The sequence below is a fragment of the Aethalodelphis obliquidens genome, unplaced genomic scaffold (assembly GCF_003676395.1).
Source record: "Aethalodelphis obliquidens isolate GAN/ISIS:26980383/991018 unplaced genomic scaffold, ASM367639v1 scaffold42, whole genome shotgun sequence".
In the NCBI taxonomy this organism is placed as follows: Eukaryota; Metazoa; Chordata; class Mammalia; order Artiodactyla; family Delphinidae; genus Aethalodelphis; species Aethalodelphis obliquidens.
The window spans coordinates 10631214-10774851 of record NW_020837986.1 but is presented as its reverse complement, the minus strand read 5'-3'; the positions used below and the strand labels follow the sequence as shown (position 1 = coordinate 10774851).

The 143638-nt window shown below is 45.0% G+C and overlaps 3 protein-coding genes and 1 non-coding gene across 21 annotated transcripts in view; 2 read left to right on the top strand and 2 right to left on the bottom strand.

The window, feature by feature from the left end:
* Positions 1–21318, bottom strand: part of GSS (glutathione synthetase) — a 33060-nt gene extending 11742 nt beyond the window's left edge. For 2 of the 6 annotated variants that reach the window (XM_027078512.1, XM_027078516.1), the window contains exons 1-7: positions 21232–21299; positions 18387–18521; positions 17530–17607; positions 3612–3757; positions 1229–1304; positions 787–926; positions 1–86 (exon numbers count right to left, since the gene is read on the bottom strand). The exon at positions 1–86 is cut by the window's left edge and continues 31 nt beyond it. In XM_027078512.1, coding sequence (XP_026934313.1) covers positions 1–86; positions 787–926; positions 1229–1304; positions 3612–3757; positions 17530–17607; positions 18387–18515 — 655 coding nt within the window. In that variant the 5' untranslated portion in view covers positions 18516–18521; positions 21232–21299. Of the gene's footprint in view, positions 87–786; positions 927–1228; positions 1305–3611; positions 3758–17529; positions 17608–18314; positions 18522–20994; positions 21103–21231 lie in introns of those variants that run through there. The other 4 variants (XM_027078513.1, XM_027078514.1, XM_027078515.1 and 1 more) reach the window with 4 other exon arrangements.
* A 17936-nt stretch (positions 21319–39254) lies between these two features.
* On the top strand, positions 39255–62388 carry MYH7B (myosin heavy chain 7B). Of its 10 annotated transcripts, XM_027078495.1 has the most exons (41): positions 39255–39364; positions 40615–40721; positions 40889–41032; positions 41515–41671; positions 41962–41989; positions 43064–43160; positions 43577–43579; positions 45363–45383; positions 45534–45626; positions 45761–45824; positions 46872–46970; positions 47640–47743; positions 47857–47995; positions 48297–48415; positions 48507–48656; positions 48839–49009; positions 50081–50260; positions 50353–50485; positions 50566–50642; positions 51068–51155; positions 51357–51474; positions 53261–53384; positions 53486–53622; positions 54405–54660; positions 55491–55733; positions 56393–56569; positions 56656–56801; positions 57124–57214; positions 57292–57681; positions 58354–58480; positions 58568–58686; positions 58777–58973; positions 59098–59447; positions 59571–59695; positions 59790–59905; positions 60352–60748; positions 60822–60947; positions 61032–61202; positions 61294–61398; positions 61481–61576; positions 62030–62388. In XM_027078495.1, exons 1-41 carry the CDS (start codon positions 39274–39276, stop codon positions 62240–62242), a joined length of 5889 nt encoding a protein of 1962 aa, XP_026934296.1. In that variant the 5' UTR covers positions 39255–39273; the 3' UTR covers positions 62243–62388. The 10 variants fall into 10 exon arrangements, with proteins under 10 accessions (XP_026934296.1, XP_026934291.1, XP_026934290.1 ...); XM_027078490.1 differs by lacking the exons at positions 39255–39364; positions 40615–40721; positions 40889–41032; positions 43064–43160; positions 43577–43579 and having other exon boundaries at positions 41407–41671; XM_027078491.1 differs by lacking the exons at positions 39255–39364; positions 40615–40721; positions 40889–41032; ... (1 more) ...; positions 43064–43160; positions 43577–43579 and adding an exon at positions 41725–41826.
* An 84-nt stretch (positions 62389–62472) lies between these two features.
* TRPC4AP (transient receptor potential cation channel subfamily C member 4 associated protein) lies at positions 62473–141059 on the bottom strand. Of its 4 annotated transcripts, none has more exons than XM_027078496.1 (19): positions 140863–141059; positions 117678–117806; positions 114513–114629; positions 111265–111322; positions 109293–109348; positions 104914–105042; positions 96184–96391; positions 87504–87689; positions 76739–76905; positions 73712–73843; positions 71566–71624; positions 69886–69987; positions 68621–68704; positions 67474–67564; positions 66259–66399; positions 65564–65672; positions 64834–64946; positions 63616–63822; positions 62473–63411 (listed from the first exon to the last, which is right to left on the bottom strand). In XM_027078496.1, the coding sequence occupies exons 1-19, from the start codon at positions 141028–141030 to the stop codon at positions 63274–63276; spliced, it is 2394 nt and encodes a 797-aa protein (XP_026934297.1). In that variant the 5' UTR covers positions 141031–141059; the 3' UTR covers positions 62473–63273. The 4 variants fall into 4 exon arrangements, with proteins under 4 accessions (XP_026934297.1, XP_026934298.1, XP_026934299.1 ...); XM_027078497.1 differs by having other exon boundaries at positions 76739–76881; XM_027078498.1 differs by lacking the exons at positions 62473–63411; positions 63616–63822 and adding an exon at positions 63829–64380 and having other exon boundaries at positions 140863–141047.
* On the top strand, positions 129102–129230 carry LOC113605481 (small nucleolar RNA SNORA11). Its single transcript, XR_003427246.1, has one exon. It is a non-coding gene; the product is annotated as a small nucleolar RNA SNORA11 (small nucleolar RNA).
* Positions 141060–143638: the final 2579 nt, after the last annotated feature.

Here is a 143638-nt window from a genome sequence, read left to right as displayed (position 1 = left end):
CAATCCCCATGGCCAATCCCTTGCTGGGATTATTGGAGAGGATCTTGGCAGCTTCTTTGGTCTTACCCAGGACATTGAGAACATGTCTGTTGAAAGAGAGATGCCTACTTAGTAACTGGATGGACCTGGAAGACCCTTCTGCCTGTGACTCATAGACAATTATAGGAACATCACTTTGAGAGTCAGCTGAGCACTAAAAAGCATCCTACCATCACGCTCTTGTAGGATCCACCTCAGGCTGGAATGTGTTGGGCTGCCCTAAGCCTGGCCCCTGGTGTACATGCCCAGAGGAGCCCTGAGACCCTGTGTTTCCACTCCACACAAGCCTCCCAATGAACTGAAACCCCTTTACCTGAGCCCCAGGTACTGTCTGGAATCCAGCTACAGACCATCTGGAATCACAGCAACCTGGAGCATCACTACTGACTAGAAGTGGATGTTGCTAGGGTCCAGCACTCAGAAGGGAAGCCCCTGTTCCCTCTCTGCCTTGGATTCTGACCTCCTTTCAGGCTTCTTTCTTACCTCAGGACCCTCACAGATACTGTTCCTTCTGCCTGGAATACTAACTTGTACAATGAAGGGGCAGGACCGGATGAACCCTGAGGTTCCTTCTTTTTCTGACACACCAAGACTTAATTACAAGTGGAAACTGCTACGAGGTGGAAACACATGACCCAAGGCCCAGGAAGGCACAGTCAGCATTGGAGATCCCTGCCCCCACCTATGATTGTAGGCTCATCAGGCTGAGACCTCACTAGTGTGCCCAGGATTGCCCAAGGGACCCACCGATGCACAGCAGGGGTCCGGGAGGCTAGGCCCCCAAAGCTGGCAGAGATGGTGTTGATTTCAATCTGTTTCAGGGCTGCAGAGCCATCTGTGTTGCGCTGGAACATGTAGTCTGAGCGATTCAGGCCCAGGAACACCGTCTGTGGGGAAAACTGAAGGCTGAGGACATTTGCCCAGGGGCTGACTCTGAGGGCCTAGCCACAGAGCAGACAGGTACCATGAACTCTAAGCAAAGGTGCCAGCTAACACTCCCAAACCCAGTGGAATCATTCTTTGGGACATTCCAGGATTGGCCACTAATGTATAAACCCAGTGGGGACCAATGAGAGGCAGATTCCCATGAGCTCAGGGACTAGGCCAAATTCTTCTGGTTAAAAAAAAAAAAGAGAGAACGAGATGGGAGGGGCAGGTCCCAGACTGGGGTGAAGTGGGGAATGGTTACCTGGGCAATGCCCTCTTTCAGGACTTGCTTGTGGATGTCAAAGAGATGAGCAGTAAAGTTGTCCCTTTTGATGGTGCTGAAAGAGGAAAGAGAGTATTTTCTAGGCTACATCAAACATTAAAGGTCAAGGATTTCCATTGTCTCCTGAATCCTCTCTGGGTCTACTGGCTCAAAATTGAACATCCACACCAACCCTGTAGAGAACAATGGTTTAGAACCCAGCTTTAGAGCCAGATGGCTTGGGTTCAAATCCCAGCTCTACCACTCACTATTGGGCAACCTCAATCATATCACCTCTATGCTTCAGTTTGCTCATCTGTAAAATGAAGAGGAATATAATTATATTTATAACAGAGGGTTGTAGTGAAGAGTAAATGAGATATTACATGTACAGAATTGAACATAGTGTGTGCTCCCAAGAAGAATTCAAAACTGGCATACGATATGACCATTGTGTAGTTGGTAAGCTTTCTAGTTGACCTAACATTAACTCTCCGTAGCTTCCCCTATGTTCTGGGACCTCCCAGGACAAGTCTTTTCCACCTCTTCCATGGCAGCACTCAGAGATTAGAAGACAGCAGTTATGCCCTGTGCCCCAAAAGGTTTTTCTGACTCAAGCTAAACATCCTAATTTTTTTCTTCAACCAGTCCTTATATGATGTGATTTCCTCAAGGAAGCCTTCCCTACCTGGGTCAGATCCCCCTGGTGTGCACTCTCATAGCACTGTGGACCTCTCCTTTATAGCACTGATTGCAGTTGTAATTTTCCATTTTATTTGTGTGATGACTAGTATTGTCTCTCCTATTTGACTATAAACCACATGAGGATGGGGACCATGTCTCTGCTAGCTCATCATCATGGCCCAGTGTGCTACTGTGACATGTGGCATGAGGTAGGACCCAGCCAGTATGGTTTTCTGGAGCCTTAGGAAGAAACACCCACAGGTAACTAACTTGTTGCCTCTCAAGATTCAGGGTGGTCTCTGCATGCCTGCTCAAGCCTAACTCTCAGGCTCACCTTGTTACAGGGACCCCACTGAGCCCATGTAGCTCAGGCCTGCCCTGAAGTTCCTCTCTCCCCAGTCAGCTCTCATGGGGTTCCGCAGCCCTTGGTGAAGAGGAGAGTCCCTAAGCTGGGACTCTCCTAGGCTGCTATTCTAGCTCATGTGACCCTGGGCCTTTTCACCCTTACAAGCTAGGGTTTGTGTGTATTTCAGAGGAGAGGGTAATAGGGAAGACAGGGGTTGCAGAGATGGGCTGCAGGGAAGGTCTTACACATAACTGCAGCTTTAGGATAAAGGTCATAAATCAGGCTGCTCATATTTCCCACAATCTAGAATCACAGGTACAAAAGCTGGGCCCATCCCGAGAAAGATCTGAAGAAAAGGTGGTGGAAAGGTTTGTACATTCAGGACTCAGTGGGTTTTTAGCTCCAAGTCAAGGTTTCCAAACTTCTTACCATTATGAACCCTTCTCGTTTTCACCCTCACACCAATGTGCACATTTTTAAAAGATTTTGTGGGGACTTCGCTGGTGGGCCAGCGGTTGAGATTCCGAGCTCCCAATGCAGGGGACCCGGGTTTGATCTCTGGTTGGGGAACTGGATCCCGCATGCCGCAACGAAGACCCAGTGCAGCCAAATAAATAAATATTTTTTTTAAAAAAGATTTTGAAAAATTAATGAGACATGCAATCATATACACACACACACACACACACACACACACACACACACACACACATATATTTAATTCTAACTTAATTCTAAAATAAAGAAATTTCCCTTGCCCCAGGGCCTCAAGGGGAAAAAAGATCAAGGGAGAAGAGACAGAGAGGGGGTATAGAGTGAGTCATTTCAGGGGTTTTGTATCCTCGTGAACTGGGTGTGGCCCAGTCTGCACCCCGTCCCACCCAGAGATAAGAGGCCTGAAGTGACAAGAAAGGGCCACTGCTTAAGAGAAGTAGGAAATCTGACTTTAAACCCATAACCCCTCCTGCCCTCTGTTTTCTCTCAAACTAGGTTGACTCTCCCTAATTACAAATGGAAATTTCAGTCTTCAAAGCAGGGGGGTCGAGGGTCAGAGAATCAAAAATGTCAGTGTTGGAAGGGACCTTAGATTTAGGCCAACCTCCCATTTTACAGATGAAGAAATTGAGGCCCAGAGAAAGAGAGGAACTTGCTTGAGGCCATATAAATAAGTGGTAGAGCCAGGGTTAGAAGCCAGGTCTCCTAACTTCTATTCTACAAATGTTTGTTTCTCCTGGGGAGTACCTGTCCCCCACCCCACCAAGTCACCTGCCTGAGTAATAGCTCATGACTCCCCAGTCTTCCAGTCTCTTGGTTCTAGCACCTCACAGCCCCCGAAGCCCCACTGCCCTGTACCTGGAGAGAGTTTGCTCCAGAAAGGCAGCGTTCTGGCTGACAGCATCCACCAGCAGGTTGAAGTCCATTTGTACAGCATAGGCCTGCTCCAGCAAGGCACTCGGGACCAGTGAGGGGAAGAGTGTGAATGGGGCGTAGCTCACCACCTGATTGAGGAAAGAGTGCGCACGGGTAGAACACCTGTGAATGGGTTGTCTTCCTGCAAACATAACCCCACGGAAAGGGTGCCCTACATTTACTGAGGACACACAAACTACAGAATAGTGGTTACCTCTGGGAAGGGAGGGAGGAGAACAGGACGAGGAATGGGTATAAAGAGAACTTGCAGACTTTGGTTTTGGCCATTTTGCTTCTGATCATTTTTTTTCTTTTTAATGTAAAGAGATAAAATATTACAAAGTCTAGAAGACAAATCAACCAAAAAATTATTGAGCACTGACTGTGTGCTCAGCACTGTTTTAAATACTTTACGTGGATTCATCATTTAACCCTATGAGAAAGATACTATTATTATCTGTACCTAATAAATAAATAAGGGAACTAAGTCTCAGAGAGGTTAAGTAACGTGTCCAAAATTATATAAAGCTAATATGTGACACTGGGATTTGAACCATGAATGTTACTAAACAACAACCACCATACACGCACACGCACACGCACACACACACACACACTCTTAGCCAGTTCATATCCAAGCCCAGTCCCCTTGCCTTCTGGTTGGGGGAGAGGGAGAGTCCTGCAGGTAGGGCTGCAGCAGAAGTGGACTCTGGTCTCCAGAGAAGAAGCCAGGAGTGGTTTCCCCCCAGTATTGGAGTTGGTGACCCAGGTTGCCAGGCCTGGAGTTCAGCTGCATTCTGAGTTCTCTGGACTTTGGCAGAGCCAGGAAACCCAAATACCATCTAGAATACTATTTTTAGAAGGGGATAATGCATTCTGAGATTTCCAACAACAAATGAACTAGAACTTGGGTAACAGAAGGTAAGATGACTTTGTGACTTATATTATGACTTTGTGCTTATATTATGAAGCATTCCTGAGTCTAACCTCTGAGTTAATATGCTTGTCATTATTATAGTATGAGTTAAGGGTGTTAGAACTTGGCATTTATATATTTATTTTTTTAAAAATTATTAATTTGAATGGATAATACAAACACATGATATAAAATCAAAAAAGACACAAGGATGCATAGTGAAAAGTACATCTCACTCCCACCCTAGCCCCAATGACCCAGTTCTCCTCTCCAGAGGCAAATGGTATACTAGTGTCTCACATATCCTTCTAGACTAATGTATACGTATACATACATATTTTCTCTTTTTACACACACACAAGCATATAATACATACATTGTTCTGTCCTTAGCTTTATAAATATTTCAGAGACACTTCCGAATACATTCAAATAGAGCACTCTCATTATTTTTATTTTATTTTTTTAACATCTTTATTGGAGTATAATTGCTTTACAATGGTGTGTTAGCTTCTGCTTTATAACAACGTGAATCAGCTATACATATACATATATCCCCATATCTCCTCCTTCTTGCGTCTCCCTCCCACCCTCCCTGTCCCAATCCCTCTATGTGGACACAAAGCACCAAGCTGATCTCCCTGTGATATGCGGCTGCTTCCCACTAGCTATCTATTTTACATTTGGTAGTGTAAATATGTCCATGCCACTCTCTCACTTCGTCCCAGCTTACCCTTCCCACTCCCTGTGTCCTCAAATCCATTCTCTACGTCTGTGTCTTTATTCCTGTCCTGCCCCTAGGTTCTTCAGAACCTTTTTTTTTTTTTTTAAGATTCCATATATATGTGTTAGCATACGGTATTTGTTTTTCTCTTTTTGACTTACTTCACTCTGTATGACAGACTCTAGGTCCATCCACCTCACTACAAATAATTCAATTTCGTTTCTTTTTATGGCTGAGTAATATTCCATTGTATATATGTGCCACATCTTCTTTATCCATTCATCTGTCGATGGACACTTAGGTTGCTTTTTGAATTATGGTTTCCTCAGGGTATATGCCCAGTAGTGGGATTTCTGGGTCATATGGTAGCTCTATTTTTAGTTTTTTAAGGAACCTCCATACTGTTCTCCATAGTGGCTGTATCAATTTACATTCCCACCAACAGTGCAAGCGGGTTCCCTTTTCTCCACACCCTGTCCAGCATTTATTGTTTGTAGATTTTTTGATGATGGCCATTCTGACAGGTGCAAGGTGATACCTCATTGTAGTTTGGATTTGCATTTCTCTAATGGTTAGTGATGTTGAGCATCCTTTCATGTGTTTGTTGGCAATCTGTATCTCTTCTTTGGAGAAATGTCTATTTAGGTCTTCTGCCCATTTTTGGATTGGGTTGTTTGTTTTTTTGTTATTGAGCTGCATGAGCTGCTTGTAAATCTTGGAGATTTATCCTTTGTCAGTTGCTTCATTTGCAAATATTTTCTCCCATTCTGAGGTTTGTCTTTTCATCTTATTTATGTTCTCCTTTGCAGTGCAAAAGCTTTTAAGTTTCATTAGGTCCCATTTGTTTATTTTTGTTTTTATTTCCATTTCTCTAGGAGGTGGGTCAAAAAGGATCTTGCTGTGATTTATGTCATAGAGTGTTCTGCCTATGTTTTCCTCTGAGAGTTTTATACTGTCTGGCCTTATATTTAGGTCTTCAATCCATTATGAGTTTATTTTTATGTGTGGTGTTAGGAAGTGTTCTAATTTCATTCTTTTACATGTAGCTGTCCAGTTTTCCCAGCACAACTTATTGAAGAGGCTATCTTTTCTCCACTGTATATTCATTTTGTATATTTTATCAAAAATACGGTGACCATATGTGTGTGGGTTTATCTCCGGCCTTTCTATCCTCTTCCATTGATCTATATTTCTGTTTTTGTGCCAGTACCATACTGTCTTGATTACTGTAGCTTTGTAGTAGTCTGAAGTCCGGGAGCCTGATTCCTCCAGCTCCATTTTTCTTTCTCAAAATTGCTTTGGTTATTCAGGGTCTTTTGTGTTTCCATACAAATTGTGAAATTTTTTGTTCTAGTTCTGTGAAAAATGCCATTGGTAGTTTGACAGGGATTGCACTGAATCAGTAGATTGCTTTAGGTAGTATAGTCATTTCCACAATGTTGACTCTTCCAATCCAAGAACATGGTATATCTCTCCATCTGTTTGTATCATCTTTAATTTCTTTCATCAGTGTCTTATAGTTTTCTGCATAGAGGTCTTTTGTCTTCTTAGGTAGGTTTATTCCTAGGTATTTTATTCTTTTTGTTGCAATGGTAAATGGGAGTGTTTCCTTAATTTCTCTTTCAGATTTTTCATCATTAGTGTATAGGAATGCAAGAGATTTCTGTGCATTAATTTTGTATCCTGCTACTTTACCAAATTCATTGATTAGCTCTAGCAGTTTTCTGGTAGAGTCTTTAGGATTCTCTATGCATAGTAGCATGTCATCTGCAAACAGTGACATCTTTACATCTTCTTTTCTGATTTGGATTTCTTTTATTTCTTTTTCTTCTCTGATTGCTGTGGCTAGGACTTCCAAAACCATGTTGAATAATAGTGTTGAGAGTGGGCATCCTTCTGTTGTTCCTGATCTTAGAGGAAATGTTTTCATTTTTCCACCATTGAGAATGATGTTTGCTGTGGGTTTGTCGTATATGGCCTTCATTATATTGAGGTAGGTTCCCTCTATGCCCACTTTCTGGAGAGTTTTTTTTACAATAAATGGTGTTGAATTTTGCCAAAAGCTTTTTCTGTATCTGTTGAGATGATCATATGGTTTTTATTCTTCAATTCGTTAATATGGTGTATCACATTGATTGATTTGCATATATTGAAGAATCCTTGCATCCCTGGGATAAATCTCACTTGATCATGGTGTATGATCCTTTTAATGTATTTTTGGATTCTGTTTGCTAGTATTTTGTTGAGGATTTTTGCATCTATATTCATCAGAAATATTGGTCTGTAATTTTCTTTTTTTGTAGTATCTTTGTCTGGTTTTGGTATCAGGGTGATGGTGACATCGTAGAATGAGTTTGGGAGTGTTCCTCCCTCTGCTATATTTTGGAAGAGTTTGAGAAGGATAGATGTTAGATCTTCTCTAAATGTTTGATAGAATTCGCCTGTGAAGCCATCTGGTCCTGGGCTTTTGTTTTTTGGAAGATTTTTAATCACTGTCTCAATTTCAGTGCTTGCAATTGGTCTGTTTATATTTTTCTATTTCTTCCTGGTTCAGTCTCAGAAGGTTGTGTTTTTCTAAGAATTTGTCCATTTCTTCCAGGTTGTCCATTTTATTGGCATATAGTTGCTTGTAGTAATCTCTCATGATCCTTTGTATTTCTGCAGTGTCAGTTGTTACTTCTCCTTTTTCATTTCTAATTCTATTGATTTGAGTCTTCTCCCTTTTTTTCCTTGATGAGTCTGGCTAATGGCTTATCAATTTTGTTTATCTTCTCAAAGAACCAGCTTTTAGTTTTATTGACCTTTGCTATTGTTTTCTTTGTTTCTATTTCATTTATTTCTGATCTGATCTTTATGATTTCTTTCCTTCTGCTAACTTTGGGGGCTTTTTGTTCTTCTTTCTCTAATTGCTTTAGGTGTAAGGTTAGGTTGTTTACTTGAGATGTTTCTTATTCCTTGAGGTAGGATTGTATTGCTATAAACTTCCCTCTTAGAACTGCTTTTGCTTCATTCCATAGGTTTTGGGTCGTCATGCTTTCATTGTCATTCGTTTCTAGGTATTTTTTGATTTCTTCAGTGATCTCTTGGTTATTTAGTAGTGTGTTGTTTAGCCTCCATGTTTTTGTATTTTTTACAGATTTTTTTCCTGTAATTGATATCTAGTCTCATAGTGCTGTGGTTGGAAAAGATACTTGATATGATTTCAATTTTCTTAAATTTACCAAGGCTTGATTTGTGACCCAAGATATGATCTATCCTGGAGGATTTCCCATGAGCACTTGAGAAGAAAGTTTTTCTGTTGTTTTTGGATGGAATGTCCTATAAATATCAATTAAGTCCATCTTGTTTAATGTATTACTTAAAGCTTGTGTTTCCTTATTTATTTTCCTTTTGGATGATCTGTCCATTGGTGAAAGTGGGGTGTTAAAGTCCCCTACTATGATTGTGGTACTGTTGATTTCCCCTTTTATGGCTGTTAGCATTTGCCTTATGTATTGAGGTGCTCCTATGTTGGGTGCATAAATATTTATAATTGTTATGTCTTCTTCTTGGATTGACCCCTTGATCATTATGTAGTGTCCTTCTTTGTCTCTTGTAATCATCTTTATTTTAAAGTCTATTTTGTCTGATATGAGAATCACTACTGCAGTTTTCTTTTGATTTCCATTTGCATGGAACATCTTTTTCTATCCCCTCACTTTCAGTCTGTATGTGTCCCTAGGTCTGAAGTGGGTCTCTTGTAGACAGTATATATATGGGTCTTGTTTTTAAATCCATTCAGCCAGTCTGTGTCTTTTGGTTGGAGCATTTAATCCATTTACATTTAAGGTAATTATTGATATGTATGTTCCTATGACCATTTTCTTAATTGTTTTGGGTTTGTTATTGTAGGTCTTTTTCTTTTCTTGTGTTTCCTAGAGAAGTTCCTTTAGCATTTGTTGTAAAGCTGGTTTGGTGGTGCTGAATTTTCTTAGCTTTTGCTTGTCTGTAAAGTTTTAATTTCTTCACTGAATCTGAATGAGATCCTTGCTGGGTAGAGTAATCTTAGTTGTAGGTTTTTCTCTTTCATCACTTTAAATATGTCCTGCCACTCCCTCTGGCTTGCAGAGTTTCTGCTGAAAGATCAGCTGTTAACCTTATGGAGATTCCCTTGTATGTTATTTGTTGTTTTTCCCTTGCTGCTTTTAATATTTTTTCTTTGTATTTAATTTTTGATAGTTTCATTAATATGTTTCTTGGCATGTTTCTCCTTGGATTTATCCTGTATGGGACTCTCTGGGCTTCCCAGACTTGATTGACTATTTCCTTTCCCATATTAGGGAAGTTTTCAACTATAATCTGTTCAAATATTTTCTCAGTCCCTTTCTTTTTCTCTTCTTCTTCTGTGACCCCTATAATTCGAATGTTAGTGTGTTTAATGTTGTCCCAGAGGTCTCTGAGACTGTCCTCAATTCTTTTCATTCTTTTTTCTTTATTCTGCTCTGTCGTAGTTATTTCCACTATTTTTTAAAAAAATAAATTTATTTATTTATTTATTTTTGGCTGCGTTGGGGCTTCATTGCTTCGCGCAGGCTCTCTCCAGTTGTAGCGAGCAGGGGCTACTCTCTTTTGTGGTGCACGGGCTCAGTAGTAGTGGTGCATGGGCCCAGCTGCTCCACAGCTTGTGGGATCCTCCCAGACCAGGGCTTGAACCCGTGTCCCCCGCATTGGCAGGTGGATTCCCAACCACTGCACCACCAGGGAAGTCCCTTTCCACTATTTTATCTTCCAGGCCACTTATCCATTCTTCTGCCTCAGTTATTCTGGTATTGACTCCTTCTAGAGAATTTTTAATTTCATTTATTGTGTTGTTCATCATTGTTTGTTTGCTCTTTAGTTCTTCTAGGTCCTTGTTAAATGTTTCTTGTATTTTCTCCATTCTATTTCCAAGATTTTGGATCATCTTTACTATCATTACTCTGGATTCTTTTTCAGGTAGACTGCCTATTTCCTCTTCATTTGTTTGGTCTGGTGGGATTTTACATTGCTTCTTCATCTTCTGTGTGTTTCTCTGTCTTCTCATTTTGCTTAATTTACGGTGTTTGGGGTCTCCTTTTCGCAGGCTGCAGGTTCATACTTCCCGTTGTTTTTGGTGTCTGCTCCCAGTGGCTAAGGTTGGTTCAATGGGTTGTGTAGGCTTCCTGGTGGAGGGGACTGGTGCCTGTGTTCTGGTGGATGAGGCTTGATCTTGTCTTTCTGATGGTCAGGACCACGTCCGGTGGTGTGTTTTGGGGTGTCTGTGACCTTACTATAATTTTAGGCAGCCTCTCTGCTAATGGGTGGGGTTGTGTTCCTGTCTTGCTAGTTGTTTGGCATAGGGTGTCCAGCACTGTAGCTTGCTGGTCATTGAGTGGAGCTGGGTCTTAGCATTGAGATGGAGAACTCTGAGATAGCTTTCGCCGTTTGATATTACGTGGAGCCAGGAGGTCTCTGGTGGACCAATGTCCTGAACTCGGCTCTCCCACCTCAGAGGCACAGGCCTGACACCTGGTCGGAGCACCAAGACCCTGTCAGCCACATGGCTCAGAAGAAAAGGGAGAAAAAAGAAAGAGAAAATAAAATAAAATGAAATGAAATAAAGTTATTAAAATAAAAAAATATATTAAAAATTAAAAAAATTTCAAAAAAAGAAAAAAAAGGAAGAAAGAAGAGAACAACTAAATCAAAAAGCAAATCCACCAATGATAACAAGCGCTAAAAACTATACTAAGAAAAAAAAATGAAAAACAAAAATGGACAGACAGAACCCTAGGACAAATGGTAAAAGCAAAGCTATACAGACAAAATCACACAAAGAAGCATACACACTCACAAAAAGAGAAAAAGGAAAAAAATATATATATCTTTTGGGAAGTCTGAGGTCTTCTGCCAGTGTTCAGTAGGTGTTTTGTGGGAGTTGTTCCACATGTAGATGTATTTCTGATGTATTTGTGGGGAGGGAGGTGATCTGTACGTCTTACTCCTCCGCCATATTGAAGGTCTCTCTCATTCTTTTTAATGGTGGTATAGTATTCCATTCTTTGTATATACCATAATTTATTGAATCTAGCTTTCTATTATGAACATCAAGGTGGTTTCCTTTGTTTCCTCCATTACACCTTGATGTTTCCGTGAACATCCTAGAATATACATTCTAGGTATTTTGTGTGTGAGAAGGTTCATAAATTTCTAAAAGTAGAAATGTCAGGTAATTAATGTAAATCCAATTAAAATTTTCAAAATAATTCCTAAATTGCCATCCTCAGCATCAATTTAAGACAAAATTAAGGAAGGGTGTTTGTGAGAGTAAGGTTTTTTTCAGCTTGAAGCCTTTAGGAGTTAGAGTGGGAAATACTGCACATATGTAAGGGGTGACTTAATACACTGAACACATGTGTGAAAACTGCAGGGGTATTTCCTTGGTTTTAAAGCTCAGAACTCTGACTCCTCCAACAAATCTCATGTGGCATGAAAAACTCCCAAAGAGTTTTTCTGTTAAGACTTCTTCTGCCTCTGTCCACGTGACTCATTATGCCCACTTGGATTTGGGATCAATAGTATAGCGCTGTTTTCTGCTGTCCATAGGCTAAAGGCTGAAACACAGTCTTTTCACCTTCGATAGACACACAGACATAGAGTCATATTCTTCTATTATAAGAAAAACTATAGCACATGCATGGCAATAAACACTCATCTTCACAGCCAGGAAAACAATACAACAGAGAGTGACAGAAGTAAGAACCCCATCTTATCTAAAGGGGGCAGTCATAACTCCACTCTAGCCAATTGCTGCCATGAGGAAAGTGAGCCAGGATTGCCAAATGACCTGATTTTTCAAGGTAAGCTGGGTATTTAGAGTTTTTTTTTTTAATTTCATGATTTTAAAAAATGTTGAATAAACAAAATAAGAAATGAAAGAGGAGAAATAACAACTGACACCACAGAGATATAAAAAATCATAAGAGAATACTATGAACAGTCATATGCCAACAAATTGGACAACATAGAAGAAACAGACAAATTTCTTGAAATATACAGCCTGCCAAGACTGAATCAAGAAGAAACAACTTGAACAGAGCAATCACTAGAAGTGAAATTGAATTTGTAATAAAAATACTCCCAGCAAACAGAAGTCCAGGACTGGATGGCTTCACAGGGAAATTCCACCAAACATACAAAGAAGAACAAATACCTATCTTTCTCAAACTATTCCAAAAAATTGAAGAGACTGGAGCACTCCCAAATTCATTCTACAAGGTCACCATTACACTGATACCAAAACCAGACAAAGACACTACAAATAAAGAAAATTACAGGCCAATATCTTTGATGAATATAGATGCAAAAATTCTCAACAAAATATTATCAAACTGGATCCAACAATACATAAAAAGGATCATACCCCATGATCAAGCTGGATTTATTCCAGGGTCACAAGGATGGTTCTACATTCACAGATCAATCAATGTGATACACTACATTAACAAAAGGAAGGATAAAAATCACATGACCATCTCAATAGCCACAAAAAACACATTTCACAAAATTTAACATCCATTCATGATAAAAACTCATCAAAGTGGGTATACAGGGAACATACCTCAACATAATAAAGGCCATTTATGACAGACCCACAGCCAACGTAATACTCAACAATGAAAAGCTGAAACCCTTCTTGCTAAATTCAGGAACAAGTATGCCCACTCTCACTGTTTCTATTTAACCTAGTATTGGAAGTCCTACCCACAGCAATCAGACAAGAAAAAGAAATAAAAGGTATCCAAATTGGAAGTGAAGAGGTAAAACTATCACTATTTGCAGATGACATGATACGTTATATGGAGAACCCTAAAGTCTCCACCCCAAAACTATTAGAACTAATAAATGAATTCAGCAAGATAGCAGGATACAAGATTAATATACAGAAATCTGTTGCATTTCTACATAATAATAATGAAATATCAGAAAGAGAAAGTAAAAAATAATCCTGTTTAAAATCTCAAAAAAAATAAAATCCCTAGCAATAAATTTAACCAAAAAGGTAAAAGACTTAAACTCTAAAAACTATAAAAACATTGATGGAGGGAACTGAAGATGATTCAAAGAAATGGAAAGATAGCCCATCCTCTTAGATTGGAAGAATTAATATTGTTAAAATGGCCATACTACCCAAAGCAACCTACAGACTTAATGCAATCCCTATCCAAACACCCATGACATTTTTCACAGAACTAGAACAAATAATCCTAAAATATATATGGAACCATAAAAGACCCTGAATTGCAAAGCAATCCTGAGAAAAAAGAACAAAGCTGGAGGTAAAACCCTCTCAGACTTCAGACTATACTACAAAGCTAGAGTAATCAGAACAGTGTGGTATTGTTAGAAAAACAGACACATAGATCAATGGAACAGAATACAGAGCCAGAAATAAACCCATGCACCTATGGTCAATTAATCTACCACAAAGGAAGCAGGAATATGCAATGAAGAAAAGATGGTCTCTTCAATAAGTGGTGCTGGGAAAACTGCACAGCCAAATGTAAAACAATGAGATTAGAACATTCCCTCATACCATATTCAAAAATAAACTCAAAATGGTTTAAAAACCTAAATGTAAGACCTGAAACCATAAAATTCCTAGAAGAGAACACAGGTGGAACACTCTTTGATGTAACACAAAATGAAAAGACAACCTACGGAATGGTAGAAGGTATGTGCAAATGATGCGACTGACATGGGGTTAATATCCAAAATATACAAACAGCTCATATAACTCAATATCAAAAAAAAAAAAAAACCCAATCAAAAAATGAGCAGAAAACCTGAATAGACATTTCTTCAAAGAAGACATACAGATGGCTAACAGGCACATGAAAAGATGCTCAAGATCACTAATTAGAGAAGTGCAAATCAAAACTACAATGAGATATCACTTCACACCTGTCAGAATGGCTATCATCAAAAAGACTACAAATAACAAATGTTGGAGAGGATGTGGAGAAAAGGGAACCCTCATACAGTGTTGGTGGGAATGTAAATTGTTTCAGCCAGTATAGAAAACAGTATGGAGGTTATTCAAAAAACTGAAAACAGAACTACCATATGATCCAGCAATTCCATTCCTGGCTATATATCCGAAGAAAATGAAAACACTAATTCAGAAACATACACCTTAATGTTCACAGCAACACTATTTATAATAGCCAAGATACGGAAGTAACCTAAGTATCTATCAACAGATGAATGGATAAAGAAGATATGGTATATATATTCAATGGAATACTACTCAGCAATAAAACGGATGAAATTCTGCCATTTGCAACAAAGTGGAGATATTATGCTTAGTGAAATAAGTCAGTATGATATCAGCATACTGTATAATGTCACTTATTTATAGACTCTAAAAAATAATACAAATGAATGTATATGCAAAACAGATTCACAGATATAGAAAACAAAGGGGTTTCTATATGTGGTTACCAAAGTGGGGAGGGACAAATTAGGGGTATGGAATTAACAGAAACAAACTACTATATATAAAATAGATAAGCAACAAGAATATACTGTATAGCAGAGGTAATTATACCCATTCCCTTGTAATAACCTATAATGGAGTATAATCTGCAAAAATACTGAAACACTATGCTGTACACCTGAAACTAACACAATATTGTAAGTCAACTGTACTTCAATAAAAAAAAATGTTGGCTCTGACTTTTTAAAGACAATCTGGTGAAAAACCTGTTAACAATGCTTGCCTCTGGGGAGGAAAAACCATTACTGGAGGAAGGACTTATTCTACACTGAATACCCTTTTGAATTTTGTACCCTGGTCATGTATTTTAAAAAATAAATTAACTCTCTAAACACTGCAGAAGCCAACAATTTAATCTGCACGTGGCTGGTCTGTAGGCCTGATCTACAGGATAAAGTTCACACTCTTCTTCTGCCCAGTACCCAAAGCCTCTTGGCTGTCTGACTTTGGCCTGACTCTTTCCCACTATATCCACTTATGTCCCCTGCATTCAGCTGCATTCTCTTGAACATGTTTTGCCTTTTCCTTCTTTGGGGCCTCTGCTATGCTGTTCCTTTCTGTGATTTGTCTTTTAAGATATAGTTCAAATACTACTAATGAATTGATCCTTCTTCCAGGTGTCCTATACAGTATCCTAGGAGAGGCAGTAAAAAATGTAATTTCAGAGCATGGACTCAGGAGGCAAACTCCTTGGATTTGAATTCTGGCTCTGCCAATTATAACACCATTTAAATGACCTCTGGGAAGTTACTTAACTTCTCTGGGCCTTGGTTTCCTCATCTCTGCTGTGGTGAGGATTAAATGAGTTAGAGATTCCAAAATGTTTATAATAGTGCCTGGCAGGTAGTAAATACTCAGTCATAGAACTGACATTATTATTTTTTTTTAAAGACTTTTTTTGATGTGGACCTTTTTTTTTTTTTTTTTTTTCCGGTACGCAGGCCTCTCACTGCTGGGGCCCCTCCCGCCGTGGAGCACAGGCTCCGGATGCGCAGGCTCAGCGGCGATGGCTCACAGGCCCAGCCACTCCGCGGCATGTGGGATCCTCCTGGACCGGAACACGAACCCGTGTCCCCTGCATCGGCAGGCGGACTCTCAACCGCTGAGCCACCAGGGAAGCCCCTGATGTGGACCATTTTTAAAGTCTTTATTGAATTTGTTACAATATTGCTTCTGTTTTATGTTTTGTTTTTTTGGCCATGAGGCATATGGTATCTTAGCTCCCCGACCAGGGATCGAACCCGTACCCCCTACATTGGAAGGTGAAGTCTTAACCAGTGGACCACCATGGAAGTCTCCAGAACTGATATTATTTAATTTTGTCTTGTGGTAAATTCTCCAGCTAGACCATGAGCTCCAGAGGTCAGAGCCTCTGGCTGACTCACCTGTGTCTTCAGTGCCTAGAATGGCCGGGCATAGAACAGGCACCTGGTAAAGATTTGGAATGAAATCCCCTACACATACATACACATACACACATTTCCTGTCTTTTTTCTCTGGACTGGAAATCTCACTGAGGACTGTGCCTTTTCTAGGCTCCACTGACTTCCAGAAGGACCAGCTGTTGGACCTGCACACAATACCTATTGATTAACAGAAGAAATAAAATCTCGGAGTGGAAGGTACTTCATCATGGGTTCACACAAGAAGTTCACAAAATCTGAAGTTCGCAAACCATGCAAGTATATTCCCAAAGCCAGAGGCAGACTTTTTATAGTATCAGCCTACCTTAGGTGACAGCCATTCTCATTCACTTGGGCCTCAGTAAAGTTATTGAATTTGGACTCTCTATCAGGCCCTTAACTAGGTTCTGGGCACACAGAGACAAAATAGTATGTGGCTTGGTAAAAAAAGTATGTGGCTTGGGACTTCCCTGGTGGCGCAGTGGTTAAGAATCCACCTGCCAATGCAGGGGACACAGGTTCGACCCCTGGTCCGGGAGGATCCCACATCCCACATGCCGCAGAGCAACTAAGCCCGTGCACTACAACTACCGGGCCTGTGCTCTAGAGCCCGCAAGCCACAACTACTGAGCCTGTGTATCACAACTACTGAAGCCCACGTGCCTAGAGCCCATGCTCTGCAACAAGAGAAGCCACCATAATGAGAAGCCCGCGTGCCACAACGAAGAGTAGCCCCCAGTCACAGCAACTAGAGAAAGCCTGCGTGCAGCAACGAAGACCCAAAGCAGCCATAAATAAATAAATAAATAAATCTACAAATTGGTTTTAAAAAAAAGTATGTGGCTTAGTTACTAATGTGGATAATCATAAGGTATATGTTAAGGCTAGAAGAGCTTGTCTAATATGCTTCTTTGTGTAAAAAATGGGGAAAAGGAATATATACGTATTTTCTTGTTATGAGTAAACTAACTAAAAGAATAAACAAGAATACTAAAACATGGTTGCCTTCAGGGAGGGAGAACTGAGTGGCTAGGGAATGTGGAAGGGAGAGTTAAACTGTAAACTCTTATACCCTTTGAATTTTGAAGCCTGAAAATTAAAAGTTTTTCTTTTTTAAAGGATGAGATTTTTTAAAGATGTGGTTTAGACTAAGCAGTTCTACTTTTATGTACCAACCCTAGAGAAACATACAGGTGCCCAAACAGGCATGTACGTGGACGTTCCCTGTAGGGCTATTTGTAGTCATAAAACGTTAGAAATTACCAGAATAGCCATCAATAGAGGAAAGCTAAACTGTGATCCATTCACACTTGGAATCCTATGCATCAGAATGAAGCTGACCTTTATGGAGGGAGTTGGAAAGAGTTCAAGACAGATTGTTAAATGAAAAGAAAACAAAAATATATCACAGCATAATATATATCATCCAATTTGTCTTTTAAAAACTATATACAGTTGACCCTTGAACAACATGGGTTTGAACTGCACAAGTCCACTTATACGCAGATGTTTTTCAATAGTGGATACTACAGTACTACGCAATCTGAGGTTGGTTGAATCCACGGATGCTGAACCTCTGGTACAGAGGAACCGCACATATGGAGGGCCGACTATAAGCTATATGCAGATTTTCAACTGCGCAGAAGGCTGGCACCCCTAACCACAGCACTGTTCAAGGGTCAACTATATTTCTTTATATACATATATATGTATGTAAATGCACAGAAAAAGACCTGGAAGGATATACCACAAACTAATTACAGGGAAGGCAGGGTGACTAGGGGCCCTTAAAAAATAACAGTTTACTGGGCAAGGTGCTTCACATGAATTACCTTCTAATTCTCTTACCAACTCCATGAGGTAGTCCCCATTATTATTCCTTTTTATATTTGAAGAAACTGTAGCTGAGAGAGGCTATGTAACTTGCCTAAGTCACACGTCAAGCCCCAGACTTAAATTTGATTACTCTAGCGTGGTGCTTTTTAACTTTACATACTTCTAGAGATCAATTTTAGTTATTGAAAAAAAAGATAATCCAAGGGAGCTGCCTCCAGCCTGGCAGGGGCCTAGTAGGGTCCAAGCAGTGTGGTCAGTGCTGTGAGGAGGGGTCAGGGGCTTACATCCGAGGAGCTGGGCTCTTGTGAGGTCCTCAGCAACACTCCCTCCGCCAGGGCCCGGTCCACAGCCTGCCTTGCTAGCTCCTCCAGCTGCTGTTCATCCTGCAAGAGGCTCCCCCAGCCGGTGGCCATCCCGACCTGCAACAGAAGGAGAGAGAAGGGCTGACAGATGGCCTGGGGCCCCGCAACTGGCAGTGTGGTACGGGGGAGCGAACACTGGCTGGCAGTTCTTAACAATTTCCATGAGCACAAAATGGAAAGCTTTGACAAAGCATTTCCACTGACACTCCTTCTTTTGAGTCCTAATCCAATGATGACCTTATTCTCACAGTAAGGAAGCAGAGGCTCAGAGAGATGAAATGACTTGCCCAAGGTAATGACTAGTAAAACCTGGACTTGAACTCGGGTCTCTGGACTCCCAGCCCAATGCTTTCCATTGGAGAAAGAGGCACTAAAAACATATGTGATCGTGGCAAGTTCTTTCTCCTCTCAGAGCTGCAGGTTCTCTACCTGTGAAACAAGGGGTCTGGGGTAGACCATGGTTTCCAAACCGGCTGAATATTCTGGAGAGCTTGGAAAAGAATACAGATTCCTGGGCCCTACTAGAGATTCTGATTCAAGAGGTCTGAGGGGAGGGAAGGGCTGAAGCTCTGTATTTTTAATAAATTTTCCTGGGACGGGAACTGCTGCAATATATTATTAATTTCCCTTCTAGCTCCAACAACCCATGTCGGCAGGTTTCAAATAAATTATGTGGGAGTGGGGGAAAGGAGCTCTTTGTGGAATACTATTAAATGCAAATAAGGTGAACTCCTCCCTCATGCTAACCAGAGGCAAACTCACTAGCAGGAAATGATTACATTCCTTGTATGGACATCTATCATCATAGAACCAAAAGACAGAAAATATTCTTGAGAAATCATATTAGCAGGATAGAAATAATTGAAACACAAGTGCCCAATGTAATAGGAGGAGTCCAACTGGCTGCCAGAGACACACAGGGTGAACCAACTCACACTTTGACACTCACTGATTTTGCAGCAGGCCCCAGGGGTGTAAGAAAATCTGGATAAAAATCTGGAAACACCAGTCATTAGAACATGGCTGCCCAGCTCAGTGGTCCCAGGAAGAGAGCTGGAGAATGACAAGTAACCTCCATCACATTCAGCTCCATCCCCCACTCCCCATGACAGAACTGGTGCTAGACCAATAATGATAGTCTGTCGGCCTCAGCACAATGTTTTGAAAGAATGAGCATGTGATTTCAAGAGGGTCCTGACAACAACCCTGTCAGGTGAGACATAGATAAGGGCAGTCATAGTAGAGAACAAAGCTCTGAGGTCAGTCAGACCTGGGTTTGAATCCATAATAATTACTTCCTTTATAAATAAGGTCACCATGTGGATTAAATGAAAAAAAAAAAAAACCTGTGTGTAGTTCCTTAGCAGTGTTTGAAGCTCTATACATGGGAGCTTCTTTTTTTGGCTGTACCTACTTTACAGGTAGAAGACTTGTCAGAGGTCAACCAGCAGCCTGGTGGCAGAGCCAAGACTAGAACCTGTGACTCTGACATTAGAGCAATGGGACCCTCCATTAGCCCCCATCTCTTCACAACTCTGGGATTCTATTATCTCCCCCTGCTGTTGGGTTTTTACTGATTGGCATCTAATGCCAGGACCCTGACTGAGGACGCAGAGAAAGATAAGACAAAAATAATTGCTATGAGAAGTGCTAATTGGGCCCTTTGTTTTTCTCATTCTACAGTCTCAATCCTTCTTGTGGCTTTATTTCTGTTTTGCTGATGACACTCGAATCTATAACTTCACTGCAGTGCTTTTCCTGACCTTCAACGGAGAATATCCAACTGCTTACTGAGCGTCTCCATAGAACCAGAATAGAATGTGTTGTTGTCTCCCCATAAATCTGCTCCTACTCTTGATGAACCCGACCCAGGCACCCAAGCCTTGTACATACGTCTTTCCTACACCCCATTCTCCCCAAATCCTGTGGATTCTATCTCAGTATACAGTACTCTAAATTCCTTAATTTCTCTCCACCTTCACCGTTAGGAGGCGTGGTTCCGACTACCACCATCTCTTCCCTAGGCACGAAACAGATTCGGAGTGATGTATCTTCAGGACACACCGGCTAGTCTCCCGCTTCCAGGCCTTGGCATTTGCTGTCGTCTGTCTTTAGGACAATCCCCACCGCTCACGACTTAGTTTCAGAAGCCGTCCCTGTTCCCCGCCCAGGGCTTTTTTCTACGACCCATTAATTTCCCCTGTATCATTGAGAATAGTGTGTCTTGATCACTTCTCTAGCTCCAGCGCCTACTACAGTATTCAATGAATGTTAAATGAAAGAATGATGAATTAATGACATACTGGAGCCAGATCACCAAAAGCCTTAACACGCCCACAAGAAAACCCCGGTCGGACTTAAAAGCCAAGCGCGAGGCCAATGCCTGCGTGAGGCCCGGGGCAACAACACGGTCTCCTGCCCAGGCCTGCCCCACCTCACGGCCCGCTCGCTCCCACCAGAGGCAAAGTTTGGTTCTAATCGCTTCCACTTTTGTTGTTTAAAAAAAAAACAACTCCGGCTCTAGTCTCACCGGCACCGAGCGCCCGACACCAGCACAATCTGGAGTCAGGAGATCTAGGAAATCTGCAATCGAGAAGCACCAACCCCACCCCCTCACTGGACACCAGCTCCTAGGTCCCTGCCATGGGTATGAGCTGCGACATCTCCTGGTCTCCGGGGCTCCAGTCGCTGACAGACCCCTCCCTCATGGCCTTCCTCCCGAAGAAACGTGACCCTTGCCGGCCACCGTTGCCGTGCCCCAACCTACTCGTTCGTCGTCCTGCCGCTCTCTGTACTCAGGCCCCCTCGCGCCTTCACCGGAGCTTCAGGGGGCGGGGCCTCGATGTGATCCAACGCGCTTGCGCGTCCCCTCCCACCACCACCCCACCACGCACAATCCGCCCCCCACCCCACCCCAGGCAGGGCTTAAAGAGCAGCGGAGTTGGACGGTGGCCGGGAAGGGGCGGTCCGTGTGAGGACAGCTTTGGAACAGCACCTTGGGAAGGAAGGGAGGAGTCGTGTTGGGGCCGCCGGGAGCTACGGGTTTGAAAAGCTAAAGCTCGTAGGGCGTCGGAACTGCTGACTTCCGACGCAAGATGAGGAAACTGATACTCAGAATGGGACAGTCACTACCTTGGGGACACACAGTTGGTGGTAGTGGGTGTGGTAATAGAGGCCCAGAGACAGAGACAGAGCCCAGCGCAGGGTCCCATAACACGTTAAAGGCTGAACCAGTGTTGGAACCCAGCTGGGTCCCAGAAAAGAACACCTGATTTCTCCAACCCTGGGACAGCTGCAGGAAAAGCCTTAATGGCAAAAGGAAAGTAATTTCATTTTTCCAGCAGTTTTAAAGTTAGGAACGTTTGAGGGTGATCCAGTGTTTCACAAAATGTCCAATATCACTCGCGTCAGGATCTGGTGCAGTTTTTTTTTTTTAATGCAGGTTTTTTTTATCCCTACCTCCATCTCACCCCTTGGCAGCTCCCCAGTTCTTTAACTGTGCCTTCTTTCTGGATTGTGATAGGATTCTTCTCAGTCTGAAGCACCTGATATGAATTTTAATTAAACTGAATTTATCAGTCTGGGCTCTGGGGAATTAACCATGAATAAGACAGAGCCCCGGCTTTCACCTCTGATTAAAAAGGTAGACAGGTAAACAGTGTTTTTCTGGGGAAGTAGGGAAGGCTTTTGGGGTCTTGAAGGACAGGTAAGTGTGTGTAAACAGTGAAGGAAGTAGGGGTGGAGGTTAGAGGCAGGAAAGGGGCTAGTGTACCAAGTAGCAGGAGCAGAAACAGCAAAGGCAAATAATCCTGAATGTGGCTAGTCTTGTTTTAGAGACAATGAGGAGTTTGGTGTAGATACTGAGGAGGGTCTGGGGGTTGGAGCAGGCTTTTAGGAGCTCAGTCTTGGGGAGGGAGCCTTGGATGCTAGGTTAAGAAGTTTAGCATTTGTCCAATGAGTTGTCTAAGGATATTAAGGAAGAGGGAAACATGGTGTGTTAGGCTCTGGTTACAGCATGGCAAATGGTTTGTAAGTGGGGAGACCAAGGCCAGAGAGAGATCTCAGAGGTAGCTAAGGTGTGAGATGATGAGGCGGGGCCGAGAAGATGGAGAGAAGGGGACAGATTAAAGAGATATTTAGGAGAGAGAACTCCGACTGATTATAAATCAGCGGCCCAATCCAGGGTACAGGATGGTTCCAACTCCTTAAATAAAGTATGTGGGACTTCCCTGGTGGTCCAGTGGGTAAGACTGCTTGCTCCCAATGCAGGCGAACCAGGCTGGATCCCTGGTTGGGGAACTAGATCCTCCTGCATGCATGCCTCAACTAAGAAGCCCACATGCCACAACGAAGATCCCACGTGCTGCAACTAAGATCCAGTGCAGCCAAAATAAATAAATACATAAATATTAAAAAAAATAATAAAGTATGTACATTACCTACAGGACAGACTGAGCTTTCCAATCTTGTTGGTGGGAAGGAAGGGATAGGTGGTCTGTTTATTGCCACAACTGTGATTTCATGATGTCCCTCTTTTGTCTGCTTTTGTACCTAAGGGAGAGTCTGAAGCAGCAGTTACTATAATAGGCCCCAGGTGCCAGAAAAAGTCCACCGGGCTAACAAGGAACAAAGGAAGCTCTTTCTAGGGCAGCATGAAATTAAAAAATCATGACCCAGGGTTCTCTGTGCAGGTTCTCCTCTTCCAAGATGGGTGCCAAATGACGTGTATCATGTGCCTATTTGTGAGATTTGGGGAGGATCCCAGACCTTAACACCCCTTTGGTTGTGTCCTCTCACATTGTGGCAGGTAAGGTATTTTCATTCCCATTTTGTAGATGTGGCAGTTGAGCCTCAGAAGTTATGTGACTTGTTCAAGGGGATCCAGTTTGTGGTGGGACTGGAAGTGAGGGGCTCTTGGCCAAAGATGTTTCCAGCAAGTCTTTGCCTTTCTTGCTCCCTCTGCTCAGATGCTTTTCTTCTAAATCTTGGCGTAAGTGGCTCCTTCTTGTCATTCAGATGTTTCCTTCTCAGATGACATCCCCACCTGATGAGCCTGTGTCACATTTTCCTGTGTATTTTCTACATAGCACTTACTAGTATCTGAAATTATTAATTTTATGTGTTTCCCTCCACTAGAATGTGAGCTCCATGAAAACAGGGGCAATATCTGTCTTGGTCACCACTTTACCCATAGCACCTGGAATAGTAGATACTCAATAATATTTGCCTACTGATGGAAATAAGCTGGGGAGGGAGGAAGGGAAGGAAACCAACATTAAGTGAAAGCTTGGGATGTTTCAGGTGCTTCTCATAAACTATCTCATTTGATCCCCTCACAGCCTTTCCAGGTGGGTACTGTATCTCCATTGGGTGATAAGAAAACATGGGAAGTGAGGTCAAGTCAGTCGTTTGTTACTTTTGAGGCCATAGGCTCCTTTGAGAATCTTCATTAGACGCAAACTTTTAGCAGACCATGTGGAGGAATTCAGAGACCTCTTCAGGCCTACTCAGGGATCCCAGATCAAGGAACCCAGGATTAGGGAACTTGCCCGAGGTCCTTCTGGCCTCAAGCCTTTGCTGGTTCCTCCCTCCATGGCAAGGATAGATTCCCTTTAGTGGACATCAGGGAACCTGCTGAAGATTTTGGAGCAGAGCGAGTTTATGATGTCTTGAGCCTTTCATGTCTCCGACCTGAGTTCAAATTCTGACTCCACAAACTATCAGTGCGACTATGGGCAAGACTTCTCACCTCTCTGAATCCCACTTCCCTCACTTTCAAAATGGAATCTGTTTTTTGGGTTTTTTCTAACAATGACTAATCTTTATTTGATCTGCTCGTTAAGTGCCGGGTACTTGGCTGCTGGCTTTACAGTTGTCATCTCACTTTCACCACAAACCTATGAGGTGAGTATTGTTATCATGTCCATTTTACAGCTGGGGACTTGGAGGCTTGAAGAAATGCCCTGACTTGCCGAAGATCATGCAGCTTTACACTCTTAGCCATTGTGCACCTACACACGTACCTTGGGATGTGCCACGAGCTCAGGCTTCCCAAAGCTGACTTCTGAATCCACTGCAAACTCTGTTGGGTTTGTGGGGACATTTGAGTCTAAATTAGTTTAAGGAAAAGGCAAGGAGGGCTGCACTGCAGTGTGAATGGAGGTCAGTCTCTTTGTATGTTGCCTTTCCCCCTGTAAGGGCCTCTGGCCAAGCCTAGGCTGGGCCTCTTGACTGGGACATCTGTGTCGTCCCAGGGTCTGCATTGCACGGAGGTCTGCATTTGTGCACGTGGCTGCTGTCTCTTTTTAGCAATGACATCACTCTGCCTGGAATTATGAGGCTGTCTCCACGCCTGACTGGGGGCCACTGCTTGGCCGTTCAGAGTGGAATTCCTGTGTCTTCCAGCCCCTACCTACCACAGGCCTGGCCCAGCCATGCTGCTCAGGAAATGCCTTTGGAATCAAAGGGAGGGCTCTTCCATGTGTTGAGGATTTACTGTGTGCCAGGCCTGTCCCGGACACTTTACATGTGTTATCTCATTTACATGCCCCAGTAATCCTGGGAGGGAGAAGTTACTGTCTCTATTTTACTGAGAAGAAACAGACTCAGTTGGGCTTTACCTTAGGCCCACTTGGGGTGATTGATGGCACCAGGACTGACTCTAGGGCTTGTGTGCTCATCGTGCATGATGAATTCTTGAAGCTGTGAGCTGATAAAGGGGATACACTCCTCAGCACCCAGGATCCTCAGAGACTTTCTATCAACAAGCTTCTAGTCCAGCTCTCATTTCATCCATGAGGAAACAGGAGCCCAGAAAGGAGTGATGACTTACTTATAGCCCCTCTTTTCCGCTTACTACTTATCCATTGTTTTTTAAAAAAAATATTTATTTATTTATTTATTGGCTGCATTGGGTCTTAGTTGCGGCACACGGGATCTTTCATTGCAGTGCTCGGGCTGTTCGTTGTGGTGCACGGGCTTCTTTCTAGTTGTGGCTTGGGAGCTCCAGAGCGTGTGGGCTCACTAGTTGTGGTGCACGGGCTCTCTATTTGTGGCTTGCGGGCTCCAGAGGGAATGGGCTCTGTAGTTGTGGCACGTGGGCTCAGTATTTGCAGCACGAGGGCTTAGTTGCTCTGTGGCATGTGGGATCTTAGTTCCCTGACCAGGGATCGAACTGGCATCCCCTGCATTGCAAGACAGATTTTTTTTAAATTAATTTATTTATTTTCGGCTGTGTTGGGTCTTCGTTGCGGTGCGCGGGCTTCTCATTGCGGTGTCTTCTCTTGTTGTGGAGCATGGGCTCTAGGCACGTGGGCTTCAGTAGTTGTGGCACATGGGCTCAGTAGTTGTGGCTTGCGGGCTCTAGAGCACAGGCTCAGTAGTTGTGGCGCACAGGCTTAGTTGCTCCGCGGCATGTGGGATCCTCCTGGACCAGGGCTCGAACCCGTGTCCCCTGCATTGGCAGGCGGATTCTTAACCACTGTGCCACCAGGGACACCCTCAAGACAGCTTCTTAACCACTGGACCACCAGGGAAGTCCCACTACTTATCTTTATCTACCTTTTGGGAAGGGTGAGATCCACTTTTACTCACCATTATACCACCCAAGTAGCCCAGTGCCTGGTCCTACTTGACACTCAGTAAATGCTTTTAAATTTTATTTATTATAAAAACATTGAGAAAAGTATAAATGTTAGTATAACAGACAACCATATACCCACCACCCCACTTGCGAAATAAAAACTGCTAATATAGCTGAAGGCCCCCTGTGTGCCCCTCTACAACTGCACCTCCCCAACCCCTGGCGAAGTTAAGAGTCTCCTGAATTTGGTGTTTATTATTCTATGCCATTTTTTTTTCTTTTTTTTGTGGTATGCGGGCCTCTCACTGTTGTGGCCTCTCCCCTTGCGGAGCACAGGCTCCGGACGCGCAGGCTCAGCGGCTATGGCTCACGGGCCCAGCCGCTCCGCGGCATGTGGGATCTTCCCGCACCAGGGCACGAACCCTTGTCCTCTGCATCGGCAGGCGGACTCTCAACCACTGCGCCACCAGGGAAGCCCCTATGCCATTTTTTTATTCATATACCATAAAATTCAACCTGCTTAAGTGTACAGTTTAGTGGCTTTTAGTGTGTTCACAAGATTGTGCAACCATCACCACTATCTAATTCTAGAACATTTTCACCCCCAAAAGGAACCCCATACTCATTATCAGTCACTCCCCCATTCCTCCCTGTCTCCAGCCCCGGCAATCACTAATCTGCTTTCTGTCTCTATGGATTTGCCCATTCTGGACATTTACTATAAATGGAATCCTGTATGTGGTCTTTTGTGTCTGGCTTCTTTCACTTACCATAATGTTTTCAAGGTTCATCCATGTTGTAGTATGAATCAATATTTCATTCCTTTTTATGGTATGGTATTCCATTGTGTGAATACAGCACGTTTTGTTTATCCATCACTTGGTGGACATTTGGGTTGTTTCTGCTTTTTGCTATAAATAATGCTGCCATGAACAAGTTTTTGTGTGGATATATGTTTTCAATTCTCTTGGTTATATAAGTGGACTTGCTGGGTCATATGGTAACTCTATGTTTAACTTTTTGAGGAACTGCCAGACTGTTTTCTAAAGTGGCTGCACTGTTTTCCATTCCCACCAGCAATGTATGAGAGTTTCAATTTTTACATCTTCACCAACACTTATCTCTTTGATTATGACCATCCTAATGGGTGTGAAGTGGTATCTCATTATGGTTTCAATTTGCATTTCCCTAATGACTAATGATATTGAACGTGTTTTCGTGTGCTTATTGGCCATTTGTATATATCCTTTGGGGAAATTCTATTAAAACCTTTTACCCATTTTAAGGGCAAAAATATTATTGAGTTTTAAGAATTCTTTATATATTCTGGATACCAGACCCTTATCAGATATATGATTTGCAAATATTTTCTCCCATTCTGTGGGTTTTCTTTTCAGTTTCTTGATGTTGTCTTTTTTTTTTTTTGGTAAATATCTATATATTTTATGCAGCCTCTTTATATTGAAGAAATTGGGGTGTTTTAAAATATCTTTATTGGAGTATAATTGCTTTACATTGTTGTGTTAGTTGCCGCTGTATAACAAAGTGAATCAGCTATATGTATACATACATGCCCATGTCCCCTCTCTCTTGCGTCTCCCTCCCACCCTCCCTATCCCACCCCTTGATAGTGTCCTTTGAAGCACAAACGTTTTTAATTTTGATGTAATCTAATTCATCTATTTTTTTTCTTAGGTTGCTTATGTTTAGAGTGTCATACCTACGAAACCATTGCCTAATCCAAAATCATGAAGACTCACACCTGTCTTCTGTGAGATTTATGGGTTTTGCTGTTACATTTAGGTCTTTGATTCATGGTGCGAGGTAGGTCGTATGCATTTTTAGTCCTTTTACTAGGTGTGTGTTTCTAAAAAAATATATGATACTGTTTTTCCTGTTTGGGGGACTTTACATGGTAACGTGTGTTCTTGTGCAGTTTGATTTTCTCATTCAGCCTTATGCTGGGAGATTCATCCATGTTGATAAGAGTAACAAGTTCATTTGTTTTCACTGCTCTATAGGTTTCATTGCATAAAAATACCACATTTCATTTACCTTTTCTCCTATGAATGATCCTTTGGGGTTGTCTCTACTATTTTGCTGTTACAAAGGGTAAACAGTCTAATATGTGCCTCCTTGTGCAGTATGTTGAAGGTCATGGGCATACTCAGATTTACTAGATAATACAAAATTACTCTCATAAGTGGTTTTACAAATTTGTGCTCCTGCCAGCAATGTATTAGAATTGCCCTTATTCGGCATCCTCACCAAGACTCAGTATTGTTGGGCTTTTTTGATTGTGCCAGGCTAGTGGGTGTGAAATGATATCTCATTAGGATTTCCCAGATTAATAGCAAAGTTTACTTTTCAGTAAATATTTGCATGGGTGGGTGGATGGCATGAAAGTAGAATGGATTCAGCTTTTTGATGAGGAGATGACCCTCTATTCTTCCTGTGGCTAGAGGATGGCAGGGCTCTGGGCCTAGACTGCCAGCTGTTTGTAGGGAGACCCTGGAGCTAGGAAGCACTGGGTGAGACCAACAACTCTATATATATGGGGAAAGGCAGTTGTCACCTTGAAACCAGCAATGGGAGCCTTACCCCAGGGAGAGGCTATAGTCTTGCCCTTCCATCTCCCCACACTTTCACCAAGAAGGGAGGGAGCTAGAGAGAAGCCAGGAGGGAATTGTGTAATGATGAGAATGGGGTCCCACGGTCTTAGGAATGACCCTTTCTTGAGGACCTTCTCATGGTCTCTGTATTGGTGGTATGTATTTCCCTTGGTTTTTTGTTTTGTTTGTTTTTAATTTTTATTATTTTTTGGCTGCACCTCACGGCATGCGGGATCTTTGTTCCCTGACCAGGGATCGGACATGTGCCCCCTTCAGTGGAAGCTCAGAATCTTAACCACTGGACCGCCAGGGAAGTCCCTGTATTTCCCTTATTTATTCACTGAGTTTGGGGAGGCATTGTACCTCTTTCTTTTTATAGGTATTATTTAATTCCCTGTGGAGTAGGTGCTGTTATTATTCCTGCTTTATAGATGAGGAACAGAGGATCAAAGGGGCAGAGTAACTGAAGGTTTGTACCCAGGCAGTCTGACTCCAGAACTCTTAAGCACTGTGCTGTATTGTTAGCCTGGCTCAGCTAAACCCAGGACAGCAAAGAAAGGAGAAGCTTGCCCAGGCTTGGGTAGGTGAGAAACGCAAGTCGCAATATCCACTGGGCCTGGCATGGAGAAGGCAACAGGGAGCAGAGTGAGAGGCCCCTGGGGAAGATGGTTCTTTTTTTTTTTTTTTTTTTAATATAGGTTGATTCTAGTTTACATTTTCTTTTGTTGTTATAAACTTATTTTATTTAGTTATTTTTGGCTGCATTGGGTCTTCATTGCGGTGCGCAGGCTTTCTCTAGCTGCGGCGAGCGGGGGCTACTCTTCTGTTGTGGTGCGTGGGCTTCTCATTGTGGTGGCCTCTCTTGTTGCGGAGCACAGGCTCTAAGCGCACGGGCTTCAGTAGTTGTGGCGCGTGGGCTCAGTAGCTGTGGCTCTCAGGCTCTAGAGCACAGGCTCAGTAGTTCTGGTGCATGGCCTTTGTGGCTCCGCAGCATGTGGGATCTTCCCGGACCAGGGCTTGAACCCGTGTCTCCTGCATTGGCAGGTGGATTCTTAACCACTGTGCCACCAGGGAAGTCCTGTATTATTTCTTATAAATTATTGTAGCTATACAATTATCTGAAAAATTTCAATTGGAAAATGATTGGGAAATGAAATTTAAGGCCCAAAGAATTAGGTAGGAAAATAGAGATATTTGTAATAACAACATTTTCAACCTATTAAAAAAAAAACACTGAGGGCTGTGCTCAGGGAGACCTCTCACCCTTAAGTTAGCAAAGTGCAGATTCGCAGAGAGGCTTGCAGTATAACCTGAGATGTGGGAGAGTGCAGGGTCACCCTGCACACCTCAAGATACCCAGGGTAGACTGTTTGGGTTGGTTTCCAATCCCAACTCATTGAGCCTCTCTCTGCCCTTCACCTACCAAGCTGACTGACCATGATCACAAGGGCAGAGACACAACCTCACCCCACTGTCCCACTCTACCTCTAATTGGTCTTCTGAGAGTTCTTCCCCCAGTCTCCACTCTACCAGACAGACTCCTCCTTAGGAGCAAGCCTACAACCAGTCCCAATCTGGGTGGCATCAGAGAGTGTTTGTTGAACTCAACAAAACGGGACACTGACAGAGGCTGGGACAAGCCTGTCTTGATCCTGAGACCCCAGGCAGGGCCAAGGTTTTGGCACAGGATTTTGGCAGTGGGGTGGCTGTGGTCTTTTAAGACCCTGGGACTTTCCTCCCACGTATGCCCACAAGGATGTCTCTTCCAGAATGTTGGCTGCCCTGGGCACTACCTCAAATTCCATCCCCAGAGTGGCAGACCCAAGGCCTCCTCTCCAGACTGCCCCAACATACACATCACCACAGGGCTGGCGTGTTCACACTGTTGATCTCTTACCATGGGCTAAGCACTCTGGTTCATTTATATCTCTCAGCAACATCATGAGGCAGGTACTCTTCGTATATCCATTTTGCAACGAAGGACCCAAGGCTCAGAGAGGTTAAGTAACTAACTCACGGTAGCTTAGCTTGTAAATGGCAGAGCAAGGACTCAAAGAGGCAGTCCTAACATGTGCCCAGCCTAGTCCCTGCAGGTGCAAAGCTAAAAAAGAACCATTGCCTGCTCAAACAGTCAACGGTAATGTCGTCAGACATTTACATAGGGCTTGTAGGTATCAGGCACAGGCTAAGCTCTTTACATACATTATTTCCTTGACTCTGCTTAACAACCCAATGGAATAAGGTTATGCTCATTTTATGACGGAAATTGAAGCTCCAACAGGAAAAGGTCAAGGTCACACAGCAAGTGAGGGGCAGAGCTGGACAGTCTGACTCTGGAGCCAGAGCTAGCAGACCCTCTTCTGCCATCTCTTCCTCCTTTTTTTTAGCGTCCTCCCTCCCCTATACACTGACCCTCCCAGGCTTTCCTCCTGCTGCTGTTTCCACTCTCCCCCACCCCAGCTCCCCAGGCTAACCCGTGTCCGGAGCCCCCAGTCCTTTCATTCATATTCTGAGCATAGTTTGGAGGCTGAGGCCGGGTCAGACTATCTGGATGGTGACCTCCAGGGGTCAGCCCATGCCCTAGGGTGTCCTTTAGCCCTTCCTATTTCCACTCGGCTGCCTGGCAAGGGAAGTCTTGGAGGGGCCCACCACCCAGTCCTCTTACCTACCTGCAGTGGCCTGCGGGATACGGTGGATAGAGCGAGCAGGACGCCCATACCTTGCAGAGAGGCCAGCGTTCTGGGGGTGGGGGCAGCACTGAGCCTCTCAGGACCCGGTGGCTCTGGAAGCTGATATGAACAGCAGCAACTGCTGGCATTATCTGGGTTCTAAGAATAGCTTGGGCTGAAGAGTTGGGGGCTGGGGCCAGGGAAGAGGGCAGGAGCCTTTTTCCACTGCCCCTTCCACCCCTGCTGCTTGGCCTAGAAACTGGGAAGCCTTCCTTCTGGCTTACAGTTTGCTCTGGGATGATCTTGCATGGATACATCTTGTCCCCCTTTGGGTTGGAGGACAGAGGGTGTCCCAGGGACTCAGACCCAGGGCTGAGGGCACTGAGCCCACACCCTGAGGACCCGCCCTCCTCCAGGCCCTCCCCTCTGGCACAGAGTAGGGGCTTGCTTTTTCAAGGGTCGATATGTTGGAAGCGACCTTTATTCATTTAGCAAACACTTAAGAAATAGGTAATACATAGACATGATTCAAAATTCAAAGGTATAAAAGGATACACAAGGAAAAAATATCAGTCTGTCCCTTTCCTAGCCTCCAGCCACCTATTCCTCTCTGCTCCTCCCTTTTTTCATTTAATGAGATATCTTGAAAGTAACAACAATAATGTAAATAATAATATAATATGAGGGAAACCCACGTTACATCATGAGTCTCTGCTATGTGCCAGGCACTGTTCTAAGCACTTCGGATGTTTTAACCCATATAGTGCTCATCAGAATCCTATGTGGTGGGTACTTTGTACGAATCTCCATTGTTAAGAGGTTAAGTGATTTTCCACGATTTCATGGCTGGTAATTGGCAGAGCCAGGATTCAGTCTCAGGCAGTCTGACGTTAGATAACGTATTCTTCATCACTGCTCCGTACTGCTGCTCACACTTATGTCATGCCACTACACAGCACACCCTTGCTCTTCCTCAGGGCCAAGGTCAGAGATGTACTATATATTGAACACGTGCCATGGCCAGGCTCAGGCTGGTCTGCAGCAAAGAATAAAAAAGACTAGGTCTCTGCCCTCATGGAACTGGCATCCCAGTGCCCATGAGTGTCTGTCAACCAAGGTAGGAGGAGGGAAACCCACGTGTCACTCACATGCCTGTATACCGTCTGCTGTTCACACACACCCTGTCCCTTATCCACTGGTCCTTTACTCACTCAGCCTCTGAGCTGGAAGGTCTTAGAGCCCAGAGCTATAGGTAGGAACATGGAGATCCAGACAGAAGTAGACACGAGAGATCACAGTGTGGCCCTCGTAAGCCTCATCCCCTGCCCCCGGGATCCATTTCAGCAGGGCTGCTGGGGGGGTGCCTCTAATCCAGGGCCCAACCATTGTTTGATGTTGGGAACAATTGAAGGGCAAGGGAGCTATAGATAGATCCACAGCTGCTGTCACCTGTTCCAGCCTGGGCACTGGGCCCAAGCGTTGTCTACGTGGGGGTACTTTACCAGTGAGGGCCCCCTGGGGGTGGGAGATTGGTCCAGCCTAGCTCAGCTCTACAGAGACTGAGTCAGAGGCCAAGACAAAGAAATAGAGTCTCGGAGGGCAGAGAGAGACAGGGTAACACAGAAAGACCAAGACCCTTGAGAGATACAGGAGGCTCCCCCCAAACGCCATAAACCCAGTGACTGGTTGGGGCTCTGGGAGGGCTACACAAGCACACTTCTTTCTGGGAGAGCCACATCCCAGATCCTTCCGAGGCAGTTGAAGGAACATGCTTTGGGGAGTGCTCTGGGAGACTCCTGAGATCTTTGAAAGGAAGACGTGCTGCTGTGTCTAGTTGTAGCTTTAATTCAGTATGTGACCTTGGGCAAGGACCTGCTTCTTCCTCTGTGCCTCCGTTTCCCCAGCTGCCCAATGAGAGAGTTGGTTTGCATGATCCCTGAAGGGCCCTTTCATCCTCTGATGCCTGTCAGGACATATTCCTCATGTGTCTAACCTCTCTCCCTCTTGCTGCAGTGGAGGCCATAGTCACCTCCTTTGTTTGCCCTTTGTGAGGATGGGGGACAGCTGGTCCCCCCATTCCCTCCCCCCAGTAACCTTTCAGCCATAAATCCATGCTGAGGCGTCTCTCCACCGGATAAACAGCCCTGATGCCTTTTGGCTGCACTCATCCTATTTTCTGCTTGAAGCATCAGAGCCGGGGCCCACTCGGGCCCTCTGCAGCTGCCCACGGCCCCAGGAGGGGGACAAGCCTTGGACGAGCAGGGGCACCCCCCCGGGGTGCCAGGGTGGAGGCCCCTCTTTGGGCCTCACCACCTCGCATTTAGACCCTTATGGCAGCCGCCTCCTAAGTCTTCCTGCCCCGGTCTTGCCCCTGCAGTCCATCCTCCACACCAGCTGTCATGGGGCTCTTGTGAACACATAAATCTGAACACACTGTCAAATGCCCTTGCTCCAAGCTCTTTGATGAAAAAAATAAAATAAAAATGCCTTTGATGGCTCCCCAACTCCCGCAGGATAAAGAACCAAATCCTAATCTGGCTTTTGAAGCCCTTCACAATCCAGTCCCAACTGCTCTGTCCAGCCTCACCTCCCTTTACGCCCGTGTGGCTGCTCTGGGCTTGGAGTTCAGGTTCACGCTGTCCGTCCCCTGTCCTCTACCTTCAGTGCCTCTCCCTGGACGGCCACAGCCTGCTCACTGGTCTGCCTGTGGCATCTCTTGCTCTTTCCAGTCCATTCTCTACATGGCAGCCAGAGTGATCATTATTAACCTTCACCACTTACTCTCCTGCCCTAACAGCTCCCCTTCGCACTTGGAATAAAGTCCTCCAAGAGTCCCGGTGACCCAGCCCCTGCCTACCTGTCTAACGTCACCTTGCAAAACTTTCCCCACCTTCCTACCCCAGTGGCACTAGCACTGTGACAGGGCCTCAGACACACCAAGCTATGCTCTGCCTCACGGCTTTTGTATTTACTGTTCCTCCTGGTTGGAATATCCTTCCCCCAGCTCTTCACCTAACCGGCTCCCTCTTATCCTTCAGATCTTGCCTTAAATGTCACCTCTTCAGAGAGGCCCTCTCTGACTAACCTGAATAGAGTTACACCCCCATTACCCTCTACAGCACTACTTTGCGTGGTGCCTTCATAGCACGTGCCACGATCTTTTAACCTTCAAACTCCTCCATTCTGACATCCTCCTTGAGCATCACTTTTTTTCCTGGACAATGAGTGTTGTGTCCCCATCCTGGACACATAAGAGAAGCTGTCAGATGCATATTGAATTGAATTCATGTGTCCCTCCCTCCTTCACAGAGTCCTTCAATGTCTTTATCCAAAGAAGGACTTCCAGGCACTGGGGTGCATTGTTGGCAGATATATTTGGGGCTGGGGTGGCTCCCAAATTACATCCTCTCTGCCTACCTGCCTGCCCTTGCTTTCTCCAATGCTCAGCTCCTCTACTGGCATTTTGGGCTGGAAGAGGAGGCACCAGAGATACTATGCCCCTGTCAGGCTTTGCCTAGTCAGTCTGGCTGCTACTAAGCTGTGGGTTCCAGGACTCTTGGCAACTACCGATCTGAGGTCTTTGGTGGAGAGGAATCGGGGACACCTAGACCCTGGTGCCCAGCTTGGCTCTCGCCCCCTACATACTAAGACTTCCAATCTCTATCTTTGGCCACTTTACTCTCTTCCCTGACTCCTGCTTCTCCCCTCCAACTCTCTTCCTAGCCAGGCCCAAGGTTCCCTGGTGTAAGTGGGGGCTGGTGGACAGCATATCAGTTTTTGAGGGCAGTGGTAGACCTATTCAGGGCCACCTGGCTCTGGGGGCCTGGAGACACAGACTAGAAAGCCTGAGGTCCAGCCCTCCCCAACAGCCTTTTCTGGGGCTGTCAGTACCCTAAGTCCCTTGAAGATGGTGTTTCTTTGAGTGATTTCCAGGGAGAGTCCCTCTAGCCCAGGAGGGACTGCTGGCCAGGCTGCAGGTGACCCAGCTGCCCTCATGCTGGTCCTGCCTGAAGTTGCTTTCTCCTTTCCCAGTTTTCATGTGCAGGGGTAGAGAGCTTGCCTTCGGAGTGGGATCCTGGAGTCTGGCCTGGGCTTCCCTCTGTCCCCATCAGGGTCTTGGTGTGCTTAGCTGAGCTGATTTCCCTTCCAGCCCTCCAGCCCTGATGCTCCTGATTCCTAATGCCCTAGGAGTCTTTAATTTAAAAAAACAGCAGGGGACTTCCCTGGCGGTCCAGTGGTTAAGACTTTGCCTTCCAATGCAGGGGGTGTGGGTTCGATCCCTGGTCAGGGAGCTAAGATCCCACATGCCTTGCAGACAAAAAACCAAGACATAAAACGAAGCAATATTGTAACAAATTCAATGAAAGACTCTAAAAATGGTCCACATCAAAAGAATCTTAAAAAATAAAACAACAACAAACAAACAAACAAAAAAAACCCAAAGGAGGGACAAATGTAAAAGATACAGGGAAGTACAAAAAATAACAAACCATTGTACCTTTTGTCATATTTGCTTCAAGTCTTTTGCGCCAGGATTCTAGCACTTCAGAGTTCTAATGACCCTGGGTTCTAACACCCCAGCATTCTAAAACTGAGGTGCATATGTCTTGTCTCTGTACTTATAACATTGGGAAGAGAAGGCAAGAAGGAAGACTTTGGACTGTCTATACTGGCTACGCAGTGGGTGGGTTTGTTGGGTTGAGAGGGTGGTTGTTAAAAAACAAAGCTTCCAGAGGGTCTAAAATCCTGGAATCCTGGAGTCCTGAGGTTGGAGTAGACCTCAGAGGTCATCCAGTCCAAAGCCTCAAGCCCTGTGCAGACTCTACTTGATTCTTCCTTGCTTTTGGCAGGCTCACTTTCTTCCAAGGCAGCCTCTTCCATTGCTGATTGGCTCCAAGTGTGAAAAAGTCCTTTTTTGTGTGTATCTTCAAACTCTGCTTCCTTGTAACTGCACTGTTGTTCTGCTCTTGGGGCCACACAAATCACACAGGCTCCCTCTGTTCCAGCATGGCTCTTCAGGTGTTTAAAGTTGGTACCTTAAGTCCTTGCAGATTGTAGCATTTGTTGCATCTCTCAGGTGCATCTTGGGTTTCCTCACTGCTTTGTCATGTTTGTCTGTGAGCTCATCTCAGCAGGAAGGAGTGTCCCGTGTAGTAGAAGCGAACTTACAGGGCAGTTCTAGACCCACTTCTTTGGGTTGGTTTTTCAGCCCCAGGTTTCTACACTGAGCAGGTAATTCTAGAATTCAGACCCCCATTATATTTGGTATAGGCTAGGCTTGTTAGAGATTCTGATTCTCCAGGCCAGTTCTATTGCTCGGGCCTTAGGCACAAAGCCCTGCTTTCTGAGCATCTTTGAACAGGAGCAGAGTTTTCCCTACCCTCTGGGCTTTCTAAATTGCTCAAGCCCAGCTCCTTAGTCTCTGACCCCATATGGATATTAAAACTCTGTAATCTAAACTATCAATCAAGTTTGCTTCATTCTCTTACTTCATAGATATTTATTGACTTTCTACTATGTGTATCTACTCTGCAAGGTGCTGGGGGCCTAGACCAAGCTCTTGCCCTTTACTGGGTGTGGATGTGGGTGGGAGGTGGAGGCAGGGAAGAAACAATCTAAGTTCTGTGAAGATAATTAAAACAGAATGATGGGGCTTCCCTGGTGGCGCAGTGGTTGAGAGTCCGCCTGCCGATGCAGGGGACGCGGGTTCATGCCCCGGTCCGGGAGGATCCCACATGCCGCGGAGCGGCTGGGCCCATGAGCCATGGCCGCTGGGCCTGCGCGTCCGGAGCCTGTGCTCCGCGACGGGGGAGGCCATAACAGTGAGAGGCCCACGTACCACAAAACAAAACAAAACAAAAAATACCAGAATGATGTTGTCACAAATATGATGTGGAGAGAAAAAAGAAAGGAATACATAATGTAGGACTCCATTCATATAAATTTCAAAACCATCTGTGATATTAGAAGTCAGGATAGTAGGTGAGGGAGTGATAACTGAAAGAGGGTTGATGGGGATGCTGGTAATTTTGGGTTCTTGAACAGAGTGTGTTTACTTTGTGAAAATTCATCAGACTGTACAAGGATATTCACCGCAGCCCTGATTGTAATGGCAAAAAGAGAACAATCTAACTGTCCACCCAAAGGACACCTGTATCATTTTGTAACATGGGGAAATATCTGTAGGATTAATTACTAAAACGTTCTGGGCATTTGTAATTTTGATAGATATTGCCAAATTTGGCCATGCATTTTTAACAAAGTTTTCATGTAACATACATACTGTGAAGTGCATACATCTTAAGCATATAGCACGATTAGTTTTACAAAGTGAACACACCTGTGTAACCACAGCCCAGCTCAGTATATAGAGTGTTTCCTGCATTCCAGAAGCTTCTCTTGTGCCTCCTCTCGTTGTTATTTCCCTCAAAGGACCACTCTTTCACTTTATCATGATTCGTTAGTTTTGCCTGTTTTGAACTATTTATGGTTGAAAATGTATCTTTGAAATTATTCCTATAGAATATAGATATGTCTGTATATTTGGAATTGGTAACCTGTTGGTGCAGAGGATTTCTCTTTGTGAGCTCAGCCTAATGTCTGGCTGGAATCCTGGCTCTGGACCTCTTTGTGTCCAGTGTTGAAGGTTCCAGGATCCTTTGATATTCTGACTCCAAGATTCTGTGGCGTCACCAGGGCCTGAATGGGGTGACAGAAAAGGAGAGCCTGGAAGTGCCCTGACACGTTCTGAAGGCAGACTGAGTGTCAGCACCCCGAACCCCTGATGTGAGTAGGGTGCAGGAGGGGGCTAAGAGTGGGAACTTGGCTTCCTGTGAATCTTAAATGTCATTATGAAGGGGGCTCCTGATTGGTCTAAATTTCCTCAATTTGCTTCCTCTTCAGCTAAATTATTCCTTTATGCCTATGGTCCTAGGTCTGGTTTTCTTCTTGTGTAATTTCCCCAGGGGACCTCAGAGAACTAGGGATAGAGGTGAGGGGAAGTGGGGAAGAGACAGCATCCAGGTGCTTGGAGAGGGATGCCTTAGTGTCTCTGCTTCTCTTTTTGAGTCGGTCTCTGCCACTGTTTATCTGTGAGGTTTGGCTAGCGCTTTCCTTTCCCTGGGCCTCAGTTTCTCTGGATGTGTAAAGAGGGTTGGACCAAATAGTCCCAGTGTACATTTTGTGGTCGCCCTCCCTGAGTCTCCTTGCTCTCCACTTCTGGGGGTGTGGACCTTTTTCTGGGTGTATCAGACTCCCTGTGACTCAGTTTCTCTCTCCCAGCACCTCAGTCTTCCCAAATCTCTCCCTGCCTTGTCCCTGCCCCTGCCGGTCTGAATCTCAACCTCTGAGTGGAGTGAGTGTCTCTATCTGCCTTTGTGATCCCCTGACAATGGGAGGTAAAAATAGCCCAGGGGCCGTGCTGGTGGAGATAAAAGGGAATTTGCCTTTTGTGTCCTGTGGCCAGGCAGGGGGGGCTGTGACACGTGGAGATTGCTGACATAGCTCTCCTCCGCTGACCTTGACGGTGGCAATAAAAGGGGTAGCCCAGCTCCCAGCCCTCACCGTGGTGCTGAGGTGGGTGATCAGGGCTGGAGTTGGAGCCCAAGGGAGGGCAGACAGGCTGATGGGTGAGGGTGCCTATGGGCTGGCACAAGTCTCTCCATTTCTGTGGGAGAGGATACTCTGGTGTTAGAGAGAGAGAGAGAGAGAGAGAGAGAGAGAGGGAGAGTGTGTGTGTGTGTGTGTGTGTGTTGCCTCACCAGGGAGGCTGAAGTGGGGAGCCCCACGGAATCACCTACTATTAGGTCTTGTGGGTTTTTCGATCATGCCCCAGTTTGGGGCCCCTGGTCCCTCAGTTCCCATGTCACTGCCATCTTCCAGTGCCTGCTGCCTTGGACTGCCTTGAACCTCTAAGATCTCATCCTCCACCTCTCAGTGCCACTACCATGATGGATGTGAGTGAACTTGGGGAGTCTGCCCGCTACCTCCGCCAGGGCTACCAGGAGCAGATGAAGGTGCACACTGTCCTGTGGGATGGTAAGTGAGGGCAGAGTGGGGCACAGCTACAGAGAAGCCCTTATGGACTCAGACCAGGAGTGGGGAGGGGGGCACTCAGCTCGGGTCTGAAGGAGCACTCTGGCCTGAAAGCTTTAGCCCTGAGGATAAAATCCCAGGGAGCCTGTGTACATCACTGTATGTCTGTGAGCAAGCCTCGGTTTGCTCCTCTGTAAAATGGGACAGTATCACCCACCTCCTGGAGCTGCCGTCTGTGGCTGAAGCCTGAAGCTTCTGAGATGAGAGTGATTGGTATGTGTGCAGGCTGCCTCCACATGTCCATAAAACCTGTGCTGGAGTTATTTTTAGTGCTTTCCATAGAGCCAAAGCCTCTGTTTATCAGGGACAGGAATAAAGGCTACTATTTATGACCCAGTTTGCTCATAGGACAATAATAACAATAGGCAATGTGTATCAAGTGCTTATTGTGTGCCAGGCCCAGAGCAGATGACTTTCCATGCATCATCTCAACAACCTGGGGAGATGGAGACCAGGGCCAGGGCCAGCTTCGTGGGTGTGCAACCTCTGCAGCCACAGAGGGGCCTCATGCTCGGTTTAACACTCTGTTATCACCATCTTGAAACTGTAAATAATTTCTTAACAAGAGGATCTGCATTTTAACACTGGGGCCTGCAAGTTATGGAGCTGGTCCTGACTAAGGCACTTGACTAGTAAGTGGCAGGACACCTGAGTCTGTGCCTTTAACTGCCATGAAATATGGGCTCCCTGTAGCTCTGGGGCCAGCTGACCAGGCAGGAAGGAGCATAAGACAGACTTACAAGACCTGGGTTTGAGTCTTCAGTGAAATGGGGGAGGCAGAACCCACTGAGAATTAAGTGCCTGATATTGAGGGCTGCTCCATATGGGAACTAAGGACATGCCCATAATGTTACCTTTGAGGGACAGGCCCATAGAGAATGAGGGATTTTCCTGAGGTCACAGGGCAAATACAACAGAAGCAGGAATCTGAATCCAAGTGTGTAATCCAGGGCTGTGAGGGACTGTAACCTCAGTCAGGGGATCCTTTGAGGAGATCTCTAGGGACCCTCCCAGCTCTGCCCTTCTGGGAGTCTGTGTCTGGAAGGATCTTTTCTGGGTACTCCTGCATCCTGACAGGGGCTCCTAGGAGGGGCACAGCTGTGTAGACACGATCTGGGAACCCCAGCCGGGTCCCCAACCCCTGGATGTGCGTCAGCCTTTCTCAAAACCCCCATGCTCTCCCCAAAACTCAGGGAAGAAGCGGGTCTGGGTACCTGATGAACAGGATGCTTACGTGGAGGCTGAGGTCAAATCCGAGGCTACTGGGGGCAGAGTCAACGTGGAGACCAAAGACCAGAAGGTTTGGCTCCCCCTTTTCCCGGAATTAGCTCCTCTGCCTTCCCGGGTGTAGCTCCTGGCCAGTGTGCTCTGGATGATGAAAGGGTGTCTGGGAGCGTACAGGAGTGAGAGGCTGAGGTCAGTTTGTTCCTGCCCACCTGTCACCCCACTATACGACCTTCCTGGCAGGTGCTGACGGTTCGTGAAGCTGAACTGCAGCCCATGAACCCGCCCCGCTTCGACTTGCTGGAGGACATGGCCATGATGACGCACCTCAACGAGGCAGCCGTACTGCACAACCTGCGCCAGCGTTACGCTCGCTGGATGATCTATGTGAGCAGTGGGCCGGGGAGGGGCCACGGGTGGGATGGGGCTGTGTGTGTGTGGGGCGGGGCCATAGTAGCAGGGGCGGGGCTAGGGCAAGAGGCACAGCTTGGTGGGGACAGAACGGGGAGAAGGGGCGGGGCTGTGTGCAGTGGGGGAGCAGGGCTAGAGGCAGGGTAGGGTGATGTCATGGGCCTGTGGAGGCGGGGCCACTGGCTGGGGCGGGGCTAGAGGTAGGGCTGGAGGTTTGGCTACGACAGTGTAGGGGCGGAGCTGCAGCAGCACAGAGGCTGGGCAATGGGGCTGTGAAGGGGCCACGGGCTGTGGGCAGGAGTAAGGGCTAGGGCGGGGCTAGGGCGGCCACAAAGGGTGTGGCATCGCATCTTAAGCAGCTCCTTGGGGGATTTTGCAAGGGTCACAGTTTTGCGAGGGCTAGAGCCTGGGGATGGGAACTTGGCCTCCAACAACCTATCTATACTCTCTCTCCTCAGACATACTCGGGCCTCTTCTGTGTCACCATCAACCCCTACAAATGGCTCCCGATCTATACAGCCTCCGTGGTAGCCGCTTACAAGGGAAAGCGCCGCTCGGAGGCCCCGCCCCACATATATGCGGTGGCAGATAACGCCTACAATGACATGCTGCGCAGTAAGGGCCGCCTTGACTCCTCTCCCCCACCCGAGGCCCCTCCCCCGGCTCCAGGACCCCATTCCCTCCACTTGCACTGCCCTCCTTTTGATGCTGCTGGACACTCTAGCATATCCTTCTGTCTCTCTAAGTGGGAGCTGGCCTGAAGTCTGAAGGTCCCACCTGGTCCTTGCCGTTTCTGGCCCTGGGTGGTGAAGGGGCTGCCCCAGCGCCAAGGATACCCAAGGTGTTCCACCTGTGGCTGGTCCCTCACTTTGGCTAACTTGTCTATCTCCTCCCCTTTCTTCCAGACCGAGAGAACCAGTCCATGCTGATCACGTGAGTGTGGGGCTCTGGGGATGGGGTGGGAAATGCTGGCCATCTGGCAGGAAGAGAGTGGAACTAAAATCATTTCCCAAGGTTGAATACAAAGTGCTTAGGGCAGGGGTTTTACCGCCTGGAGTCAGTGTCCCAGGTGAAACTAAATTAGAGCATTTTCTTTGCCCCCTATTCTGGGCAGATGTGTTATGGGTGGTGGGCAGGAAGGGGGTACCAGACTGATCACCAGCCCTGATACCCTCTGTCCCTAGGGCCTGGAATCTTCTCCCACCTTGATCTTTTGGGAGTTCTGATTCTCACTCAAGGGGAGTGGGGAGACCCCTTTCCTCCTTCTTACCGTCTCCATATTTCTGAATCTTATTTCTAATCCTTTGTTTGCTTTCACTGGTAAGTGGTAGAATTCTTACATACCAAGTTTATATCCAGCCAAGCCAATATGGACATCGTCCGTGTGTGTGTGAGTGTGTATGTGTGTGTGTGTGTGTGTGTGTGTGTGTGTGTGCAGCCTGCTGGTGAAGATCAAGACCTTTGAAACCAGAAAGACCTGTATTCAAGTTCTCACGGGTCCACTTCCTGCTGGTGTGCTTGGGCCTCTGAGTCTCATCAGAAAAGACAGAACAATCCTACTTACCTACCACACAGAGCTATAGGAGTCAGTGAGTTAATGTCTGTACCTGGCACACAGCAGAAACAGCTACATAACTTCTCTGAGCCGCATTTCCTTATCTATCAAAAGCGGATGATAATGGTGCCTGCCTTACAGGTTTCTGAGGCTTAAATGAGCCAGTATAGGTAAAGCACTTGGCCCAGTGTCTGGCAGTAAGTTAGTGTTCAGTAAACAGTGGCATCATAATGTGTTTTCTCATCTCACTGGGATGGTCTATGTTCGCTTGTTTTGTAAACAATTCTGAGGGCTAATTTATCTCAGGAGTTTTGAGTTGGGATGTGGGTCCTGAGTTGGGAGCTGGGTGTGGGGAGGGCAGAGGGGCCCTGCTTGAGGGGTAGGGCGTTGGGGGATGGGAGGAATTAGAGTAGTCAGATGGACATTGGTGACTCATGTTTGTGTCGTCCAAGGGGAGAGTCGGGGGCCGGTAAGACGGTTAACACCAAGCGGGTCATTCAGTACTTTGCCATCGTCGCTGCCCTGGGAGACGGGCTGGGCAAGAAGGCCGTAAGACTCGCCCACGCGGGCGCTGCTCCCTGCTGCTTCTGTTTTTCTTTTCTTTCTTCTCTTTTTTTTTTCTCCTTTTTTTCTTTTTAAAAAGTTGATTCCCCAGAGCCTCCAGCCCTGCCTGAGCCTCCCACCCTGGTGGCAGACTCTGGCCTGAGCAAGGCTCGACCAGCGAGGCTGTGGCCATTCTCTGTCACATTGTATGACGTGGTCCCAGGCTTGCCTCACTGTTCCCATCTGGAACACAGCGGGTGGGACCACATTGCTATTCCTAAGCATTTTATGTATTTTTTCCCTTTCATCATGACCTTCATATTTTGAAAGAGTTTACCAGGTAGGCTGCTTTTACCAAGAAGTAATTGTTTTCTTAGTTTTCATGCACCAAAGATACAGTTACCTGCTGTTAATCAAACAAGCAGGTTCAGCGAGAGACAAGGGCACTTGGCATTCCCAACAGCCAAGGTTAAGGGGCAGTTTTGCACCCCATGATTTCTTTATGGTTTTTGAAATTTTCTGAAACAATGGGGGAACCAGTTTTTTGTTTTGTTTTTGTTTTCGAGGTACAACTTTCATTCCTAGCGCCAGGGCCAGCTGTTCAGAGCTCTGTGTGTGCTCCCCTACCCCAAAATGGGTTGCCTTTTCTTTCCAGAAACCCAAGGTCTCCTCCTGCACAGCCCCTACTCCTGGTCCTGTTGAGCCTTGCATTTGTTCTGGGACATTTTTCTTTCTTCTTTCCATTTAAAGTTTTTTTCTTTTTGCCTCTTCCTATTTTCCCAGTTGATTTTCTTGTGTTTTCTTTTTATTTCAGTTTTGTTTTTTTGGTGTGGTGGTGGTTGTTTTGTTTTTGCTGTTGACTTTTTGGTACTCTTTCCTCCCTCCCCCCCTACCCCATTTTCCCAACTCCCAAAGTGTCTCTGAGGATGCTACAGAAAGTCGGGTATTGGTCCAGGAACAGGAATGGAGGGCAGGGAGCTGGCAGGGATGCAGCTGGGAGGGGCGGGGGTAGGGGGCACCTGGGCAGAAAGGAGCCCTGCATTGTGGAGTTGGGGTTGGGGGGAGCTGTCAGGCAGGGGAGGTAGAGAGAAAGGCTGCCCCTCGCAGGGGCCATGGGTGCTGGCGCTTAAGAGCCTAATCAACCTCCCTCCCCTCGGCCCCCAAATTGACCACATCTCCAAAGAGAGCCCTGTTCAAAAGCCCTGGATATGAACGTGTGGGGCGGAGCTCGGGGGAGGGGCTCCTGCCGGTTCTCTCCTGCCTCTGTCTCCCCAGCAATACCTCAGGGGGATTTTTAAGTCTTGGGCTCCCTGGAGGTGAGTGAATAACCGCAGTCCCCTGGCATGGGACAGGTGGCATGGCACCTGTCACTCCAAAATCTATTCCTTCCTTTTTCTCCCTTTTTTCCCAGGCTGCTGGGATCCAGGGTAGGGAAGAGAAAGAAAGGGAAAAGGAGGGAAGACAAGGATGAGGCTAGGAGAGCAACGGGGGGAGGATCCCCTCCATTCAGTAAGTCCCTCTAGATGAGACATATGGGTGGCTTCGGGCATCGTGGAAAGCAGGATGCCTGGGCTCAGTGTCTGCTCTGCCCCTGACTTACTGTGCCATCTGGAGCAGATCACTTTCTTGCTCTGAGTCTTAGTTTCCTCATTTGCAAATTAGGGCTAATAATGTGCACCCGACAGGGCTATTTTGAATAATAGTCGGTGTACAACTGTACAATGAAAATGCACCTCATCACAGTACAGAGGAGTAGTGTGAAGAAGGGAAGTTATAGAGGGAGGGGAGGGGTCAGGAGGTTTGGGCAGGAAGACGTCTCTTCCAGCCTCAGAGCATCAGGGAAGCCTTCCTAGAGGAAGGGGCATTTGAGCTGGGCTCTAAAGGGGAGTAGACTGTAGTCAGGAACCTCTAGGGCTTGGGGCAGGTCGCTTCCTGGGGCATGGGAAATGAAGTGATACGGAGGAGGCCAGAGACAGGGCTTGGGGGGGCTGCCTCAAGCCCCTGACGCAGCCCCTGACTAGGGCCATGTTTGCTCTACTTTCTAGCATTTCTCCTTCTAACAGTCCCTGGAGGGTCGGGCATGAGGGGTCGGGGTGGGGGGTACACATTTGGGTGACTAACGTTCACTGTCCCGCTAGCCACCCACTGCCCACTCCCGCCTGGTGACACCTCACAGCCTCTAACTTGTCTTCCTTCTCCTCCCGGCAGTTTCTGGCCACGAAGACCAGGGTAGGTATGGGGCTGGTGTGAGTGGGGCAGGCAACAATTATGAGGTCCTGGGGGCACCCCCTCCCCTCCCCTTCCCAACCAGAGGTTGTCTGGGCTGGGCCGAGACCCCGGGACCACGGGCTGACAGAGCCCTTGGCCCGCCACCACCAGGGCACCCTCGAGGATCAAATCATTGAGGCTAACCCTGCCATGGAGGCTTTTGGCAATGCCAAGACCCTGCGGAACGACAACTCGTCCCGCTTCGTGAGTGCTGCAGTGGGAGAGCCGGGTGTGGGTGGAGCCCGGTCTGTCGTGGGGAGACACAAGGTGGTGGGAGCCTTGGACGAATAGGGCAGCGCTGGCTGGGCACCCAACTGAGGTTGCTTTTCTGCCCACAGGGCAAGTTCATCCGCATTCATTTTGGTCCCTCTGGGAAGCTGGCATCTGCGGATATTGACAGCTGTGAGTCTAGGAGAGGGTGGGGGAGGGTGAGGATGGGGAAACAGGCCCAGGCCTGAGTCTTTCCGCTCAGACAGACTGAGGTCTGTCATCAAGTCCTTGGGGCTCCCACCTGTCCCAGTCGCTTCTCTTCATCCCCTGGCTACAGCCCAGCTCAGGCCACCTCACCTCTCACCTGGAACATTCCCCCAGCCCCCATGTAGTCTTCCATTCTCCATTCTTCTGCTGGATCTCCTTTCAGCCAGAGTGATCTTTTCTTAGAGACTAATCTGACCACATTGCATTCCTGCTTAAAAACCTTTTCCAGATCCCATCACCTTAAGATGGAGACCCAAATCTTTATTTCGCCAGTCAGGCTCCTTGTGACTGGGCCCTTCCCCTCACCCACCATCCCAGTCTTTTCTCTGGTGCTCGATAGGGCAGGCCTGTGCCCCTCCTGCCGTGGCCTCATCTCTACACCTCGAGTCCCCATTCTTCCTGGAAGCCTCCCCCAATGCCTCTCTGGGGTCATTGCCCACCTGACCCAGACCTGCTGCATAGACACCAGGTACCCAGGCTGCATGCATAGAGGGGCCCCCACGCTGACTGCTCCCCATCTTGGGGTGCATGGCCAGATGCTGATGGATAAGCATGGGCAGGTGGTGATAGGCGGGAACGTCATAATTCATGCCCCGACCGACCCATGCACAAACACACAGAGGCTCTGCTCGGTGGACACACTGACACACCAGCAGTGCTCTGGAGGAAAGGAGTGTGGTCTGTGGATGGTGGAATGAAAGCACAGATGAAAGAATAGACAAATCAAGACCCATACACAGACAGCTACGTTAATACACCCACACACAGAGACACACAGACGTACAAACATATGCATTCCCACACCGTGACACGTGTGCTGATGGAGAGACACCCTTCAGCACATGCTGGCATGTGTGCAGACACGGCACCTCTACACACACCCCGGCCCCTTGCTGACACCTCCTCCCTGCCCCTCAGCCATAGTGGGGTGACCCACTCGGGAAACTAGGCCAGCACCTCCCTTTTCCCCAGATCTCCTGGAGAAGTCAAGGGTGATCTTCCAGCTGCCTGGTGAGCGAGGCTACCACGTCTACTACCAGATCCTCTCGGGGAAGAAGCCAGAGCTGCAGGGTGAGGGCCAGCAGCAGATGGGGTTGGAATCAGAGCCCACAGGTCTGGGTGGCAGTTGGGCTGCCCAGCCCTGTTCCGGCCCCCGTCAGAGCAGGCCCTGGGCTACCTGTTCCCCTACTGTTCTGGGGTCTGTGACATCCCTTCTTTCCTGGAGACCCAGAGCCCCTTCTATCCACCCACCCCCTTCCTGGGACTTCCAGTTCTTGCTGAGCCCTCTCCTCCTCATGCTAGGAAATGGGCCCCTTAGCACCATTGCCCTGGCAAGGTTGTCTCTCCTGCTGTCCTGACACTAGAGGCCCCACCTAGCACTAGTGGGGAGCAATGGCTCTGTCTAGGCCCAGCTCCCCTCTCTTGCAAGCCACTCAAGGGCAGAATCTGGTCCTCGCTGGGCCTCAGCACCCAGCACAGGGTCTGGGCCATAGGGGTAGCTTGCGGAATGGTCAAAAGATGAGTGAGACGTAGGGACCGAGGCTCATTTCTCAGAACTGTAAAGAAAGAGAAGCCATGGGTGTGGGAGTCAAGGAGACAAACTCAAGCTACAAAGTCTCGGGAGGGCCCTACACTCTCCTGCCGGGCTGGCTCCCAGGATCCACCACGCTGGGATGGGGAGACGGAGGAGAGCTGGGTGAACACAGCCGACCTGTCCTTCTCCGCCCCGTGTACCCCCAGACATGCTGCTTCTGTCTATGAACCCCTATGACTACCACTTCTGCAGCCAGGGCGTCATCACTGTGGACCACATGAATGACGGGGAGGAGCTCATGGCCACTGACGTATGTGTGTGGTGGGAGGGGAGGAAACCTGGGGGAGCAGGTCCAGTGCCCTTCACTCGGCTGAACCCTGGAGGAGCCCAGACTTCTCTGAGCCTTCCACACCCCACCCCCAGCATGCCATGGACATCCTGGGCTTCAGCGTGGATGAGAAGTGTGCCTGCTACAAGGTCGTGGGGGCCCTCCTGCACTTCGGCAACATGAAATTCAAGCAGAAGCAGCGGGACGAGCAGGCCGAGGCCGACGGCACCGAGAGTGAGGGGCCCTGACCCTGGCCTGACCTGGTCATCCTCTTGACCCTGATCCCAGCATCCAGTCCATGACCATTAACCCTAAGCCTTGTTCACAGCCTTTGACCTCAGTCTTAACCTGGCCCTGATTGTAAACCGTGACTTCTCAATTCCAGACCCTCACCCTCCTGAGCTGTACAGTTTGCTGACCCTGAACTTAACCTCTTCCAACCTCCCTCTCATAACCCTAAGTGGAGGCCGGTGGAGCTCCCACGTACCCGTGTTCTTGGCCTCCTCCCCCTCATCTCACCCATGTGCCCTGCCAGGTGCTGACAAGGCTGCCTACCTGATGGGGGTCAGCAGTGGAGACCTCCTCAAAGGCCTTCTGCACCCCCGAGTGCGTGTGGGGAACGAGTATGTGACCAAGGGTCAGAGCGTGGAGCAGGTGAGCGGCTGGCAGGCGGGGCCCACCTGGGGACAGCTGGGGCAGGGTCCCCTCCTTGCCAGGTCCCAGAGCAGCCTCCCCGCGCCTCCAGGTGGTGTTTGCTGTGGGGGCTCTGGCCAAGGCCACCTATGACCGGCTGTTCCGGTGGCTGGTGTCACGGATCAACCAGACACTGGACACCAAGTTGCCCCGTCAGTTCTTCATCGGCGTCCTGGACATCGCCGGTTTTGAGATCTTTGAGGTGAGGGCAGGCCCACACCCCCAGGCTCTGTTCTCTCTGGGGTGGAGGACCATGGGGGTGGGGACAGGAGCCCTGGGTGTCTGCCTGGAGGCGGGGTGAGCTCCCGCACACCCCTGTTCTCTGTGGGTCTCCTTGTCCCCATCTACAAGGAGGTCTGCTGAGCCGGGCGCCTCCCACTATAGTTTAACAGCTTTGAACAGCTGTGTATCAACTTCACCAACGAGAAGCTGCAGCAGTTCTTCAACCAGCACATGTTTGTGCTCGAGCAGGAGGAGTACAAGCGGGAGGGCATCGACTGGGTCTTCATCGACTTCGGCCTGGACCTGCAGCCCTGCATTGACCTCATCGAGAAGGTGAGGCCCGGGGCCAGGTCACTGCAAGGAAGGGAAGGCATGGGAGCAGTGGGTGAGCAGAAATGAATGCGCACTTGTGTGTGAGCGAGCGTGTGCAAGCCTGCATGTGTGTGTGCATGTATGAGCGTGGCTGTGCACATGTGTGTGTAACGTGTGTATGAATGGAAATGTGTGCATGTGTGTGACTAGGTGTATTGGAGATTGAGTGTGATTGTGTGTTGGTGAGCAGTGTGTGTGTGTGAGCGTGCAACCCAGCACTGTTGCAGCCACAGTTTCTTTGGACCCTCAAAACTGTCCGGAACTACAGGGCAAGGTAGGATGCGTTTATTTGTCTATAAAACATTACATACATTTCCCTATTGTACAAAGACTAGAAAGAAAGAAAAATCAAAGAAAAATTGAAAAATCAGAAATAAAGGAGAAAAGACGTGTCCCCCAATCCTACCACAACCTGTTTCCTCCCAGTCCTTTATCCTGGGCATCTCTTTTCTCTTATGAACACAGACGCATTTCTCGTCCTACCTTTTCTCTGGGAGTGTATTTTGAGCATGGTGCTTTGTTGAAGAAGGCACAGTAGTTCACGCAGCAGATGATTTTCATGCATTTCTGTAATCTCCTACTAGTGGACATTTAGGTGGTTGACAGCTTTTGCTGTTATAACAGCAATGAAAGTATTCATTTCCCCATTTTGCAGGTTAGGAAATTGAGGCTTAGAGAGGTCTAAGGGCCCCATAGCTACTAAGTGAGGAAGCCAGAATTTGAACTCAACTGCCTTTTTTGACTGTACCACGTGTGAGAGTGTGAGACCACGGATGCCGGTTTGAGTTTGTGCACTTCTTATAAGTAAAGAGAACAACTCAGAGCTGCAAGTTGGGCAGAAGGGGCTTGGAAGCCAAACCACAAACTTTCTTTCTTAGAAGACAGGGCTCCTGGGTGCAGGTCAGTTCTTCGTCCCTCAGGGCAGATGGCTGAGGTTGGAGGGTCTGGGAAAGCTCCCAGAGGGAGGGGCTCCAGGAAGTGGGGATCCAGCCCAGCCTGGATGGGCTGGCTTGATGGAGGCCCTGTCCCCAGCCACTGGGCATCCTGTCCCTTCTGGAGGAGGAGTGTATGTTCCCCAAGGCCTCAGATGCCAGCTTCCAGGCCAAGCTCTATGACAACCACGCGGGGAAGTCGTCCAATTTCCAGCAGCCACGGCCTGACAAGAAGCGCAAATACCAGGCCCACTTTGAGGTGGTCCACTACGCGGGCGTGGTAGGTGCCTGTTGAAACCCCAGCTCTTGACCTCTCTCCTCCCTCCTCCGGGTTCCCCCACCTCAGTTCAGCCCCCGTCTGGTCTCTGGCAGGTGCCTTACAGCATCGTGGGCTGGCTGGAAAAAAACAAGGATCCACTGAATGAGACGGTGGTCCCCATCTTCCAAAAGTCACAGAACAAGCTCTTGGCTACTCTCTACGAGAACTATGCTGGCTCCTGCTCTAGTGAGTACAGAGGGATGAGATTCTGTAGGGGACTCACAGGGGGATGTCCCTTGGAGTGACTGGTCCCATGTCTCTCCTAGCCGAGCCCCCCAAGTCTGGGGTGAAAGAGAAGCGTAGGAAGGCAGCATCATTCCAGACGGTGTCCCAGCTACACAAGGTGAGGCCCAGTCTAGGCCTCGTGCAGGCCCTCACCCTGCCGCCTCCACCCCGTCCCGGCTCCCTGCTCTGTCCCCTGCACCCTGGGCGGGCGGCCGTTAAGACTTGCAGTGATGTTTAATTCCTCTCCACGTGAACATCACAGCAAGTCTGTGCTGCTTCCCGTCCCCATGCTGCCTGGGCAGGGTTTGCGGGGGATGGGGCCGGAGCCACGGGGATTGGGTGGGGGAGTGAAGACTTTGGTGATGGTAACGGGGACCCAGTCAAACAGAAGAGGGCAAAGGGTCACAAGGAGCAGAGTGAAAGGGCAGCACTGCAGAGACACGCTTAGGCACCTACTGCGCAGTCCTTAAGGGGCTCATCCACTGCGGTTTCCAATTCTGCTTCTCTGCCCTCTTGTGCTTTCTCCCCTCTCCTCACCCCCAGGAGAACCTCAACAAGCTGATGACCAACCTGCGGGCCACACAGCCCCACTTTGTCCGTTGCATTGTCCCCAATGAGAACAAGACCCCAGGTAGTCACCCCAGGGTGGGTTGGTGGCATGGGGGCACATTGGAGGGAGGGGACAGGGCAGACTGGAAGCTGGGTCTTGCCCCCTCCGCAGGGCCTGCTCAGCCTCAAAGTGAGCCCTGTGCCTGAACTCCTCGTCTTTTCTGGGGCATGAAGTTGTGTCCATTGACCTCTAATCTTTTCCTTTAACCCCCACCATGTCCAGGGATCATGGATGCCTTCTTGGTGCTACACCAGCTGCGTTGCAATGGGGTTCTGGAGGGGATCCGGATCTGCCGACAAGGATTCCCCAATAGGCTGCTTTACGCTGACTTCCGGCAACGGTGGGTGTCTCCCTGCCCCAGCCCTGGCTCCTCCCCAGCTCCAGCCTGAGGGGGTGGAAGGGCACCGAGGAGGATGCAGTGGGACTGGGGAGGGGGCCAGAAGGTATCCCAGTGGGAGATGCTGATGGCTGAGACCTGGGGATGGGCAGTGGGCTGGGGGAGAAGTGAACAGGCTCAGGGTAAATACTGGAGGTGCAGCCAACAGGCCTTGCTACTGATGAATTGGATGTGGAATAAGAAAGAAAAAGAAAAGACAAGGGTGACTTCTGGTTGTTTGGCCTGAGCAACTGGGGAGTTGGTGGTAGATTTACTGAGAAACCAAGATAGGATTTTTAAAATTTTGTGGGGAAGCAGGAGGAGAGTGGATTGAGCTCTACTTTGAACATGTCAACTTTGAAATGTCTCCAGCAGGGAATTTCCCTGGAAGTCCAGTGGTTCGGACTCCGCGCTCTCACTGCTGAGCGCCTGGGCGTTCGATCCTTAGTCGGGGAACTAAAATCCCACAAGCCACACAGCATGGCCGGAAAAAAAAGAAATGTCTCCAGCAGATAGGAAGGCTGAGGGGGAGATGGGATTTGTTAGTCTGGAGCTCAAGGGTCGGGGGGCAGGCAGAGCTGGAGGTAGATTTGGGAGTTGAATGAGGGTTCACATGGACTAGACTTTATGTAATGGCTGGCACCAAGTGAGGGCTCAGTCTGTGCTGTTGGCCCCTCTGCCTTCCCTTTATAGGTTTGATTTTTGTCAGGCTGCAATCGTGCACAGTTCCCTCCCCCTTCAGAAGTAACTGGGGCCATCCACGCTGACCGTTATACTTGTGTGTCCATACAAATATTGTACACATGGGTGCACACGCACATGTTCTCTGTTTTTCCCTGTAACTGTATGTCTTGGAGATTTGTTCCTTATTAATAGACGTAAGTCTGCATCATCATCCTTTTTTTTTTAAATTAAGACTTTCTTTTTTTAGAGCAGTTTTAGGTTCATAGCAAAATTGAGGGGAAGGCACAGAGATTTCCCATAAGCCCCTGCCCCCACACGTGCACAGCCTCCCCATCATCAGCATCTCCCACCAGAGTGGGACATTTGTTACAGCTGATGAGCTGACTGACACATCCTAATCACCCAGAGTCCATAGTTTCCGTTACAGTTGGTGTAATGGAACTTGGTGGTGCACATTCTAGGGCTTTGGATAAAGGCAATGACACATGCAGCAGCCATTTTGTTATGGCAGTAAAATATCCCCTAATCCAGTGACCCGTGCTTTGTTCATCAGTCCCTTAGTAAGGGGCCCTTTTGTGTTTCTAGGGTTTTGCCTTCACAGTGTGGGCACGACAGCCTGACCCACACAGCCCTGTACACATGTGCAAGTGTGTCCCCTTTAGAAGTGGGTGTGCCAGAACCCTTGCTCTTGTTGATTAGAATTCTCTCCCAAATGTTTCTTCAGTTTGTGATATGCTGTAACACATCACCTTCTTTACTTTTTTTGGCCTTCTGAAAAAAATGATAAATTATTAAAAATCATAAACTAAAAAATTATAAAAGTGCTGTATGCCTTCTGTAAATGCTGCAGGCTCTTAAAGAACTGAACTCCTGAATGCATTCAAATGCTACCCAAGCTTTTAACGCCGAGGATGCCCAGTCCTCCAGTGTCACAAGGCTGTCCCCCGCCAGCCTGTTCAGGGGGTGCCCCTCTGGAGCCTCTGCTCCGGCCTCTGAGGGGCCAGCCTCTTCAGTCGTCGGCTCCCTGCCCAGCACCCTCCTCTCCAGCCCTTCCCCGCTCCCCCAGGTACCGCATCCTGAACCCCAGTGCCATCCCGGACGACACCTTCATGGACAGCAGGAAGGCCACAGAGAAGCTGCTGGCCTCGCTGAACATCGACCACACCCAGTACCAGTTTGGCCATACCAAGGTCAGGGCACAAGGGAATTAGGTCGCTGGACCGGATGTGGGCAGTCACACTGCAGGGGTCACGCAGGCGACCGAGGGTTACACCTACCGCCCGCACCCCAGGTGTTCTTCAAGGCTGGGCTTCTAGGCGTCTTGGAGGAGCTTCGTGACCAGCGTCTGGCCAAGGTCCTGACACTGCTGCAGGCCCAGAGCCGGGGCCGCCTCATGCGCCTCGAGTACCAGCGCCTGCTTGGAGGCAGGTGGGTGTCGGAAGGGGGTGGGGGTGAGGCGGGGGTACAGCCACTGTCCCCCAGCTCGCAGAACCCTCTGAACCCAGACTCTCTGAACCCTGTCACACCGTCCTGTGGGTCAGATCTCACCGTGTGGCTGCCTGCGTGCCTCCCAAGGGGCAAGGCTGTGGTTTGTGCCACGCAGCCCCCAGCTACCACTTCCTCACCTCGGAAGTTGGGGTAAGAGAACCTGCCTGTACTCCAGGCCATCCCAGAGTGTGGCCCGGAGTAGTAAGAAGGGCATCTAGTGTTTCCCAAGACTCTTAAGTGCCAAGCCCTGGGCAAGATACTTTATTTGAAGTTATCTCGGTTAAAGTACAGGACAGTTCTGAGAGGTAGGTGCCATGATCGTGTCTGTTCACTAGAGGGGGTGTCTGAGCAGAGGGAGCCTGTCTGCTGGCTTGTGGCGGGAGGTGGGAGGCTGGGATGTGAGCCCAGGCAGTCTGACCTTATATAAGAGCCCAGTGGCTTAACCGCCCCTGGTGTCTTCAGGACACTTGCAGGGGCCATTCAGGGCTCTTGAGCTCCCACCCCGGGGGCAGACCTGTGTGACTTGGGCCTCACCCTCAAGTTCGCCTGTAAAGCAGAGGATTAGTACCTACTTGAGAGGCTGTTGGGAAGGTTAACGAGGTCCCACGCTGAAGTGCTCAGTGCAATGTCCGGCCCAGGGTAGGTGCTCAGGGAACAACGGGGCTGTCATTATGAAGGGGCGGCACTGAACCTGCTGGCCACCTGTGGCTGCCCCTCCCCAGGGATGCCCTGTTCACCATCCAGTGGAACATCCGCGCCTTCAACGCCGTCAAGAACTGGTCATGGATGAAGCTCTTTTTCAAGATGAAGCCACTACTACGCTCGGCGCAGGCTGAGGCGGAGCTGGCGGCCCTGCGGGCAGAGCTGCGGGGGCTGCGAGGGGCACTGGCCACCGCCGAGGCCAAGTGCCAGGAGCTGGAGGAGACGCACGTCAGTGTCACCCAGGAGAAGAATGACCTGGCCCTGCAGCTGCAGGCAGTGAGTAGGGGAGGAGCAGGGTTTCTTTCTGCGACTTGGTGCCCCCCGGCCCCCAGCCCCCTCAGAGAACCCCAGGCCGCTCCGAGGAAATACCATAACCGGATCCCCACCCAGTCTATGCATGTGTCCTAATGCTCCCACGCCTTGTGTCCCCGTGGCTTCCTGCAGAGCTACAGTGTAGCCCCAACTCTCCCCTCCTCTCCATCCCCGAGACAGCCGCATGCTCCCTTCTCTGTTTAAGGGCCACGGGAACCCAGGCAGCAGGTAACAGTAACAACCAGAGGGTAGAGATCAAGGGTCCGGATCCTCCCCAAGTCCACAGAGCCATTCCTTCCTTCAGCAAATACTTTGAGTGTCAGGCCCCATGGAAGCTCTGGATATACATTGGTGGGAGAACAGACAGGCCTGTGCTCACAAACTCACCTGCTAGAGCAGGAGACATTATACAGCCAGGTAGTGAGGAAACAGTGATGGCAGAGAACCTGAGCCCTCCGTGGCCGTGCAGGGCTCTCCCCCTACCTCAGCCCCGTGTGGGCAGAGCTGGCAGCTGGCTTCTCTGCTAGAGCCCTTGTTTGGGCCTTACTCTGGGATGCCCCCAGCCTGTCTAACGTTCCCCTCTTGCTGCCCCGTCCATCCCTCTACCTGAGCCCTTATCCCACCACACTTGAACGCCTTCAGGGCCAAGAGCAGGTCTTCGGTATTCCTTGGTCCCGGAGCCCAACTGAGCGTGTGTCCAGCCTCTGCACAGACAAATGAACTTGCTTTCGGGGGCCTGGCCTGGTGTCCCTGAGCTGCCTTGACCCTGCCGCATTCCCCGTGTCCCCCTCCAGGAGCAGGAAAACCTGGCGGATGCCGAGGAGCGCTGCCACTTGCTCATCAAGTCCAAGGTGCAGCTGGAGGCGAAGGTGAAGGAGCTGAGCGAGCGGCTGGAGGACGAGGAGGAGGTGAATGCTGACCTGGCTGCCCGCCGGCGCAAGCTGGAAGATGAGTGCACAGAGCTCAAGAAGGACACTGATGACCTGGAGCTGACGCTGGCCAAGGCCGAGAAGGAGAAGCAAGCCACGGAGAGTAAGGTGTGGGCCGGGCCGGCTGTGGCCCTGGGCAGGTGTCTTCCTCTCTGTGGGCCTCAATTTCCTTATCTGTCAAATGCTGCTGTTAATAGCAGCACTTCCCTCATTAGGGCGGGTGAGGATTCAGCGTGTAACTAGCCTGTGCTGGCGCTCGCCACAGGGCCTCACCCGCAGTAGGTACTCAGCAAATGCTAGTGATTGTCATCCACCAGCTCCATGTCCCCCGGGTGCCTTCCCTCACTGAACCCTCCCAAGAGCCCAGGTGGTTCAAAGACTCGGGGTATTGACTCCCTCATACAGGAGGGGAAAGTGGGCCTCAGCAGGGTTAGCCGCTTACTCGGGTTCTCACAGGTGCTCCCCGAGGAAGGCAGGACTAGGAAACAGCTGCTTAAACACCTGTGCATCCCCAAAATAGCTGGTGTCTGTTGATCTCTCACTCTGGGCCGGACACTGTGCACAGGGCTTTGTGAGCATTTGCTCATTAATCCCTCGAGGAGGGCGCTATAATCACCCCTTAAGGGTGAAGAAGTTGAGACTCAGAATGAAGTGACTCGCCCGAGGTTCCCTGGCTCGAAGGGGACGGTTGCTGTGACATGGTGTGGCGGCCGCTCAGACCAGAGTGTGGGGGGAGGCATCCCGTGGTGACCTTGGCCCTGACACAGGTGAAGAACCTGATGGAGGAGATGGTGGCGCTGGAGGAGTCAGTGGCCCGGCTGACAAAGGAGAAGAAGGCCTTGCAGGAGGCCCACCAGCAGGCCCTGGGCGACCTGCAGGCTGAGGAGGACCGTGTGAGCGCACTGGCCAAGGCCAAGGCCCGCCTGGAGCAGCAGGTGGAAGACGTAAGTCGGGGCCACGGCAGCGGCTGTGTGCTGGGGCCAGGACAGCCGGGACGGTGCAGAGCCCACCCACCCCGTCCTGCCCACAGCTGGAGTGCTCCCTGGAGCAAGAGAAGAAGCTGCGCATGGACACGGAGCGGGCCAAACGCAAGCTTGAGGGTGACCTGAAACTGACGCAGGAGTCGGTGACGGATGCTGCCCAGGACAAGCAGCAGCTGGAGGAGAAGCTCCAGAAGTAGGCGTGCGGCGGGGGGAGGCCTCAGCCCCGACCTCCTGGCCACAGGGGGCTTCCTGAACCTGCACCCCGCTTCTCACCCACCTGGACTCTAGTCGGTTCTGCATCACAGCAGAGGTTGAACCCTAGGGTGTAGGGGGTCACCAAGGGCCACGATCTAGGGCTGGGCCTTGAGAGGGAACACAGGGATGAGGTCACTTAGGGCTGCTCCGGGTGAGGTGCCTCAGTCAGCGAGTGTGCTGGGGGCGGGTACGGAGGGGCCCCAGGCAGGTGGATGGGAGTTAGGCCCTGGGCTGGCTCATGCCCACCCTGTGACCTCCAGAAAGGACTCCGAGCTGAGTCAGCTGAACCTTCGAGTGGAGGACGAGCAGCTCCTTGGGGCCCAGCTGCAGAAGAAGATCAAGGAGCTGCAGGTGTGCGGGGGACGGGGGTGGGCGGAAACCTGGGTCGGAGGCCCTCAGAGGTGACACTGCCGCCTGTGCATCCCCAGTCTCGGGCGGAGGCGCTGGAAGAGGAGCTGGAGGCCGAGCGGTTGGCCCGGGCCCGCGTGGAGAAGCAGCGGGCAGAAGCAGCCCGGGAGCTGGCGGAGCTGAGCGAGCGGCTGGAGGAGGTGGGCGGCGCGTCCGCGGGGCAGCGCGAGGGCTGCCGGAAGCACGAGGCCGAGCTGGGGCGGCTGAGGCGGGAACTGGAGGAGGCGGCCCTGCGGCACGAGGCCACAGTGGCTGCGCTGCGGCGCAAGCAGGCAGAGAGCGCGGCCGAGCTGGGCGAGCAGGCGGACAGTCTGCAACGGGCGCGGCAGAAGCTGGAAAAGGAGAAGAGCGAGCTCCGCATGGAGGTGGACGATCTGGGCGCCAGCGTGGAGACTCTGGCCCGCGGCAAGGTGTCTGCCTCCTTCCTGATCCCGACCTCTGACCCGACTCTAGCAGCCTATCCTGACTGAACCCCTCCTGACTCCAGCAGCTGACCCCTGACCACCCGCTGCCAATCTGACTCCATACTAGTCCTGGCCCTACACCCGATCGGGACCCCTGACCCATTCACCTGACACCCAGCCTGAACCCCACACCAGTCCTGACCTCAAACCCTACCTCCTAAACTCTGTGCCCTGACTCCAGGGGATTTTTGACCCAGTATCCAATTCCAACTTCTCAGTCCTCGACCTCTGAATTCTGACCTCATGCCTGTCCTGACTCTGTTCCTGTCCTTAATCCCAGCACCCAACCCTGACCCCTGACCTTTGTACCACCTAAGCTTGACAGCTGACCTCTGACCAGTGTCCCCGGCCGACTTCAGACTCTAGTATCCTAACCTCACCTTGACCCACCGGCCTTGGGACTAGTACAGCCCTCTCTCACTTCTGACACTCATCTCTTAAGCCATAGTCCAGCAATAGAATCTCCGACCCTGAACGTGGGGTTCTGTTCTCCCTTTGATTCCTGGGCACGTGTCTAGCCTGCTAGTTCCCGACTCCGGGTCCCCATCTCTGACTGGCAGCCCTAGATCCTGCCCTGTGAGTCACAAACCTTTTCTGATCCCTGACCCCGGATCCCAGGCCAGTGCAGAGAAGCTGTGCCGGGCCTATGAGGATCAGCTGAGCGAGGCCAAGATCAAGGTGGAGGAGCTGCAGCGGCAACTGGCAGATGCCAGCACCCAGCAGGGGCGTCTACAAGCCGAGAGTGGTGAGGCCGGGGGCTTGGCTGGGCCACAGGGGGGCTCGGTGCTGCCCCTCACCCACCTGACCTGCCGGCTCTCCCCTTGGCCTGCAGGGAAGCTGAGCCGACTGCTGGAGGAGAAGGAGTCTCTGATTAGCCAGCTGAGCCGTGGGAAGGCCTTGGCCACCCAGAGCCTGGAGGAACTGCGGCGGCAGCTGGAGGAGGAGAGCAAGGTGGGCCAGCCATTAGCTGCCACAGAGCAGGCGGCGTGGGCACAGGGCCACTGGCCCGGCCCGATGCTGAGGTCACTGGGCTCTCTGCAGGCCAAGAGCACGCTGGCCCATGCCGTGCAGGCTTCGCGGCATGACTGTGACCTCCTGCGGGAGCAGCACGAGGAGGAGGCCGAAGCCCAGGCCGAGCTGCAGCGGCTGCTGTCCAAGGCCAACGCCGAGGTGGCCCAGTGGAGGAGCAAGTACGAGGCAGATGCCATCCAGAGGACCGAGGAACTGGAGGAGGCCAAGTGAGTGCCTTGCGGGCCAGGCCATCACCACACAGGGACGGCGCCTGCACCTCGAGCTGTCAGGGGTGAGGGGAGATGCAGGGCTCAGCTACGCATCCAGATCCTGTCTGCTCCCGTGGCCTAGAAAGAAGCTGGCACTGCGGCTGCAGGAGGCAGAGGCGGGGGTAGAGGCCGCTCATGCCAAGTGCTCGTCGCTGGAGAAGGCCAAGCTGCGGCTGCAGACAGAGTCGGAGGACGTGACCCTGGAGCTGGAGCGGGCGACCTCGGCGGCCGCGGCGCTGGACAAGAAGCAGCGGCACTTGGAGCGGGCACTGGAGGAGCGGCGGCGGCAGGAGGAGGAGATGCAGCGGGAGCTGGAGGCGGCCCAGAGGGAGGCCCGCAGCCTGGGCACGGAGCTCTTCCGGCTGAGGCACAGCCACGAGGAGGCTCTCGAGGCCCTGGAGACGCTCAGGCGGGAGAACAAGAACCTGCAGGGTACGACCCACCCCAGGGTCAGAGCCGCTCTGGGGTCACTGGGAGTCCCTCAGGGTCACACAGGGTGATGCGGTTGGAGCATGAGCCGTGGGGTGGCCCCTCAGTGCCCTGTCCACTCTGCAGAGGAGATCAGTGACCTCACAGACCAGGTCAGCCTCAGCGGGAAGAGCATCCAGGAGCTGGAGAAAGCCAAGAAGGCACTGGAAGGGGAGAAGCGCGAGCTCCAGGCTGCGCTGGAGGAGGCCGAGGTCAGGGGCGGGGTGGACACTGACCCGCTGCTCCCTGGCCTCCCCTCTCAACACACACGGCCCCACCACCATACTATCTGCTCTGTATCCCCAGGGGGCCCTGGAGCTGGAGGAGACCAAGACTCTGCGCACCCAGCTGGAGCTTTCCCAGGTCAAGGCTGAGGTGGACCGGAAACTGGTGGAGAAAGACGAGGAGTGCACTGACCTGAGGTGCGGGGCCGGGCTGTCCCTCCTCCCCGGGCCGACAGCCTCTCCCATCCCAACCACCTGAGAGCAGAAGGGCAGGTGATGTTGGCTGAGCCCCACTGTGCGGGGGACTGGCACAGACACCTAATGCCCCCATACCCACGACCCTCTCAGGTAGGGACTATCGTCCACAGTTTGGAGGTAAACCTCGGAGAGGCCAGAGGACTTGCCCAAGGTTACACAGTGGGGGTAGAGCCAGAGTTCAGTCCCTGTCTGTCTGCTCTGGGGCCTCACTCTTGCCTGTGAAATTGCTCTGATGGGCAACAGGCAGGCAGACACAAGGGGCTTGAAACCGGGGAGAGATCAGTCACTTATTCCCCAACTGGCTTCACGTCTTCAGTGTTCCCTGCGTGTCTGTAAGCAAGTCCCTCGCAGGCCACGACCCCTCCTTTCATCCCTCCTAACTACAGGCGCAACCACCAGCGGGCAGTGGAGTCCCTGCAGGCCTCCTTGGATGCAGAGACTCGGGCCCGCAACGAGGCGCTACGGCTCAAGAAGAAGATGGAGGGCGATCTCAACGACCTGGAGCTACAGCTGGGCCACGCCACCCGCCAGGCCACGGAGGCACAGGCCACCACGCGGCTGCTGCAGGCCCAACTCAAGGAGGAGCAGGCGGGGCGGGATGAGGAGCAGCGGCTGGCGGCCGAGCTCCACGAGCAGGCACAGGCCCTGGAGCGGCGGGCCGCCCTGCTGGCCGCGGAGCTGGAAGAGCTGCGGGCCGCCCTGGAGCAGGCCGAGCGCAGCCGGCGGCTGGCGGAGCAGGAGCTGCTGGAGGCCACCGAGCGCCTCAGCCTCCTGCATTCGCAGGTGAGGACGGGGGTCACAGGGATGCACGGGGCGGGGGCCTGAAGGCCGACTCTAAAGCCCTGCCCCCCCTCAGAACACAGGCCTCCTGAGCCAGAAGAAGAAGTTAGAGGTGGATTTGGCCCAGCTGAGCGGGGAGGCGGAGGAGGCTGCCCAGGAAAGGCGGGAAGCCGAGGAGAAGGCCAAGAAGGCCATCACCGACGTGAGGCTGGGCCGGGACCGTGGGGGCCCCGAGCAGAGCCCGAAGGGACTTTGACCCCCGACCACGCCACCTCCTCCCGCACAGGCAGCCATGATGGCAGAGGAGCTGCAAAAGGAGCAGGACACGAGCGCACACCTGGAACAGATGAAGAAGACTCTGGAGCAGACGGTGCGGGAGCTGCAGGCCCGGCTTGAGGAGGCAGAACAAGCCGCCCTCCGTGGCGGGAAGAAGCAGGTGCAGAAGCTGGAGGCCAAGGTGTGTGCGGCCCTCCCAGTCCCTTGCCCTGCAGGGTGGGCCACCCGAGGGCAGGCTGAGGGCACCAGGCCCACTGGCTGGCTGCTCGCAGGTGCGGGAGCTGGAGGCCGAGCTCGACGCAGAACAGAAGCAGCACGCCGAGGCCCTCAAGGGGGTGCGGAAACACGAGCGCCGGGTCAAGGAGCTCGCGTACCAGGTGGGTGACCAGGTCCACCTAGGGGGGCAGCCCTGGAGCTGGCCTGGTTCGGGAAAGACCTGAATCCCCTTTGCCTGCCCAGGCCGAGGAGGACAGGAAGAACCTGGCTCGCATGCAGGACCTGGTGGACAAGCTGCAGAGCAAGGTTAAGAGCTACAAACGTCAGTGTGAAGAGGCGGTGAGTGCACGGGGGTCTGAGGATGCCTGTGGTCACCCAACTTCTACAGCTGGCCCAGGCTCTGCAGCCAGGTGGGATGCCAGCAGCCGGTCAGGCCTGCTCCATCGCTGGGCCGTGGATTCCCCCGTGTTGGCTTAGTGTGTAGGTTGGGACAGTGACCCCACTGCCCAGCGAGAAGACACGTTTCTAACAGCTCCGGCAAGACGTGAGACCGAGCTCTGTCTCTGAAGGGACCGCATGCGCCTTCCCCTTCCAGCCAGGTCTGGCACACGGGCACCTCTGGAAGGAGTGGCTCCCCCCACCCCGCTTCCTGCTGTGGGTACTGGCAAGGGGGGAGGAGGGCTGCGGGCAGTGGTGGTGGAGCAGAGGTGAGGACCCGGAGAAGCCAGCCCCTTCTGGGGGTGCTGACCCTTTCAGTGACCAAAGGGTGAGCGGGCCTGCCCGTGCCCCCAGGAGCAGCAGGCCAACACTAACTTGGCCAAGTATCGCAAGGCCCAGCACGAGCTGGACGACGCGGAGGAGCGGGCGGACATGGCGGAAACCCAGGCCAACAAGCTGCGGGCGCGGACCCGGGACGCCCTGGGCCCCAAGGTGAGGAGTGGTGTGGGGCACCCACCCTGCCCTCCGCGTGGGGGGCAGCTCACCCAGGCACCCCTCTCCCCTTAGCACAAGGAGTGACACCTGAGCCCTGGGCTCTGAAGAGGGACACCTGCTGTTTGCCCCACCCTGATCCTCTCCTCTCTTCATCCTTGCTGGAGCCTCGCCACCCCAGGCTCTGCTACACCCTGAATAAACGCCACGTCTGCAGCTCCTACCGGTTCCTTCTCATTCTTTGGGGTTCAGGAGGGGAGGGGAGCACGTGGTCTCATGGACAAAAGTCAGGTCCACATCAGTCATTTAAAATAAATTCTTTAATAGTCTCCATTTAATTGGTTTATTTGTTGTTAATAAATTGGCAACACACGGAGGGGCCGAGGGTATGCTCCCAGGCAGGCTCCTGCGCGGGGTGGGCTCAGGCAGGAGATGCTGCCCTGGAGCGGGGGGCCCGGGCACAGCCTCCCTGTGCTCCAAGGGATGGAAAGAGAAGGCCCCTCCCACTTCTGGGGGAACCCATGAACACAGCGGCCAATGAGCAAACAGAACCAGAGGAGCTAAAGGAAAAGGGAGGGAGGGAGGAAGGGAGGGACAGATGGGCAGGCTTGGGGGAAGGTAGCGTTCTCTGGTGTCCCCCACCCCTGCCCAAGGGCTCAGAAGCCTTTGCCTGGGTCCAAAGGCCAGGGCAAGCTTGGCTCACAGATTGGGGGAGGGTGCCCTTATCTCCCTCCCCACCCCAGGACTGACAGCCAAGAGACCGGGCAGGAGCTCAGACAGAGCTATTTTTAAAAGTCCCCTTACCTCTGGGTGGGCCGGGACCCCAGGGTTCTGAAGGAAGGGTGGGCACAGTGTCCCTGTCCTCGTCATGGAGATCTTGAGGGAACTGAGGCTCCCCAATGACCCGGGGCCCTCAGACCCAGGGGCCAAGGGCTTCTAGACGCTCCCTCCCACCAAGCCTGTACCTGAAGACCTGGGGCAGGCGGAGAGCAGCAGGGAGGCGCGGGGTGGGGGACAGGACGGGACAGGGCAGGGCGTGAGGCACATGTACCCACGCTCACCCGCGCTGGCCCAGGCCCAGCAGCCTCCCAAGGCCTGGCCCAAGATCACTCCTCGGTGAAGTCCCTGTCTATGTCCATGTAGGGCTCCTCGATGTAGCTGACAAGGGCAGAGGGTGACTGGCGGTCCGGGTTCAACAGGATGGACACTGTCTCTTTCCAGTATGAGAAGCTGATGCAGGAGCTCTGGGCAAAGAGAGAGGGGCTGGGCGGGCGCCTGGGGGACCCGGGTCGAGCCCAGCACCCCGTGGGGAGGGCCTTGGTAAGGGGACAAAGAGCTGCCTGCCACAGGGTCCAGGCGGGGACCAGGGACCCCAGATGCCCCTCCGAGGGGCCCTGGGTCTGCGTGCCCGCAGCCCGCCCGCCACCCCTCAGGGGTGGGGCACTCACGTTCTCCAGGCAGGTGCTGTCCTTGTCCTTGTGTAGGTAATGCTGCTGCCAGAAGCGCAGCAGGTTGTGGAAGTTGTTGAGCAGGAAGCCAGGGTACTTCTTGCTGTGCTCCATCCGCTGCAGCAGCCGCAGGTACAGGGGCAGCCGCTCTTTCCGTCGGGCCAGCATCAGGATCACCAGGCTGGTGTTCAGGCAGCTGACATTCTCCTGCAAGCACCAGGCCATCCAGGTCACGCACGTGCCGGCAGCCCCAGGGGCCCCGGTGGAGCGGGGGTGCCACTGGGCAGGGAGGACGGTGTCCCTGGCGGAGTCCAGGGGCCATGCACTGCACTGCCCCTGCAGAAAGCTGACAAGAGGACTGGGGAGAGGAACGATGCTGGCATCCTGGCCCAAGTGCCTTCCTGGTCCCTCACCCCACGCCCCCATCCCCACCCTGGGATGTTTCCGGTGGGAACGGTGTCATCAGTCTAGTTAGAGTCCACTCTTCCTCCAGAATCAGCTCAGGCATCGCTTCTTCCCAGGAGCTTCGATCCCTGGGGCGGCGGGGTGCACGCATCAGATGGAGGTGTCTCACTCCGCTTCACTCAGCACTAGACAGGCAGCTTCCTGAAGTGTCTCAGACTGTTTCGTTCACTGTGCATTCCCAGCCCAGGGTCTTGCCTCAGTAAACGTTAGATGAAGGAATGAAAGAACAACCTCTGAGTATTACCCCCATTTTAGAAAAGAGGGGTGTGAAGCTCGGAAAAGGGTCAGCTGCACAGTTATCTGTTGAAGGAGGTGGGAGTCAACATCAGGTCCAACCCCAAAGTCTGCACAGGAGGCTGGGTTCGGAGAGCACTGAACTGGGATTCAGAGCTCAGTGCCCATCCTGACTCTGCCCCAAATCATCTGTGACCTTGGAGCCTTGCTCCCTCCCCAGGCCCCTTCTGTAAAATGGGGCACTGATCCTTATTGGAGAAAAGTCCTCAGAATAGCTGGGAGGGTTTCCTAGGAACCAAGGGATGGGTCTCAGGAGATGTATTGGGTTGGCCCAAAAGTTTGTTCAGTTTTAAGTAAAAAGACACATTTTTCATTTTCACCAAGAACTTTATTGAATGTATTCATTAACCAAACGAACTTTTTGGCCAACCCAACACTTCTAGGCTGAAGGTGGCTCTGGGATGAGGGTAACTGCTTCCAATCTCCCTTTCCCTGTGGCAGGTCTGCAGAGCCTCTCACCTGGGTCAGCGTCTGCACGTGGATGATATTGATGAGGCGGAAGAGGAAGGACATCTGTGTGGGCACCTGGGATATGTAGGCAAGCAGGCGGCACTCGGACAGGACCTCTGCGACTAGGGACAGAGAGGCAGAGGTGTGAGCAGCAGGTGTGGAAGCTGGTCTGCGGTCAGGCCCAGGGGCCTGACACCCAGGCTTCTAGTCAAGCCCCCCTCGGGCTCTGACTCTGAAGCTGGGAGCCCCACTGTCAAAACAACTACAGAAAGTGCTGGCTGCAGCAGGAACAAACCTCCAGCTGCTCTGCCACCCCGGCTAAAGCCTGCGTTCTCACTAGAGCCCCTGCCAGGAGTTTGCTTCCACCTTTGCCTTCGGTCATGTTTGGGGACCGCCTCTCCCAGAGGCCCTCCCCAGTCTTCACCACGTGGGGGCCTCTCATCCCAGGCAAGTCCAGGCCAGGAGAGGAAGGGTGTGTGTTGTTTTTTGCATTTTGCTGGAAACAGTTTTTTTTTTCCCACCTGCCATTAAAATGTCACACATGCTCATCAGAGGAAGCATGGATGATAAAAGTAAAGCCAAGAAAATCACCCTGAGAGCCACCGCCTTGACCCCAACCACGTGGGTGTTTGGTGCAGCTACTTCCAGACATTTCTGTCTCCTTGCTAGAGGCTGGGCGTTTGACACCAATCGCAGCCACACTGGACCGATTCACCTTGGCATTACGGCTTTTTCTTACCTTTCATGTCCACCTGGTTTTCGAATCGGTCCAGTGACAGAGTGACGCAGCGCACCAGCATGTTGGAGTCCACCAGCGAGCTGTTGATCTGCTTCAGGAACACCTGGAACTGGAGCGGAGGCTGGGCTGACGGGGGTGGTGGGTTCTCGGCTGGAGACGGCCAAGGCCTAGGGCGTGCAGTCACTGCAGGGGGTATCCCTGTACCCTGGCCCAGCTGTTTCCAACAGGAAGACTGAAGCTCGGACAAACCTGTGCCCTGCCCTCACCACCTAATAAGCAGTCCCAGCAAAAGAGCTCGACTCGGATCTTCTGACACTATGTCCAGTGTTTTCTGCACTGAAGGGTCTACTGTCATTTTTACTTCAACTTGTCTGAGCTGGGTTTCTGCCACACACATCCTGTGAGCCTAACACACCAGGCCCAGTCCTGCCCTTCTGGGGCTCATCATGGCACCCGGCACACTGCATCAGACCCATTTCCAAGCCCACCTGCCCACAAGCGGCTGAGACTTTCATCCCTGTGTACCCAGGGTCTAGCACAGTGCCCGGCACACAGCAAGGGCTAATGAATGTTTGTTGACAACTACCCGCTGACTCCCCAGGACTCTCCAATTTAAAACCAGCACCTGAAGACTGGGCTCCAACATAACTTCTGGATGATGTGGCACACCCCACGGAACCATGGGTTAGACTTACCTTTGCATCCGTGTTGATGTATTTATTAAATCTCTTGAATGCATCAACATTAAACTTCATCAGCTCCCCCAGGAGGTCAAAGTAACTCTGGAGCACATCCCGCGACTTGCACTCACTGTCCACAATGCAGTAGAGGATGTGCTGGGGGTGGGAGAGGACAGGGTGAAGGCAGGAAGGCGGCTGATCCCAGGGACCAACAGGCACATATGGCTGCTGCCCCCAGGCTGTGCTCATCTAAGCTGCCCACCGCCAGCCTCCCCCAGCCCTGGCACATAGCTCAGACCACGTGGCATTAGCTTTGAGCAAGCATGCAGGTTGATGGAACCTGCTCCCCTGTCTAGATTCTCATCTGAGGACGCTGGTGGCTCCCAGGGCAGGGCCGGGCCTGACACACCTCACCAGGAAGTCGGGTGTGGGGGGAGGTTGGGCCATGTAGCCATCACCTCTCTCGCTTGCCCAGGTCCGAGCTAAAGTGTCTGCAAGACGGCCAGGCTCTCCAGCTCGCAGGGAGGTGGCCGTCTCCAGAGGTAACACTGGCCACTGCCCGAGCACTGAAGCCATTCAAGTGAAGCACAGGGTTTAAGAACACGAGACACGTTTTGACCCCATGGTTTGTCTTTATGTTAATAAAAGAAGAAGTTCACACTAAAGTCAGTGAACTTTTATCAAGAACATAAAGCAATTTATTAACTCCTTGAGAAGGTTTTCTATGACAGTTAAACTGTTTCCTTTTTCATTTTTATTTTCTTGAAGTTGTATATACCAATTTGGATCAGTTCTTTTCCTTATGGATTTTTATAACAATGCATGGGTCAGTTTCTTATTTGTATCCTTTTTTTTACCCAATTGTAGCTTTGGACATTTTGCCCTACCTCCCTTCATAAATTTTGCTTTTTCTGGAGGCCATTTTTCAAGAAAGGGAAATGAACTTTTAGTCAGCAGCAAAATATCCTCAGGGTCAAAAGGCCTTGCTGAGCAACTTTACAGACTCCTGTAATCCTCCATGGCCACCCCCAGATCCCTCAGTCACCCGTTAGGCACCCATGGGGAACCCAGAGTTGACAGCTATGGGGAAGTACCAGGGCGATCTGCACTGGCATTTTACGATAAAGAGATCTGGTCTGCTCTGCCAGCTGTCTAGGTCTCAGGACAGGAAAGCAACACATGGGGCTGGGGAGAGGGACACCCGACACCCTGGCTCCTCCGGGCCATTACCTCCAGAAGGCCTCGCTTCAGCAGGAACATCTGGTCTGCATAGGAGGTGGTCCCTCGGAGGAAACTCTCCACAGCCCGGGCTTGCCAAAACCTGCGACCCAAATGTTGACCCCTGGCCCAGGTGGCTAAGGCTGCCCTCTTCTGGCCCATGTTCTATTCACCAAGGGGCTGGGAGATGTCTGCTGCCTTTTCATTTATCCAACAGACATTTACTGAACGTCTATCTACTAGGCATCGGGGACACATCAAGGGTCCCCATCCTCAGGGATCTGATGGCTCAGGGGGGAACAGTCCTCCATGTGGTTCGTCTGGAAGGAGCTGTGTCTTGGAGAAGGCAGCATCTAGGATCAAAGGGCTGGCCCCGTGAATCACGTGTGAAAACACACTCTAGCCTCTGCCCCTTCAGAGGAACAGGAGGACATGGAAGCGAGGGGCCGGGAATGCATGAGGGAACTCGACAGACGTGTGGACAGACCACCGAGCTCACTTCTGATGGGCTGTCCTAGAGAAGAGGTGGCTGATGTTGACTGAGTGGCCCCGGAGGGCAGAGCTGGGATCCATAAGGGGACGTCAGGACAAAGCAGGCTGAGCTGACAGGGGACCCTAGGGGATGGAGCCTACTGACAGCTCACACCCACCCTGATGGAATGCCTCCCTCACCTGCTACTGCTGTCTGCAGCCTTTAAGACTCAACTTAGATGAGTCTAAGGAACTGAGGTGCCCTCCCTGTCCGCACCCGCCCCACCAGGCTTTCCTTTGCTCCCACGGCTCCCGGGGCAGGTCCTGGCTCCGAGCCTTTCCACACTGCAACCCCCACACAGGTTTCTTTTCATGCTTGTTTCTCACAACCCAGGCAACTCCATGTGGGCAGGGGCTGTAGCTCCCATTTCTCCCCCACCTGTCCAGCACCAGCACAGAACAGGTGCTTGGTGAATGCTTGGTCAATTCTTGAAACACACTGGTGGCACGCAGCAGAAGCTAGTGAGTACGTGCTGAGTCAACACAAGGGAGACGACAAACTCCCTCTCCCTGACAGTAACCAGATGTCCGGGGTAGAAGCTGGTGACTAAAGAAGGTCATTCTAACAGCTAAAGAAACACTTGGCTCCTGGGCCCACAGGAGTGGCAGGTGCGTGTCCCAGATCTACCTGAAAGATGACTCAGCTGGCTCCTTCTTCATGACCTGCAGCAGACGAGTTAATAAGCCCCTCTTCCCATCACACACCAAACTCCTGAAATAAAATAGACAGGGACATATTGGGGGCAGATCTGAGAGGCTGACAGGGGCCAAATTCCACTTGGCCGAAGGACTGTGTCTTGGGGCCCTGGGGTTGGGTGTCTCTGCTGGGGTAGGTGGGTAAAAAAACATGGTGACATTTCCAAACCTACAGGATGTCCTCCTGCTCTACCTGGGTCCAGAGCACCCTAAGGACTCCTGCAGTCTCACAACTGAATAGCCAAGTGCATTCTCACTACATCTCAGGGCAGCTTTCCCTGCCCAAACTCACTGACAAGCGATCAGAGGCCAAAAACACAACCAGAGTCACACAGGGCTCAGAACTGCTGGAGAGAAGGCTGCTTACAACAAAAGTGGGTTTGAAATACCATGACAGAGCCTAGCAGATGGGGCAAAGTCCGTGCCAACAGGGTGAGGCAGGGAGTACCCTGGGCCCCAGGTTCAGCTCCAGCTGGCCTTGGACAAGTACCTGAGGCTCTGGGCCTCCGCTTCCTGGTCTAGGAAGCAAAGACAGTAAGTGAGGAAATGACTCAGGTTGCATTATCGGGGAGAGAGGGCCAAGCAGGCAGGGACTCTAGGTCCTTAAACTCCCCCTTCAAATAGAGCAGCTCTACTACTCACCCACTACAGGTGTTAGGGTGGGACTCTATTCACTTTCATTTGAACAAAGATTTCTGCTACTTTAAAAGTAAAAACAAACAAACAAACAAAAAAGGCTGGAGAATTACAACTCCTGTTGCTGGATACAGTCCTCCCTCCCTCCCCTGACCCCTGTGAGCCTGTGACCTCCCTGCTCCGCTCTAGAAAGTGAGGCAAGTATAACCCAGCTAATGGGACTTGGCAGAGGGCAGGAAAGGAGCATGTCAATGAAGCTGGGTGACAAGGGAGACAGCAGAGTATATATGACCTGTGGGAGGTGACCCGAGCCCCTGCTCCCCAGTCTGTAAAGTGGAGGTGACGATGGCACTTCCCTCCAAGGGCTGCTGTGGGGCTCCAATGAGATAATGCAGGTGACGGGAAGACGGTGCCTGGCACACAGGAGCCCTCAAGACACTGTAGCTACACGTGAGTGAGAAAGGGCAAGTACACACACCTGTGTGCACCCATCTGGGAGCCTGGGACACGCAGGAAACCAGGGTGGGCTGCGGGCCACAGATGCACCCCAGCCGTGCTCACCTGTCAGTGTTGAGGACGGCGTCCACCTCGGGGATGTTGGCCTTGAGAGAGATGGCGCTGAGTTCATTCAGCTCTTGGCTGTTGAGCAGTAGATACTTGTTCCTGAAATAAATGTGTTGGAGGCGGTAAAGGACAGGAACTGTGGCTGCCGCATCAGCACTGGGCTAGTGCCCTGCCCATTTGCTGTGGAGGGAATCCGAGAAGCCCCAGGGTACCCGCCCCCAACGCCACTTACCCCGAGCCAGCATTCTGTGGCAGGGCACGCAGCCCACTGCTCTCAGGCTGTGGGAGTCTCCCTGGCCCCAACACCCACCCTCTGCCTGCCACGTCCACTAATGAGGCCCCTTTCCTTAGCATCTCTAGGCCTTTCTTTTGCCACTGAACATTTCTATTTAATTTCTCAAAGGCACTTCCAACTCAGTGATGTCCAAATCAAACCCATCATTTTACTCAAGACTGGCCCTGTTCCAACATTCCCACCAGGAGGCCTGAGTTGGCTGTGACACTCCCTCCCTCCTTTCCCTTTCACATCCAGGCCTCTCGTCACCCAAGTCATGTGGACAGAACCAGCTTCCTAAATGGTCTCCCCACAGGAGTCAATCCCACACACAGCACCCAGAATAATCTTCAGATAACTGGAATCTGATCATGTCACTCCCATGAAAAATGCTCCCACATTTTCGCACTGCTTTAGAATATATAAAATCCAAGCCTGAGAACATGACCCATCAGATTTAAGAATCTGATGAAAGCTAGGGGCTCAATTCTTCAGGAAAAAAAGGACACATTCAGAACACATTGGTGCCGTTTTTCAGGGCTGACATACTTGCTGGAGCTTGAGGCCTTCAGACAGAGAACCTCTCAGAGAGGATGATCAACATGATCCAGACAAAAGCTGCAAAGTGAAGGCCCCTGAGGTCACATGTGTCCCCAGGCGCGTCCTGTTAGCTTATACAATATTTGAAACGAATATAAACCAGCACTTAAAAATCAGGACTTTTCACATAAATCTTAATTTCTGGCTTTCCTTGGGGGAAAAACTCAGAAGCTATGCAACACTGGGCCTTGTTTCCTGTACACCAACAGCTGCTAAGAGCTGAGCAGTGGCTGCCTGTGTGTTCCAGCTCACCAAGGTCTCACCAACGCCAAGGTCAGCTGCCATTTACCCCTCCCCTGCACTTTCCTTATAGCAGAGAATCATTCTCCAATACATCCTCCACCAAACGTTGGACAGTAAAAATAAGAGGGCAGAGTGTGTTTCAAGGAAAACAGGGGAGAGTACATCTCCTTGTACAGGTGAAGAATATTCCATCTGCTCAACATGCCAATACTCAGCCCACTTTGGCCATCTGAGGTTCCTGCTGGCCCCTGCAAATAGCCAAGCTCCTGGCTCAGAGGGACAGACGGCTGAGAGCTGTATTGACCCCAAGGGTAATAAGGGGGCAGCAACTTCCGCACTCACTTCCAAGGTGGCTGTGGGGCAAGGGGAAACTCAGTGTAGGGCCTGGCATAAAGGATGGGCTGCACAAATGGCAGCCCTGATCATGGAAGTGCAGCCCCATGCGGTTGCCCTGAGGTGAGAACGGCGCCCAGGTGCTCCTGAGCCGAGGTTAGCGGTTAGACAAAGGGAGAAGGAAAGACAACGAAACAACTCTCCTCCCAGGGATGGCTCGTACTTACTCATGGTGGTCGCTGAAACTCTGGAGGAGCCTCAAAAACTGAATCTTCAAGGTGATGTCCTAAAATACATGTGCATCCTCGATGTTAAAAACCACAGTCACAATGTTCCAAAAGAAAACAAAAGGCTCTGGTGACAGCCTGGATGTCACTCTGCTTCTCTGAGCCCCTGTCCTCGTGCACAGTGAGGACTTCTCTTTAGTCAGAAAACCCTTTGTCCACATGTGGCCAACAGGAGATTAAGCTAATGTAGACCCTTCCTATTAAAAACACCCCAACATACTGGATAAAAAATAACTGAAATTGGGCTTCTCCGGTGGCACAGTGGTTGGGAATCCACCTGACAATGCAGGGGACACGGGTTTGAGCCCTGGTCCGGGATGATCTCACAAGCTGTGAGGCAACTGAGCCCACACACTATAGCTACTGAGCCTGTGCTCTAGAGCCCGTGAGCCGCAACTGCTGAAGCCCGTGCACCTAGAGCCTGTGCTCCACAACGGGGGAGGTCACCACAGTGAGAGGCCCGCGCACCGCAGGCCTCTGCTCACCGCAACTAGAGAAAGGCCCACAGTCAGCAATGAAGACCCAATGCAGCCAAAAATAAATTCATTTTTTAAAAAAAGTCTTAAAAAAAATAACTGAAATTATTTTAAATGTGAGGCTAAGTTCATAGGAAATTCCACTAGAATCAGAAATGAAAGGACCGAGTTCAGAGCAGCGAGCAGAAGAGCTGATGGTGGCAACTCCGGGTGGGTGGAGAAGTGGAAATGAGACTTATTCGGGCCAGGGCTTGGGTTTCAATGCTCTGCAGGGACCAGACAGAACCTTGGGCCCATGGAAAGCCTGCAGAATGTAAACATTTGGTGAAAAAAGGGTTAGAAAAACCCCACCTACCAGCCCAGGGAACTGGCAAATAAGCCTGTCTCTGCCAGGGTGCTGCTGGTGGTGGAGGGGAGCCCCCAGGTCCCCAGGAGGACCCTGGGCTCATACTACCAGAGTGGGAAGGCAGACACTCAAAATGAAACCTTGCCCTGGGATGCTGTGCCCCCGAAGTACCTGGCAGACAAAAGCCAAATGTTCTATAGGACTACTTCCAGGGCCCAGGCTACACAGGTACTCACAGGGAAAACAAGCTCCCCCTCCCCCGAAGGTGACCTTCTACAAACAGTACAGAACACAAGGCAACACTCCACCCCGAGGCGAGTCTGAAGACTCAGACACAAGTAGCTCCCCATGAGCAATCCAAAAAATACCATAAAAAAGTATGTTATGAATGATTAAAGAGGTAAAATTAAAGACAGAAAATGCAACAGAAGAACAAAATATTAACATAATGAATAAAAGATCACGTAGCCTTTGACAAAGATCCAGACAAAATGTCTAGAAATGCAGAATATATTCACTTGAAATTAACTTAAATGGATGTGCTGAAAGGTAAATCTGACAAAGCCAAGGAGAAAAACAGTAAAACTGGAAGATTCGGCACTGAGGAAAGTCCCCAGAATGCAGCCTAGAGACCAGGGAGGACCCGTGTCGCTGGGCCTGGTGGCCGTGTGGCACTTTCCCCCTCATGCTGATAGCTGATGATCTTTCTTTTGCAAGAAACAGAGGCTCAGAGATTCAGTGACTTGTTCAAGCTCTCCCAAAAAGCTGAGTGGCACAACAGGGCTCCTGACTCCCAGTTCAGTGCTCTCTAGGGCACCGTGAGAAAGACCGAGCAAAGGTGAGCCCTTGACCCTTAAAAAAGAGAAAACCTCCTAAAGCCCTTTTTGAGGCAGACCACTGGCGTGGTTCTGGAAGGCAAACCCACTATCAGTGGGTGTAAATTACAATGGGATAGAGAACAGAATGAGGAAAAACTTGCTGTTCCGTAGCAGAGAGGGTAGTCCTGTCTGGAGGAAAGTGAGTGCCCTGCCCAGAGGTGAACAAGGGAAGGCTGGCTGGAGGGCCTCAAAAGGGATTTCTGGATAGGTGAAGCGGGGGGGTTAGATCCTTCCCCAAGGTGGCTTCCAATTATGGGGTTACACAGGCTATGACTTTCAGTTTCTGCTCTACTCTCAAAGAATGAAATTTCAAAGAGCCAACAGCAGTTCTTGAAACAACTACTTCTGGCAAGCAAAGCCCATCTGTCACCAGGGTCCCTGCTCACCGGGCTACAGTCACAGTTCTGGTTGTGACCGTGGAGGACAAGGGCAGATGCTGAATGCTTCCTCCAAATCAGTTTGTCAAACAAATTGTTCAGCCCAGGGATCAGCTTGAACTCCGCAATCATTCTGTGAACCTGGATGGGGCAGGAAGGCAAAAGCATTAAGACAAATGTGCTGTGAAGGCCTATCAAAGCCTGGGCAGGTAGGTACCATGAGGCTTCAGGACGAAGAAAGCATTGCTGAGGCTTAAAGAAAACAGCCACACTTACTCTACCCTCACCACCACTCCCGCTACGCACAAACATACTTTTAAACTCTCTAGAAGGAGACATTAATAACTGGTAAAATTAGATGCTTCATGGGAGAACCCTGAATGTTCAGGATCAGAGGGGAGAAAGGCTTCACTTATACTCATTTACACCTTTTAATACAGAACTATGTGAATTACTGACCTATTAAAATAATTTTTTACATAACATAAAACTATTACTACTTTTCAGGGCTGTTGTAAGGATAAAGTCAGAAAACATATGTCTAGTCCAGAGCACAGCCCCAGTACTTACTAATTCCCATTTTACAGAGGAAAGGAAAGTTTAGCAGGACCGATGTGGCCAAGGCAGGGGCGGAAATGTCACCCTAACTCAGGTGTTCTGATCTGAAAGCCTGTCCCTTCCCCGTCCACCACAGGCTGGTGTTTATCTTGGGAGACCAGAACTTGACAGTGCTGTGACTCTGGGCAACATTCTTCTTTAAGCCTGAGTCCCTTGATGGAAAATGAGGGCTGATGAAGCTACTGAAAGGGCTGAATGAGGTAATGTGAGGGAAGCTCAGGGCCTGACTTACAGGAAGCGCTGGAAAAAATGACTGTTGTATTGATTATTTTCATTAGCACCAGAGGGATGGAACTTATGACATTTGGTGAGCATTTCCAGTCTAGTGATTTCAACTTAGCCAAGACTGGTCAGAGAACCTGGCCCAAGTGCACAATAATAAGGTCACTCCAAGGAGGAGCCTTCTGGGGGACCTGGCCGGGGAAACTGTTCCCCCTGCTGTCCTGGTCTAGGCGGGGTCTGTGAATCCATGTTCCCACAGTGCCTAGCACACAGTAGGAACTCAGTTAATGCTGACTGTGCAAATGAGGACACACCAGCATAACACTGGTTCTCAGGAAGGCAGGGTTCTGAGGCCAGCTGATGGTCCCTCCCAAGGAAGTGGCGGCTGTTATCACAGTTTAACTAAAGACCACAATGATTCATAGAAACTTGGTAACAGGAAGGCTCAGAGAGCAGGGAACTGCCATGGTGAGGGGACAGAAAGAAGAGTCAGGGCAGCAGAGTTTAAATCCTGGCTCTCACGATGCCTGAGATGACTGAGAGCAGGGCCCTTTTTTGTATCTTTGTTTTCACAAGCATCAAGTGGGGTAGAGGTCACCACCTGCGGTATAACTTACCAAATAACCTCAAATTCAAATATGAATGACAATGAAAGTGCCTCAAAAAAGAGAAAGCACTCAACACAGGTAAGATATTGTGACTAATATCTTTTATAAGAAATATACTCCATATTAAAGGAAGGAGCCCCAGTGCTGTGGACATCAGGGCAGGATCTCATCCAGCGTCCTGGTTTTAAATGCCAACCACAGGGTGACGACGCCCAAAGTTATACCTCCAGGCCTCTCCTCTCCCCTAATTCCAGGTGCAGGTAAGCCAAGTGCCAATTCTAACAAACACCTAAACCTAACTTGTTCAAACTGAACTCCTCCCCTTCCTCCCTTCAGACGTCTGCCCCTCCAGTCCTTACCCACCAGTCTTAACCATGTCAATAAATGGCAAACCATTCCTCCCACCTGCTTGGAAAGAGGTAAGGAAGTTACCTTTAACTCCTCTCTCCCCTTATGTCCACATCTAACCTATCAGCAAATCTTACCTGTTCTACCTTCAAAATAGATCCAGAACGCAAGCACCTCTCACCACTCCTGCCACAAACATGCTGGTCCTAGCTACTGTGAGCTCTTTCACACAGCAGCCAGAGGATGGCTTCCCATTTCACTCAGAGTATAAACACAAGAGCCCTTAAATGGGCTATGAAAGCCCAATGCGACCTGGCCCCCGCGCGACCCCTCAGCCCACCTCTCCTCGCTGCTGGTTCCTGTCCATCCCCCAGCTTCCCTACTGTTCCGCCAACCCACCAGGCAGGCTCGCACCCAGTTCCCATCTGGGCCTGCTCCCTCTACCTGGCAGGCTGTCTTGAGGGTTAGCAGTCCTGGCTTCCTCGCTTTCTTCAGGACGCTGCCGGGCCAGATGTCATCTTTCAGCCAGTCTTTTCCCTGCTGCCCTCTCTAAAATTGCTCCTCACTTGTAAACTTGTGATAACTGCACCCACCTCACAGAGAGCTGTGTGAGAGTACAGTCCCTAACTCAAAAAGGTGCTCAAGGACTGCTGAGCTCCCAGCTCCCGCTTCCCTGAGCCCACCCCTCCCCCCAGGCCTCGGTTCACCCCTAGGAGAATGCGCAGGGAGCACGAGTGGGCCACTTATGCATCTTGAGGAGTGCTGCATACTTCTAGAGCCCTCCCCCTCCTCCCTGGTCCTCCCTCCTGGAACTGCTTCAAGGTTCAAGGAACCTCAGCATGGCTGGACCCCCCGCAGTTGCCTAGTTTTCATAACTTGACACAGTTCCAACCCGCCACCCCAAGCCCCCATCAGCCTGGCAACTCCTCCAGTGCATCTACAGGGCAGACACCCACCCTTTACTCTGCACATTAACAAGGTCAGATAACATGGCTAAGCCGCCCACTCCTGCCCGGGGCACCAATGCTCTGTCTAGAAATGATGCCCACAGCAAAGTACAGTGGAAAGACTATGAGCCCCGGAATCAGACTGGTTTCCTGATGTGTAAAACAGGGACAAGGGAGCCAGCCCCTCACTTTGCTGGCCAGAGACAGAGGCATTGTGAGGGGCGGCCTAACAGGTGCCTGGGAAGTGTCTGCCCACGGCTCCTCCTGCTCTGAGACGTGGCGGAAGGGCCCACCTGGTTTCGCTGGCGCCCCATCAGCAACACGCAGAGGACATAGAGCACTTCCAGTTTGTACATGATCTCATGCATGATCTTCATTGACTGAGGCAGCTGGGTCCTAGGTGAAGTGTGAGGCAGGCCATTTTCCTCCGAAGCCCCTGGAAGAGGGAGCACAATGGAGGCTGAGACAGCCACCAGGAGAGAGGGTTCAATCACTGCTCGTGAGGAAACATGTTTCTGCCCCTCAAACCTGCTCTGAACAGACCTGAGGTAACAGAGCCATCAGACTGGGCCCTGAGTCTGTGACAGAGACTTTGAAAGCCACAAAACTCTCTCCAGGCCACCGGGTTCAGGGAAGCTTAGAAATTTAGGAACATGGACTCTGCAATTGTATCCCATCAGCTTTTAACACCCAGCAAAAATACTCTGACACAGCCAACGCAGTAATCTGATCCATGCCCTGCCCCCAAATCCCTTCTCCTGCCACCGCCGGACCCACCGCGCCCACCCCGAGAAAGTGCCCAGACACATGTCCAGCAGCAAACTGTGTCAAATTCTCTTCAGGTCATAAAGGACTCTTAAGTACTTGGTCCCTCTGCTTAGATGCCACAAGGGGGCACTGCTGAAGGACTAAAATGGATGCTTTTTGAAGATTTTTTTCCCTCCTGTTTTTCAAACAGCCATGGAAAGTTTCCTAAGGCAGACGAGGCATCACAATCGATACTAGTGATACAGATACTATCTGTACAAATGATACAGATAATATACAGATATTATCTACTAGCAGGTTTTCATTTTACCCTATTTCATTATTAGCGACAACAGCAAAAGCTACATAATATTCATGGACACAATATGTGTCAGGCATTGGGTTTTGGACGTTAGGTAAACCATCTCATTTCCTCTAGTACCCAGTTAACAAAAAAGTCTCAGTGGGTCACGCAGGCCGCAGTGGAGGGTACTCTCGGGAATGGGGCAGAGCAAAGGGATGAAGACTGAGGGCGGGCTGTGGAATGACAACTTGCTGGCTGTGTGACCCTGAGCAAGTCACGTCCTCGTCAGGCTTTCAAGTGCTCTGTAAACGGGAAGAAAAGTAGTGCTGCAGCAATCGACTGGAGCTCCTGTGAGGAGTGAAGGAGGACACAAGAGAGCCCAGCACCTGATCCTTGGGAAGCCTCACTCTTAGGTCCCTATTATTTTAAAAGGTCAGAGTCAGGAGACCTTAGGATTTACTTCCCCTTAGTTTTCCTCATCTTGAAGGTGAAAGGATGAATCAGTAACTACTAAGGTCCTTTTAAGTTCCTATTGGAACTGTTGCCCTAGAGGCCTTTTGAAAAGGCCAGAAAGTCTATGTGGTACAGGGCAGTGGTCATGAGATATATTCGGGTGAGGCACATGCAGTTATGATTTCTGTATGGGGATATCATGACCTAAAAACCTAACTTACTCCACCCTACAGACTTAGAACTATTTTTTCCAGCCATGTTACATCACTAATATAAAAGCTGAAAGACGACCAGCTGCTGAACGAAGCATGACAGAGAGGCAGTGCAGCACAGTGGTTAAGGACTCGGAGCCAGACTGCTGGGTGGTTTTGGGGAAGTCTGTTGATGTGTCTATGCTTCAGTATCCATCCTCATCTGTAAAACAGAAATAATGGCAACAGTACCTATCTCTTACCAACGTTGCAAAGATTAAATGATTTAATATGTTGAAAGTGCTTAAAAAATGCAGGGCACACATACCCAACATACAAGTATGTGTTAAACAGAAGTAGAAAACGAACTCTTGAGTTTTTGCTAATGCTTGCTTGCTATATGTTTTCTTCCTTTTAATCTGCAAGCTCTTAATGGCAATGAAAGTGACAGCCAGCAAAGACTAAGAAAAGTTTACTGGAAAAAATCTAATTGAGAAAATTCTATCTATTCACATATCTTTTCTTGCATGTTGGGAGGAAAACCATAATTACTCAATTTATGTCTTGGGACTCCTGGCCCCGCTCCCAGAACACTTTAAGAGTCAACTGATTTGTAAAGAGAATCTGAAGAGCTATCACGCAGAATCGCGCCTCTGCTGCACACCTGCCATGTAGCCTCCAGCGCCTCAGCGTCCTCATCACCTAGCTTGGGGGTCTGGGGGGGACTGCGGGAGAGGACGTCTGTGGAAGGAGCAGGGGCGGCGGATGGCACATGAGCCCTCCTCAGTAATGAACGTCTGTGGAGAAAGAGAGATGCAGGCAGCCTGGACTCTGCCGAGTCACTGCCAACTTTTGGTGCCTGGTTTGCAAAGGCCTGACAAGAAACTCTCTGGGATAAATATTTTCACGAATCACAGTCCTGAAAGCAATGGCCAGAGCTTAGTAACAACGTGATTCCCAAGGATGAGGATAGAAAAACTAGTTTAAGAGGCCTGTGCTTCCCTCCAAATCTCTTCAGCTCCACAATACTGATTAAAGTGGTACCACCCTCCATATATCTGTACTGTACCCTGGGGCACACTCACTTTAAAAAAAAAAAAAAACAGCTCTGAGCTATGATTCACATGCCATACAATTCACCCCTTTCAAACGTACAATTTATTGGCCTTTAATATATTCACAGAATTGTGCAGCCATCTCCACAATCAATATTAGAGCATTTGTATCACCCCTAAAAGAAATCCTGTTCACATTAGCAGTCAATCCCCATTTCCCGCCAAGCCCCTACAGCTCCAGGCATCCACTAGACTACTTTCTGTCTCTATGGAACTGCCTATTCAGGACATTTTATATAAATAGAATCATATAACTTGTGTTTTTTTGTTTCTAGCACAACGGTTTCAAGGTTCATTCAGGTTGCAGTACGTAACAGTATTTCATTTTTTTAAGTTACTGTATAATATTCTATTACATACAATATACCACATTGTTATCCATTCATCAGTTGATGGACATTTGAGTTGTTTCCATATTTTGGCTATAGTAAATCTTCTCTTATGAACATTCGTGTCTAAGTTTTTGCGTAAACATATGTTTTCATTTCTCTTGGGTATATACCTACAAGTGGAATTTCTAGGTCATACGGAAACTATGTTTAACCTTTTGAGTACCTGACAGACTGCTTTCCACAGTGGCTGCACCATTTTGCATGCCCACCAACAGGGAATGAGGGTTCTGATTTCTCCATCTCCTTGCCGACACCTGTTATCTGTCTCTTTTTAAAAATTAATTAATTTATTTATCTTTCGCTGCATTGGGTCTTTGTTGCTGCACGTGGGTTTTCTCTAGTTGCGCCGAGCAGGGCTACTCTTGGTTGCGGTGCGTGGACTTCTCATTGCAGTGGCCTCTCGTTGCGGGGCACGGGCTCTAGGCACGTGGGCTACAGTAGTTGCAGTGCGTGGGCTCAGTAGTTGTGGCTCGCGGACTCTAGAGCGCAGGCTCAGTAGTTGTGGCGGATGGGCTTAGTTGTTCTGCAGCATGTGGGATCTTCCCAGGCCAGGGCTCAAACCCTGTTCCCCTACATTGGCAGGCGGATTCTTAACCACTGCGCCACCAGGGAAGCCCCATGTTATGTGTCTTTTTGATGATAATCATCCTAGTGGGTGTGGAGTGGTATCTGATTGTGGGTTGGATTTGCATTTCCCTGATGGCTAATGATGCTGAGCATGTTTTCATGTGCTTGCTGGCTTTCTTATATCTTCTTTGGAGAAAGTCTATTCAGATCTTTTGCCCATAATTTGAAATGGGTTGTCTTTTCATTACGGAGCTGTAGGAGTTCTTTATACCTCCTAGATACAAGTACCTTATTAGATATATGGTTGGCAAAAATGTTCTCCACCCTCCAAAAATGTTCTCCCATTCCGGCTTTTCACTTTCTTGATGGTGTTTTTTGAAGCACAAAAGGTTTTAATTTTAATGAAGTCCAATTTACCTATTTTTCATTTGGCTGCCTGTGCTTTAGTGTCATCTAAGAAACCACCACCAAATCCAAAGTCATAAAGATTTATCCCTGTTTTCTTCTAAGAGTTTTATAGGATTAGCTCTTACATTTAGGTCTTTGATCCTTTTGAGTTCATTTTTATATATGTGAGGTAGCGGGGTCCACTTCATTCTTTTGCATGTGTATGGCTAATGGTCCCAGTACCATTTGTTGAAAAGACTATTGTTTCCCCAACTGAATGGTCTTGGCACTCTTGCTGAAAATCAACCGACCACATAAGTGAGCGTTTATTTTTGAACTCTCAATTCTATTTCATTGTATATGTCTCTCTTTATGCCAGTAGCACACTGTCTTGATTACTACAGCTTTGTACTAAGTTGAAAAATTAGGAAATGTAAGTCCTCCATGTTTGTTCTTCTTCTTCAAGATTGTCCTGGCTATTTTGGGCCCCTTGCATTTCCAAATGAATTTTAGGACCAGCTAGTCCATTTCTGCAAAAAAGCCAGAGGGGACTGTGATAGGGACCATGTTGAATCTGTAGATAGATCTGTAGATCAAGGTGTGAAATATTGCTACTTTAACAATACTGACTCTTCTGATTCATGAACATAAGCTGTCTTTACATTCATTTAGGTTTTCTTTCTTTCAGTAACAGTGATGTTTTGCACTTTGAATTCAGAGTATAAGTTTTATATTTCTTTGCTAAATTTACCACTAAGTATTTTATTCTTTTTTGATGCTCCTTTAAATGAAATTGTTTTAAGTTCATTTTTGGTCTGTTCATTGCTACTGTATAGAAACACAAGTGATTTTTGTATACTGATCTTCCATCCTGAAACTGTGTTGAATGAACTTGTTTATTGGTTTAGCGGTGTTTCAGTGGATCCTTAGGTTTTTCTATATAAAAGATCACATCATCTGTGACTAGAGATAGTTTTACTTCTTCCTAATGTGGACGCCTTTTATTTCTTTTTCTTGCCTAACTACCTAGCCAGAACCTCCAGTACAATGTTGAATACAAGTGGTAAGAGCAGATATCTTTGTCTTGTTCTGATCTTAGTGAGGGAAAAGCTTTTCAGTCTTCAGCTGTCACGTATAATGTTGGTTGTGGGTTTTCTGTAGATGCTTTTTAACAGGTTGAGGAATTCCCTTCTATTCCGAGTTTGAATGTTTTTATCATGAAGATGGAGTTTATTAAATGCTTTTTTTGCATCTATTGAAATAATCATGTAGTTTTTGTCCTTTGTTCTATTGATATGCTATATTAAATTGATTTTCATATACTGAGCCAACCTTGCATAAATCCCACTTAATTATGTATATACACTTGATCAGGTATATAATCCATTTTTGCTGCTGTATTTTGTTTGCTAGTATTTTGTTGAGCCGTTTTGCATCTATACTTGTAAGACACATTAGTCTGTAATTTCCTTGTGATGTCTTTTTTTCTTTTGGTCTCGTTTTGGTATCAGGGTAATATGGCTTCATAGAATGAGTTAAGCAAAGTTCTTTCCTCTTCTATTTTATGGAAGTCTGTGATGTACTGGTGTTACTTCTTTAAATGGTTGGTAGAATTAACCAGTGAAGCCTTTTGGGCCAGGGTTTGTCTTTGGGGTAGTTTTTCATCACTAATGCAATCTCTTGTTATAGGTCTGTTCAGTTTTTCTATTTCTTCTTGAGTCAGTTGCAGGAGTCTGTATCTTTCTTATAATTCTTCCATTTCATCCAGGTTATCTAATTTATTGGCATACAGTTGTTTACAGTATTCTCTCAGAGTCCTTTTTAAAAATATTTGTAAGGTTGGTTATAATATACCCTCTTTCATTCCTGATTTTAGTAATTTGAACTTGTCCCTTTTTTGCTTGGTCAGTGTAGCTAAAGGTTTGTCAATTTTGTTGACCTTTTCAAAGCACCAGCTTTTGGTTTTGTGGATTTTCTCTATTGTTTTTCTATTCTCTATTTCATTAATTTCCAGTCCAATCCTGTTATTTCTTCTGTTTGCTTTGGGAATATAGTTTGCTCTTCTTTTTTCAATGATTTAAGGCGGAAAGTTAGGTTATTTTTTGAGCTCTTTTTAAACGTAGGCATTTACAGCTATAAATTTATAAGCATCCTTTAGCTGCATTCCACAAGTTTGGTATGTTGTGCTTTCATTTTCATTCATCTCAAAATATCTTCTAGTTTCCTTTGTGATTTTATCTTTGAACCATCAGTTATTTACAAGTGTACTGCTTAATTTCCATACATTTGTGAATTTCCCAAATTTCTTCCTGCTATTAATTTCTAATATCTCTCCCTTGCGATTGGAGTACTTACTTTGTACAATTTTAATCCTTTTAACTTTCCTGAGTTGTTCTTTTTTTTTTTTAAGGCCTAGCATATGGTTCATCCTGGAGAACATTCCATGTGTACTTGAGAAGAATATGTTCTCTACAGTTGTTGGGTGCAGTGTTCTATATATATATCAGTTTAGTCTAGTTGGCTTACAGTGTGGCTCAAGTCTTCTATTTCCTTGCTGATCCTCTATATAGTTGTCCACTATTGAAAATGGGTTATTAAAGTCTCCAACTATTATGTTGAACTGCCTATTTCTCTCTTTGAATCTGTTGGGTTTGCTTCATTTACTTATTTTTGGCTCTGTTGTTAGATACACACGCTGTTATATCTTGATAGATTCACCCTTTTATATTATTATAAAATCTATTTTTTAAATCTCTGATAACATTTTTGTTTTAAAGTCACTCTTAGTACAGCCACTACAGTTTTCTTATGGTTGTCCTTTGCATGATACATCTTCTTCTGTCATTTACTTTCAACCTATTTCTACCTTTGAATAGAAAATGTGTATCCTGTAGGCTGTAAATAATTGGATCATTTTTAAAAAATCCAACATGACAATCTGTTTTTTGAATGAATTATTTAATCCATTCACATTTAATGTTATTACTGACAAAGTTGGATTTACTTCTGCCTTTTACTTTTTGTCTTCTATATAGCTCACTTTTTAAAATTCCTCTAGGTTTTTTTTTTTTTTTTGCAGTACGCAGGCCTCTCCCTGTTGTGGCCTCTCCCGTCGCGGAGCACAGGCTCCGGATGCACAGGCTCAGCGGCCATGGCTCACGGGCCCAGCCGCTCTGTGGCATGTGGGATCTTCCTGGACCGGGGCACAAATCTGCGTCCCCTGCATCGGCAGGTGGACTCTCAACCACTGCGCCACCAGGGAAGCCCCCTTTAGTTTTCCTTTAACACTTTCTTTTGCATTAAGTAAATATTTTCTAGTATAACACTGTAATTCCTTTAATGACTTTCTCACTATATTTCTAAAGTTACTTTCTTAGCAGTTGCTACAAGGCTTGCCTGCCATATACATCTTAACTTGACAGACTCTTTTTCAGATATAAATTAACGTAATTCCAGGGCTCCCAGAGCTCCCTCTTCCCCCTTTTTGTGCTATTATTATGCATACTACATCTACATATGCTAAAAGCCAAACAATACAATATACTGTACAATACACTGTATACACTGTTACACAATACACTGTTAGAATTATTACTTTATAAAATTTTATGTCCATTAAAGCAGCTGAGAAAAGAAAGGAGAGCAAGTAAATATTTACAGAGTCTGCTATGGTGACCCTCTTATTTACCATTTTGATTTTCTTCACTGATTCCTGTCAATTCGAGTTACCACCATGTCCAATTTCCTTACTCCAATACAACTTTGGGTCCACCCACCTTCTTTGACCTGTTATTGTCAAATATATTACATTTCTATATGTTATAGGTTCAACAATGTAACTATAAACACATAGTTTTATACAACTGCTTTTGAAATTAGTTAAGGAGAAGAAAGATGCACATATATTGTCTTTTATTATTATACAATTACCTTCACTGATCCTCCTTTTTTTTGCTGTGTGAATTTGAATTACTGGCTGAGGTAACTTGCTTTCAGCCAGTATTTCTTCTAAGGCAGGTCTGCTAGTAGTGAATTCCCTAAGTTATTGTTTATCTAGAAAGCTGTTTATTTCACCTTCATTTTTGAAAGAAGGTTTTATTGGATGCAATTCTTGGCTGAGTTTTTTCCCAGCACTTTGAATATGTCATCCCACTCCCTTCTGGCCTCTATCATTTCTGATGAGAAGTAAGCTGATAATCTTACTGGGATACTCTTGAACATGATGGGTCATTTTTCCCTTGCTACTTTCCAGATTTTCTCTGTCAGCATTTTCATTATGATGTGAATGGGTGTAAATCTGTTGAGTTTATTCTACTTGCAGTTCTTTGAACTTCTCAGACGTGTACATTAATCATATTTGGGAAGTTTTCAGCTATTATTTCTATTTTTTTCTGTTCCTTTCTCCTCTCAGTGAACTTTTCATTCCAGTTATTGTATTTTTCATCTCTGGAACTTCCATTTGGCTTTTTATATCTCTTATCTCATTATTAATATTCTCTATTTGATGACACATTGTCATCACTGCTTCTTTGAGGATAGTTTCCTTTAGTTCTTTGACCATATTTATAATGGCTGCTTTGAAGTCTTTGTTAATTCTGGTATGTGGGCTCTCTCACAGGCAATTTCTGTTGCCTGCTTTCTCCTACGTTTTGGTCATACTTTCCTGTTTCTTTGCATGTCTCGATTTTTGTTAAAAACTGGACATTTTAAGTAAATACTGTAGTAACTCTTGATACTCTTCCCTCTTTCTTCTTTTAGGGCTTGTGGTTGTTTTCTTGTTTATTTGTTTTAATGCCCTGGCTAGCCTATTTCAGTAAAGTCTATTTCTCTGAGGACTGATGAGGCCATTTGGCAGAGAGCGCAGCCTTGGGCATGTGTCCCTGGATGACAGTGTTTTAGCAGGGCTCTCTTTGTCTGGCTCTTTCCTTGATATCTCTGTTAAACTTTCTGCCTCATCTAGTATGAAACTCAGTTGTCAGGCTCCACTAACTGCTGGCTGAATGCTCTACTGTTTCTGACAAAGCCTTGAGGCATAAATTGCTCCAAAGTCTGATTCAATTAAATTCAGGCAGGGGTAGTTTTTGAGACTGAGGTTTGTTTTGACCTCAGCTTTAAGTTCTTCTTAGCCACCTCTTTCCTTGGTTCTCTCTGGTGAACTAGCTGGCATACGGTTTGGCTTTTTGTTCTCAATTAAAAAGAGCTCCTTTTTATTTTCTTACCACCAAAATCTACACTGTTTCTGAGAATGACCTTGAGCTCAAACTTCCCAACATTCTGTTCTTACCTATTACCTCTCCCCCTGGCAAAATCTCAGTGCTATTACTCTGAGCAGGATAGGTAGCCTCTATAGCCTCCTCAGCTTGCCTCTCCCTACATAGTGGAACCTCTGTCCTACAAGAGAGCTGGGGCAAGGGCAATAAGGGCCATAGAATTCTTGGCCTACTGGGCCTGGGTAGAGCTTCTGTACTATGAGTACAGTATTGAGGTGGGTGGAGGGAAGGAGCCCCTGGCATTATGCTAAATCAAATAAGTCAGAGAAAGACAAATACTGTATGATATCATTTAATGTAGAATCTAAAAAAGCTCAGAGAAACAGCTAGTGGTGGTTACTAGTGGTGGGGTGGGGTGGGGAGAAATGGGGAGTTACTGGTCAAAGAACACAAACTTCCAGTTATAAGATTAACAAATTCTGGGTATCCAGTGTATAGGATGGTTATTATAGCCAATAATACTATATCATATAATTGAATGTTGCTAAGAGAACAGATCTTAAGTATTCTCACCAGAAAAAAAGAAATGGTAATTACGTGATGGGATAGAGGTGTTAGCTACTGCTACAGTGGTAATCATTCTACAATATATAAATGTATAAAATCAACACATTGTACAATTCAAACTTATGCAATATTATGTGTTGATTATATCTCAAGAAAGTTGAGAAAAGGGATGGATGGAGGGAGGGAGGGAGGGAGGGGAGGGGAGGGGAGGGAGAAAGAAAGGAGCCCCTGCCCTCTTGGCTATATTCATCAAGAATTTAGCCTCCTCCACTCGGAGCTGGAAGGGATGAGAAAAACTGGTAGCCTGCCTCTTCCAGTGAGATTCTGTATTCCTTGTTTGGAAGCTGAGGGAGCCCTGTCTTTTAGGCCACACCTGTCCAGAGTGGAACCTGCATCAAGCAGAAACTCTAGTGTCATAGGCTCTCAATGTTCTCACTAAATTTTAGTCGATTTTCTAGACGAAATGCTTCCCCACTTGCTGTACACTCTGAGAACAACTTCCACAGACTTTATGTGGATGTTTGTTGTTGCTGCTGTTGTATACAGGGTTTGTTTAGTTTCACTGACCAAGCAGGTCCACGGAGCTCCACACACTGCCATCCCAGGAACGAAACTCCTCCCTTCACTTTTATCTGCATGATTCCAGTGGGAATTCCTGGGTTTGTACAATTTGACCCCAGAGTCAAATGCTTTGGGTTGAGCACCTCACCCAAAACAGGCCACAGTAGTTCACCAAGGAGCTGGAGCTGAGACTAGGAGTACACACATTTACTAGGCAGTCTACTTGTCAGAACGGAGGAAAGATAAGACTAAAGAAACATGTAGAAAGAAGTGGAAACAGAGAAAGAACCCTCTGGGTTCCTAGAAATGCTCCAGTAATGTTTCCAGTTGATTTCTTGGGTTCTGCAACAAAGCCCCTGTCCCTGAAATCAGGTCTGCTTTAAGGGAGCTCAAAGAGGTTCTGTCACTGGCTATCAAAAGTCTTAACCATCATGATCCAGGACTGCCCTGAGGGAAATTCTACTTTGAGCAAATTTCAACTTATTCTGCTTGGAAAGAGTTCAAGAATGGCTCTAGGAACCCAAAGGAATGCTCCCCACCTCTCAGGAGACCCATCCCGAGTACCTTGATTGTGCTCAGATTCCTCATTAGCCACTCGCATCAGGGCATCTAGCACCAAAGCATTGTCTAGCCAGGTGTACCACTCCTCCAACTCCTGAAGGAAGCTGGCTGTGCCCGTTGACTCTGACACCTTTCGAGTTGCCAGCTTGCAAAGCCGCTCGACAAAGCCAGGGATGCTGAGAAGGGCCGCTGTCGAGGAAAGAACAAAAGAGGAAATGTCAAAACAGAGACCAGCTCTAAAGCACTCAACAAACAACCAGCTTCTCACCTTAATCTGACAGCAGTTAGTCAGAGCTTCCCTTTAAAATGAAATGCCAACCCAAGGTAAAACAGTAATAAAGTTATAAAAACAAATTCAATTTTAGCAGGTGCAGGGAAACAGACTCATATCTACTGGTGGGAATATAAACTAGAATAACCTTTACGCCGTAAATCTGTGTGTCTCTGAGCTAGGAGGTCCATTTCTGGGGAATTACCATAAAGAAATAACTAATTATATATACATAGATATCTGTATAGAGAGGTTCATTGGTGTGGTTTCTATAACAGCAAAAAGGTAGAGATAACTATATGTTCATTAATAGCATACTGATTAAATGATACATCCATGCAGTGGAATACAACACACAGACACTAAGAACAATGACACACACATCTTTATACAGCAACTCCAGCAAGATGTTTGAATTTACTTGTTAAGGAAGTAAATTATTATTTTAGTGATTTTTATAAAAATTTATTTATTATTTTTTTTGGCTGCGTTGGGTCTTCGTTGTTGTGTGTGGGCTCTCTCTAGTTGTGGTGAGCAAGGGCTACTCTTCCTTGCAGTGCGCGGGCTTCTCATTGCGGTGGCTTCTCTTGTTGTAGTTGTGGAGCATGAGCTCTAGGCGCGTGGGTTTCATTCAGTAGTTGTGGCACACGGGCTCAGCAGTTGTGGCTTGCAGGCTCTAGAGTGCAGGCTCAGTAGTTGTGGCGCATGGGCTTAGCTGCTCCACGGCATGAGGGATCTTCCCAGACTAGGGATCGAATCTGTGCCCCCTGCACTGGCAGGCGGATTCTTAACCACTGTGCCACCAGGGAAGCCCCAAGGAAGTAAATTACTAAACAGTATTGGCTTAAGCCCATTTTCTTTAAAATTTTTAAAGTTTTCTTCTTTAAAATATGCACATAATATACATATACACAGATAAAGAACAGAAGGATATATACCAAGGTATTCACTGTGGCTGTTCCTGAGTAGGAGAGGATATAAATGCTTCTTTTAAAACTACTTAACTGGGGCTTCCCTGGTGGCGCAGTGGTTGAGAGTCTGCCTGCCGATGCAGGGGACATGGGTTCATGCCCCAGTCCGGGAAGATCCCACATGCCACGGAGCGGCTAGGTTCGTGAGCCATGGCCGCTGAGCCTGTGCGTCCGGAGCCTGTGCTCCGCAACAGGAGAGGCCACAACAGTGAGAGGCCTGTGTACCGCAAAAAACAAACAAACAAACAAAAACTACTTAACTATGGTTTGATTTTCCTATAACACACACATACTAGCAGGAAGAAAAAAGATAAGCCTTTTCTTTCTTTCTTTCTATTTTTTTAAGGTAAAGAAAGAAACTGAATAATTACCCAGCTCCTATTTGCACCAGTCACATTTTACTGACAATGATGAGTAAGACAGAAATTCTGGTCAGCATAAAGAACATAATAAACTTTGAAGGCAGGGAATCCAGGTTCAAATCTTGGCTCCAAAATTTAACTTTCTTTAAAATAAAGTTAACGCCTGTATGTATTTGCTTCTGTATGCATTAAATCTTCTTAAGGATAGAAAACAGTGGTTTGCCAAAGGCAAAGAGAATAACGCCACTGGGAATACAGTGGGAGGGGTACTTTTCAGTGAACAACTTTTTGAATTTGTAGATTTTCTGAATCATGTAAATGTATCATTGAATCAAAAATTAATAAATAACTAGATATTTCAAAATATCAAGATATTAATTTGGGAGTGTACAATATGGTTTAAAGAGTAATTATCTTATAGAAACACTGAAATGTATGCAAGTGAAATCTTACAATGTCTGGGATATGCTTCAAAATAATCCAAAGTGAGGACGGTAGGAGTAAATGAGGGTAGAGATAAAGACAGGCCAGCAGGGGCTTCCCTGGTGGCGCAGTGGTTGAGAATCCGCCTGCCGATGCAGAGAACCCAGGTTCGAACCCTGGTCCGGGAAGATCCCACATGCTGCGGAGCAGCTAGGCCCGTAAGCCATGGCCGCTGAGCCTGCACGTCCGGAGCCTGTGCTCCGCAACAGGAGAGGCCACAACAGTGAGAGGCCCACGTACCGCAAAAAAAAAAAAAAAAGACAGGCCATCAGTTGATAACTGTTGAAGGTAGGTAGTAAGTAAATAGGGATCATTGCACTGTCATATATATGTCTCTGCTTTTATATGTGTGAAGTTTCCCATAATAAAAAATTTTAAAGTAAACCTTAAAAGAATACAACATTAAAGAAAATTCTTTAAAAATAAAATAAATAAGAACAAAGTAGTTAGGAGGATTATATGAAGTCATATGAATTTAGTGCCAGCACAGAGCTTGGCAAATCATCTTAGCCCCCTCTCCATTCGCTATAAATTAGCGAGTGACTATAAAATAATGTGTGACTGCATTAATAAAAAAAGGTGAATTAAACTACACTGAGGGACCTCCCTGGTGGTCCAGCTGTTGGGACTATGCCTTCCAATGCAGGGGCTGTGGGTTCAATCCCTGGTCGGGGAGTTGGGATCCCACATGCCTCATGGCCAAAAAACCAAAACATAATACAGAAGCAATATTGTAACAAGTTCAATAAAGACTTTAAAAATGGTCCAAATCAAAACAATCTTAAAAAAAAAAACCACTACACTGAACTACACTGAAATTAACTTCTCCTCAAAAAGTTAAATATAGAATTACCATATGATCTAGCAATTCCATCCTAAGTTCACACCCAAAAGAAGTGAAAACAGGTGCTCAAACAAATACCTGTGTATGCATGTGTTCAGAGCAGCACTATTCACAACAGTCAAAAGGTGGAAATAACCCAAATGTCCATCAGTGTTTCACAAATTGGTATGTACACGTTTCACAAATTGTTATGTACACACAAAGAATATTATTCAGCCATAAAAAAGAATGAAATACTGACATGCAACAGCACTGATGAACCTCAAAAACATCACGATAAGTGAAAGAGGTATGATATGTGATACAAAAGATCACATTTAAAAAATTTCATTTATATGAAATACCCAGAATAGATAAATCCACCAACAGAAAGCAGATGGTTGCCAGGGGTTGGGGGTAATGAAGAATAACTGCTGAATGTGTACAGGGTTTCCTTTTGGGGTGATGAAAATGTTTTGGAACTAGATGGTGGCTGCACAAATTGTACATGTACTATAAACCACTGAATTAAATGGTTAATTTTTTTAATGTGACTTTCACCTCAATTAAAAAAAAACATACTGAGATATTTTTTTTTGAGATACCATTTTTTTCCTTATCAAGTTTGACAAATATCAAGAAGTTGAAAAAGGCCCTGTACTGGGAAGGGTATACAGGGTGGAAAGATGAACTAGTAATTTCTATGGAAGGTAAATCTGTTAATATCTATCAAAGTTTAAAAGGCAAATATCCAGCACATTAAATCCCATACACAAGGCTGTTATTTGTAGGAAAAAAGACTTGAGGTAAACCAAATTTCCATCAACAGGGGACTGGTTAAATAAATTATGCTATGCCCATATACTAGAATACTATCCAGTTGTAAAAAGGAATCAGATAATTCTGTATGTACTGGAACGGATGCTTTGCAAGATAAAGTTAAGTGAAAAGAGCCAGGGGCAGAATGGTGCTTATTTTACATCACCATCAGTACAAACAGAAAGGAGCCAGTCTTCTCTTCTTCCCTCCTCCACCCCGTAACTGGTCACGTACAGAGTATCCCTGGAGAGACAAATGAGAAACTGGTAATAGGTCACCACTGGGATGGGAACAAACTTTCTATCGTACACCTGCTGTTCCTCTGTAGTTTGTGAAGTTAAAACAAACAAACAAACAAAAACTATAATTTTTCCCCCCAAAATAAACTAAATAAATGAAGAGTTTGGATTTCTAAAAATTTCTAATTTTGAAAAATTTCAAAAAGATGGATTTTTAGTCACACCTCGTTTCTCCAGGTAAATAGCTCCAGTTTCTCTAACTGTTCCTCACAGGGCAGTTCCTAAGACCTAGTCTTCACACCCTGCACACTAAACACAGACCTTCAGATGTAACCTACCCAGTATTCAGGGTTCTGAGACTGACTTCCACCCCAGATATTCCTGAGCTTTTGCTAGTCACGCATCTCTTGAAAAGCTGATGAAAGTTTTGGATTCTCTCCCCAGGAAAAACTCACTGGCCCATTATATTCACCAACTTATACACAATCTCAGGGGACTGGCACCCCAGCATCGTACGGTCTTTGTACTTCTCACAGCTTTATCAGTAGCTATCACATGCACTGCTGGTTAACGTTAAACAGGTTGACAGCTAAAACACCCACAACTTCCAATAATTTCTGCAAAAGCAGACCTCTTCTCTCCTCTTATTTGTTAAAAATGTTAGTATTTCCCAAATACTCCTGTAAATTTTCCTGTTGCAGTTTAGGCTCTGCTTTCCAGCTCTCTGAGATGATTCTGAATTAGCTCATATGCTGTGTAAATCAGCATATATAGGTGTCACCTATAAATTGATAATTACCAGGCCTGTGGCTTCACCTACATCTGACTAACATGTGTGAGTGATGTTTTCCTTGCAGATGGATCCATTTGTTCTTATCTGAATCAACAGAAGAGATAACTGGTACTTTCTGAGAAGCCTAAGAAGTTCTCTAACATTTTTATTATCTAAGCTCCAGGAAGATAGCATAAGACATCATTTTGCTGGCCAAGAAAACTATTTCACAGCTGCAGTTTATTAAAAACAAAACAAAAACTTTTCGGCAACATCCTACACACTTCAGCTTTCCATACTAAAATGGATTGAATTGTGTCCCCCCTGAAATTCATATGTTGAAGTCTTAATCCACAATATGACTATATCTGGAGACAGAGCCTTTAGGGCGGTAATTAAATGAGGTCGTAAGACTGGGGCCCTAATCTGATAGGAATTGGTGTCCTTACATAAGAGGAAGAGACACCAGAGCTCTCTTTGTGCATGTACAGAAAAGGACACATGAGGACACGGTGAGAAGGTGGCCATCTGCAAGCCAGGAAGAGAGGCCTCACAAAAAACCACTGCTGATGGCACTTTAATCTTGGACCTCTAGCCTCCAAAACTGTGAGAAACTGATTTCTGCTGTTTAAGCCACCCAGTCTGTGCTATCCTGTTATGACATCCAAAGCTGACTATTACACATACCTCTATTTCCTTAAAAAACTAAAAATAGAGCAATCCCACTCCTGGGCATATATCCAGAGAAAACCATAATTTGAAAAGACACATGCACCCCAATGTTCACTGCAGCACTATTTACAACAGCCAGGACATGGAAGCAACCTACATGTCCATCAATGGATGGATGGATAAAGAAGATGTGGTACATACGTACAATGGAGTATTACTCAGCCACACAAAAGAATGAAATAATGCCATTGGCACTGACATGGATGGACCTAGAGATTGTCATACTGAGTGAAGTAAGTCAGACAGAGAAAGACAAATATCATATGATATCGCTTACATGTGGAATCTAAAAAAATGGTACAAGTGAACTTATTTACAAAACAGAAATAGAGTCACAGATGTAGAAAATAAACTTACGGTTACCAAGGGGATGGGGGGAGGGATAAATTGGGAGCTTGGGATTGACATATACACACTAGTATATATAAAATAGATAACTAATAAGAACCTACTGTATAGTACAGGGAACTCTACTCAATACTCTGTAATGACCTTTATGGGAAAAGAATCTAAAAAAAAAAAAGTGGATATATGTATAACTGATTCACTTTGCTGTACAGCAGAAACTAACACAACACTGTAAATCAACTATACTCCAATAAAAATTAATTAAAGGAATAAAAAAATAAAAGTATTCAGTACTGGAGTTCAATTAAAGATAGACAACACTAAGGACTAAGATCTTTCTCATCCACTTGTAATTTAATTATGTTCACCTTGGGGCATTTGACTGGAGAAAAATGTGTGTGAGGTGGGGGGACAAGGAGATAGGAATTATGGTCAGAGAGTCAGGAAGAACTAGACCCCGTACAACAACATGTGCTAAAATACAACATTTAATAAAGCTTTATCCCAAAAGCTATAAGCTGACATCACACGTAGATAATCTCATGGGTTAGCCACACAGGTATGAAAGTGAACCTTGACATTTTATAAAGCCTTCCTTTTTTCAATCCCCCAAATCAATGAAAACTAGGCTTGGGGTTAACCCTCAGCTAATTAAAAACCCAACTGACTAGAATACCTCATTCCCCAAGGATGATGGGTAATGGTGGTTTTACTTGTCAGCTTACAAACAGGTCCATGAAGGTAATCGATACCAACAGGATAAAACTAACCTGCCAGAATAGATTCTCTAAAGGGGAAACTACAAGATGAAAGTTACTTAGTACCTCAGCACACACAGGTATCCATTACTGAAACTGTATGACCCTCAGTTTCCCAAGCTGTGCCATGGGGATGCTAATCTCTATTTCACAGGGCTGCTTGGAGGATTAAACAAAATCACTCCTAGGTAAAGCAGTTAGCTCAATGTTTGCCACACACAGGAGCTTAACAAACGTTAGCTTTTGTCCGTGTAGGTGTATGCACGTGCTTAAACTAGGTTTGAGGTATAATTTAGTTATAATAAAATTCATGTTTTTAAAAATGTATATTTTATGATTTAGTAAAATGAGAACTCCCCCAAAGTCACAAGAAAGGAGGATGGGGGTAAAAACCCTACAAGGACCTTCTGGAAAGGATTCACCGTTCTAGATGCCATAAGGGACATTCATGATTCATGGGAAGAGGTCAAAGTATCAACATTAACAGGAATTTGGACAAAGTTCATTCCAACCCTCATGGATGACTTTGAGGGGTTCAAGACTTTAGTGGAGGAAGTAACTGCAGACGTGGTGGAAACAGGAAGAGAAACAGAATTAGAAGTGGAGCTTGAAGATGGGACTGAATTGATGCAATCTTATGATAAAACTTTAACAGATGAAGAGTATGGATGAACAAAGAAAGGGCTTCTTGAGATAGAATCTACTCCTGGCAAAGATGCTGGGAAGACTGTTGATGCAATCAACAGTCAAGGGGGAGGGCCGGTGGGAGAGGGATGGTTCGGGAGTTGGGGATTAGCAGTTGCAAACTATTATATATGGAATGGATAAACAACAAGGTCCTACTGTATAGCACAGGGAACTATATTCAATATCCTGTGATAAATCATAATGGAAAAGACTATAAAAAAGAATGTAGGGCTTCCCTGGTGGCGCAGTGGTTGAGAGTCCGCCTGCCGATGCAGGGGACGCGGGTTCGTGCCCCGGTCCGGGAAGATCCCACATGCCGTGGAGTGGCTGGGCCCGTGAGCCATGGCCGCTGAGCCTGCGCTTCCGGAGCCTGTGCTCCACAACGGGAGAGGCCACAACAGTGAGAGGCCCGCATACCGCAAAAAAAAAAAAAAAAAAAAGAATGTGTACATATAAATAAATGAATCACTTTGCTGGAAAGCAGAAACTAACACAACATTGTAAATCAACTATACTTCAATAAAAAAAGGTTGAAATGACAAAGGATTTAGAATATTATATAAACTTAGTTGATAAAACAGCAGGGTTTGAGAAGACTGACTCTAATTTTGAAGGAAGTTCTACTGTGGGTAAAATGCTATCAAACAGCATTGCCTGCTACAGAGAAATCCTTCATGAAAGCAGGAGTCAATGAATGTGGCAGACTTCACTGTTGTCTTATTTTAAGACATCGCTGCAGCCACCGAAGCTTCAGCAATCACCACCCTTATAAGTCAGCAGCCATCAACATGGAGGCAAAGAGATTATTTAAGACTCTCTGAAGGCTCAGATGATGGGTAGCTCTTTAATCAATGAAGTATTTTTTAATTAAAGTATGTACTTTTTTTAGATGTAATGCTATTGCACATAATAGACTATGATATAGTGTAACCATAACTTTTATATGCACTGGGAAACCAAAAAGTTTGTGTGACTCCATTGCAATATGCGCTTTATCGCAGTGTCACAGATACTGGTACTCAACTCCCAGTATCTCAGATGTATGACTGTATCTCTCTCTCTCTCCCTCTCTCTCTCTCTATATATATATTCCATATATCTATCTCATATATCTATATCTATATTTATTATATAGGATAAAGGAAGGCTCAGTGGAAGAAAACGTATGTAATTTGAATTCTGATAAATAATGGTTCTTAACTTTTTTGAGGTTCTGGATCTATTAAAAAGTCTGATGGCTATAGACTTGGTCCCCCAAAATAACGAAGAGATACATAGATATAAATTTTACATACTCTTAAGTGGACCCAAGGAGCCCTCACATGGATCAAATCTCTAGAAATACTGAAAAAGCTAGATGATTTAGGAAGGGACCTCGGAACTACAATGTCAAAATTCTGACAACTTAGAGACTTTACCTTGGTTGATTTCAGCTGCAGAAGGCCCCAAGCTCAAGCTCTTCTTCTGCTGAGCATTTTTGGCCAGAAGCGTATGCTTGTCATCATTCCCTGTATCCATCTCTGAAATGGTGACAGCCAGAATCCGGCAGAAATTAGCAAGCTGCTGCTGATCGAAATTGGATACTAAGGAACTCAGATTGGGGACTTCATCTAGTCGGATCATTTCCTACAAAAGACACAAATAAAACAATCCCCATGCTCAGTTCATTTGAGATTGAATGTGCTGCTCTTTTGCATTCCCCTAAGAATGGGGCTTGGTAGCTAGACCGCTTAGGTTCAAATCCCAGCTCCACAATTCGCAGCTGCACAACCCTAGGTAAGTCATGGAACCTAAGTCTTTGTCTGCTCTTCTGTCAAATGGGACTAATCTAATCTACCTCATAGGATTGGTTTGAGGATTAAACCCTTTGAGGACCACTATTCTTACTCTCCACCTTTGCTCATATGCCCCATTTTGCCTAAAAAAATGCCTACCACTCAAGTTTTATCAATCAGAAATTGCCATAGATGTTTTCAAGACATAAAATATTTCAAATATAGCTGAAGGTCCTTGTGTATCCCTACCTAGTTGCATTCACTTCATTCCCCCCCAAGACGTAACCATTATTTTGAACTCTGTTTATTATTTTTACACGTTTTCACACTTACAAATATTTCCACAAAAAATAAATGGTATTATTCACAAACTACTATGTATAAAATAAATAAGCTACAAGGATATATTGTAGAGCACAGGGAACACAGCCAATATTTTATAACTTTAAATGGAGTATAATCTATAAAAATTTTGAATCACTATGTTGTATACCTGAAACTAATATAATACTGTAAATCAATTATACCTCAATAAAAAATAAAACAAAAATACATGGTTTTGTTCTGCATGCACAGTGTGAATGATACTTCACGGTCAACAGTGAGATTCAACTACACTGATACAAGTTAAGTCTACTTCAATCATTTCTCATTGTTTTAATTCACAATTTATTCAATCATTCTTTTTAAATATGTGTATGTTTAGGTGGACTATAATTTTTCACTATTAAACAGTGTTGTAATGAACACTCCTATAGGTGTCTCCTTGTGTGTACATGCCCATGTAACCAATTATCTAGAGTTAAGTGATAGCAGACCTTCTCCTCTTTTCCCTTATTAGAAATATTTCCAAAGTTTCAGGTTTAGTTTGATGTTTGCTGTAAGTTTTAATAGATATCCAATACCAAGTTAAGGAATTTTCTTTCTATTCCTAGCTTTTATCATGAATGAGTACTTAATTTTATGAAATGCTTTTTGTTATTTGGTTATATTCTCATTTTCTTTCTTCCTTAATAGCCACAAATGTTGTACATCACATGATCTTCTCTCCTTCTGAAACATCTTTACATTCTTCAGATAATACCTGCTACCCTTCATCCCACTAATGTACTTAACTCCCACTGGATTGGGTATTTCTCTATCACTGCACATATAACATGATCTTGTAATTATCTGTTCCTGCATCTAATTTCCCAAATAAACTGACACTGCCTTGAGTCAGGAGTGTATCTTACCTCCTCTCCAGAGCCTCAGTGCATAGACCCTGGTAGCGTAGGTCTCAGTAAATGTATACTGAACCAATGAATGATTCCTAGAAGCCCTTGTGAATCTCACTCCTATTTCTGGTTGGCTGTGGAGGGGTTATTTGGGAGTAGCTTCTTCCACCTTTGCCTTCCCAGTACACAAATGTTAGCTATTGTTATTATTGGAAACTGGGACTTCCAGCTCATCTGTTCCTTTAGCCCTGTCCAACCTAGTGTATGGGTTGCAAACCAGGTCCCGCCCCACCCACCCTCCAGGCCCACTTCTTTGTGTTATATTTTAATTTTTATTTAATACTTGATACAACATATGTTATAAAGCATAACAAAGTGAATAGCTATGTGTGCCTTTCCTATCACATCTCCCTTTCTCTCGGCCAGAGGTAACCACTATCCTGAATTTTGTTTATTATTGCTTTTTCATTAAAAAAAAGTTTTGTATGATTTGAGTTTGCCTATTTTTGAGCTTTGTAAAAATGATATACTATACACATGGAGGCTAAACAGTACGCTACTAAATAACCAAGAGATCACTGAAGAAATCAAAGAAGAAATTTAAAAAATACATAGAAACAAATGACAATGATAACACGACGACCCAAAACCTATGGGACGCAGCAAAAGCAGTTCTAAGAGGGAAGTTTACAGCAATTCAATCTCACCTCAAGAAACAAGAAAAACCTCAAATAAACAATCTAACCCTACACTTAAAACAACTAGAGAAAGAACAACAAAGAAAATCCGAAGTGAGTAGAAGGAAAGAAATCATAAAGACCAGAGCAGAAATAAATGAAATAGAAAGGAATAAAACAATAGCAAAGATCAATAAAACTAAAAGCTGGTTCTTTATTCCCCAGAAGAGTTGTTTTCAAAGCAAACATTCCAAATGAATGTGGCTCTTCAATGGAATGTCCCCATTGTGCTTGAAGTGTTTCTTCTCTGGTTGTGATTTTAAATTACAGACTCATTTGAGCTACTCCCCTTCCCCTCAGTATCTTTAGAGGAGCAGTGACTTTGTCCTTAGGTAGAGGATGTGTAATTTTGGGTGAAAGTAAATTACAATTTATTTCAGTTTATTCCAAAATCTATGTATTTGGTATTCTGGAGTAGATCAAACCAAGAGTAGATCAAACCAGCAGAAAGTTTCTTGGTCTTAAAAAGGAATGATCTAATTGCTTTGGGTATTGTGTTGGCTGCACACTTGGGCCACTTGAAATGTGTTAAACGTCACTGATTAAAACAGCTGGAGCATTTCTTGCCCCATTCCAGTTAAGGAGCAGCATGCTGAAATCCTAACATCTCTCACTCACCTATAAGGACAACACACAGGCTGAGAGAGAACAGAAGCGGGTAGAAGACTCAGTAAGTTCAGTCCCCCTTCATCTGTTCTGCTGTTCTCCTTGCTCTCTGAGTAGACAGAGTAATGTTTCCTTTTTCCTTTTCCCAAAGAAAGGAAGGTAAGGGGGAAAGTAAATTTATGTATTTAGACCAGTCAAAAAAAAAAAAGCTGTTTTTTTGAGAAGATAAACAAAATTGATAAACCCTTAGCCAGATTCATCAAGAAAAAAAGGGAGAGGACGCAAATCAATAAAATTAGAAATGAAAAAGGAGAAATCACAACTGACACTGCAGACGTACAAAGGATTATAAGAGACTACTACAAAGTACTACAAACAACTATATGCCAATAAAATGGACAACCACATAGAAATGGACAAATTCTTGGAAAGGTAAAATTTTCCAAGACTGAACCAGGAAGCATTAGAAAATATAAACAGACCTATGACAAGTAATGAAATTGAAACCGTAATTAAAAATCTTCCCACAAACAGAAGTCCAGGACCAGATGGCTTCACAGGCGAATACTATTAAACATTTAGAGGAGAGCTAACACTGATCCTTCTCAAATACTTCCAAAAAATTGCAGAGGGAGAAACACTCCCAAATTCATTCTATGAAGCCACCATCATTCTGATACCAAAACCAGAAAAAGATATCACAAAAAAAGAAAATTATAGACCTAAACAAAATACTAGCAAACAGAATCCAACAGCACATTAAAAGAATCATACACCATGATCAAGTGGGATTTATCCCAGGGATGCAAGGATTCTTTAACACACGCAAATCAATCAATGTGATACACCATATTAACAAACTGAAGAATAAAAACCATATGATCATCTCAATAGATGCAGAAAAAGTTTTCAACAAAATTCAACACCCATTTATGATAAAAACTCTCCAGAAAATGGGCCTAGAGGGAACCTACCTCAACATAATAAAAGCCATATACGACAAAACCCACAGCAAGCATCATACTCAATGGTGAAAAACTGAAAGCATTTCCACTAAGATCAGGAACAAGACAAGGATGTCCACTCTCACCACTATTATTCAACATAGTTTTGGAAGTCCTAGCCATGGCAATCAGAGAAGAAAAAGAAATAAAAGGAATACAAATTGGAAAAGAAGAAGTAAAGCTGTCACTGTTTGCAGATGACATGACACTATCCACAGAAAATCCTAAAGATGCCACCAGAAAACTACTAGAACTAATCAATGAATCTGGTAAGGCTGAAGGATCCAAAATTAATGCACAGAAATCTCCAGCATTCCTAGACACCAACAATGAAAAATCAGAAAGAGAAATTAAGGAAACACTCCCATTTACCACTGCAATAAAAAGAATAAAATACCTAGGAATAAACCTGCCTAAGGAGGAGAAAGACTTGTACTCAGAAAACTATAAAACACTGATGAAAGAAATCAAAGATGACATAAACAGATGGAGAAATATACTATTGTTCTTGGATTGGAAGAATCAATATTGTGAAAATGACTATACTACCCAAAGCAATCTACAGATTCAATGCAATCCCTATCAAACTACCAATGGCATTCTTCACAGAATTAGAACAAAAAATTTTACAATTCATATGGAAACACAAGAGACCTCAAATAGCCAAAGCATTCTTGAGAAAGAAAAACGGAGTTGGAGAAATCAGGGGCCCTGACTTCAAACTATGCCACAAAGCTACAGTAATCAAGACAGTATGGTACTGGCACAAAAACAGACATACAGATCAATGGTACAGGATAGAATGCCCAGAGATAAACCCACACACCTATGGTCACCTAATTTATGACCAAGGAGACAAGAACAAACAATGGAGAAAAGACAGCCCCTTCAATAAATGGTGCTGGGAAAACTGGACCACTACATGTAAAAGAAAGAAATTCAAACACTCCCTAACACCATACACAAAAATAAACTCCAAATGGATTAAAGACTTAAATATAAGACCAGACACTATAAAACTCTTTGAGGAAAACATAGGAAAAACACTCTTTGACATAAACCACAGCAAGATCTTTTTTGACCCACCTCCTAGAGTAATGGAAATAAAAACAAAAATAAACAAATGGGACTTAATTAAACTTAAAAGCTTTTGCACAGCAAAGGAAACCATAAACAAGACAAAAAGACAACCCTCAGAATGGGAGAAAATATTTGCAATTTTAAATTATTAAAAAATGGACGGAATTAAAAAATGGGTGGAAGACCTAAATAGACATTTCACAAAGGAAGACATAGAGATGGCCAAAAGGCACATGAAAAGATGCTCAACATCACTAATTATTAGAGAAATGCAAATCAAAACTACTGCTGTCATCTCATGCCAGACAGAATGGTCATTATCAAAAAATCTAGAAACAATAAATGCTGGAAAGGGTGTGGTGAAAAGGGAACCCTCCTGCACTATTGGTGGGAATGTAAATTGATACAACCACTATGGAAAACAGTATGGAGGTTCCTTAAAAAACTAAAAATAGAACTACCATATGACCCAGCAATCCCACTACTGGGCATATACCCTGAGAAAACCATAATTCAAAAAGAGACACATACCACAATGTTCACTGCAGCACTATTTACAATAGCCAAGACATGGAACCAAGCTAAATGTCCATCGACAGATGAATGGATAAAGAAGATGTGGCACGTATATACAACTGAATATTACTCATCCATAAAAGGAAACAAAATTGAGTTATTTGTAGTGGGGTGGATGGACCTAGAGTCTGTCATACAGAATGAAGTAAGTTAGAAAGAGAAAAACAAATACCGTATGCTAATGAATCTAAAAAAAAAAAAAGGTACTGATGAACCTAGTTGCAGGACAGGAATAAAGATGTAGGCACAGAGAATGGACTTGAGGACATGGGGTGGGAGGGGGAAGCTGGGGCAAAGTGAGAGTAGCATCGACATATATACACTACCGAATGTAAAGTAATTAGCTAGTGGGAAGCAGCAGCATAGCACAGGGAGATCAGCTCGGTGCTTTGCGATGACCTAGAGGGTGGGATAGGGAGGATGGGAGGGAGACGTAAGAGGGAGGGGATATGGGGACATATGTATGCATATGGCTGATTCACTTTGGTGTACAGCAGAAACTAACACAGTATTATGAAGCAATTATACTCCAATAAAGATCTATTTTTAAAAAAGATATACTATATACAATCTTCTGCAACTGACTTCTATCAATAATTTCTATGGGGCTTCCCTGGTGGCACAGTGGTTGAGAGTCCGCCTGCCGATGCAGGGGATATGGGTTCGTGCCCCGGTCCGGGAAGATCCCACATGCCGCGGAGCGGCTGCGCCCGTGAGCCATGGCCGATGAGCCTGCGCGTCCGGAGCCTGTGCTCCACAACGGGAGAGGCCACAACAGTAAGAGCCCTGCGTACCACAAAAAATAAAAAAATAATTTCTATGATTTAGCTATGTTGTCGCCTATAGCAACAGTCATTGTATAATATCCCATTGTGTGAATAGAGGACATTTATCCATTTTCCTGTTGATGGATCAGAGACCTGGTTTCAGTTTTTTGCCCTTAACCAATAATGCCATAACCTTTCTTATGTGTTTCTTGATGCACATGTGCAGAAGTTTTTCTGAGGCAGTGGCTTCCAAACCATTCTGACAATGTCCAAGAATAAAAAATAAATTTTCCATCACAACACAGTAAATATACACAGGTGAATGTATGTGTATAAATATGAAACAAAAACTTAAACAATACCCTTACACAATACATTTTGATCTTTTCTATTTAGCTGGTAGATCCACTGAATTCATTTCACACCCTCCGGGCTTCAATTTAGTGTTTTTATTTCTAAGAATCACTGTTCTGGAATTGAGCTTCCCCACAAGTGTGCCTGGGCATAGGTTACAGGTTACCCAGGCCACAATACTGATGCTTCGGCCCTCAGGTCAGTGCTTCCTTAGGTGCTGGGTCACAGGGTATGCCCACGTTCAACTAGAAAACAAAATAGATATATTCTGCTGATATAAAAAGGTATCAGCAGTAACGTAAGTGTTTCCAGTGATACACATTCTCGAGCTCTCTCACTGTGGTCTTATCTGCATTTTCCTGATTATCAGTGAAGTTAAGCATCTTCTTTTTATGGATCATTTGTTTCTCCTCTGTAAAATGCTTGCTCCTATCATTGCCCATTTTTCTACTGGGCCATTTGTCTTTTCCTTGCTGATTCACAAGAATTCATGATAAATGCTGTTGTTGTTTTGGGGGTTATTTTGGTTGTTGCTTTTGTTTGTTTGTTGGCCGTGCCACACTACATGCGGGATCTTAGTTCCCTGACCATGCTCCCTGCAGTGGAAGCCCAGAGTCTCAACCACGGGACCACCAGAGAATTCCCCATGATAAATTCTGAATACCAATCTTTTGTTAGTTGCATGGGTTGCAAATATCTTTTCCCAGTTTGTGGCTTGTGTTCCCACTTTCTTATGGTGTCTATCCCCCTTTCAAACTGCACTAAGGTACCCGTAATGTCTAGCAGAACTCATCACTATTTTTGGCAACACAGAAAGGTATGAGAGGTAGGAAGAGGGCATGAGGGACAAGCAGGAAAAGTTATGAAGGAGGAATCCTAGAGTCTTATGCTAAGACTGCCAGGGAGTCTGGAGTTTCCGCCCTGGAAGCCCCTTCTCACACACTGGTGCATACAATTATTGGAAAAATAACAAAGCCTTTTCATCAAAGGGCACAAAGGGTCTGTCTGGGACCTGCACACATCTCCAATGTTTTCCTACAGACAATGGGTCACTTGTGCATCTTCTGCCTGGGCAATAACAAGCAGAGCCTGGGGAAAGTGCCAGCAGAAACACAGAAATGAAAGCTGGGGTCACCACAATGCACATGGGTACTCTTTTCACTGCAACAGAAAATCTACGAGGCTGCTCCTACCTCCTCGGTAGTAAAAGGAAGGAATCTGCAAACCTGCAACTGACGTGGAGGCATGGGACAAGGACTTGGGGAAGTAAGCCAGGTCCTAACAAGCATTACACCAAAAATCTAATATAGTGATTCTCTAACATGCCTACAGATCTGTTGGGGGGGGGGGGGCGCGGTCTGTGAATTCTCGATGACAAATATTTAATTTAGTGCTTTCACTTCGATCATAGTCCTTTTGTTTTTTTTTTTAAAGCATATCCTGGATCATTTGAATGTCCATCTTATGACCAACTGGCAGGATTTCAGTGCTCATATTTGTTATTTCCTATGTTGGTGTCAATTAAACTTTGTTGAAAACTAATGAGAAAAAATAGAGGTGAACGTAATAAGTGAAAGTCAAACATCCTCACAAGAAAGCTTCACAACAGTTCAAATATAGAAAAGTGGTAGGAGAACGGAGTTATTATACAGCATACAGCATTAGAGCTACGCTAAAAAGATCTTGCACCATAATAATTGAGGGACAATTTGATTTCAGCAAAGTAACATTAGCTAACACATTAAATTCACAAAGTCAATCTGAGCTTTTGAGCTTTATAATTAGTTTGATTTCAATCTATTTGTTTAGGTTTTATAATCATTTAAGATCTATTAGTATAAGTAGTATAACCTAGTGAATATACTTAAGTAACAAAAAAATATACTTAAGTAATAAAAAAATAATTTTAACACTAGGAGTATGGCAGAGTTTTTCTTTAGAAGAGTTCTGTACATTATTCAGGTTTGAGAATCCAACTGTCTGAGGCACTCTCCTCCACCTGGTCATTCACCTGCTAGAGGATACAGCTCACCTTTTTAACACCCAAAATATCTTCAATGAGGGTTGCTGTCTGTAAGAATGTCTTCTTACTCGTCATCAGTGTAAACAGGAAGATCACAAAGTCATTCTTTTCTGCCAAACGCTTTGTAACCCCTTCCGTCTATCGCAAGGGAGGAGAAGAGAAAAAGCAGAATAGGTTATAACCCCAAAATAAAATATGAAGGGCAAAATATCCATTCCAGACACTGGAAAAGCAATTCCACGCTACATCAGGAACTGTTAGCTGAGCCCTTAATTCCCTAAAACTATATATAAAACACTGTGTACAAATGTATTTTTATGGGGAGGAGTTTTTAAATAATATTCATCATAGGTTTTTAACCTAGTACCTAAATCAAGAGCTATAAGCCAGCACCCAGTAGGCTAAGTTTTATTTGGCCAGCAGTACCTTTTAAATTTTGACTTTAAGTCTTCAGATAGGATATGCTTACTCCAGTTAGTCACAATTTGCACAAGTCCCCACTCCAAAACAGGCAACTTCAAACGTTTCTTGTTTTCTGCCTGATCCTTGGAGACACTGGTGTTTGCAACTCTAAAAGCCCTAGGTTTCCATCTAACCTGGGTTTAAGCCAGATCAGCACAAAGTTGGACCATATCATCCTATGTTCTTTACGTTTTTGTTTCTTCTTTGCTTTCCTTTTCTTTTTCTTTCCTTTTCTCTCCTTTTCTTTCTTTCTTTCTTTCCCTTTCCTTCCTTCCTTCCTTTCCTTTCTTTCCTTTCCCTTCCTTCCTTTTTTTAACTGAACTGTGTTTTCCTGGAATATTATTAACATTAGGTGTCATTATTAACGAACAGCCTCATTAAGACTGCCTCATAAGACTATTAACTACATGGAAGCTGACAATGATGGAGTCATTACATCACACATATATCATCTTTTTTTATAAGAACAATTTCTTACTGGCCTTTAGTTACAAGAATAATTGTGCACTACCTGAACAATTAGTTTATTTTTATCTCACGGGTCTGTCTGTGCTTACCTGTGCCACTAGCTACATGTGGCTACTGAGCACTTGAAACGTGGCTAGTCTGAACTGAGATGTGCTCTGAAAGTAAAAAACACACTGGATTTTGAAACCTTAATACAAAAAAAAGGAATTATATCCCATTAATAATTACTTATATTGATGACATGTTGGAATAACATTCTTGATATACTGTGCTAAATAAAATACATCATTAGGGCTTCCCTGGTGGCACAGTGGTTGAGAGTCTGCCTGCCGATGCAGGGGACACGGGTTCGTGCCCCGGTCCGGGAAGATCCCACATGCCGCAAAGTGGCTGAGCCTGCGCGTCTGGAGCCTGTGCTCCGCAACGGGAGAGGCCACAACAGTGAGAGGCCCGCGTACAGCAAAAAAAAAAAATCATTAAAATTAACTTCACCTATTTCTTCCTACTTCTTTTCTTACTTTCTAAAAAAGGTGGCTACAAGGAAATTGAAAATAACCTAAGTATGGTGGGGTGATGGGTTATTTCACTTGTTTTCAGAGTCTTTTTATATTATACTCTAATATTTTTGAGAGACTTATACTTTTTAAAATGTGATACACAGAAGCAAACACAAAATACCATATATAACCTAATCAAGTGACTAAAAGTGCAAGTTTGTTACACTAAGATTACATTAGCCTTTTTGGTGACAATAGTTTTTGCTGAATCCTTTTGAACTTACTGACAGTTTAGGCCCCTAAACTATTTTTCATTTGTATGTCCCTAAGACATATCTCCCTTGCTCAGGACCTCAGCATTAATTTAATTTAATTAATTTTTTTTTTTGCGGTACGCGGGCCTCTCACTGCCGTGGCCTCTCCCATTGCGGAGCACAGGCTCCGGACGCGCAGGCTCAGCGGCCATGGCTCATGGGCGCAGCCGCTCCGCGGCATGTGGGATCTTCCCAGACCGGAGCACGAACCCGCGTCCCCTGCGTCAGCAGGCGGACTCTCAACCACTGCGCCACCAGGGAAGCCCTCAGCATTAATTTCTTATTTGTTTATTTAGAGTTATGTCCAAAGCTTTACATTATCCCTTTTCAATTCTTTTTATTCAAACAGCCTATCATTTATATTGTCAAGGTTTTTATGGATGCTGATTTTTATCTTAAGATATCAATCCTGGAGCTTCCCTGGTGGCGCAGTGGTTGAGAGTCCGCCTGCCAATGCTGGGGACACGGGTTCGAGCCCTGGTCCAGGAAGATCCCACATGCTGCGGAGCAACTAAGCCCACGCGCCAGAACTGCTGAGCCTGCATTCTGGAGCCCGTGAGCCACAACTACTGAGCTCACGTGCCACAACTACGGAAGCCCATGCACCTAGAGCCTGTGCTCTGCAACAAGAGAAGGCACCGCAGTGAGAAGCCCACGCACCACAACCAAGAGTAAGTAGCCCCTGCTCAATGCAACTAGAGAAAGCCCGCGCACAGCAACGAAGACCCAACGCAGACAAAAAAAAAAAAGAAAAAAAAAAAGATATCAATCCTGAACTAATAAATATGCTATTCCTAAAGGTAAAATAAAATAACCTAAGTGTTATATTTCTGTTGCATAGCAATGTTATGGATGCTGAACTTTGTGTTAAGTGTTGAAACATATTTCCCTATTTGTGTTGGTTGCTAAGAAGCTTAAACCCAAATTTTTTTTTTTTTTTTTTTTTTTTATGGAGGCTGAGAAGTCCCTTGATATGCCATCTGCAAGTTGGAGAACCAGGAAAACTGGTGATGAAATTCAGTCAGAGACAGAAGGCCTGAGAATCAGAACCAACAGTGTAAGTCCCTGTTGGAGCCAAAGGCCCAAGAACCAGGAACTCCAAGTCCGAGGGCAGGGGAAGACGGATGTCTCAGCTCGGGCAGAGAGTGAATTCACCCAACCTCCCCACCTTTTTGCTCTATTCAGGGCCTCAATGGATTGGATGGTGGTCACCCACATTGGTGAGGGCATCTACTGATTCAAATGCTAATCTCTTCCAGAGACACCCTCACAGACACACCCAGAAAAAAAATGTTTAACCAGATATCTGGGTGTCCCTTAGCTCAGTCAAGTTTACACATATGAACAAATGTTCATAGTAGCATTATTCTTTTTTTTTTTGATGTGGACCATTTTTAAAGTGTTTATTGAATTTGTTACAATATTGCTTCTGTTTTATTTATTTTTTGTATTTTTGAATTTTATTTTATTTTTTTATACAGCAGGTTCTTATTAGTTATCCATTTTACACATATTAGTGTATACATGTCAATTCCAATCTCCCAGTTCATCCCACCACCACCACCCCGCCCGCCACTTTCCCCCCGTGGTGTCCATACGTTTGTTCTCTACATCTGTGTCTCTATTTCTGCCCTGCAAACCAGTTCATCTGTACCATTTTTCTAGGTTCCACATATATGCGTTAATATACGATATCAGCTTAAACCCAAATTTGTACCCCATCCGCGATACAGATGATTTTATGTTTAGCCCAATTCCTGGATACCTACTTCTAAATTTATAATATTGGTAGATCTTACATACTCCTAACGATGCCCGAAATCTTTTTTTGAATGAGGCAAGAAATGAAATGGAATTAAATGTTCCTTTGTGTTTTCATTGCATAGAGGTTTCACTTCTACAACAGCATTTGTTTCATTCTGCTGTATTTGATTCACTCTTTACAGTTTACCACATATGTTCCCAAAAGACAGGTACTGGGTCTTACAAAAATTAACATTTGTATATTGCTTTACAAAGTGCTTTCACATCTATCATCTCATTTAAATCCCACAACAACCCTATGATGTATGATTACCAACTACACTCTACTAAGATAAGAAACTAAAGCACAGGGAGGAGAATTAATAAGCATGAAGCCAAGAGCTAGAACCCCAAACCAAGTTCTAGCACTAAGTGCTATGCTCTTTCCACCAAATTGCTTCTTTTATTCACCATTCTTTCCCACTCAGTGATCAACCTAGTTGGATGTCCTCATCAACACATGGTGGGTCTTCTGGTTCTTGTTTTGTTTTCTAACAATAAAAATGAAGGAGTAGGTACAATAGAGTTTAAAGGAATCCTAAAAGGTCACAGGCACTCTTTCAATGCTTGCATCCATTTAACAAGTTTTTTGTTCAGTCTGTGCTTGGACACCTCCAGGGCTAGAGGAGTTCAGTACCTGCTGAAGCAGCCATGGCTCAATTAATATGAAATTTTGCCATCCATAATTTCTACCTGTTGGTTATGGTTCTCAGGCACATATCAGTCCAATTCTCCAATGTCTGAAGATAGCTGTCATGTCTACCACCCCATTCAAATCTTCCCTCCTCGAGCACTGCAGATGTGGCAGGGAGAAAAATGAGGCCCTGATGGCAGGGATACTTACACAGACACAGGTATTATACAAGATGCTCAAACAGTCCTTGGACATTTCATCACTTACTGAAAGTGAAAGGGGAATAACTGGTTATTTTTCTCATTGGAAAGATAGGGTAACAGAATTAAATTTTTGAACATAGAATTGTTCCTCATAATCCCCTCCAAGATGATTATTTTCCTTTTAGCATACCTCCTTCCAGTCCTTATTCACCAAAGAGTTTCATGGTGCCTGCATCAGAGCCTACAAACCAATTTGTACACTGCTTTTTGGTTTGATATAGTATTATGCTTATTATGTTCCATAGTCTTTATAATTTCAACCTGTTGTGGTGTTATCACTTAGTAAGCCATGTTCCTTTATAGCTTGATTAGAATTATATCCAGGGTTTTAAAAATTTTGCTACTTAAATAGACTAGAAATAAACAACATAACATATAGTCCTTTTATGCTTGTGTTGAACTGGTTCCCTAAGATACATTTCCAAAAGCAGAATTACGAGAATCCAAAGTAATTGGATTGATATTATAAATTTCCACTGAAAATTCTACTAGCAGCAAACAAGGATGTCATTTTTACTACAGACTCAACGTGTTTTGTTCTGTTGTTATTTACGTTGGGTACCAATAAATAACTAGTTACTTCTCTGTGAGCAGGAACAGGAGAGTACGACAAAAAGGAAACTAAATTTTCAAGTCCTCAAAACTGGGAGATGATAAAATTGAGTATGAACCATGGATAAAGTGTTTTGTTTGGCATTACTTTTATTTTTAAAAACTGTTTGCATTAATTCCTATGCTGCCACAAACTCTAAAATGTTAGGCTTCCTTCCAAGATCCCAGTGGGCAGCCCTGCCAAGCTAGCTTGACCAGAAGGGTTATCTGACATAATCTTGAGATAATGCAGATGTCCTGTATCCCTCATCACCACTTTTCAACCTATGGGGACTTCTGGTTTATTTATTTCATGACTTCAGAGCAGGTTGGAACACCAGATCAGTATATCTCAGTACTTCTAGACCTTTCATTTTCAAAGGGAACTGGAATTCACTCATTCATCAAATATTTATTCAGCATCCGCTCTAGAGCAGATACAGAATATACGGTGGTTAGCGGAAAAAAAAAAAAAAAGACAAAGCCTCATGGAACTTATAAATCTAGTGGGGGAAGAGAGAATAAGTACACCAACAAGTAATTACAAGATGCTACCTGCTATGAGGGTAGAGGACATGAAGACCAATTTAGATAGGATACAAAGCTGTGACATAAAAGATGAATATGAATCCTCTTAACCACTACTACACATACAAACAAGGCCTTACATAATATGTCATGTTGATGTTGGGAGGAAAAGTTTTTAATTAAAAAAAAAGTGATATTTGTAGTAGAGCATTCATCAGATGTTAACTGATCTCTGGCTTTTAATGCCGAAGTAAGTGTACTTACTCATTTTTTTAAATTATCAACTGACTACCTAAGAATAATATTTGCAACGTGTGTAAGTTCAGTCCAAGAAATAATGTGCTACCCTAAACACAAATAAATTACACATTCTGGTAATGACTGAACTTTTCACAAAGAGCTTATATCACTTTTATAACAACAAAAACAAGACAATAATTAAAAAATAAAACAAATGATCTTACCAGGCTTTTCCTTACTCTCTCAATTAACTATATGAGAAATAAGAATTTGCAAAGAAAACATAAAAGCTGAAACCAAGGACTATTAGAAACTACAAAGATGCAATTCTTTTAGCCCAGTAGTTTTCACACTTTTTCTTTTAAAGCACTAGACTTATATTTCTACCAAGTATAAAATAAAGAGAGCTGCTTAGTTAGGGGCGGAGAGTGTCCTACAGCCGAACATAAGGCATGTCCTCATTGTTAAGAGTTAGGAAGGGAAAGAAGAGAAACTCCTGGGAATTACCATCATAACAGCAGGTTAGGAAATGAGTACCAGTGGCTGATAAGTATACTTACTTTTCAGTTTCTGTCCCCGAATAGAGATTGTAGGCCTCATAAGAATTTCTACAAGGAGCTATAAAAAAAAATTGGATAAAAGCTTCAAAATTCAAAGCACAACTTACAAAACAGTCTTTGCCATGACAACTCATGGCCCAAATATCTGTCAGGGTACTGCAAGACCCTCTTGGTCCCAACACAGGCAGAAGGCAGTGAAGTTCAGGGAAATGAGCACTGTACCAAGAGTCAGGAAACCTGGGTTCTAGTTGCAGCTCAGCCACCTATTCCCCATGTAAACTCGGGCAAGTCAGTGTCCCTCCATGGCCTTGGCTCTCATTTTTAAAAATAAGAATGTTAGATTAGTTAATCTCTGGGGTCCAACGTGGCTTTAATTTTTTTAAAGCTGCAGAACATTTTCACTATGATTCCTCTTTTGCTTTTAGAATATTTGTGTTCTTTTTATAAACATAAGTTTATAAAAAGAATCACAAAAGGTATACCATAAACTGTTAATACTGATTTCTACAGGGGGCTGGGGAGTATATGCATTCATTTTTCATTTTACATACTTGTAATACAACACATAATTCTGTTTAAACTGTTTACAATAAATATGCATTTAAAAACCCATTCTGTTGAAACAAAGGACAGTTTATAATGATAAAAGGGTCAATCCATCGGGACGATATAACAATTATAAACATATATGCATCTAACAACAGAACTTCAAAATACATGAAGCAAAAGCTGACAGAACTGAAGGAGACAATTCAAAAATAATAGCTGGATAATACCCTACTTTCAATAATGGATAGACAATGAGGTAATACCAAAAATATAGAAGACTTGAACACTATAAATCAACAAGCTCTGACAGCTATAAAGCATTCTGCCCAGCAACAGCAGAATACACATTCTACTCAAGCACACATGGAATACACACACACACACACACACACACACACACACACACACACACACAGGAATACTACTCAGCCATAAAAAAGAATGAAATTTTGCCATCTGCAGCAACATGGATGGACTTGGAGGACATTATGCTAAATGAAATAAGTCAGACAGACAAAGACAAACACTGTATATCACTTGTATGTGGAATCTAAAAAAGTAAAACACAATAGTGACTATAATAAAAAAGAAGCAGACTCACAGATACAGAGAACAAACTAGTGGCTACCAGTCGGTGGAGGGCAATATAAAGGTGGGAGAGTGGGAGGTACAAACTAGTAAGTCTAAGATAGCCTACAAGGATGTATTGTACAACATGGGGGATACAGCCAATATTTTACAATAACTATAAACAAAGCATAACCTTTTTTTTTTTTTTTAATTTTATTTATTTATTTATGGCTGTGTTGGCTCTTCGTTTCTGTGTGAGGGCTTTCTCTAGCTGCGGCAAATGGGGGCCACTCTTCATTGCGGTGCGCAGGCCTCTCACTATCGCGGCCTCTCTTGTTGCGGAGCACAGGCTCCACACGCGCAGGCTCAGTAATTGTGGCTCATGGAGCTAGTTGCTCTGCGGCATGTGGAATCTTCCCAGACCAGGGCTCGAACCTGTGTCCCCTGCATTGGCAGGCAGATTCTCAACGACTGCGCCACCAGGGAAGCCCAAAGCATAACCTTTAAAAATTGTGAATCACTATATTGTACAACAACTATACTTCAATAAAAATGCAAAAAATAAATTTTGCTTAAAAGAAAAAAAGGGAATTATCTCAAACCAATAACCTAATCTTTCACTTCAATTCACTGGAAAAAGAGGGGCAACACAAAGCCAAAGCAAGCAGAAGAAAAGTAATAAGGATTAGAATGGAAACTAATTTAGCAGAGAATAGAAAATAACAGAGAATATCAACGAGATCACCATTGACCTTACAGAAAACAAGAACTACCTTCCTCCTGATGAATACTTTTAACTATTATATATAAAGCCACACTAAGCATCTTTGTATACAAAGCCTTATCTCATTTTGACTTACGTCTTCATGAGAGATTCACATAAATGGAAACAACAGGGCAAAATGAGTAATGATCTTTAAGGTTTTGAAGCATACTACACAAATGCTTTTGAAAAGAGATGCCCCACTTTTCACAGTCATCCAAGAAAAGTATAAGATATTCATCTGCATAGGTTATTATATTTAAAATAAATTCTCTTGAAATAGAGGATGGACTATGTCAATGAATAAATTAAAAGTCCCTGAATGCCAAGTGATGGATCATACCTGGGCCACAGACATAACTCATGTGGTCTACATCTACTGAAAAGCTGGGAGATTCTACATAAGAATCTAGATTTCCTACATCCCTGAGGGCAAAGGTCAATAGGAACGGAAGCCATTTCCCCATAAAAGCAGGCATGCACTCTCCAGTTCATCCTAGTCCCTGAAGTCATTTAATTTATGCAGATCTCCATTTTTTTTCTTTTTTTTTTTATAAATTTATTTATTTGGCTGCACTGGGTCTTAGCTGCCACATGCGGGATCTTCATTGCAGCATGCGGGATCTAGTTCCCCGACCAGGGATTGAACCTGGGCACCCTGCACTGGGAATGTGGACTCTTAACCGCTGGACCACCAGGGAAGTCCCAGAGAGACATACCTGTTACTTTGTACCTTAAAAAAAGGGGATATATACATATATATATATTTTTTTAATTTTATTAATTTAATTAATTTATTTATTTTTGGTTGTGCCGGGTCTTAGTTGCGGCATGCATGTGGAATCTAGTTCCCTGACCAGGGAACAAGCCCGCGTCCCCTGCACTGGGAGGCGAATTCCTAACCACTGCGCCACCAGATCAATTTACATAAATCAATTATTCTAGTGTAAAAGCTTTGGTGCTTCAATATATGTGAATACCACTGAGCTTCTAAAGATGAAAATTCTGGGGACTTCCCTGGGGGTCCAGCGGTTAAGACTCCACCTTCCAATGCAGGGGGTGTGGGTTCAATCCCTGGCTGGGGAAGATCCCACATGCCACGTGGCCAAAAAAAAAAAACTAGGCCTGTAGTGATAGTTACTCTGTAACTCTGTAAATACACCAAAAATCATTGAATTGTACAAGTAAAGCAAGTGAACTGTATGGTATGTAAGCTATAACTCAGTAAAAATTTTTTAAAAATCATAAAAAAAGATGAAAATTCTGAAATGTTTGCTATAAATTGTAAAATGTTTCCTACCTCCCATTTCAAGAGTTAAATTCCCAAGCCATTAAGTAGCAGTAGTAATAATAAACAACAACTTACATCAACACCTCCAAACAAATCAAAAATATAAGTATTTGGATAAGTGGTTTCTTGGGTAAGTTTCCTCTCTTCAGTAACAAATGCCATAGCCTCCATGGAGAGAAGAGGAGAAATTTCCTAGTGAAAAAGGATACAGAAAGACATTCAGTTTAGCATCCAACACAAACCAGACACCAAAACACCAGTTTGCATTTTAGTCACAACTTGAACTCCCATGAGGTCAAAGACAATGAACCATAAAAAAAAATCTTACAGAAAAGCTGATACAATAAAAGTTGTTGTAATAGTAGTAATAGCTAACTTATTAAATGCTTATTATGTACCAGGCATGGTTCTAAGTACTTCATCCATTACCTATTTTAATCCTCACAACACAATGATATAATAGTAATTTATCAGCCCAGTTTTACAGATAAGGAGACTGAGACACAAAGAAGTTGTCAATGTCATACAGGGTATGTGACAGAGTCAGGACTTAAACCTAGGAAGTCTGGCTCCTGAGTCTGTGCTTACAAAAGAAAGCAGAACTATTTGGGGTGAAACAGGAGATAGGATAGGAAGAATATAATAGGGCCCTACTCATTATGCTCCCTTCTCAGGAACCTCGAGGGAAGATGGAACACAGTGGGCTAGAGCAGCAGTTCTCACACAGTGATGATGAGCATCAGAATCATCTGAAGGGCTTGTTAAAAACCCAGACTGCTGGGTCCCACCTGCAGTTTCTGATTTAATAGGTCTGGGGTGGGGCCTGAGAATGTGCATTTATAGTAAGTCTCCAAGTGATGCTGATGTTGGTCCAGGTACCACACATCAAGAAAAAGAAAAAAAAAAAGAAAAAGAAAAAAAGAAAAAGCAGAACCCTCTCTTATGGATAACCTATTATATGCCAAGCACTGGGTTTCTATACTTTAGCCCATTTAATCTTTAAAACAATTCAGTGAAGTGAGTGTAGTTTTACAGGTGAAAAACAAAATCACAAAGTTGTACAAGATCACATAATTAGTAAGTGACTGAACTACTTTCTCTGGGTTTCATTCCTCTCATTTATAAAACTAGAATGTAATTCTGCTGGCAACATGGTACAATGGAAACTGGTTTCAGGAGTAAGACAAATCTGGGCTCACAGCAATAATAGCCACGTGACTTTGGGCAGGTTATGCTGAGTCTGTTTTCTCAACTGAAAAAGGGAACGGAGAAGACATCTGGATTTGCCTGCTCAGTATCTCCTTTTCTCTTCCTCAGGCAATAGCCCTACTTCTGTGGAGGAACATGAGGCCACACACAGATGTCAAGATAAGAAATGGACAGCCTAACTCTATTTGGCCCCTCAGTTCACATCTGTGCTTTCCGATTATGTGAGACAATAAAAGATCTTTTTTGCTAATCTGAGTGGGTTACTGTTACCTGCAATCAAAGTATTTTGGACTAATATACTAATACCACCCATCTCACAGAGTTATCATAAAAATTAAATATGCCTGGTACACAGTACATTTCAAATAAGTATTTGCTGAGTGCATAAAGAAATGATGATCACATAGCAAGCACTCAAAATATTAATTTCCCTCTTTCATCTACCTCATATCTCAGAGATTTTGCAGGAATCAAATGAAATAATGCATTATTCCTTGCAAAATGTTTTCAAACAAGTGTAAGACACTATTTCTATCCTAATCAGACTGTGAGACGATCAAGAACACAAAATGCCTTCTTTTTAATTAAATTTTTATTTGGGAATGATTTTCAACTTACAAAAAAGTTGTATAGACAAAACATCTCTTCTATTTTTTTAAAGATTTATTATTAATTAATTAATTTATTTATTTCTGGCTGTGTTAGGTCTTAGTTGCAGCATGCAGGGTCTTCGTTGAGGCACGCAGGATCTTTCGTTGCAGTGTGCAGGTTTCTCTCTAGTTGTGGCGTGCAGGTTTTCTCTTCTCTAGTTGTGGCACGTAGGCTCCAGGGCACCTGGGCTCCGTAGTTGTGGCACGCGGGTTCCAGAGCACGTGGGCTCTGTAGTTTGCGGCACGCAGGCTCTCTAGTTGAGGCACACGGGCTCAGTAGTTGTGGCAAGTGGGCTTAGTTGCCCTGCAGCAAGTGGGATCTTAGTTCCCTGACCAGGGATTGAACCCGTGTCCCCGCCAGTGGTAAAGGCAGATCCTTTACCACTGGACCACCAGGGAAGTCCCAAACGTCTCTTCTCAAAGGTACAGACTAAACTTTTTGGCCCTATTATATATACATTTTTTTTTTTTTTGCGGTACACGGGCCTCTCACTGCTGTGGCCTCTCCCGTTGCGGAGCACAGGCTCCAGACGTGCAGGCTCAGCGGCCATGGCTCTCGGGCCCAGCCGCTCCACGGCATGTGGGATCTTCCCAGACCGGGGCACGGACCCATGTCCCCTGCATCGGCAGGCGGACTCTCAACCACTGCGCCACCAGGGAAGCCCCTGGCCCTATTTTTAAATGACTTCTTATGCGATATAATAAACAGAACTTCACCTCTGAAAAACATTATATCGTTTCATTATGATCAAATATAACTTGCATGGGTTTTAGCTACATTAGAGCCAGTAATCTAAATTCAAAGTTGGACCCACCTCCCCAAGCTGAAGTCTGACCTACTAAATAAGAAACTCTGCCGGTAGGGCCCAGGACTCTGTTTTAACAAGCCTTCCAGGTGACTCTGATACACACTCAAGATTGAGAACAACTGCCCTAGATGTCTATGCATTCTTTCCATCCCTCTCCCAACCACCAGGCTCAGTCCCTTCATCTTTATATGCTAGTCATAATTAGCAACAGCCACAAGGCTACTTCTTGAACCTTCAGCAAAATGGGATCTTTTAAATCCTGTTGAAAAAGAAGGTAACCTAATCCCAGGGCACAGGCCTCCTTAATTAAGCAAGCACTGATACAAAACAAATGTGAATAAAACCCAAAAGTATATACACAGGAAACTTAATGGTGATTATCTCTGGATGGTGGGGGATTATTGGGGATTTTTATTTTCTTGTTTGCACTTTTTCTGAACTTCCCAAATTTTCTATAGCTTATGCAATAAAAACAGACTATTTTAAAAAGTAAGCGGAAGAAGAGAAAAAAATCAGACATCTTGTATCATCTGGAGACCCTGAATGCAGTCCCTCCAAGTCCCCTAAGTTACCTTGAGGATGTTCTGGCACTCAATGAAGTCACTGTGGAGGTGGCTGGTTGCATACAGCTTAAGGAGCAGCTGAGGAATTCCACTCCATTTGGACTGTTTGTCCCTTTCCGTCAAAAAAGTTTCAGTGAACTGTGAGGCAAAAGAAAAAAAAAAAAAAAAAGAGGAAAAGTTTACTGGTGAGGAAAGAACTACTAGCATATACAGCTAAAGAGAGCAGCTGGCTCCCAAACCCACACAGGACAAATAATTCAAAGGTCTTTCTAGAAACGTTCAGAAGTTCCCCAACAGCCTGCAAGATAAAAGTCCAGCTCCTTGCTCATGATACACACCCTTCCTATTCTATCACCTACTTTCCTCTCTAGCTTTATCTCTTTCCCAGTGCCCGCTCTAGGCTCCAGATGTACATGTTCTCTCTCTATGCCTCTCTGCACATGCTTTTCCCCTGCCTACAGAGCTGTGTACCTGTATATATGGTATGCCACCTGTGTGGGGAGAAAATAAACCTAAGGTCGGGGCAAGGTGGGTAATTATTTACACACACCCATATACAGTTGACCCTTAAACACAGGTTTGAACTGCGTGGGTCCTCTTATATATGGGATTTTTTTCAATAGTAAATACTACAGTACTACACAATCCACGATTGGTTGAATCCACAGGTGCAGGGAAACTGCAGGTATGGAGGGCCGACTCAAAGCTATACAAGAATTTTCAACTGTGGAGGGTCAGTGCCCCGACCCCCTGTATTGTTCAAGGGTGAACTCTACCGCCACAGAACATCTTTGGATGTCTTTTCTATCTGGAAAGCTCCTTCTCCTCCCTGCCTTTTCTACCCAGAAAGCTCTTTCTCCTAAATGCAAGCCAAAAAACCAGACATTTTCCTTGATAGGCCTTCCCCTCTCTCCTTTCTAAGAGTCTGGGGCCTTATCTAACATTTATCATATTGTATCATAATTACTGGCTCATTTGTCCCCCCTCCTGTAGACCACAAGCTCCTTCAGAGTAGGTACCAAGCTGTGTTTATTGTGCACACCTTCTTTCTCTCAAAGAATACCAGACACAGATCAGACACTCAGTAAATGTGTGAAGGCATGAGCAATAGCCTAGTCTAATGACAGGTTCATTAATCAATATGGCAGTGTCTACTTTGGGGACACAGCATTATCAGGTGCCAGAAGTCAATTATTTTCATGTACACTTGTCCCTCAATTAGATCAAAAGTTCACTGTAATTTATTACAGGACATGCACATCTTCAATAACATCTTAGCCTATCCGGACGCATATCAGTCCTATGACCTTGAGCAAGTCCCATTATTCTTCCTGAGCTTGTTTTCTTAGATTGTAAAAATAAGATAATACAGGGGTAATGGGAGGTAATGAGATGTTTGTGAAAGTAATTTGTATTAGGGTGAACCATAGGAAATTACCACTTCCGTAGGTCTAAATGATTATCAGAAATTTTATATACTTCAAGCAAGCTCAAATCAAGGCAAGCCCCAGAACTATGAAAAAACATCTTTCCCTTCCTTGAAAGGAAAGAAAGAGAAGACGATAATGGTTTCACGGGACTCAGCAAAAGCAGTGCTTACAGACAAATTTATATTTAGAAACATTTATATTAAAAAGGAGAGAGGATCTCAGATGATCTTATCTTCCACAATAAGAAACTAGGAGAAAAAAGGAATAAACCAAACCCAAAGCAAGCACAAGGAAATTAAAAAGATCATTGCAAAAATAAGTGATATAGAGAAAAGAAAAATGACAGAGAATAATCAACAAAATCAAATTTGGTTCTTTGAAAAACCAACAATATTGAAAATAGTTACAGTGACCAACTCACACTGACTCAACTATATTCAGGAATGTAAGAGGGGACAATACTACCAATTTTAAGGAAATAAAAAGGTTTACAAGGAAGTACTAGGAGCAACTGTATGCCAACAAACTACATAACTTAGATGAAATATACAGATTCCCAGAAAGACACAAACAACAGAACCTGACTCAAGAAGAAACAGAAAATCTGACATACCTACAACAATTAAAGAGATCAAATTAGTAATATAATAGGAAAGGAAGAAAGGGAGGGAGGGAGCAAGTAAGGAAGGAAAGAAACTACCCACAAAGAAAAGCCCAAGTCCAGATGCTTCACTGGTAAATTCTACTGAACACTTAAAGAGAAATTAGCAAATACTTCACAGACTCTTCCATAAAACAGAAGAGGAGGGAACAGGTCCCAACTCATTCTATGAGGCTACTATTATCCTGATACCAAAACCAAACAAAGATATTAAAAGAAAACTTATAGAACAATATCTCTGATGAATATAAACACAAAAACGCCCAGCAAAATAGCTGATCCTTGAACAACATGGGGGTTAGGGGTGACAACTGCCCATACAGTTGAATTTTACAATCAGCCCTGTATCAACAGTTCCACATCCACAGATTCAACCGCAGATCATGTAGTACTGCAGTAAGTATTTATTGAAAACAATCCACATATAAGTGGACTCATGGAATTCAAACCTATTGTTCAAGGATCAGCTGTGCCAGCAAACCTAGTCCAACAATATGTAAAAAGGATTATACAACAGACAAAGCAAGATGCATGTCAGGAATGCAAGGTTGGGTCAAACATGAAAACTAATCAATGTAATCAATCTGATAAAGGGCGTTAATCAAAATTCCACAGCTATCATCATAATTAATGGTGAAAGCCTGAAAGGCAAATATATTGTAAAGGCTGAGGATCAACCACTTAAATAAGCTATATGAAAATTAAAAGACAAAAAACTGTAAAGTCAACTGTAACTATAATAAACAATAAAGGGATAAACATAAAGATATAAAACTATGACATCAAAAACAAAATGTGAGGGAGAGGAGTAAAAAAATGCAGATCTTTTAGAATGCATTTGAACTTACATGACTATTAGTTTAAAACAAGTCAATACAGTTAAAAGTCAACATATATGAATGTCATAGTAACCACAAATCAAAACCTAAAATAGATACACAAACACTAGAGAAAAAGGAACATAAGCACGCCACTAAAGAAAATCGTCAAACCACAAAGGAAGAAACTAAAAGAAGAAAAAGAGAACAGAGGAGAACTACAAAAACAACCAGAAAACAAGTAACAATAGGGACTTCCCTGGTGGTACAGTGGTTAAGAATCTGCCTGCCATTGCAGGGGACACAGGTTCAATCCCTGGTCCGGGAAGATCCCACATGCTGCACAGCAACTATGCCCATGTGCCACAACTACTGAGCCTGAGATCTAGAGCACGCACACCACAACTACTGAAGCCCACGTGCCAAGAGCCTGTGCTCTGAAACAAGAGAAGCCACTGCAATGAGAGGCCCACGCACTGCAACAAAGAGTAGCCTCTGCTCACCGCAACTTGAGAAAAGCCTACATGCAGCAACGAAGACCCAACGTGGCCAAAAATAAATAAATTTTTTTAAAAAAGGAAAGAAGGCCCTGATCGTTTAAAAAAAAAAAGTAACAATAAGTACATACAAGGCAGTAAGTACATACCTATCAATAATCATTTTAAATGTCAATGGACTAAATGCTCCCATTAAAAGACATAGGGTGGCTGACTGGGTAAAAAACCAAGACCCATCTATATGTTGCTTATAAAAGACTCATTTCAGAGCTAAAAACACACCTGAAAGTGAGGGAATAGAAAAAGACATTTCATGCAAACGGAAATAACAGGAAAGAATACTCATATCAGACAAAATAGACTTTAAAGCAAAGTATATAACAAAAAAAGAAGGGCATTATATAATAGTAAAGGAATCAACAGAAGAGAGAATATAACACTCATTTACATATATTCACTTAATACAGAAGAACCTAAATACATAAAGCAAACATTAACAAACATAAAAGGAGAAGTTGACAATAACACAATAACAGTAGGGGATTTAACACCCCACTTACATCAATAGACAGATCACTGACACAGAAAATCAATAATGAAACAGTGGTCTTAAATAACACATTAGACCAGTTGTACTTAATAGGTATCTACAGGACAGTCCATCCAAAAAAAGAACATACATTCTTTTCAAGTGCACATGGAACATTCTCCAGGAAAGACCACATGCTAGGCCACAAAACTAGTCTCAACAAATTTAAGTGCATAGATAATTATGTCAAGCATTTTTTCTGACCACAACAGTATGAAACTAGAAACCAATTACAAGAAAAATGGGGAAAAACCACAAACAGCTGGAGACTAAAATAAACTACCAAAAAACCAATGGGTCACTGAAGAAATCAAAGAGGAAATCAGAAAATACCCAAAGAATGAAAATGGAAACACAACATTCTAAAATCTGAGATGCAGCAAAAGCAGTTCTAAGAGGGGAGTTTATAGTGATACAGGCCTATATCAAGAAACAAAACAAAAATCTCAAATAAAGAACCTAACCTACTATCTAAAGGAATTAGAAAGAAGAACAAACAAAGCCCAAAGTCGCAGAAGGAAGGAAATAATAAAAATCAGAGAGGAAATATATAAGAGAAACCAAAAAAAAAAAAAAATAGAAAAGATCAATGAAACCAAGATCTAGTTTTTTTTTAAGATAAAACAAAACTGTTAAGCCTTTAGCCAGAAAGAGAGAGGACCCAAATAAACAAAATAAGAAATGAAAGAGGAGAAATAACAACTGATATCAGAGATACAAAAAAATCACAAGCAAATATTATGATCAGTTATGTGCCAACAAGTTGGACAACCTAGAAGAAATGGACAAATTTCTAGAAACATACAACCTTCCAGTACTGAATCAGGAAGAAACAGACAATCTGAACAGCTTGATCACTAATAGTGTAACTGAATTTAAAATTTAAAAAACTTCCAGCAAACAGAAGTCCAGGACCAGACAGCTTCACAGGAGAATTCTACCAAACATATAAAGAAGAAATAATACCTATACTCAAACTATTCCAAAAAATTGAAGAGGATGGAACACTCCCAAATTCCTTCTACCAGGCCACCATTACCCTGATATCAAAACCAAAGACACTACAAAACAAAATTACAGGCCAATATTTCTGATGAATATAGATGCAAAAATCCTCAACAAAATACTAGCAAACCAAATTCAACAATATATAAAAGTGATCATACATCATGATAAAGTGAGATTTATTCCAGAGATGCAAGGATGGTTCAATATCCGCAAATCAATCAGTGATACACCACATTAACAAAAGAAAAGGATAAAAAATCACATGATCGTCTCAATAGATACAGAAAAAGCATTTCACAAAATTCAACATACATTCATGATAAAAACTCTTGTCAAAGTTGGTAATACGGAGAACATATCTCAACATAATAAAGGTCATTTATGACAAACCCACAGCTAACATCATACTCAACAGTGAAAAGCTGAGAGATTGTCTTCTGAAATCAGGAAAAAGACAAGGATGCCACTCTTGCTACTTCTATTTAATGTAGTATTGGAAGCCATACCCACAGCAATCAGACAAGAAATAAAAGGCATCCAGAGTGGAAGGAAAGAAGTAAAACTGTCACTATTTGCAGATGACATGACACCATATATAGAAAACCCTAAAATTTCCACCAAAAAACTATTAGAATAAATGAATTCAATAAAGTTGCAGAACACAAGATTAACATACAGAAATCTGTTGCTTTTATATACACTAATAATGAACTATCAGAAAGAGAAAACAAGAAAACAATCGCACTTAAAATCATACCAAAAAGAATACCTAGAAATAAACTTAACCAAGGAGGTAAAATATATATACTCAGAAGACTATAAAACACTTATGAAGGAAATTAAGATTGATACATAGAAATGGAAAGATATCCTGTGTTCTTAGATTAGAATGATACTGTTAAAATGTCCATACATCCAAAGCAATCTACAGATTTAATGCAATCCCTATCAAAATACCCATGGCATTTTTCACAGAACTAGAACAAATTCCTAAAATTTATATGGAGCCACAAAAGACCTTGTATTCCCACAGCAATCCTGAGGAAAAAAGAACAAAGCTGGAGATAACACAATCCCTGATTTGAGACTATACTACAAAACCACAGTAACCAAAACTGCACAATACTGGCACATACATGCAGACACACAGATCAGTGGAACAGAATAGAGAGCCCAGAAATAAACCCCCACACTTATGGTCAATTAATTTACAACAAAGGAGAAAAGAATATACAATAAGAAAAGACAGTCTCTTCCATAAGTGGTGTTGGGAAAACTGTACAGCTACATGATAAACAATGAAATCTGTAACAAACACTGTAAAACAACTATACTTCAATAAAATAAATTTTTAAAAAATATGAACATTTTCTCACACCATATAAAAAATAAACTCAAAATGGATTAAAGACCTAAATGTAAGACTGGAAACCATAAAACCCCTAGAAGAGAACACAGACAGAACACACGTTGACATAAATCATAGCAGTATGTTTTTGTACCAGTCTCCTAAGGCAAAAGAAACAAAAGCAAAAATAAATAAATGGGACCTGATCAAACTTAAAAGCCTTTGCACAGCAAAGGAAACCATCAACATGAAAAGGCATAACCTACTGAATGGGAGAAAATATCTGCAAATATATGACTGATAAGGTATTAATATCTAAAATATATAAACAGTTCATACTACTCAAATCAAAAATACAAACAACCCAATTAGCAGAAACTAGCTTAACATTGTAAGTCAACTATACTTTAAGAGAATAGAGAAAAAAAATATAAACAACCCAATTTAAAAATGGGTGGAAGACCTAAATAGACATTTTTTTCAAAGAAGACTAAACACGGCCAAGAGGCACATGAAAAGATGCTCAACATTGCTAATCATCAGAGAAATGCAATACAAAACCACAGTAAGATATCAGTTCACAGGAGGATGTGGAGAAAAGGGAACCCTAGAACACTGTTGGTGAGAATGTAAATTGTTTCAGCCAGTACAGAGAACAGTATAGAGATTCCTCAAAAAACTGAAAACAGAATTACTGCATGATACAACAATTCCACTATTGGCTGTATATCTGAGGAAAACGAAAATAGTAATTCAAAAAGAAACATGCACCCCAATGTTCATAGCAGCACTATTTACAATAGCCAAGAAATGGAAGCAACCTAAGCGTCCATCAACAGACGAATGGATAAAGAAGATGTGGTATATATATATACAACAGAATACAAGGTTGCAGGATACAAAATCAATATACAACATACTCAGCAATAAAAAAGGATGAAAGGACCTAGAAGGTATTATGCTTAGTGAACTAAGTCAGACAGAGAAAGACAAATACTGTATATTATCACTCATATGTGGAATCTAAAAAATAAAACGAACGAATATAACAAAACAGAAACAGGCTGAGATACTGTGAACTAGTGGTTACCAGTGGAAAGAGGGGAGGGGCAATAAGAGATACAAACTACTATGTATAAAATAAATAAGCAACAAGGATATTTTGTATAGAACAGGAAAATATAGCCATTATTTTACAGTCACTTTAAACAGAGTATAATCCGTAAAAATACTGAATCACTATGTTGTACACCTGAAACAATATGATACTGTAAATCAACTACACTTCAATTAAAAAAAGAAAAAGAAAAACTGCGGAAATCTGAATAAAGTATGGACAAAAGTTCAGGACCAGATGGCTTCAGAGGTGAATTCTATCAAACATTTAGAGAAGAGTTAACACCTATCCTTCTCAAACTCTTCCAAAAAACTGCAGATGGAGGAATACTCCCAAACTCGTTCTATGAGGCCACCATCACCCTGATACCAAAATCAGACAAAGATATCACAAAAAAAGAAAATTACAGACCAATATCACTGATGAACATAGATGCAAGAATCCTCAACAAAATACCAGCAAACCAAAACCAACAACACATTAAAAAGATCATACACTGGACTTCCCTGGTGGCGCAGTGGTTAAGAATCCACCTGCCAATGCAGGGGACATGGGATCGAGCCCTGGTCTGGGAACAACCCACATGTCGCGGAGCAACTAAGCCCATGCGCCACAACTACTGAGCCTACACTCTAGAGCCTGCAAGCCACAACTACTGAGCCTGAGTGCCACAACTACTGAAGCCCGCACACCCAGAGCCCATGCTCTGTAACAAGAGAAGCCATCAGAATCAGAAGCCCACGCACTGCATGAAGAGTAGCCTCCACTCACTGCAACTAGAGAAAGCCCACACACAGCAATGAAGACCCAATGCAGCCAATAAATAAACAAATAAATAAATTTATATACATATATATAAAAAGATCATACACCATGATCAAGTGGGATTTATCCCAAGGATGCAAGGATTCTTCAACATGTGCAAAACAATGTGATACACCATATTAAAAATTAAAGGAAAAAAGCATATGATCACCTCAACAGATGCAGAAAAAGATTCTGACAAAATTCAACACCCATTTATGATAAAAACTCTCCAGAAAGTGGTCATAGAGGGAACCTACCTCAACATAATAAAGGCAATATACGACAAACCCACAGCAAACATCATTCTGGTGATGGTGTGGGTGAAAAACTGAAAGCATTTCATCTAAGATCAGGAACAAGACATGGATGTCCACTCTGGCCACTATTATTCAACACAGTTGGAAGTCCTAGCCACAGGAATCAGAAAGGAAAAAGAAATAAAAGGAATACAAATTGGAAAAGAAAAAGTAAAACTGTCACTGTTTGCAGATGACATGATACCATCCATAGAAAATCATAAAGATGTCACCAGAAAACTATTAGAACTAATCAATGAATTTGGTAAGGTTGCAGAATACAAAATTAATGCACAGAAATATTTTGCATTCCTATACACTAACAACAAAAGATCAGAAAGACAAATTAAGGAAACACTCCCATTTACCACTGCAACAAAAAGAATAAAATACCTAGAAATAAACCTACCTAAGGAGGCAAAAGACCTGTACTCAGAAAACTATAAAACACTGATGAAAGAAATCAAAGATGACACAAACAAATGGAGAGATATACCATGTTCCTGGATTGGAAGAATCAATATTGTGAAAATGACTATACTAACCAAAGGAATCTACAGATTCAATGCAATCCCTATCAAATTACCAATGGCATTTTTCACAGAATTAGGACAAAAAATCATACAATTTGCATGGAAACACAAAAAAGACCCCGAATAGCCGAAGCAATCTTCAGAAAGAAAAATGGAGCTGAAGGAATCAGGCTCCCCAACTTCAGACTATACTACAAAGCTACAGTAATCAAGACAGTATGGTACTGGCACAAAAACAAATATAGATCAATGGTACAGGATAGAAAGCCCAGAGATAAACCCACACATGTATGGTCACCTAATCTATGACAAAGGAGGCAAGAATATACAATGGACAACTACATGTAAAAGAATGAAATTAGAATACTCCCTAACACCATACACAAAAATAAACACAAAATGGATTAAAGACCTAAATGTAGGACCAGACACTATAAAACTCTTAGAGGAAAACACAGGAAAAACACTCACTGATGTAAAACACATCAAGATCTTTTATGACCTACCTCCTAGAGTAATGAAAATAAAAACAAAGATAAGCAAATGGGACCTAATTAAACTTAAAAGCTTTTGCACAGCAAAGGAAACCATAAACAAGACGAAAAGACAACTCACAGAATGGGAGAAAATATTTGCAAACGAAGCAACAGATAAAGGATTAACCTCCAAAATATACAAACAGCTCATGCAGCTCAGTATCAAAAAAAAACAAACAAACAACCCAATCAAAAAATGGGCAGAAGACCTAAATAGACATTTCAGCAAAGAAGGCATACAGATGGCCAAGAGGCACATTAAAAGATGCTCAAAATCACTATTAGAGAAATGTAAATCAAGACTACAATGAGGTATCACCTCACACTGGTCAGAATGCCCCATCAAAAAATTTACAAACAATAAATGCTGGAGAGGGTGCAGAGAAAGGGAACCCTCTTGCACCGTTAGTGGGAATGTAAATTGATATAGCCACTGTGGAGAACAGTATGGAAGTTCCTTAAAAAACTAAAAATAGAACTACCATATGACCCAGCAATCCCACTACTGGGCATATACCCTGAGAAAACCATAATTCAGAAAGACACACGTAACCCAATGTTTACTGCAGCACTATTTACAATAGCCAGGACATGAAACAACCTAAATGTCCATCGAAAGATGAATGGGTGAAGAAGATGTGGTACATATATATAACAGAATATTACTCAGCCATAAAAAGAAATGAAATTGGGTCATTTGTAGAGATGTGGATGGACCTAGAGTCTGTCATACAGAGTGAAGTAAATCATAAAGAGTAAAACACATATATATGGAATCTAGGAAAATGGTACAGATGAACCTATTTGCAGGGCAGGAATAGAAAGGTTGACCTAGAGAACAGATGTGTGGACATGGGGGGGAAGGGGAGGCAGGATGAATTGGGAGATTAGGCTTGACATAAATACACTATCATGTGTAAAACAGATAGCTAGTGGGAACCTGCTGTAGCACAGGGAGCTCAGCTCAGTGCTCTCTGATGACCTAGATGGATGGGTTCGGGGTGGGGGTGGGAGGTCCAAGAGGGAGGGGATATATGTATACATATAGCTGATTCACTTCACTGTACAGCGGAAACTAACACAACATTGCAAAGCAATTATACTCCAATAAAAAAAAAATTTTAATAAAAAATAAAACAAATGAATATAACAGAAACAGACTCACAGATATTGAGAACAAACTAGTGGTTACCAGTGGAAAGAGGGGAGAGACAATAAGAGATACAAACTACTATGTATAAAATAAATAAGCAACAAGGATATTTTGTACAGCACAGGGAAATATAGCCATTATTTTAGAGTAACTTTAAATGGAGTATAATCCATAAAAATACTGAATCACTATGTTGTACACCTGAAACAATATGATATTGTAAATCAACTATACTTCAAGTAAAAAAAGAAAAGAAAAATTGGGGATATCTGAATAAAGTATGGACTTTACTTTTAAAAAAACTGAAAGCCTGAATGAGTTCCCAAAATGATCAAGAAAATGACATATACGTTAACCCTCACCACTTCTATTTAACATTGTACTAGAGATTCTAGCCAGAGCAACAAGGCAAGAAAAAGAAATAAGGGCATGCAGATTGAAAAGGAATTTGTAAAATGATATTTACAGATGCTATCATCTTGCATACAGAATATACTAAGGAACCCCCACACACACACAATTAGAGCTAATAAATAAGTTCAGCAAGATTGCAGGATATGAAATCAATATAGAAAAATCACGTGAATTTCTATACACCTGCAATGAAGAATCCAAAAGTGAAAATAAGAAAGCAATCCCATGGGTGTGCTCAGAGCAGGGGTCTGAAGAAATGGCTCGTCTGTTTACAACACACCCAACAGGAACCTGGGTTCACTGTGACAAGGGGTACAAAACTTGTGGCCTTCCTATGAACAAATACCCAATATGTATCCCCCTGCACTTTTACGTGGCTACCAGGCAGGACCAGTGGGACAGGGCTCAGTACTGGAAGGAAATCTACAGTATTTAGTGGGGGAGTTTGCCACCTAGAGCCTGTCTGGTCTATGCATGGGTGGGCCATGAGTGGTCTTATAGGCATTAGGGCTTTGAACCCCTATCTTCAAGGAAAAAAGAAAAATAGATTCCAACTATATGCCATCCTGGAAAAGGCAAAACAATGGAGACAATAAAAAGATCAATGGTTGCCAGGAGTTTGGGGGGAGAGGGGAGATGAATACACAGAGTACAGATGTTTTTATGAGTGGTGAAAATACTTTGTATGACATTATAATGATTTTATGTCACCATACTTTTGTCCAAACCCATAGAACGTGCAACACTATTCACTTCATTATAGTGAACCCTAAGATGAACTAGGAACTTTGGTGATTATGATGTGTCAGGGCAGTTCAGCCTTGGTTAAAAAAAAAGTCTTAAAAAGAATTAACACGCAGGGTAGACGTTTTTGGCAAAATTTTGTTTCACTTTTATATATGTATACATATTATATATGTGTGTGTGTTGGACTGTGATATGAAATGTACTTTTTAGATTAAAAAAATTGCCAGCTACTGTATTTATACTGGCAAATAAAAGCACAAATTAATCTCAAAAAAAGAGAAAGCTATCCCATTTATAACATCATCAAAAAGAATAAAGTACTTACGAATAAATTTAACAAAAGGGATACAAGACTTGTACAATGAAACTACAGAACATCATTGAAAGAAATTAAAGAAGTAAAGAAAACCTAAATAAATGGAAAGTCATCCATGTTCAAAGATTGGAAGACTTAATATTTCTAATATGGCAATACCCTCAATATTGATTCATTGCAGTTCTTATCAAAATCCCAGATGGCTTCACTGCAGAAATTGACACTACATCTAATAACTACTCACTACACATTCTTTGCAAGTACACAGAACGTTTACAAAATGACCAGTTGCTAGGCCATGGAGCAAAATTCAACATATTTAAATGAACTGAAATACAAACTATGTTCCCTGACTGCAGTGCAGTCAGCCTAAAATCTGTAACGGAAGGATAATTATAAAACTCCAATGTTTGGAAATTAAGAAAAAGCTCTTCTAAAAAATGCATAGGTCAAAGAAGAAATCAAAGTAGAAATTTGAAAATATTCTGAAATAAATGACACTGAAAACACTACAGATCAAAATTCGTGGGGTCCAACTAAAGCTATGACTAGTGGCCAGGATAAACTTGATACCAAAACCCGGTGAAAGGAAAATTATAGGCTACTTTCACTCATGAACACAGAAGGATAAAAATCCTAATAAAAAAATTAGTGAATCAAATTTAGCAATCCAAAAAGGATGAAATTTTGAATCAGAAATTCAGATTTGGTTTAATTTTTGAAAATTGTACTCAATGTAATTCACATTAATAACACAAGGAAAACAATTATATGAACATCTCAATGCAGAAAAAGCATTCTGATAGAATTCAACATCATAAACTCAAACTCAGAAAAGAAGTGAACTAATAACAGTATCTACAGAACATCTTCAGCAAACATCATACTTAATGGTTAAATGTTTAAGGCTTTCCCTCTTAGATCAGGAACATGCCAATTCAATTCACTGTACTGGAGCATCCCAAACAGCACATTTAGGCAAGGAAAAAAAAAAAAAGATGTAAGATTGGAAAGGATAAAAGCTTCATTTGCAGATATGATATTCGCAGATGACTGTATACATATACAATCCAAAATAACCTAAAGGTAAAGTATTAAAATATAGAGCAATATAAATGCTGAAGCAATAGAAAAATCAATCTTGTTTTTATCTTACAGCTATCGTGAGAAGACGCAATTTAAAAAACACTATTTACGATACCATCAAATCATGTCAAATGCCAAGGAATAAATCTAACAAAAGTTATGCAAGACCACTATATAGAAAACTACATACATAAGACATTATCAAGAGAGATTAAGGGAGACCAGATCAGAGAAAAAGAGGAGTAAGGGCAGGAGAGAGAGAATGAATGTGTTGTACTGAATAGATTGAAGGCAATCCCAATCAAAATTTTTTTGTAAAAATGTACAAGCTCATTCTAAAATGTATACGGAAATGGCAAAGGGGCTAGAAGAGCCAAAGAAATCTTGAAGATAAGTAGGAGAAGCTACTCTTCTGATTCAATATTCTATAACCAAAATCAACACACATAAAGTTACAGAAAATAGGACAATGTGATTTCAGTGTAAGGGTAAATGGACAGACCAGAGAAACAGAACAGACATGAAACAGATGTGAAAACAAACACTACAGAGCACTGGACGGACAAAAAAGACTTTTCAATAAATAACAGGTCAACTTGGTATCTCTATTGAAAAGCTCACACCACATCCAAAAATAAATTCCAAGTGGAGTGTATGTTTAAATGGAAAAGGCAAAACAATAAAGTTTCTAGAAGATAAATAGAAGGGTAGGCAAAGATTTATTAAACAGAATACAAAAAGCACTAACCATAAAGGAAAATAGTTATACAATGAGTCGTATTAAAATAAAGCACTTCTGTTCATCAAAAGATCTTTTTAGAGACTAAAAAGGCAAGCCACCAAATAAGAGAAGCTATCTGCAAAACATCACCACAAAGGGCTCTTATCTAGCGAATAAAAAGAACTTCAAATCAATTAAAAAAAAAAAAGAACGAAAAACCCCATCAGAAAAATGTGCAAAAGATTTGAACAGGTAATCCACAAGAGAGAATGTCCAAATGGCCAGTAAACTTCTGAAAAGGTGCTTAACTTCATGAGTCATGAGGGAAACACAAACTAAAACCATAATGAGATTCTACTGCTCACACACTAGAATGACTAAAATTAAAAAGACTGGCAGCACCATAGGTTAGCGAGAACATGGAACAACAGCAACTCATATACACTGCTGGTGGGATTGTAAATTAATACAACCACTTGGGAAACTGTTCAGCAACAGCTGCTGATGCTGAACCTATGTATATCCTATAACCCAGCAATTCTACTTCTAAGTATATACCCAAAAGAAATTGTGCATATACACATCAAGAGACATGTACAAGAATGTTCACATAAGCATTATTCACGATAGCTAAAAACTGGAAAGATCCCAAATACTCATCAAAAGTACAATGAATTAACTGTGGTTTAATACCACAGAATACTATACAGAAATGAAAATGAATGAACTACAGCTTCACCCATCATCATGGATGAATTTCACAATGTTGACTGAAAGAAGGCAGACTCAGTACACAGTTTGATTCTATTTACATAAAGCATGAAAACTAGTACAACTAAATGCAATGTTGGAAGTTGCATTGGGCTGTTCTTTATTTTTTGTGCATTTTTTTTTTGTATATTTCAACACAAAAAGTTTTGTAAACACCTAAAACAAAATAATCTGTATGTACTGATTATGGAAGGATCTCTAAAATATATTTTAAGGGAAAAAAGCTGGATGCACAACACTGTGTATAGTATCACTTGTGTAAGAACAAACATATAGAGACATATTTGCTTTCCGAAGCTTAGATAAAGAGATACACAAGAAATCAAAACCATAGCTGCCTCTGGGAGTAGAACTGGAGCGTGCTAGTAGAGGTGGTAATAGGCTGTTTGCAAGGGAGACTTATTTTTCTCTGTAACCCTTTTGTACATGTGCATATGTTATCTACTCAAAAGAAGCACCTCTGGCAGGGAGGGACTGACATGAAAGGGGCATTAAATGTATTGGTAACTCCTCAAATTTGGTCGTGGGTACATGTTTATTGTTGTAACACACTGGCATTACTTATTACAGCTTTTCATAGGTCAAATATTTAACAATAAACTTAAAAAAAAAAAAACCCAAGTATCTGCACAATGACAAACTGTGTATGCTCAATAAAAGTTAGTTACCCTCCCCACTCTATTCCCAAATATCTAAACTTATCTCCCACCTATGTCCCACAGGAGCACTTCACTTTCTCTTCTATCTTCTAATGGCTGGTTATGAGGACTTTCTCAGTGGTGTTCTTAGTGTCAGAAATACCTCTGCTACTGTTAAAATTCTACTCATTCTTCAGAAACAACTCAAGTCTCACCTATTCCATGAAGCTCTCCAAAGCAATCACAGCCCGAACTTCACATGAGAGAAAATGTCTTTCAAAAATAGGAAGGTCCTGGGCTTCCCTGGTGGCACAGTGGTTGAGAGTCCACCTGCTGATGCAGGGGACACGAGTTCATGCCCCGGTCCAGGAAGATCCCACATGCCGCAGAGTGGCTGGGCCTGTGAGCCATGGCCGTTGAGCCTGCGTGTCCAGAGCCTGTGCTCCGCAATGGGAGAGGCCACAACAGTGAGAGGCCCGCGTACCACAAAAAAAAAAAAAAAAAAAAAGGAAGATCCTAAGAGAACACTTAGTGCAATCATTTTGCAGAGGGGGTTAGTTAATGTCTGGTGATAGACATGACTTTATTATAGTTGTTATATATTTTAATGTATATCTACACAAAGTGTTCCCACAATGAATAAAAAGAAAGACTTTCATCAATGCATATCATAGTTAAATTTCAGAATACCAGAAAGAGAGATGATCCTAAAAATGCTTAGGGAGTGAGGAGTGGGAAAATAGGTCATGCACAAAGGACAGGGAATCAGAACAGAACCTCTCAACAGCTACACCAAATAATTAAAGACAATGGAATAATATAATGCCATTAAAAATTTAAGGGAAAATAACTTCCAACTTAGAATTCTATACCCAGCTAAACTAAATACTCAAGTATAAGAATAAAAGACATTTTCAGACACACAAGCTTTAAAAAAAAGTTACCTCCCATGTAGGCTTTCTTAGGATGTTACTAGAGAATGTACTCCAAGAAAAAGGAAAACAGGATTCAGAAAACAGAGATCCAAAACATGAGAAAAATAAATTAAATGCCCTGAATTTGGTGAAGGGAAATCCCAAGAATTCAGCTATACAGCTGTTCTAGCAAATAACTAGTGCAAATTGCAGAACAGAGGGTTCCAAGAAAGATTTCTTAAAAAAAAAAAAAAAGTAGGAGTTTTAGAGTTTGGGAGTAAATTGTAAGTAAACAAAAAGAAAAGCAAATTTTATAAGGATGATTATACTAGTGAAAGAAGCCAGACTCAAAATGCTACATATGGAATGATTCCATTTCTATGATAGTAAAATGGCATTAACAGAATAGAAAACAGATAAGAAGTTGCCAAAGGAGGGCGGTGAGGAAGGGGTGACTACTACAAGGGTATTTCTAAATCCTAACTGTGGTGGTGGCCACACAACAGTGTGTGCTTGTCAAGACTTGTAGAACTATACACTGAAAGGGTGAATTCTACTATATTTGTGTCTCAATTTAAAAAGTAGGGGGAGAAAGGGCAGCTTTTAACTCTAAGAAAAACAAATTATACAGAACAAATACAATTGTTGTATACTATATGGCTCTGCTATAAACAATTATATCTCATCACTATCATCATAATGTAAATACTTAACACCAACAGTCAAAACTGATATAAATACATAAGGAGAATGATGGAGACCAAATGTGTGGCACAGGGTGCTGTGAATTAAATCCTAATCTCTACAAGAGGAAGAAAATAGATAATCTCTAAAACTGTAAAGTCAAGAAATAGCCTTATAAGCATGTTATTTAGAACGCTGGCTTTCCTGTTTCCTGGACTCTTCCTCTATAAAAGAAAACAGCTACAGTGTGGGCAGTGGTTGCCTGGGGAGGGTGGAACTTGGGGGTGAAAAGTGGGGGCACTGCTGTTATTTGTTACAAGGTTCATGATACCCAGAGATCCTCCAAATTGTATTCAAAATATTCAACTTCACATGGAATTTCTTTTACTACTACTAGTTTGTCTCACAAGGCATTTACTCAGTTAAAAATAAACATCTGGGGCTTCCCTGGTGGCGCAGTGGTTAAGAATCTGCCTGCCAATGCAGGAGACATGGGTTCGAGCCCTGGTCCAGGAAGATCCCACATGCCGTGGAGCAACTAAGCCCATGAGCCACAACTACTGAAGCCTGCACTCTAGAGCCTGCGAGCCACAACTACTGAGCCTGTGTGCCACAACTACTGAAGCCTATGTGCCTAGAGCCCGTGCTCCTCAACAAGAGAAGTCACCGCAATGAGAAGTCTGTGCACCTCAACGAAAGAAGAGCTCCCGCTCGCCATAACTAGAGAAAGCCCATGTGCAGCAATGACCCAACACAGCCAAAAATAAAAATTAATTAATTAAAATTTTTTAAAAAAATATCTGCCCGCCAATGCAGGGGACATGGGTTCGAGCCCTGGTCCAGGAAGATCCCACATGCTGCGGAGCAACTAAGCCCGTGCACCACAACTACTGAACCTGCGCTCTAGAGCCCGCGTGCCACAACTACTGAAGCCCGCGTGCCTAGAGCCTGCGCTCTGCAACAAGAGAAGCCACCGCAGTGAGAAGCCCGCGCACCGCAGGTAGAGTAGCCCCCACTCGCCACAACTACAGAAAGCCCACATGCGGCAACGAAGACCCAATGCAGCCAAAAATAAATAAATTTATAAATAAATAAGATAAAAATAATCATCTGGATTTTGTTTTCCTTGTGAACAGCTGAGTAGCGTGATGAAAAGAGCCACCATCCAGGCATCTTCAAAGTTGAATTTTTGGCAGATGTTGTATGGGTTTCTTCTCTCAGAATACTTGTGGTTTAACAGTTTACAGGAGTGATAATCTCTTACATCATGCTGCCTAAGCTGTCAACCTGTTTAGTGAATGTGACACTTCCAGACATTTACAGTTTTCATTGACTTATTTTTGTCTTTACTGCTTTTCTTTTTAAATAATTAAAGGCTGAATTCCATAAACATAAAATGTGTATCTTACTTGTTTAGTCCTAAGATATCTAATGCCTCAAAATGCATTAAGTGCAAGTAAATACTCTTCTTAAAGATTAATGAAAATTAAATACCTTTAATTAATGAAGATTAAATACACTTATATTATTCTGATAACAAACATTAACCAATGAATGCTTGTGTCTACTTTAATGGGATTTGTTTTAATATAAGAATGAATTTTATGGTTTGCGAATACAAAAACGGTTTAAATATTATTCATATTTCTAATTAATGAGAATTTATCCTATCTACAAGGTTTTCAATATCAAATTATCCTTGACAGGCAAAGAGACTGTATTCGACTTGAACCGCTAGGTTTCAAATGTTAATGCTCAGAACAAGGTTAAAACAATTGTGCCAACTGAAATTAAAAAAAAAAAAAAAAAGAGGAGTCAATCTAAAAAAATATATATGAAGTAACACTCAAGTAGAATTTAGATATGCCAAAAATCACGAAGGACGCAATGACCAGAAATTTGGGAAACAAAACAGGATGCCAGGGGCTTCCCTGGTGGCGCAGTGGTTGGAGTCCGCCTGTCGATGCAGGGGACGCAGGTTCGTGCCCTGGTCCGGGAAGATCCCACATGCCGCAAACAAAACAAAACAAAACAAAAACAGGATGCCAAAACCTAGCCTCTCACCAGATTGCCAAACTGAAGTAGTATCTCTAGGTGCGGTAGGTCATGACCTGTGTGAGTTGCTTTGCCTAGTCTATCCCTTTCCCTCAATTCCTACTGATTGTGCAGAGTCTTGTGCACCCCTGGAAAGGAATCTGGATTTGATTCCAACTGCAATGGGATGCCATTGGAGGGTTTTAAGCAAGGGATTATAAGATCTGATTTGCTTTAGGGATCAAATGTGCTGATAAATGTGAACAGGCTCTGTAAATGCTAAAGCATCATACCAGCATATTTTATTACCTTGATAGAGGTCAAACTGAAAGGGAGAGATGAAAATAAGGAACATTAAAATCCAAGTAGGGGGCTTCCCTGGTGGCGCAGTGGTGGGGAGTCCGCCTGCCGATGCAGGGGACACGGGTTCGTACCCCGGTCCGGGAGGATCCCACATGCCACGGAGCGGCTGGGCCCGTGAGCCATGGCAGCTGAGCCTGTGCATCTGGAGCCTGTGCCCCTCAACGGGAGAGGCCACAACAGTGAGAGGCCCGCGTACCGCAAAAAAAAAAAAAAAGAAAAGAAAAAAAAAAAATCCAAGTAGGACAAGGGCCATTCTAAATCATGTGGCCTGGGGTCTTCTCCCAGGCTTCTCTCAAGTTCTGTTTGGGACTTGAGGAAGATCAGGTTTGGTGGAAGAGGAATTAGGAATTGTATTTGCCATATTAAGTTCGAGGTGACTATTAGACGCCTAGGTGGAGACCCTGAGAAAGTATCTGGATATATCCAACTGGAGCTAAAGAGAGAAACCAGGATGGAAATAACAGATTTAGGATCTATCAGAATATAGTTTTGCTAAAAACGATAGTTGCTAATCTTTATAGCATGCTTACTATATTTTAGACACCATTTTAAGTGCTTTATGTGTATAAACGCTCTTGGTCCTTACCACAGCTTTAGCAGGTTACGTCCCATGATTATCTCTATTTTAAAAATGAAGAGGGCTTCCCTGGTGGCGCAGTGGTTGGGAGTCCGCCTGCCGATGCAGGGGACACGGGTTTGTGCCCCGGTTCGGGAGGATCCCACATGCCACGGAGCGGCTGGGCCCGTGAGCCATGGCCGCTGAGCCTGCGCGTCCGGAGCCTGTGCTCCGCAACAGGAGAGGCCACAACAGTGAGAGGCCCGCGTACCACAAAAAGAAAAAAAAAAAAAAGAAGAAGAAACTGAGGCACAAAGAGCTTAAACTACTTGTCCAAAGACACACAGCAAGTATGTACCAGAGCTGGAACTCAAACCTAGGTAATCTGACTCCAGAACTCCTTAAAGCCATGGGACTGTTTGGGATATACAAAGAGACAGGACTGAGGAAGAGGAGGACAGAGCCCTCACATACAGTATTTCAAGTCAAACAATTTCCTGAGTCCTGAAGAGCAAGTGACTGGCGCTGTTTCAGGCTCTGCAGACACAAAGAAAAATAAGGCACAGTCTCTCAGGAAGCCCACTCTGATGGCTATGAGCTGATGGCAACTATTTACTGAACATTTACTATGTGCCACACACTGGCCAAACTTTTTAGATACGTTATTTCACTCCTCCTAACAGCCCTATGAGGTAGATGTTACTACAGCCATTTTAGAAATAATGAAACTGAGGTTCAGAGAGATTAAATAATATAACCTAGTTATAAGTGACAGAACTAGGATTCAATCCAGGTCCATCTTACTTCAAAATCTGGTCTTTTCCAAGGAAATCCTGTTACATGCTATAACATGGATGAACCTTGAGGATATTATGCTAAGTGAAATAAGCCAGGCACAAAAAGACAATGTATGATTCCACTTATATGACGTATCTAAAGTAATCAAATTCATGGAAACAGAAAGTAGTAGAATGGTGGTTACCAGGGGCTGGGGGAGAGGAAAAAAGTAGTTGTTTAATGGGTTGTTTCAGATTTGCGAGATGAAAAAATTCTGGAGATCTGTTTCACAATGTGAATACCTGACACTACTGACTGCACACTTAAAAATGATTAAGAAGGTAAATTTTATGTGTTTACAACATAAAGAAAAAAAATTTTCATCTGGTCTTTCCAAGTATACCACATGCCATAATGGATATGCTTACTGTGCTATGGAAATACTTGTGAGGATATAATTTATTCTGCAACATGGGGGTGTAGCAAGGAAGAGATCAAAGAAAGTGACTAAGAAAGGACACATCTGAAAGATGAAGTTCCCCACTTTATCTTCACTATAGTTTTGGGAAGGTACATCCATCTCAACCTCTGAAATAGCTCCCATTCCTGTCTGTATACAACTACTGATTACCACAATAACCAGACTAGATCAGGCTCAAGAACATTCCAGCACCTTCTATCTGGTGAGCTTCTTCAGTCTCCTCCCATTTCAAGTCATCCAGCACTGGAAACAAATTAAGTGTACTAAATTTCCCCATTCATTAAGTTAACTTCCGTGGCTCCCTATTGCCCTCAGAACATAGAGGATTATCAAGACGAGTGCTTAGGAGCAAATTACCTAATTTTTCTGAGCCTCAGTTTCTTCATCTGTGTTGAGATGAGTTCCGACACTTGGTTCAAAAGATTGAGAATTAAATAAAGACACTGTATACCTTGCACAATGCTTGATCCAAAATATGTGCTCAGTAAAGGTGAGTTAGTTCCCTTTCTGCCCATTCCTACATACCCAGCTCAGTAAGGGTCTTTGGGTTAAAGGATAGAGCAAATATTTCCAGAATCTTAAGGCATACAGAGAAGAATGCAAAGGGAAAAAAGTTGCTCATCTATGGTTAACTGATGTTCAGGAAAATACTGTTCACCCAGAACTGCTTCTTCATCTGTAACCCTCTACAAACACAGACCACCTGGTCTTTATCTTATATTCTGTCCTTTTAACCATATGAGTAATACTGAAGTGGTTCAAAATTAAGTTCATATATAAAGTTATACTGTGAAAAGTCTCACTCTCACGCTCTCCCTCATCTACCCAATTCCCACTCCACTCCCACCAGTCACTTTATTACTATTCCTGTATTTACTTAAAAAGTTTCTTTACGCAAAAGCTATCCTTAAATTAAGCCAATGCTTTACAGGTCTGTTTGCAACGTAAGTTCTGGGAACATGGGGGCGGGGGGAGTAGAGGAGCGAGCAGCCTAGGTTTATTCATCCCGCTTTACCCTAAAGCAGTGTCCTTCATTCATTCAAAAAAAAAAAATGCTAATCATATATTGGGCACTATTTAAGCCAAATACCAAGTATAGCATTAATATTAACTGATTACTCTTCAGCTTTTTACTGTGCACCAGAAATGCATTTAACGCTTTTACACAAATCAGGAAACTGAGGCACAGAAACGTAACTTGCCCAAGCAAGAGAGAGCAGGGTTCTGAATCCAGGCCTGACTCCAGAGCCCTAGCTCTTTATCATGACGCTCTACTCTGGCAAACCAGATACAGTCCCTGCACCCGCTGGAGCTCAGCCTAACGTGGGACACACGCGAGAAAAAGGACAGACAACAAAGAAATATGTAATTACAGACTAAGAAAGTAATGTGGACGGAACGAATTCAGGGCTGTAACTGAATAACAATGGAGACCCACTTTTGAAGAGGAAGGGTTGTGTCGAGGAAAGGCCTCTCTGAGAGAATGACATTTATGATGGCTTGGGAACCGTTTGGGGTTTGCAGTGATGACCCACCGCCCAAGTCACGGGGAAGAAACTCGCGGCCCGTAGAGGCTACAGCAAACTCGCCCAGGGTCCCCCAGACGTGCAGACGTGGCGCAAGGAAGGGAGGATCTAGGAGCTGGGCCTAAGACTCGTACACGCCATCAATGCCCGATGCAGCCCAGCCCTGCTCGGCCCCTAAGCCGGAGCCTCTAGCCTGCCGCTGCCCACTGCCCCGCCGCGGCTGACAGCGTCGCGACAGCTCACAGGGAGGCCCCGCGGCCAGCCAAGAGGGGTCGGGCCCGTACAGTGGCGGCCTGAAAAGGCCTCTTGCCCGGCCCCCCCGCCAGCTCCCGCCCGGTCCACCCCGCCCCGCCCCTCCGGGCCGGCTTCGTACCTGCACGGCCCGGACCAGGCCCCGGCCGGTCAGCTGGCCCTGCCGCAGCTGCAGCAGAATGTTACCAGGCCGCGGCCGGCCGCCCCATCCGCCCCAAGCCGCCACAGTTGCTGCCGCCCGTCGCCCTCGGCCGACCCCAGACCCAGCAGCCGCCGGCGCCGCCGCCATGTCTCCTCGTCCGACAAACAGGAAGCAAGCGGCCCCGGGGCCGCGGAGATTCCTACGGGGCGGCGGAGGGGTCGCCGCAGCGCCCCCAGTAGGCCGACGGCGGAGGCGCAAGCCGCGTGGCAAGGGGCCGTGCGCGCCGCGGGGACTGCTGGGAAATGTAGTCTTGCTCTCAGGAGGGCAGGTGCGAGAGAGCGATGTGGCGTTTCTTACGCCACTCGTCCTTCTGGCCCCTCAGTCCAGCATTTCAGTGAGGTCCCCCGAGGTCGAAGACAGGTCCCCGCGTGTGCATTCTCCCATTTCTTGCCTATTTGGGGAGGTTACAGCTAACTGGCTAGGAAAAGATCTTGGATGCCAGACCAGGAATCTGGCCGTCTGGTCTGATTTCCCGCCTGCTTCTTTCTGCCTCTGCCTCGCCACGGACCTCTCTGAGCCTCAATTTCCTCATTAGTTCATTCAGTCAGTAGTTCCTGGGAGCCTAAACAGCCAGGAAATAGTTCCTTGGGGCCAGCTCTGCGCCCAGCACTGAACGGTCCCTGAGAAAACAGTGGTGAGCAGAGCGGAGTAACTAGGTCCCTGTTTTGAAATGCTGGTTACAGGGAAGACAGCACATCCATACACAGACGCACAGTAACAAACTGGGTAACTTGTGTAACTGGGTAGGTTGTTGTGATGTTAAATGGAATAATGGAAGGGAAAAGGATTGGTAAATTGTGACATCATATTCTCTGTCAGAGGACTCTTGTCCTGATTTCTCCCCACCAGATAGTATGTTCTGTTCTACTCTGAGCCCAGGTAATCATTTTTTTGGCAAACTTCTGTGCCCGGATCGTGGCATCTCCTCTCCTTTTTTCTTCCTGGGAGGGGGTCTTGTAACATAAATGAAAGAGGAATGCTGGGTGTGATGCAATAAGGAATGGTGGAGATTGTGACCCATAACTTACTGCCCAAACCAGAACTTTTAAGAATGAAAGGATGCTATTAATTACAACGGGACAGCAGGCGTGTAAAGGGACTGTTCCTGGCAAACTGTGATTGTGGTCACCATCCCCATGCCCATCTACAAGGAGTGGTCTCTACTCGCCTCCTGCAGATTGTTGCTGAATTGTCTAGTTTTTCCAGAAAGGCCAAAAGTCTGGGTTTTTATGTGAAATCCCTCAATTTAAAAAACTCCATGGGCCAAATAAAACCCTATTTATGACCCCTGGAACAGGGAGACCAGGATCAGGTCCAGGTGTACATGGAAGTTTAGCATGTGGTAAGGGAGACATTTCAAATCAATGGGCAAAGAAAAAAAAAGTTAGGTCTTAAACTTTACACCAAGTTAAAAGGAATCTCAGACATACTAAAAGCTATGTATAACAAAATCAAAGTATAGTTCTAAAGCTGGATTGTGGTAATAGTTATACAACCTTAAGTTGACTAAAAATCATTAGATTGTATACGCAAAATGGGTGAGTTTTATGATATGTAAATTATACCTCATACATTTATGATATGTAAATTATCTGATATATTAAAAACCAAAGTATAAAAATAGTACAAGTGGGAACTTCCCTGGTGGCACAGTGGTTAAGAATCTGCCTGCCAATGCAGGGGACACGGGTTCGAGCCCTGGTCTGGGAAGATTCCACATGCCGCAGAGCAGCTGAGCCTGTGCGCCACAACTACTGAACCTGCACTCTGGAGCCCATGAGCCACAACTGCCGGGCCTACGTGCCACAAGTGCTGAGGCCCACGAACCTAGAGCGCGTGCTCCACAACAAGAGAAGCTACCGCAGTGAAAAGCCCATGCACTGCATAGAAGAGTAGCCCCTGCTCAACGCAACTAGAGAAAGCCCGCACGCATAGCAACAAATACCCAACGCAGCCAAAAATAAATAAATAAATTTACCAAAAAAAAAAAGTAGAAGTTAATCTATGGGAATACTTTTACGATTTGGGGATAGAAAAGTTCTTCTCAATCATAAAACCCAGAAGTCATGGATAGGAAAAGATTGACAAGTTTGACCTTAACAATGTTAAAATTTTCTATACAAGACACTATGCACAACCATAAAAGGCAAGTGATATTCTGGGAAACAGTCAATATCCAGAATGTATAAAGGACTTACTGCACCCTCTGCCTGAAGTTCTCATCCCCAGGAAGCTCTCTGAATGGCTTGCTTCCTCATGAACTCCAGGTTTCTATTCACGGAGAGATCTTCCCTACTATCCATATAAAAACAGCACTCCTTAAACTCACCATCTTATTACCTGCTTTGTCTGTTTCTATAGCACTATCTCCACATGACATAGTTGTTTACTTTTTGCACCCCTCCCCCTGACTGGAGTATAATCTTGGTCTTTGTTCATTGCTGCATTTATCTCCAGCACATAGAATATTCAGCTGACACACGGTAGGTGGTCAAATATTTGTTTATTGGTTCAAAAAATTAATGAACAGATGCATGAACACCTACAAAAATCAAGGTAAAGGGTTCCTGGTGGTCCAACGGGTAAGACTCCGGGCTCCCAATGCAGGGGGCCCGGGTTCGATTCCTGATCAGGGAACTAGACCCCGCATGCATGCGGCAACTAAGAGTCCGCATGCCACAACTAAGAAGTCCAC

Excerpts from the sequence above, each read along its gene's own strand:
- MYH7B (XM_027078495.1), top strand. The coding sequence starts at position 39,274 with ATGATGGATGTGAGTGAACTTGGGGAGTCTGCCCGCTACCTCCGCCAG. Across the intron at positions 50,643-51,067 it reads CGGTGTCCCAGCTACACAAG|GAGAACCTCAACAAGCTGAT; the intron begins GTGAGGCCCAGT and ends CCTCACCCCCAG. Across the intron at positions 51,475-53,260 it reads TACGCTGACTTCCGGCAACG|GTACCGCATCCTGAACCCCA; the intron begins GTGGGTGTCTCC and ends CCGCTCCCCCAG.
- TRPC4AP (XM_027078496.1), bottom strand. The coding sequence starts at position 141,030 with ATGGCGGCGGCGCCGGCGGCTGCTGGGTCTGGGGTCGGCCGAGGGCGA. Across the intron at positions 111,323-114,512 it reads ATTTGTTTGGAGGTGTTGAT|CTCCTTGTAGAAATTCTTAT; the intron begins GTAAGTTGTTGT and ends TTTTTTTTATAG. Across the intron at positions 69,988-71,565 it reads AGTTTCAGCGACCACCATGA|GAACAAGTATCTACTGCTCA; the intron begins GTAAGTACGAGC and ends CATTTATTTCAG.